Consider the following 134,104-nt stretch of genomic DNA (forward strand, 5'->3'; position numbering starts at 1 on the left):
CATACCTCGATATATCTTCGAGTCAACTGGCTTACCGGATTCATCTTTACCAAGTTTAGTTGATGGGCTCATTGGTGTTCCAATTTCCTTAGCATTTTCCATCCCAAACTTCTTCAGTAATTCCTTAATATATTTTGATTGATTGATGAATGTCCCACTTTTTGCTTGCTTAATTTGCAATCCGAGAAAGAATGTAAGTTCTCCCATCATGCTCATCTCAAATTCTTCCTGCATAGTCTTAGCAAAAACTTGACACATATTTTCATTAGTAGCACCGAATATTATATCATCAACATAAATCTGAATAAAAAAAATATCATCATTTTCATATTTAATGAAAAGAGTTGTGTTGATTTTTTCTCTTGAAAAACCTTTTTCAATCAAGAAACCACTAAGTCTTTCGTACCAAGATCTAGGAGCTTGTTTAAGTCCATATAGTGCTTTTGTGAGTTTGAAAACATGATTTGGGGAAATATGATTTTTAAAACCTTGAGGTTGCTCAACATATATCTCTTCATTTATAAAACTATTTAAGAAAGCACTTTTAACATCCATTTAAAAAAGTTTGAAATCTTTATAACAAGCATATGCAAGTAGCATTCGAATAGCTTCTAATCTTGCGACAGGTGCATATGTCTCATCATAATCGATTCATTCTTCTTGATTAAAACCTTGGGTTACAAGTCGAGCCTTATTTCTAGTAATGACTCCGGACTCATCTTTCTTGTTTCTAAAAACCCATTTTGTTCCAATAATAGTATGATTTTTGGGTCTAGGAACAAGTGTCCAAACATCATTTCTTTCAAATTGATTCAACTCTTCTTGCATAGCTAGAATCCAAGATTCATCAAGAAGTGCGTCATCAATATTTTTGGGTTCAATTTGAGATAGAAAAGCAGTATGATTGCAAATATTTCTAAGAGATGATCGAGTACTTACACCTTGTGAAGGTTCTCCCAAAATTTGTTTCACTGGATGATCTTTCACAAATTTTCACTGTTTGGTTGCATCTTGTATTAAATTTTGATTATCTTTCCTGATGGCTCCATGTTGAACTCCCTCTATTGTTTTCTCTTTGTTGAGATTGAGACTTTCCGTATTATTTATACCTCATGTTTCTTCATCAATAGATTTCTTGGAGAGTGAAGAATTAGATTCATCAAATACTACATGCATAGATTCTTGTACAGTCAAAGTCTTTTTATTAAATACTCTATAAGCTTTACTATTAGTAGAATACCCGAGAAAGATACCTTCATCAGATTTTGCATGAAATTTGCCTAAATTATCCCTGTCATTCAAAATAAAACATTTGCATCCAAATACATAAAAGTAACCAATGTTGGACTTTTTCTCATTCCAAAGCTCATAGGGGGTTTTATCTAACTTAGACCTTAGCATAATTCTATTTATAACATAACATGCAGTACTTACCGCTTCGGCCCAAAAATAACTAGGCAAGTTGTTCTCATTGAGCATTGTTCTTGCCATCTCTTGAAGAGATCTATTTTTCCTCTCTACTACTCCATTTTGTTAAGGAGTTCGAGGAGCAGAAAAATTATGCACAAAACCGTTTTCATCACAAAATGTTTCAATATTTTTATTAACAAACTCTTTTCCCCTATCACTTCGGATACTTGAAATAGTATAGCCATTTTCATTTTGAATTCTCTTGCATAACTTGGTAAAGGCATTATGTGCCTCATCTTTATGAGCAAGAAAGATGACCCAAGTATATCTAGAGAAATTATCAACAATAACAAATGCATAATATTTTCCTCCTAAACTTGCAACTCTATTTGGTCCAAAAGATCCATGTGTATCAATTGCAATGGTCTAGTAGTGGAAATATGTTTCTTAGTTTTAAAAGAAGTTTTTGTTTGTTTACCAAATTGACATGCATCACAAATTTTGTCTTTAAGAAAATTTGTTTTTGGTAAACCTCTCACAAGATCATTTTTTGAAAGTTTGGAAATAAGTTCCATATTGGCATGACCTAATCTTCTATGCCATAGCCAACTAGTTTCATTTTGAGCTGAAAAACAAATAGCATCTTGTGAGGTAATTTCTTCAAAATCGATTGTATAAACATTATTGTTTCTAAAAGCAATAAAATAAATATTACAATCATGATCATTCAAGATAATGCATTTATCCATTTTGAAAATAACTGTAAATCCTTTATCATATAATTAACTCACATAATTGACTTATACTCAAAAGATTATATTTTAAACCTTCAACAAGTAGAACATATTCAATTATGAGAGAAGATTCATTACCAATTTTACCTATTCCCACGATCTTTCCTTTCGAGTTGTTTCCAAATGTCACGTGTCCTTCTTTTTTAGATCTAAGATCAAAGAACTTAGTATTGTCTCCCGTCATGTGTCTTGAACATCCACTATCTAAAAACCATTTGTTTTTGCTTGTGGAAGACTTCATGCATACCTCAATGTCATCTTTAGCCATAAGACAAAGATTTGCTGATTCTTCATTGCTTGCTTCACTATCTGAGCTACTTGAATCATCATCCCATGTAGCTTTCATTGCTTTCTTGCCCTTGTTTCGATCTTTCTTTAGTAGAGGACAATCTGGCTTGATATGACCAGGTTTATTGCATTTATAACAAATTAAAGTGTCATTTTTACCTGAATCTTTCTTGGAAAACTTTTTGAAGGATTTCCTTGGAGGAGTTCTATTTTTCTTCAAGAACCTCTGAATTCTTCTTGTTATCATCGCAACTTCTTCATCTTTATCGTCATTTTCCTCATTTTCATTACTTTCACTTTCATGAGGAACAGCTTTAAGTGCTAAGCTCTTCTTTGGTTTTCCTTCTTCTTCTCCTCTTTTCAATGTGTACTCATGGGTGATAAGTGACCCGATGAGTTAATTGACTTCGAGCTTCTTGAGGTCTCTAACTTCAAGAATCGCTGTAACTTTTGATTCCCAACGTTTTGGTAAAGAGTTGAGAATTTTTCTTACTATCTCCACCTTGGAATAAACTTTGCCAAGAGCTGTCAAGCTGTTTATGATATTAGTAAAACAAGTGTGCATACTAGAAATAGATTCATCATCATTCATTTTAAACATTTCATATTCATGAGTAAGAATATAAATTTTTGATTCCTTGACTTGCGAAGTTCCTTCATAAGTAACTTCCAAGTTATCCCAAATTTCTTTTGCCGTAGCGCAATTCATTACTCTATTAAATTCATTTCCATTAAGAGCATTATATAATAAATTCATAGCAGTTAAATTTAAAGTATAAAGTCTATCGTTTTCACGATCAAACTCTTCCTCTTCCTTTTGACTTTTACTCCATCAACCACTTTTGTTGGAATATAAGGTCCATTTACAATACATTTCCAGATTTCTCTACCTTGAGCTTGAAGAAATATTCTCATTCTAACTTTCCAGAATGAGTAATTATCTCCACAAAAGAGTGGAGGCCGACTGCTAGATTGACTTTTACCAAATGAAGCTGCAATGTTAGCCATAAGATCTTAACTCGAAAGATAGTTAATCTTATAATAGAGCTCTTAGCTCTGATACCAATTGTTGCCCAGATGACTAACACAAGAGGGGGGGTGAATTGAGTTGTATTAAAAAAAATAACAATTATAAATCAAATATATAATATAAAATATAAACAAAATATGAAATAACAATAAATATAAAGAGTAAGGGTAAGAGAGAAGCAAACTCAGTATGTTAACGAGGTTCGGCCCCACTGCCTACGTCCTCGCCTCAAGCTACCCCTTGAGGATTCCCAAATTCACTATTCAACCTCCTTCAGGTGGAGATAGAAACCTATTACATCTTTGAACAACACCGCTACAAAGGATCCGTGTAGAACACCCTCTACACTTGCAATCACCTTACACGTGGTGATTCAACTATTCCCCGTGTAGAATATTTTCTGCACGCACAAGGGTTATACACACCATTTTTCTGATACAAAAGCTGATAGTGGGTAGGTTATCAGAAAACACTCCTCAATGAGTGAAATAAGAACAATACAGCGCAAACTATATCTCTCAAAATGAACAAGGATTAAGGCTCAATGCTTAGAGAAGAGAGAATGAAAGCTTTGAAGGAATGTTGTATGCTCTTGGTGTTGTGAATGTGAAGCTCTCAAATGATCTATTTATAGGCATATGAGATTTCATATTCAAATTTAAAAAGATTCACATGTCAAAGACAACATCATTCACTTTTTCAAAAAATTCAAATAAAAGGTTCTTCTTTTTCAATTGTCAAAGACAACATCATTCACTTTTTTAAAAAAATCAAACCTAATCTTTTATTTTTGGCATATGACAAAATGAGCACAGTTTCCTTTTCAAAAAATTCAAACCTAATATTTTACTTTTTGCATATGACAAAATGAGCACACTTTACTTTTCAAATTTTTCAAACAAAATCATCTACCTTTTGTATAAGTCCAAAAAAGTATCAATCACTTTTGAAAATATTCAAATAAAACATGCACATATGAAATATGACAATCAATCATCTTTAATATTTTCAAAGTTCAACCATTTAATCAAGGCATGCACATGTAAAAGATGACAATCAATTATCTTTCAAAATTTTCAAATTTAATTTTCAAAAATATTCATGCACATGTGAAAAATGTATTTTAATGCTTTATGATAAAATATTAATTTTGAACATTAATCCTAATTTCGAATTTTGAAGAGATTTACAACATTACTCTATAATTTTAATGTGAACTTGTTCCCTTCTTGCTCATGCTTGTTTCCTTGATGTGCTTGACTCCATTGTGTAGTCAACTTGAACTTGAGACTTTTTTATTCTTTGAATTCATTTGTTATTATCAAAATCTATGTGTAAATATATAATTACATAAAACTTGAAATCTTGGGTTCAACAGGATCACTCAATAGATGGGTGTCTAGTAGGGTTGAAGAAGATGGATTGTCATGGGCCGAAGGAATGGAAGGGGAGTGAGCTGAGGATGAGGTAGGAGAGTGGGCTGGAGAGGGATGATGGCTAACAAGTGAGGAGTAAGAGGTGATGGGAGAGGGAAAAGCACTAGGCTTAGGAGAAATGGGCCGAGGAGATAAATGGAATAAAGGGAGTTGCAGGCGGCTGGGCTGAGATGAGGAATTAGAAGTTTTAAGGAAGAAATAGAATCAGAGAAAAGAAATCGATTTTCATCAAAACAGACATCACGTGAAACATAAATTCGACCCTGAGGAATATGTAAACAATTATAGCCCTTATGATTTAAAGTGCATCCAATAAAAACACAAAGTTGGAAATGCATGTCTATTTTGTAACGACTAAAAGGACCGAGATTGGGCTAACAAGCACACCCAAAAATTTGTAAAAATTTATAATCATGTTGTTGATTGAATAAGGCTCGAATGGGAGAAATATTTTTTAAAATTGGAGTAAGCATCCTATTTTTTAGAAAGGTAGCCGTTTGAAACACCTCAGCCCAAAATTTGGATGGGGCCGAGGATTGGGCTAGAAGAGATAGCCTAGTTTCTACAATATGATGGTGACGTCTCTCTCCACTTCCACTTTGAGCGCGAGAATACGGACAAGAAATGCGATGAGAAATGCCAAAATTGAGAAGAAGGGAAGAAAATGGATGGAATTCTCCACCCCAATCTGTTTGTACAACAGTGATATTTTTAGAGAAAGTATTTCGCACAAATTTAATAAAAGGCTAAGAAAATAGTAGGCACTTCAAATTTAGCATGTAAAGGAAAATACCAAATATATTTAGTAAAATCATCAACGATGGTAAAGTAAAATGTAAAACTACTAGAGGATAGCACAGGCGCCGGTCCCCAAACATCTAAAAATAAAAGTTGAAAAGCATGAGTTGATCTAGAAGGAGAGAGTGGGTGAGGGAGAGTATGAGATTTTGCTTGAAGATAAGCATTACAAAGAGGAAAATGTGACATAGAGGTGGTGGGTAGATTATGTTGGCGGATGGTAAAAGATGTGACACGGGGAGATGGGTGGCCTAAGCGGGAATGCCAAATTTGAGAAGTTGTTCTTTCACCAATGAGGGTCTGATGTTGTATGGAACCAGCAGATCCGGAAATGAACTCATCATGTGATGGAAGCACATACAAGCCGTTTCTAACGGGGCCCTGAAGAAGTAATTCCCGGGATCGTAAATCCTTCACAAGAAAACTAGAAGAATTAAATTCAAATAAAATAGAATTATCAAGACAAAATTGTTGAACATATAATAAATTTTTAGAAATAGATGGGACATGAATTAAATGGCGGAGAAGAAATTTGTCAATGGGTGTTGGAAGAAGGCCAATGCCAGTGTGCTGTATGGGAAGAGAAGACTCATCACCAATAGACTTGATCAGGTCCAGCATATGATGTTGAGTCCAAATTTAAATTAGAGAAATCCGACGTGAAATGGTTCGTAGCGGCAGGAAACCATAAATTGGAAGGCAATAGAGAGACAGGAATAGAAGTATAGTGACCTGTAAGGGATGGAGGTGGGGATGGTTGATAATTGTGAGTAAAGCAATGATAGCACTGGTATGCGGAGTGACCAACCCGAGTACAGATTTGACAGGTGGGTTTGTTTGAAGTGTTGGAGGAAAAAAAATTAGGAGGTCCCGAAGATGAGTTACGGGCACCACCTCAACCACGGCCACGACCTTGATTGGAAAAATTTGAAGATGGGCGAAAGTGAGTAGAATTAGCCAAGAAGGATGCACCAGATAGAGTGGTTTGGGGCTAATGAGCGAGATGCAATTCATGGTTTAGAAGATAACTAGAACTTGAGATGAGGATAATGGTTCGAGTCTAGTGGTGATGGAGGATACAACAGATTCATAGTCAGAGCCCAAACTAGCTAAGAGATAAACGATGAACTCATGGGGAGAAAGATGATGACCAATAGAGAGAGGGATGAAGCTAACGCTTTGGCTTTATGAAAGTAAGTGGAAACCGTGTCTGAGCCTTTTTTTAGAGTAGCCAATTGATATTGTGTCTGCATAAGGTGGGCGGTAGATTGAGCAGAATAAAGGTTGGTAAGAGTAGACCAGATTTTGTGAGAAGTGGGGCAATCAACTACTTGGGAGAGAATAGTGTCGGTGAGGGAAGATTAGAGAGCTGAAATGATCATCTGATCCTGTAGAAGCCATGAAGTATGAGCTGGGTTGGGTTTGTCATTAATGGAGGGAGGGAGAAGAGGAAATGAGCCATCCACGTAGCCATATAGTTGATGGCTTTTGAGGAAAGCAAGAAGTTGAGCTTTCCAAAGGGAAAACTTGTCATGAGAAAGTTTCACAGTGAGAAGGTGGGCAGCGGTATTGGTGAGGGAGAGATTTGGAGGTTGGGGAGTCATTGATGAATCGTAAATGGACAAAGGTCCTATATAGCTCATGATACCATAAAGAGAAATAGCAAAGCTCTATGAAGACAATTCATTTGTTGAAATGCCTTAATGGGTGTGAACTATTTCCGTGTGGTATTACAGAGTATATTTTCACCATGTATAGCACTCAGTGCTTGTACAATATTTATAGATAGAGTAAAAACAAATCCAATCATTTTGCAGAATATTTCTAGATGCTTCTATAGTCTTCTTCCGTAGCATTTAGAGGTGACCTCACACGATTTTTGTCTATCTGTTGTGAGGCATTCTGTTGGACATTTTGTTGTGATATGTTGGCAGCAAGTGAAAGCTGGTGTGCACAGGTGCAGAATAGTCAATTGTGCTAACAGAAGGGGAAAAAAATGCTAAAAAGGTCGAAGCGAATGCGTGCGTGTTAATTTATATCATATTATATGTACACATGCTACCTACATTAAGGGTTATACGATTTCTTGCTAGACTAATGCTAGTAAGTTTTGCATGCTCTATGTTAATTTTTTTTTTTAAGTTGTTATTTATTATCCACACATATGTACCCACACTTATTGTTATTTTATTTTAATGTTTTTGATTTATTGATCTTTTTAAATTAATTGAATTCTTCTATACATCATCCATTTAGATTAAAAAAAAAAAAAGTATGTGTCATGTATTGTGTGAAGATGATAAATATAATTTTTCTTTAAAAAAATATTAGAGTTAACGTTTAAAAAAATTTGTGTAAGTAACATATCTTCGTTTTTTATTTTTTAGGAAATGTAAGAGTCACGTCCCTAAAGAATAAAGAGTGATGCTCATGTGCTGCCCAAAAAAAAAAAACATTTTATTTTCTATTTTTTTGTTTTTTACATTTTTTAAATATCTTTAAGTATTTAAAAAAAATAAAAAAAATATATATCAATACACTAAAAGTCATTTTCTTAATCATTAAGTAAAAAAATTTTAAAGATATAAATTGTTGAAATAAAGAAATAAATTCATAAGGCATTCTAGCATAGACCAAACCCCAGTACTCATTCTGGAGAAAAGATCACGTACGTCAATGCCTTCAGAATATGATCTTCTGCATTGCATGCGGAAAGATAACGGAAGGCGGAATTTATATAGTCATAGATACTTTCTATCTCTCTTGAGTTGAGTAATGTGTGGGAAATACTATTTCTACAGAGATGGAGTATTTTTACTTGGTAAACGATTTATTTTGTCTTTTCAAAGCAAACCGTTATAAAGAATTCTTTAAAAATTTATCAAGATACACCTTATTGACAAGTAAATGGAAAATATTAGAAGATTGATGAAAAATTAAATTTATTTTTCAACTAAATTAGTAATCTTGTTTATTATTTTTTAAATAGGATGCATCTAGTTAATTTTTAGAGGGATATAAATCAACCTCGAAAATTGTTTTCGCAGATGAGATAATATGAAATGAGATAAAAGTTGAAAATTGAATAAAATATTATTAGAATATAAATTTTTATTTTAGAATTTGAAAATTTTGAATTGTTTATTTTATGGTGTAGGAATTTGAAAAAATTGTTATGATTAAATGAGATAATATGGAAAAATTTTATATACTATACTATCATCTCACTTACGTTTCACGAAGTAAGAAGTGACATATTTATCACAATTGAATGATAATTTATTACATACTTCTTTATTATCAAATGGTCATAAATTTGTCACATTATGTATAGTAGAATGTAAATAAGATGGTAGTATAGTATATAATCTTACTTGATAAAATGAAATGAGTTAAAGAGGTTTTATAAAGTGAGAGATGTAAGAATAGATATCTTTCATCTCTTTGTTTTGGAAAAAGTGACTTTCTATAGAAAATTCTTAATTTTATTTATGGAATTTATATTGCACAGTAAATTGGAGACTGTCAATGCACAAGTAACCACTGTAGTAGCTGAATTTTAATTATTTTTTGGACACCCGTAAATGGAACGATACTTCTTGATCATGATGTATTACCAAAAAGAGAGTTTCTTTTAACGATTTTAGTTTAAGAGCTGATGCGGTACTAATGTTTAGATACAAGAGTTTTAGATTTTGTTTGGATTCACGAATCATTTTCATTCATCTCTTTCTTTTTTTCTTTTTTCTTTTTTTTTTTTATTTTTCTCTCAACAAGTTAGATATTTATAAATAAATTAATAGATACAAGATACAAGTTCAATGGGATAAGAGTCTTCTATAATCTTCCCAAAGTCAACATACATTATAATACAAAATAATAATATTAATAATAATAATAATAATAATAATAATAAAAGTGGATGAACGGAACCAAAAACTTGACTCACACCCAATTCCCACAATAGGAGACTGCTTAGTGATAATTTTAAAATAATCTGATAAATAAACTATAAAATTGTAGCTGGAAGCTTCAATACAAAAGGATGTACCGCAACGTGTTGTTTTGGACTGACTGGAATGAATTATCATATCCACTTTCCCTTAATCATTGGTTAGGAAAAATAGAACCATAGTGTAGCAACCGAACACGGTGACAAATTTCTAGCAAAGGGTCAGCACTAGCGGTAGCGGCTTGTGCAGGCCACATGCCACAACTGGAGAGAATAGAACAATTGGGTTTTGAAGATCCGGAACCGCTGTCTCGAAATTGCGGCGCGTGCATGTGGCAGTAGAGAACTCTTTAAGGCATAGCGGCGCATGGATCTCATGTAAGAGGCATACACGCCGCACATATGAGTGGATTTCTTCTGCTATCTAGATGATCAGCACGTGGAGAAGTTGCTGGAGGGGCACCTGTCGACCCTAGATCGCCAAAAAGTAGTAGATCGATAATGATAGTGTTAACGAAAAAAAAACTAGAAATAGATAAAAATAAACAAAAAAGGATAAAGCTTTAGCCAATAAGGAGAGGAGGTGGATGGAGCCGAAGTACCAACCCCCTCCACCAACAATAGAGATGATTCTTGAGTGAGGCAATGGACAGTTTTATGGAGAGAGAACGAGGAGTTTCTTGGAGACGATATTAACTTTATTCTCTATTTTTATTTTCATTTATCTTATTTTATTATTATAAAATTTTTAAATTATTAAATAAAATATAATAAATAATTTAATTTTTTTAATTTTAAAATAAAAATAATATTTTATAAAACTTTTAAATCATTTCAACTAATTTCATTCGTTACTGACATCACATAGGAATTGACTGACCACAAAAATTGAACTAAAGTTGAATTCCAAAGAAAATCAGTACACTTTCTACATAGAAAGTAGGAACCTGAGGTCCTGAAGTCCTGAACCGTCCTAGAGAGAGAGAGAGAGAGAGAGAGAGAGAGAGGCATCTTTCATTGGGTCAGGGAAAGGTGGTGGTGGAGTTGTCAGGCGGACAAAAGCTGACTATATCACATGGAATTTTCACACTACGTGCCACATGATATGGCCGTCGATCATATAAGGCGAATTGACGGTGTTTGTACATGATGCAGCTAAAGTCACTCTGGCCATGGATTCCCACCCCCCCCCCCCCCCCCCCCCCCCCACATATCCTTGCCAAAGGTTATACAGATTATCAAGTGACCCAGCACTGCAACCAAATAAACTTTCCTCATGGATGGATAATATAGACTTTTATGTGGTGCAAATTCAATGGTGTTTTGGATCAAAGGCTGTCATTCAAACACTTGTTCTGTATGTCATTTTGCTATTATGGACAATTTTCTGTGTGAAGTTTTTGACCTGGAAATATATATACCCTCTAAAGGCCAAGCTGGAAAGATACCCTCTCTCTCTCTCTCTCTCTCTCTCTCTCTCTCTCTCTCTCTCAAAGATCGTATCTTTAGCTTACTTACACATAAACAAAAAGATCATATTTATATGCTTGGTGTTTCTTTTGGCAACGCTTTCTGGGGTACTGCTGTATGTGCAATATATGTCTGGATGGATTTACAGTAGGGCCATAGAACAAACCCTCATCCGTCAATATTCATATTTCATACGAGAGGTCAAAGAATTCGTCAATCGAGAAAGAAGAAATACACCGATTTCATTTAATCCAAGATACTACAAAGAGTTTAATGCATGGCTGTTTCCGAAAGACAAAAAGTAATTGCACTATATAGCTTGTGCCTGATTACAGTGAAGTATATTACTCCTAACCATCCTCCTACTTTACCAGTACTACACGTACACAGAGCAACGTCGTTCATGGTAGTGATGAGAGGCAGAACCAAACAAATTTATGAAAAAGAATAAATATTTGGGGTGTTAAGTACTGTGAAGTCTGGTCCACACCGCTCGAGCGGAGGTATTAGCCGCTCGAGCGAATTCAAACAGATTCGAATGCTCGATGTTAGCTAAACAGTGAGCTCGAGCAGGAAGTTTTCACTCAAGCGGAGGCATTGGTCGCTCGAGTGAAGTCGGGTAGAGTTGAACACTCGATGTCAGCTCGACAGTGAGCTCGAGCAGATGCAGGAAGGAAGTTCGCTCGACGCGCGCTCGACACGCAGCTCGAGCGAACATGTATTTTTAAGGTTTTTTCGCCGTTTAACTGTATATATGATGTTTATATCATATGGTCGTGTAAAAGAACATAGTGGACGTAGTGTGTTGAGATCCATCATTGTAGTATGATATTTCTCAATAATAAAATCCTCTGCAGCTCCCGTGGACGTAGGTAATTTGCCGAACCACGTAAATCTTGTGTCGTATGTAATTGTTTTTGTTTTTCTCATTCCATATTCTCTTTTTTTCAATTCATTGTCATTGTTTTTCACAACAATTTTTATCAGAGCTAAGTTCGGGTCTGAGAAACAACGATCGCTGGAGATGAATTGGCATCGAGGATCGAGAAGTTTGATGGCACAGATTTTGGATACTGGAGGATGCAGATAGAGGACTACCTCTATGGGAAGAAACTTCATCTTCCACTATTGGGAAAGTAACCGGAAAAGATGGATGATGCTAATTGGAACCTGTTGGATCGATAGGTTCTTGGGGTTATTCGATTAATCCTGTCGAGATCCATTGCACACAACGTCATCAAGAAGAACACGACTGCGGATCTCATGGCGGCTTTGTCAGGTATGTATGAAAAGCCGTCAGCGAATAACAAGGTACATTTGATGAAAAGTTATTCAATTTGAAGATGGCAGATGGTACGTCTGTTGCACAATATCTGAATGATTTTAATACTATCACAAATCAATTATCGTCTGTTGAAATTGAATTTGATGATGAGATACTTGCACTGATACTATTGGCTTCACTGCCAAATAGTTGGGAAGCCATGAGAATGGCTGTCAGTAATTCTACTGGTAAATCTAAATTGAAATATGATAATATTCGTGATTTGATTTTGGCTGAGGAGGTGCGCAGGAAAGATTCAGGCGAGACCTCGGGTTTGAGTTCAGTTCTAAATGTTAATTCTCGAGAGAGATCACATGACAGGAACTCAAACAGAGGAAGATCAAAATCAAAGTACAGGGGCAAGAGCAAGTGGCCTGGTCAGCAGGCAACTTGCTGGAATTGTGGCAAAGCACATAAAGAAGAACTGCAAAAACCCTAAGAAGACCGAGAATGATAGTGCTAATGTGGCAATTGAAGAAGTACATGATGCACTATTGCTTGCAGTTCATAGTCTAGTTGATGACTGGATACTGGATTCAGGGGCTTCCTTCCATACATCTTCCCACCGGGAGCTAATGTAGAACTATGTTGCAGGTGATTTTGGGAAGCTGTATTTGGCTGATGGAGAGGCTTTGAACGTAGTGGAGATGGGAGACATTGATATTGCACTCCCTGGTAAGAACAAATGGACCTTGCAAAAGGTCAGGCACATTCCTGAGTTGAAGAAAAACCTCATTTCTGTTGGGCAGCTCGATGAGTGTGGTCATTCAATGGTGTTCTCAGATAGCACCTGGAAGGTCACAAAAGGGGCATTGGTACTGGCTTGGGGTAAGAAAACTGGTACACTATATATGAGTACTGGTTTGATTGACACTATTGCTACTACCGTTGCATAGAGCACAGCAGATTTGTGGCATTGCAGGCTTGGCCATATGAGTCAGAAGGGTATGAAAGAACTTCTGTCTAGAGGCAAGCTACCAGAACTGAAATCAGTTGATCTCAGTATGTGTGAGAGTTGTGTTATGGGGAAACAAAAGAAGGTCAGCTTCTTGAAAAGTAGCAGGACGCCTAAGACAGGAAGACTGGATCTTGTGCACACAGATGTGTGGGGTCCTTCCCCAGTGGCATCTCTTGGAGGTTCTCGCTACTATGTCACGTTCATTGGTGACCATAGTAGGAAGGTATGGGTTTATTTTTTGAAGCATAAATCTGATGTATTTAATGTGTTCAAAATTTGGAAAGCCATGGTTGAGACAGAGACAGGCTTGAAACTGAATGTTTGAGGTCTGACAATGGTGGTGAGTATGTCGATGGTGGGTTCAAGGAGTATTGTGCAGCTCTGAGTATCAGAATGGAGAAGACCATTCCTGGGACACCACAGCAAAATGGAGTTGCTGAGTGTATGAACAGAACCATTAATGAGCGTGCTAGAAGCATGAGGTTGCACGCTGGACTACCACCCACTTTCTGGGCAGATGCAGTCAGCACTGTCGTTTACTTGATAAACAGAGGGCCATTAGTTCCATTGGATTGTGGATTTCCTGAGGAGGTTTGGAGCGGGAAAGAAGTCAAATTTTCTCACCTTAAAACTTTTGATTGTCTTTCTTATGTGCTTATTGATTCTGATGCTCGTAGTAAACTTGAGGCTAAGTCAAAGAAATGCTATTTCATTGGCTATGGAGACGAGGCATTTGGCTATCGTTTCTGGGATGATCAGGGTCGGAAAATCATAAAAAGCAGGAATATGATTTTCAATGAGAAAATTATGTACAAGGATAAGTCTAGTACAACTTCTGTAGCAGCTCCTCAGGAATCCGAGTTTGTAAGATTGGATGACCTACCAGAGATCACAGTGCAGTGTAGAGATGTGAGTGACGGGGAGAGTGGGTCCAATGCACTCATTCCTATTATTCCGCAGGCAGTTTCAGAACCGTCCACTCCTATAGTTGCAGTTCGCAGGTCAGTTAGGACTATATGTCCTCCACAACGGTTCTCACCTACTTTGAATTACATTTTGTTGACAGATGGTGGAGAACCGCAGAGTTACGAAGAAACCTTGCAAGATGAAAATTCTATCAAGTGGGAGCTAGCCATAAAAGATGAGATGGATTCCCTATTAGGGAATCAGATATGGGAGTTGATAGAACTTCCATCAGGGAAGAAGGCATTACACAACAAGTAGGTGTACCGGGTGAAAACTGAGCATGATGGCAATAAGAGGTACAAGGCCAAACTTGTTGTAAAAGGCTTTCAGCAGAAGCAGAGTATTGATTAATCTGAAATCTTTTCTCCTATGGTGAAGATCATAACCATTAGGATGGTACTGGCTATGGTTGCTACTGAAGATTTATATCTTGAGCAGTTAGATGTAAAAATAGCTTTTCTTCATGGAGACCTTGAAGAAGACATCTACATGCACCAGCCTGAGGGGTTTGTGGTACAGGGAAATGAAGGTTCAGTTTGCAGATTGAAGAAGAGCTTGTATGGCCTGAAGCAAGCTCCTAGACAGTGGTACAAGAAATTTGATAACTTCATGCACAGTACGGGGTACATTAGATGTTAGGTATATCACTGTTACTATGTCAGACACTTTGACAATTCTTACATTATTCTGTTGTTGTATGTGGATGACATGCTTATTGTAAGGGCTAGTATTGATGAGATCAATAATCTGAAAAGGCAGATGTCAGAGCACTTTGTAATGAAGAATTTGGGAGTTGCAAAGCAAATCCTTGGCATGAGAATTGTCAGAGATAGAGTCAGAGGTACATTGAGACTCTCACAGGCTGAGTATGTGAAAAAGGTACTCAGCAGGTTCAATATGGACAAGGCCAAACCAATTGGCACACCCTTGGGCAGTCACTTCAGACTCAGCAAGAATCAGTCTTCTGAGTCAGAGGAGGAACAAGATTACATGAGTAAGGTTCCTTATGCCTGAGCTATTGGTTCACTTATGTATACTATGGTTTGCATAAGATCGGATATTGCCCATGCAGTAGGAGTTGTGAGTAGATACATGAGTAACCTAGGAAAGCAACATTGGGAAGCAGTGAAATGGATTTTGAGGTACCTAAAGGGTTCCTCAGAAACCTGTTTGTGTTTCTCTGGGGAGAGCTTGGAGATGTAGGGCTATATTGATACTGATCTAGCTGGAGATATTGATAGCAGAAAGAGTACCATGGGCTTTGTTTATACAATTGGTGGTACTGTAGTGTCATGGGGTTCTAATCTACAGAAAACAGTTTCTTTGTCCACTACAGAAGCTGAGTATATTGCAGTGTCAGAGGCTGCAAAGGAACTGGTATGGCTACAGGGCTTCTTGGAGGATTTGGGTAAGAAGAATCAGAAAGGTACTCTTTACAGTGATAGTCAGAGTGCCATATTCCTTGCCAAGAATCCAGCATTTCATTCCAGAACCAAGCACATTCAGATCAGGTATCACTTCATACGATCATTGTTAGATGACATACAGTTGTTACTTGAGAAGATTTGTGGAAGCAAGAACCCTGCTGATATGTTGACAAAGGGTGTTACACTTGAGAAACTGAAGTTGTGCGCAACTTCAGTTAGTCTTCTAGCATGAAGACAGGGGCAGTGAGTTGCAGAGGTGGAGGATATCATGTTTGAGGAAGACGGCGATGCAGCGAGTGTACCAGTCTCCAAGTGGGAGAATTGTTGAGTACTATGGAGTCTAGTCCACACCGCTCGAGTGAAGGCATTGGCCGCTCGAACGAATTCAGACATATTCGAACGCTCGATGTTAGCTCGACAGTGAGCTCGAGCAGGAAGTTTTCGCTTGAGCGGAGGCATTGGCCGCTTGAATGAAATCAGGATGAGTTGAACGCTCGATGTCAGTTCGTGAGCTCGAGCAGATGCAGGAAGGAAGTTCGCTCGACGCGCGCTCGACACGCAGCTCTAGCGAACATGCATTTTTAGGATTTTTCCGCCGTTTAACTATATATATGATGTTTATATCATATGGCCGTGTAAGAGAACATAGTGGACGTACTGTGTTGAGATCCATCATTGTAGTATAATATTTCTCAATAATAAAATCCTCTGCAACTTCCGTGGACGTAGACAATTTGTCGAACCATGTAAATCTTGTGTCGTATGTGGCTATTTTTATTTTTCTCGTTCCATATTCTTTTTTTTTCAATTCATTGTCATCATTTTTCACAACATGAGTTGGTGGGGGGAATAATGTTGCATGTTAGAGACTATAAGAGTGGCCGGATGGTAAAAAATTGTGGCGAGATTAATCAAAGATCTCTATATATATCATTCTCAATGGCTTATATATTATACAAAAAATGTAAATTATTTGAAGATTTACTCAAAAAATGAATTTCATTCTATTATGTAAAATGATATCTAAAATACAATCCCCTGTACGTAGACTGAACTGCTCATCTATCTAAGAAATTTTTATTCACTATTTATCTCTTTGTTTATCTCCAGCTTTTTTTTTTCCTGCTATTTTTTATACTATTTCCTGCTATAGTGGCAGTCCTATATAAATGTTTAAGTAGTAATTGTATATTTAAATGATATAAAAAAAAATAGATAAGTTAATATATAATATATTATAAAACTCAATATGTAAAATAGAAAAAATAAATTTTAATAATAGATTTTAACAAATAGGAAGCTGGGTGGTGAACTCTATATCCGTTCAGGACCGTTCTTGTGTTTCTGCTATTCTTGTGGTTCCCGGTTTGTGTAATTCCATATTTACTTTTCTAGCCTTTTTATTTTTAATGAATTTCTATAATCTATTTTTTTTTTTTTTTCTCAAAACAAGTATTGGCTATAAAATTTGAGTCCCGCTACTGTACCGTCCGGGCCAAATAAAATTTTAAATTATATTTAAATATTTTTTAAAATTAAAAAATACATCAATATATTAAAAATTACTTCTTTAATTATTAAGTTAATCTTTTTATTTTAATCAGCAATAAAAAACGGTAGAATATGAACGGCAGAGTAGTGTTTACCATAAAATTTTGGGGGCAGCCGCTCTAGGCCATCAATCATGAAAGGACCCTCATTGGCACCTTTTTAGATAAAAAAGAGTGAGCATAATTAACAGACAAATGATTTGTAAACAGATAAGTGGACCTTATTTTAAAAAAATAAAAAATAAAAAACAAAATAATTTTTTAATAAAAACTTTGTATAACATTTATATATTTAAAATTTCAACTTAACATTATTCAAATATATTTATTTTTTTAAACGAGGTCGAATCTCCGATCGATCCTCTTTTTTATCATCTCTCAATGATCTTATAACAACAGAAGCTCTAGCATATTATTATGATTTTCCAAAATCATATAACACATATTGACAACATTCAGAGACCAGAACACCCAGTTTACAAACAGCTAAGGCCAGGAACATCATTTAATTCGCTTTTCCATTGTTTCAAGGATTGGGATCCAGAGCAAAGAAAGACGACTGGGATCCGTATTCGGATTGCAGTATACTTAAAACCCTGTTCGACTCTCGTGCCTAAGAAGGAATTTTGTATAATTTAATGTACAGCTCAATAGACATGAATCGAAGAGAATCGTAAATACCGGATAATAATGAGTATGTTTTTTTTTTTTTTTTGTGTTTTCCCGGAAACGATTAGCAGCTCAGAACTCTATTGAAACCAGACGTCAACGGCAGTAAATAGAACACAGGATCATCACGGACAATAAGAAACTTTATATTCGTTTTGTTTTGTTACTGTCTCCGTGGTGTCTATATCAAGGCATCTTCACAAGAATCGAAATGTAAAAGGAAGACATTACGTGAGGGAAAAGGAAAACTTGTTTCTTTCTTTCTCCTAAAATCTCGATAATATTTATGAAGAAAATACCAATATCATAATTTCCCAAGCTGATAATGATATATATACATATCCTATGACATTGCATGCCTCATAAAAATAAATAAAAACAACATGATAATCAAACTAAGCTCAGACACTAAAAATAAGGATAAATAATGAACCCATTTCACATTGAGAGAGGGAGAGAGAAGAGAGGGGGGGGGGGGGCAGGGTATAACCACAAGCATCTTGTCAAGATTCGCCATTTCCATGTCCATGTGAATGTCGATGAGCCTCCTCTTCTTGCTTTATCTCTTGAGGGATCTCCACCGGCTGCGCCTCCGGTGTAGGCTCTTCGGAGGCCGTTGCCTCCTGCTGCCGTGGCGGCGGAGGGTCGATTCTGCCGTCGAGGCACGATGAGCATTTCCTCTCGACCCAGCTCTCGAAATCGTACTGTCCATAACCCATGATCGGCCGACCCGAACAAATCCGGCCGATCATGCCGGCTATGACTCCAAGAATAGTGATCACTGCAAGAACGGCGATCACGGGACCCACCGACCCGTGGCCCGAGTGGGCGGTGTAGGCTTCCTGGGTCATCGCCAGGGGTGGTGTCAGTTGGTCTATCGGAGTAGACATGTAGCCAGACTGGCTATGCAACTCCTTTTGCGTTTTTAAGAGGTTTAACTTTTAAGGGACTTGGGCTGGCTTGAGGGTTTCTCGAGGAACCTTCTGTTTTCAAAAATCAGAAGTAACAAAACACAACTAACAAGGGACGTAAATGGGTAAAAAGAAAACTAGAAGTGTGTTTGTTTGGAAATAATGAATTCCAAGAGAGAGAGAGAGAGAGCCATAGAAGAAGTTACTGGAAAGAGAGAGAGAGGAGGAAGTTTGTGCCCGGCGGTCAGAGACTTGAGAAAGATTTCATGGGCTTGAGGGTTCCTTTCTTTTTCCTTTGAACTAAATAATAAATATATATATTTCACACATCAAGGCCTAAGGTTTACTAGATCAGGGAGAAGGATTTAAAGTGAGCGTTATGGACAAAATGTGGAGAGAGAGCAATGAGAAGTGGGAATTATGTGATGAGGAGCAAAGCCCAAGAAAACCCTTTTTCACATGGTGAGAGGGTCTCCTGGTTACCTTTTCTGGTGAAGCAATACATTGCGGGCAAAACCGGTTTGACATGGTTGTTTGGAAGCCTTGCAACAGAGAGAGACAGAGAAGGAGGGAGTACTTGCAAGAGTTATGTAGCATCTTTTGACAAAATTCATGCTTTAGAAACAACAACTCTCTCTAATCGCTTTAATTGATGCTTCTAGCCCTATTTCGCTTCTTTTTTGGTTGCTTCATCTACGTACAGTACAGTGTCACTGTAACAGAGCATTCACGCACCAGAATGATAGTACGTGTTCACTTTATGATGTTGGACACTTTTGTTTTGTTTTGTTTTCACTCCAAAGCCCGGTGTATACATATTGGTAATTTTCACTGACAACTATGAAAGGTTTTTGAAAGAAAAACAATCAGAAAAGATATCAAAAGAAAAGAAATCATGCGACCATGTTTAGAGCTAAATACACATGGCTATCAACATACACATGACAGTAACAGGAACTTAGTTTTTTTTTTTGGAGATTATTTTTAGTTAGTGACTTTTAGTGGGTGTTTGAATTATTATAGCCCGACCACCCATGTCCATATATGTGTGTATAGTATTCCTGATTTTGTTCTTGTTTCGGATATCATTTTCCAATTTTAAATAAAGTTGTTCTCTTTCGGTACGTTGGTTTTCCTTTTTTATTTTAAGGTCAAAAAGTCGAACATTCTTTTTCTAATTAATCTCAAAAAGTTAAAACTTTAAGCTAATTCGAGAGTTCGTATTCTAATCCTCTTTTTTCTCTCTCACCTCAATTATTGTACGTCGCTTAAGTCTATAATTCTCTTAAACTGAAATTTGAACAGATAAGATGATTTTAAATAAAAATTAAAAATTAAATAAAATATTATTTTTTAATATTATTATTATTTTAAAATTTAAAAAGTTAAATTATTTATTATATTTTGTGTGATAATTTAAAAAAATTATAATAATAAAATGAAATGAAACAATTTCTATATCGAAACCAAGCCTTTACTCCAGCCATGAATTGCCTTGCCCAATTTTAAAATTTAAGGGTCAACTTTCATTATTTACGAAACTATAAGTTGCAATGTGTTTGATCCAATTCAACTCCTTTTACTAGTATATTTTTTTTAATTGTATTAAGAGTTACGTGAGATTAAGAAAAATTGTATAATCACTAAATATAATAAATTTTACCACTAAATAATCCGTGGACATAAACTTTTGTATTAGCTATATAAATTTGTGTGTCTATATCTTTATTCATATTTTACATATTTTATTTATTATTTAATTTATATATAAGCATTCAAGTATCGTATCATATTTTTGCTCAAATCACCATCTTAGACCATTCAACCCTATTATTAGGCCAATGCATATCATTTCTCAATATTTGAGTTAAGACTAATATCATATCATCTTCTGACTTTTATTAATATTTAGAGTCATGATATCTCACTGACAGTGCTAATTATAATTTATATTTTGAATTAATATATATATATAGTAATTTATATATATCATCTTTGATAGTTTGATATATATGTATTTTTTATGTATTTTTTATATATTTTATTAATGTGATTGGTTGTATTAATTTTTTAATATATAATTAATTACATCAATAAAATATATAAAAAATATAAAAAAATAATTACACGTAAAATTTTTAATATTGTATTAAGTATTCATTTTAATTAATTGCGAGTAGCGTTGAAGTTTCAAAACATTGGATCGATAACATGATTGAGCCACGTATCCAAGTAGTAGTTGGCCACAAATATCATGCATAAATTTGGATGTTGTTGATGTTTCATGCTAGATTCAGGGAATTGCGGCTGCTCTTCATTAATTGTTTAGCATACAATGAAATAAAGGATCTTAATTTATTCCCAACGAAATTAGCCTCGAATCTCAACACTCTTCTTCGATAAACTATTCGATAGATGGAAATTAAGATATGATCCTTTTGAGGGAGCATAAGGTTCTGTTTGGTCATTAAATTTTTTAGATAAAAATTTTAAATTTTAAAATTAAATATTAAAATATTATATTTTAATATTATTATTGTATTGAAATTTAAAAAAGTTAAGAAAAAATTAAATTATTTATTATATTTTATATGGAGATTTGAGAAAGTTGTAATAATAAGATGAAAATTTTATATTTGAAATAACAATTTCTTGTAACCAAATAGAACCTTAATGTGGTGTAGTTTTCTATTTCGTCTTAAGGTTCAATATAGCGTGTTTCTTCTTGGGCAGTACACTGACCCCTACTCTAAAGCCCGAATCTAATTAATCAGAGTTTTGCTACATACAAGCACAGTCGTGTACTAATCTGTGTACTAATACTGATTTATTCATACTTAAAATTTAAATCAACACTATTTTTAATAAAATCTACTTTTTGATCAATCACATTATATTGATGCATAGATTAATATATAATTATACTTGCAACTATATTTTTTCAATTAATCGGAATGAGAACCCTTCAATCAGGTTGACAGATGGCTTGGCCGGTATGTGCCCTTGGGTATTAGGCTCAGCGTTGGACCTTTAGTCGGAGGGAAAAATCCTCTAACAAGCTTCATCCCTAACTACTTATCACAACAGTGTTTGAAAAGGTTTGTCTCAGGTGAACTTTCAATTTCAATAATAAGAGGGAATCGAATATTGAATGATGGTGTTCAATCATAGGACACTGATGATATATATATATATCTGATGATGACGATGTATGATAGTTCATGATATAGGATAATTTTCCCAGAACCAACTACATGATCTTCATCATTATACACAGAGAGAGAGAGAGAGAGAGAGAGGACAGAAATCAATCCCAATGACCTGTACAAAGTTTAGCCCGGGATCAACCGGCTTTTCTTTAGAAGTTTAGATGCTTTCCTTGAATCTGAGCACTCCTTGTCGGCTTCTTTTTTTATTCTATCTGCACTTGATCCTGCGTTTCAGTAGGGGCTGGAGTACAGATTTTTCACTGCGTGATGATAACACCCGGCTCGATAAAAGAATAATTAAAAAAAAAAAAAAAAAGAGAGAGAGAAAAGGCAGTATGTTATACATCCATAAAAGCATGATTTAGGTACCCATAAACCATAATCGTTTTATTTTTCTAGTATGTTTATTGGACCCATCGAGTCTTAGAAAACCTTGTCTTTAGCAGATGGAGGGTTCGGACTAAGTTGTGTGGTAATGATCACTCTATTACCATATATCTGGAGTGATAATCACAGTATTTGATATATCTCAAAAACGTATCTGTCAAACAAAATTTCCATCAGAAGCTGAAGGGCAGTGTCTGTGGATGTCCAGCTTAATGAAGCCAACAAAAGATGAAATTAATGGAAAATAATGCATTTAAGAAAGTGGGATAGATAGTGCAATCATCGGCACATACGGAGACATTCACGTGAGAATCGATGCTTTCGCTTTTGGAGCGTTCTGCATACGAAAAGTGAGATGCTCACATACATGCAGGCAGGCAGGCATGCTTCTTGCTATATTTACAGGATGAAATCCTCGTACGACTCAAATGGCCATTTTGCACTTGAATTAGTTCATCAACCAAATGGAGAAATCGTGAGCCATTTTAATCTATATTCAGCAGCACTCGGGAGATGTAAGCTAACTAAACAATTTTATTACGCGATAGCCTTTACTTACCTTGACTACACCGTAGAATTAGTTCCATACATGCAGTAAATAACATTACAGGCACCATCTTAATTCACAGACCTGCATTTCCTCCGAATTTCCCCATTTTCCCCTGTGAGTACCCCAACATTACCGAGCTTATACATTGATGCTGCAAAATCATTGGAAAAACGACTCGGGTTTATGCTATAACTTTCAACCAATGCAGCAGTTTGTGGGTTCCCCATTAATGCTCGGTCAGATTCAAGAAGACCTGCGTTGTTCCTGAGGTTTGTAAAATATGAATTGTCAAAACTGGCAGGACTTGAGTCGAGAGGAGCAAAGTTGCTGTTTGCTGTGTCTCCATTGGGGCAAATACTTTGCAGGTACGCAAGGAACGAAGATTCGAGTGTAGGATCAGGCTTGCCAGTGCCTTTGAAGTCAAAGATCCTCCCCTTGATGATGAGGCAATTGGCAAAGCCTAAGGTGTGTCCTCCTGTAATGTATCACAGGACTAGAACTAAATCCCTCAACGTCAAAAAAGGGTTATACCATTTACAAGTCTGGTATTTACAATTCTAGTGTGCAACATACCACTTACAATAGGATCCATTACATTTAGAAAGAAGTCACACTACTAATAATTTTCACGTAAGCTGATGTAGTAAGCTTCCACGCCAGCTTTGACATCAACGGTATGATTGGTGTGTAAAAAAAAAAAGGCTTGCAAATTGATCTATTCATCACAAAAATACAAGAAGTAAGGGCACTAGCTTTTGCTTGGAATATCCCATGCATGGAAACTCGGCAGGTCCAGTTTCTTTTTATGGCTTTCAAAAATAACTCTACCATATCAAAGGGATAATATGATTCACTGAATGAAGTTTACCATAATGGTGACAGCACTGGGTCAAGAATGGGACTTACGTACTTCAAACAACTTCCTAGAGTATAAATTTGTTAGTTATAAGTAGAGAATCTGGGCAAGAACAAAAACCTGAGAGGACTACAACATCCTTCAAGTCAAGACCTTTTGATGCGAACTTGGCAATGTTATTCTGTAGAGAGTCGAAAGGTGACGGTATTTGCTCAAGAACTGCCGACTGACTTGCTGTTGTTGCATCGCGTCGGCCTAATGGAACAGGCCAATCAGTCCCTCCAACCTAATTAAAAAGTTGCAAGAAAAAAGATAGTATATAGAAACCAAAACAAGAAGTTGGAGAGGAGTTTAATTGCAGATTTATCTGAGATTTCGTATAAAAGTGTAACAAATACCAAAACAACTGCATCTCTTGCCGCGAGAGTCAATATATCTGCACAAGAAACAGTTGACGGGCAAAATCTTTCAAGATCTTCCTTTATGCTATCGATGACTTCAAAACCTCTAAGTGAATTGTGATTGGCAGGAGAGTTCTTTTCACCCGTGAAATCTTCCTTGTCATCAAGAAGTACCGAGGCATCACATCCCTACCCCAACCAATCACACACTTGTAATAAGCAACTTAGCTGCTCCATAAAAGTCATAGGTGATGTAAACATAAGAAATAATGTTTAATACGGGGGGGGGGGGGGGGGGGGGGGGGGGGTTGGGGTGGCGGGGGGTGGGGCTCGGGGGTGCGCGCAGGGCAAGATCCTTATTTTCAGTAAAACCCGTATGGGAAGAAAAATGGTCGGCCCAAGGCCAACTGGCCATATCATATGCTTTTGCAGGTGCACTGAACTTTCCAAATATCTAGCTGTTTAAAACCCCTGCAAACTCTCAACATTTCTCATTACTATTAATTACTTTATTATTACTTTTTACCTATTTTTACTACTATTCATTACTCTTTATCTACTTTTTATTACTATTCATTGCTTTATTATTACTTTTCCCCTACTTTTTACTACTATTCACAACTCTCCTCAACCCTCAAATCCATCCCCATCCGAAACATTTCCAAGACCACAGTTGCCTATATTCATGTCATGTCATGCCTGAAACACTGAGCAAAGTACTTAAATGTAAAGGGAAAGAAACTTATGATAATTAAATATCTGCCTAATTTTCTGTTGTTTTCTTATTGGAAACCTTACAAGACATCACAGATGCACGAGAAAACTAGTAACCAATATAATTGTTGTATAAGTTGCTCTTTACAAAATGTTTTTGCAAAGAAACGTGTCTTTATGCATTTGTATATTTTCCAATAGTTTGGAAGATTCAAGGATGTCAGAAAGCAAGAGATAAGAGGTTTTAGAAAAGAATAATTACATTAACAATACAATCGTGAAAGTGCAGCCGAAGGAGAGATGCTGCCATCCTGCTGTCATCTCTTAGAGCTGACCAAACTCTGTACCTAACAATGTTCAACAAGAAGGGGCATGAACTAGCATAGAAATTTTGATTGAGTTGGCCAACGGGGAAATTGTAAATTGGGGGATGCGAGTAAATGAGGGGAGACAAGGACACAATGAAACACAGAGTAAAAGAGAGGCAGAGGAAGTGTTTTTGACCCATAGCTTGTGAGTACGATCTATTTGCTGTGAAATGCTAATTCTGTTAACATATGGTGTGGGAGCTTAGTAGTGATTTATATGCAAGAAAATGGAGAACTGAAGGAACTTGATTGGTTAAACTTAAGTGGGTTTACCACTAGAGTTGTTACTTATTACTAGTGGCCACATTTACCACTAAGATATTGTACTAATTTAGAAGCGGTAAGATTTCAATGAAATTATCAAGTACCTTTTATTGCTTTCTGTGTGCTCTGATAATTAATTGATTGTTCCTAACACTACAAACGAAACAAGGACTCAAGCTATGGGAGATTACCCTCCAATACATATTACCTTGCTTTAAACGATTATAAAAGTCAAGCCATGCGCATTTGAACCGAATTGATTCATTGAAGGCTAGTAATTATTTCCCATGTGATAATCCATGGAGATGTTAATTGACACTACTAGAACTTTAACTGAAGATGTCTATATCTCTAACATGACCTAATCAATCAACTAATTCGCATTTTTGAGAAGGGGATTGAAACATCCTTTGCATAATATGAGAAAGATATAGAATGAGCAGCATCAATATTGATGTTCCTTGGTCTTTCAGCAACAAGAGATTGGTCTAACAATGGTTTGGATTCCTAGTGGATGATGCGTACCATATCTAGTCCATTGTCAAGCAGCTACTGTCTGGGTTGGATTTCATACTGTCAGGGTGTGTTCACAATACCGCTCATTGCAACTGCACTAAATAAGGTTAGGAGATGTGATGTCGAATGTGATAAAAGATTTAAGGGAGTCTTCATAACACCGATTGATTTTAAGTGTATTAGCAGCTCACGATCCAAAAAATATTTGCTGGATGTTTAATCTAAAAGTCCCTACTTAATAAATAAAGAAGTGTGGATATCTGAATCCATATTCAACTGAAACCCTTCAGCCAGCAATTATGTCCATAAGCACACATCTCTTCCCACTTACTCTCTTACTAGTTGGCTTCTATGGCCCTCACTATTTCACTGCAGCGGAACAGTTGTTCACTACCATGAAATGGCCAGTTCCAATAATCATCAAGGAAGAGATCAATATCAGCAATGTGGTTTTTGTGATATTTCTGTTTGATCATGAACTTATTGAACGAATATCTAAAAAACTGGAGTCCCTCGATTGATCTTGAAGCCACGGGCCATTTTCTAATATACTTAAATATATACTAGTCGCAAACCAACGTGATGTGCAATATCAGTGATTCAGTTAGAGTTCTTAATATTCAAGTTAACATACCTTGAACTATTATGAAAGAAATAGGAGAGCACCAATGTTAACACCTTAATCTCCAAAATCTGGTTGAATATCTTGGTCTTTTTATCGTAAGTGCAAATGCTTCCAAAATTATCTGTTGCAGTAGACTTTTATTTGACAAATAAAGAGAGGACAGAGAAGTATTCCACAAGAACTCATACACGTGAGCAAATATATTGTATAAAAATTTCACATGCATGCTAAAATCCACAAATGTGACTAGGATCTCACAAAAAAAGTTGCAATCAATTCAACGCTAGTCAAATTTTAAAAGATAAAAAACAGTAAATTCATTCCAATATTTATCAAATCATGCCAGTGGAAGTACAAGTGTCTTGATGAGTAAGGCTAACAAAAGAAATTTCCACCACCACTTTGCATACCACAAAAGCGATTGAACTTTGTATGTAGTTAATTCAGAAAAATAACAGTAAAGTTCATGACTTCACTACAAAATATATTTTGGGCATTACTTGATGGTAAGAGATAAAAAATTAAAAGCAAAAGAAATTCTTACCTTTCCTGTCAATGGCATCTAATTATATATACATTGGAGGTGATTCGATGGTCTGCATCCAAGTGAGGAATGACTTGGGGGATTGCTAAAGCAGAACGGAATCATGTGGATATATAAGTTAACAAAAGAAAGAGATTATCGGGATTTGGATGTTGAGAAGTGTTGAGGAGAGTTGTGAATAGTAATAAAAAGTATGTAAAAAATAATAATAAAATAATAAATAGTAATATAAAGTAGGTAAAAAATAAGAAATAGTTGTAAAAATAGGTATAAAGTAATAATAAAATAATAAATAGTAATGAAAAGTGTTGAAAATACTTGAAATACTCTTAATACCCAAATGCCTAGTGTGATTTTGTGGCAGTTTTACACAAGCACTGCGCACTCAGACATATTTTCAGAGATATATATCCATGTAAAGTTAAGCCGGTTTCCACCAGAAAATTAGTCAGAGAAATTTATGATAACAAGTACAAGAAACTTATAACGACATGGGAATGGGTTACTCCCCCTTTTGGAGGAGCCATTCTTTCATGCATTTGGTCATGCATAATTGGTGGGCGTGGTTATCATAAAACAAGAAAAGAACGGAAGACTATCCGCTGAGTTTAAAGCCGAAAAAGTTATAAATAAAAAATAAAAAAGGGGCATTGGCCCATGCAGGTCTCGAACCTGCGACCTTCGCGTTATTAGCACGACGCTCTAACCGACTGAGCTAATAGGCCTGTTGTTTCTGTTCTCCGACAATGACATATTTGGTACAATTATACAATAGGTATACTCTACTGAAGTACATGCTCCAATACTTCTTTAATCCAGTTTTTTTAATTATCATGTATTTTTTTAAATAAGCAAGAGAGACATATTTTTCAATAGAATTTTAATTGTGTTAGAGATCACAGTTTTTAGTTCTTAAAGGAAAAGAAGTCAAGGATGGATTAATACCGTTTAATTAGAAAAAAATAATGTGTTCGTTTCATGTTTTAGAGACACGCGACAGTTTGATCATAGATCAGTCGGAGAAAAACATTGTCCAACTCCCAACAGTGATATCCATTGAGCCAAGTTTGTGCTCAATTGTATTATTAATTGGACGGTCAAGTTTGTGCCCTGTTAATTAATTATGTTTTTTTTTTCATAAGTAATATTTGCAGTTATAAAGTGCATATTCTTTTAAAAAAAGTGAGTAGATATAAAATTCACATAAAGTTTTAAATTTTTAATAGCATCCCTTACTATTTTTTAAGAAAATTTGGAATACTTACAATCCATAATTATATTTAGCATTACTTTTAATTTTTAAAATAATTTTAACCATCAGCTTGAAATCGCGTCATTTTTATACTAAAATCAATTTTTTAAATAAAACCCAAAACATGGTACCTGGATTTCATAACCGCACTCAACCCGGTTGCGGCCGGATGGAATGATCCAATTTTCAGCCCGTATTTTTTATTGTATATGCATTCAGATTTGATTAAAAAAAAATCAATCCTAATACTTATTACAATGACTTGATTACCTAATAGCATTTAAATCATAAAATGAGAGAGAGAGAGAGAGAGAGAATGTAATATTGTAATACCCGTCGTCAATTGTATTATTAATGTGAACAAATCTACAAATAACAGATAGAGCTGAATCCCAATGGAAGATACCATGCTCTGACAAAATGGCAAGCTTACAAAAATTTGTGACAAAAAACCTAGAATCATTCATGCGCTAGAACATGGCATACAATGCTATACATTTTTTTTTTTAACTAATTAGTAAAGTTGCCATGATTAGTAATAATAATAATAATAAAATCCACATAATATAGGCTACTCATGAATTCACCTTAGTAACCATAACATAGCAAAAATAAAACAAAAATAAAACAAACCAAAACAAAATCAGAGTAGCACCCAATTAAATCAAGGTGAAGCGGCTGTTGCTGGAGTAGTCAACGGCTTGCCTCGTCCAATAGTGAAACCCTTCGTCCCGTCCGGCATTCTTGGTCCCTTGGAAGCGGCCTGTTTGGCTGATGTTTCGGCCTGAATGACGCTGTTCGATTGTGGAGATGGGGCATGCACCCCACGTCCTCCACTATGGCAGCTTTGGCCACGCCCTCTGGATTTTCCACGTCCTCGACCCCATCCTAATTTCTTTGATCCCACTGCATTTTCCTCAGCCTACCAATTAATTGTTACATTCTTTTTAGTGATCAAACATCACTTTTCTTTTTTACTTTCCTTGCTGTGCAAGAAAAGTTTTGAAAAAGCTAATTTGCATGCAGAAGATTTTTGAATTCTAGCTGTTAGATGCATTTGCTGCATATGGTAAGCATACATGCCAAAAAAATAGTTCCTTTTTTCTGCCCTAGGATTCTGTAAGTCATGATTAGTTATCCAAGCAAAGGACACTTACATTGCTCTCTAAGACAGATTCTATGTTGTTTGGCTGACAGGAATCTCCGGGGGATTCAGGTGTCTCGTCCTCGTCTAAGATGCCATCAAACTCTGTCTTTCTGTTCTTTAGAACAGATTTTGGCTGGAAACCATCGCAATAGAATTATAAGAATACGTTCAAAACAGGAGCTTAGTAAAAAAAAAAAGCCAGAATTAGCTTCAAGGAAATTAAAACTGGGTTTAATTTATCAACACGACATACCGAGCGTCTAAGCAGCAACCTTACTCGGAATCCTTTTCTCCAGTTCCTTTCATCATTCAATTTCTCAACCTGGTGAAGTTGACGAGCTATTAATTCATTAATTATGTTGTTGCCAAGGAAGTTTACAACATATCAAGTATCTTCATGGTTTTTACGTACCGCTTTTTCAGCTATCTCTGTAGACTCATATTCCACAAGTGCATGGAGCTGAAGAGAAAATGAAGTGGGAGATTTAATGTAAGAGAAAATCCTGGGGAAGTTCTGGTTTTGATGACAAAATGGTCTAATTCATTCAATCTCTACATACCTTGTTACTAACTAGAAAATCGCTTTTGGAGCGAGATGAATTGGGTTCCTGGGGATGGCATATTCGAATTGATTTCACACTGCTCCGTGACAGCAACTAGATCAGTAATTAAATAAAGCAACAAACACCTTGTTCTCTCATGTAAAAGGACCAAAAGATCAAGATATTAGATTATTATTAAGTACTTAAAGAGGCCCGACCTTCCAACCACACCAAATATTTTCTCAAGGTTTTGATGAGAGTGATCTTCGGGCAAGTTCTCTGCAACAACAATACGAGCCTGCAAGAGGAAACAGCCATTACAAGAAGAACTTTCTAACCACTGTGATAGTGGAAGTCTCATGTACAGTTCTTAATTACCTGCAACTCCTCTTTTTCTTTCTCAGTGAAAGGATCTTTCCGTCTAACCTTCTTGCCGTCATCACTCACCACCTTTCAAGATTTCAAGAGTATTTTTTATAAATAATAGATTGAAGAAAAAGAGATAAAATGCTAAAGTTGGCCAAAAGACATACAAGCCTTGAAGAGGACCGCAGTGCTTGGGCAAGTACAGGGTTAGGATTATTGCTAACAAGGGACTTGATCTTTTTTGCCGAAGCAATAACAGATATCGGAACTGTTTCAAAGACAAGAAGCAAGAATGACTATCTTTTTTTAAAATTAAATCTCTAATAATAGTATTGACTGCAAAGAGTACTGCTCTTCCGTTATCCTTACCATAACCTTCGGGATCTTTATTTACGTGTTTCACCAAAGATTCATTTGCAATCAGACTCATGTTGCTCAGCTGATATTCTACCTGCCATATGTGGAGAAACCACACTCAGATTCAAAAATCTGAGAAAATGTAGAACAGAAGCTTGCTCTAAATTGACCCATTAATGATCATTGTTCCAACAAGAACCGTGACATGTAAAAAGAGAAGGTGATTATGCCAGAAGATGCTTCAGTTTGGATGATTCAATGACAGGCAAAGTAGTAATCAACATTCTGGTACTGAAATTAAGGAGTAAGAATGAGAAAGGGAAAGAGAAAATATGCAGAGAAACCAAGGAGTTGATGAGACGTGCGTCGATGTAAATTGAGAAACCCAGGTTTTAATGGATGCTGCCAAGATATCAAGGAAATGTGTTGATGAACAAGCATTCATATTTAAAATACGCATCGGATAACTTAGCCAATACTCATAAACGCAAGGAACCAAACAATCTCATATATTGAATCCATAGGACTGCAAGAAAGCCAAGATCATGATCATCGCTACCAATTATCACCTGTTTGATGATCTTCTGCTTAAGATCATCCGTGAGAATGTTCTTGGAGCGATCGGGTGGTGCGACATTCGTGTTGGAAATCAAATATGCAGGCTCTTGATCACCAACAATGAACCACTCAGATCCAGTACCAGTCCCACCAAGAAAGTTAAAGCATGGATAGAAATAACCCGAAACGGGCATCTGAGTGCAGTGTGATCTTGGGACAAATTCAGGTGCGTGGGCATTGAATTTGAAAGCTGCAGTGTCTTTTGTTTCTTTCATGTACTTTTCTTGGGTACTGTCTTGGATTTTCTCCTCAGGTTGTGCTTGTGCCATTTTTGTTCTTTCCGCGGGGTTCTCCTACCTGAGATTTGTCTTTGAATCTCAGTTTTTTATTTATTATTTTTATCCCTCTGTGTTTGTGTGTCTCTCCCACCTGAAGTTTAGTAACTCTCCATATTTGTTCCATGGAGTCCCGTTTCGCGCCCAAAATACGGGCATCTATGTTTCAACGGGGGGACTGGTTTTCTTACACATGACCGTTGCTCGTGGGTTTGACTGGTTTTTTAAGGATGGAATTTTGCCAACAACGTTCTTTGTCTATCTCTCTCTTGCCTCTCCACCATTTCCGAAAAACCATTCTACGGGAAATCCGGTCCTTCAAACGAGTCCTTCATAAACAGGGCAAGTAGAATCTTCAAAGTTTTAGCTTTTAGGAGCTTTGTGGATTATAAGAGGCCGTCTGTGATATATATATTGAAGTGGAAATGGGAGTGCGAAATTTCGAAAGTTGAGATTGGCCCAACTATTGCCAATACAGTGTTTAAGCCCAAAATATATTTGCCGGTCCAAGCTTGCTGAGACTTGGAAGTGTCTGCTTGCTGGAGTCAATATGGCCCAAGAATATGTCTCTCATATTATTTTTGGATTTGTTGGATTCCACTAAGCAAGTTTTACTTTGTCTTAATCGGGTTTAAACGCCTCCTTCATAGCTCGAAGGCCCCTTTTTCTCCCATCTCTATCAATACAAAAAAAGGGTAAGGAAGGTGGAAGGGATATTTAGGTCCTCGGAAGAATAAGCAGCAAGCCCATGTATTGAAAAGCCCAAGTCTGAGATTTCATGAGCTAGGGCTGATCTGCAAGTCCAGAGATTGAACCTATTGACACGTATTGAATAATATAAAGAATAGATAATGTCTCTTATCAGAAAAGCTATCCTACCAATTTATTCAAAAATTCTCCAAGATAAACTCTAAAACTAATTGTTATAACCATCTTCTTATTTCTATAAATAACACCTCAATGTAATGTATTTGTGATTTAATCATATACTTATATAAAGGCCATTTCTTTCTAACATAGTTATCGGAATTTTCTTAAGTATCCTGTCCCGCCATCTCATATATTGCATATTAACAATTGATGATATGAAATACGTCCTTAACAAAAAGAGGAACCGAAAGCTAGTACTCTCTACTTGAATATGACTGTAAAATATTCCCTCAAAATGGATTTGACCCATGATATGACTTTAATCGCATAAAAGGATAATTAATGTAATACTACGCCGATGACCTTAGATGATGGGCATGTGCATCCGCGTCCATGAAGATTCAAATACATAAGCCTTCACCCATCATATCATGTAAGACTAAATTTTGTCATCAAATTCGAGAAAACTAGGTTGAAACAGACAATACCTTAAGATTATATTTGGGTACTGAGATGATCTTAAATAATTTGAATTTGTCCGTGAAGTTGAGATAATTGATATGAGTATCCATATCCATGGATACATAAAGCCTTCACATCAATAATACCACACGAGACTAAAAGTTGTGATAAATTAGATTGATTTCAAATGGTGTTAGAGACGGCAAATTTGGTTTAGGAAATCCAACAATTGGAGATCATCATGTCAATTGTCAAACTCTTTCATTATCTTTATTTTTATTTTTATTTTTATTTTTATTTTCCCTCTGATGGATCTATGACTTATTTAATCTTCTGACTTCTCAGGTAATAAAATTCGGGAGAAAAATAGATGATAAAAAAAAAAAAAAATGTTGGTGGCGTATTCACCAAATTCCATTGGACATTTGTCCCTTTGGTAGAGATATGTACAAATGTCCTTTTTGGTGGTGTTTTCCATTTGAATATTTTCAAATAATGGCATACCAATCAAAAGGGATCATTATCTCTGGCTGGTCTTTCAAGGAATCTTAAATAGGAATGGTTTTTCTTTGTGGGTCCAACGGCACATATATTTTGCTATCAGATGGCCATGTGAGCTGCCAATGTGCTTAGCTTCTAAATAAATATATTCTATTCTCCAACTCTCTAATCTTATCTGCCAATTAAAGAAACAGAATACTTATCAGATTTGAAATCTAATCAGTTTACCAAAACCGAAAAAGAATTAAGAAAAAAATGAAAAAAGGCTGTTTGGAGATATAAGTTGATGAGATGAGAGGTTGGTTCCATCTTTTTCACCAGACAAACAATTTTATACCATATAGAAAAGTGCAGCTATCAATGTGGGCTCCTTTCATTATATCTTGTCTACAAGATTCTCTCTATTATTTTGCTTGTGAGAGTGACTGTTTTGTCGTGGACACGCATAAAAATAATAACTCTCACCATGTTTTCTTAGTGGGATATGACTGTGGTTAGGTGAGTGGATGAATTCTGGGATTTTGAGCAATTTAATTAGACTCTGTTTGGAGACCACATGATTGGGTCAGCTGGTTCACAACCATATCATGTCATAGGTAATCAATTTCTCAAATTGCTAACAATGAACATCTTCCTGAACATGGCATATTTGGGTCCAATTACATAATTTCACTGGCCCTCTCCCTCTCCCTCTCCTCCTCCTCCTTTCATTATTATTTTGACATATGGAATCTGATTCCCAAACAGCCCTTTAAGCGACGTGATGATATCATGGTGAGTTAAATTAGGGAGAATAATGTCAGCTTCTAACCTGTCCACTTTTCATTAAATATTAGAAAGCCTCATTCCAGACGATTGAGGATAACCACAAAACATAAAGGATAAACCCTCCAATATTATCACAAAGATAAGTCCGGATCTTGTCCTGTTTTCTTGTACGACCTAAACATTCATTCCTTTTAACACAATAGTAACGTTCGGAGACAGAATAATTCCCAAAAGATTAGGCTCTGATATTTTTTTAACATGCAGCAAATTTAAGGAACTTTAGTTCAATGGCAAGAGTACAACAGATTGAAGTGGTTTTTACCAAACACTAAAAACTGTCCACAGGACAGGCAAAAGGGAGACGATCTTTGGGACAGTGAACAAATTTGTAAACAAAAATGTGAGGCCTGAAGGCTCCCTGTTTTGGGTATGGTATTTTCTGAAAAACAAATTCCTAAATAATATCTACTTCACACATGATAGGGGAACTTGATAAGAGTTCGTCCACTTTCTGTAAAACATCTACTGAGAAGTGGAGAGGTGTGATAAACTAGCTCAGGTTTTCCGCGAACCAAATGTAGCTCAACATAGGGTTTTCTCCACCTATAAGGGTTCTTTCCAATCTTCACTCAGCTCAAATAGATTCGAAACAGGAACTTCCAGAAGTCACAAGGAAAAAAATAAATAAAAGATTCTACTAAATTGAGGTGAAATGAGTGCTTTTACAACTAAGCTAGCTCCCCTTCCACCTAAATGGATAAATACCCATCAAAGGAAACAACTGAGTTGTCCTATTATTATCCATTAAAAGGCATTTGCAGATAAAAGGAAGAAAAAAAAATGCATGGGAATGGAAGAAAAGTGCATACTGAAGAAATATATTGTTCTAACTTAGTAAGAGACTTTTATCATGTGGGAGAAATGGCCTTGTTTCTTCCATGCAAGCATGGATTTGCGTAGAATTCTTGTACCAATCCCGCAACCAAGAAAAAAAAAAAACTCAAATTTTGAGAAAGAAGGAAAGCTAATCCTGCAAAATTTAACAGCCTCATTCAAGATCCTTCTCATTTATATGTAGTATAATATTTCTTGTATAGTAATTATCTCCTCCATGTATATACTTCCTATCCGCAAAATTCATGGTGGGATGAGCTCTATACATTGACTTTTCCAGGTTTCGGAATGTGACTTTTCCAGCTATAGCCCTCAGATTTTGCATCTTCATCATCTTCCATGATGTCACCCCCGGTGGTTGAAGTCCCTCCAGTGTTTCCAGTTAACTGTAGGGGACCTTGGGGAGATCCAGACTGGGAACTGCTAGCCTTAGAAGATTCACCATACTGATCTTGGGACATCCACAAACCTCCTAAAACAACAACAGATTGATTTGTAGGAGCAGCTGATGCATTATTAGCTGGAAGCCTTCGAGTATGTAGTCTGTATTTCTGCAAGGATGAGAAAGAAATACCTTCAATCAATTTTGATCATCAAAATTCACGTTCCAATCAAAGCGTCAAACTTCCATGGTGCCATCCGGTATAAGAAAAAAGTAGGAAAAAGAAAAAAGAGGTAATGGAAACAGAAATTCTCAAATGGAGATCACTTGATTTATCCCTCATTCTTTCCTGGGAAAAAGGAAAAAGATATGTAACCTACTTGTAAATGACTCTTAACTTCATCATTGGTGAGTCCGTCCACCTGCATCAGTTCTCTAATTTGCTTTGGCGTGGCCGCTGTAAAATTTCCAGAAAGTTCAAATTAGACCCTTTCACATCAAAAGTGAGAATAATGCAATTAATCGATTATAGTGCCAGGCTTTCAGCAGAATCATGGATGTTATGCAATAAAGACTATTTCCCTATTTTCCACCTTTTCCCTCTAAACCAATTTCCTAACGTTACATCTATATCTTATCATGTGGATGAAAAGTACAACACCATGCCTCCCTCTTCATATCCAAATCTCCCTTTTTAAGATAAAAGTAGCTGAAGGGGGAAAAAACCAAACATAATAGGTATCTATTTTTCCATTGTTTCGCACAAAAAAGTAGTTAACTATAGAAATCCAACCAAAATTGATTTTCAATTGAAGTATGTATGTGATTCTAAACTCATTCCATCAAAATACAAAAGAACAAAGAAATTACTAGTTGTCACATTTTCGTCTCAAACTTTTTCATTTTGATTTCAGTTTCTAACCTTGTGAACCTCCAAGTTGCTGCAAAGCATTGACAAACCGCCTGTGCAACTCCGGTGACCAGCACCTCCTCTGCTTCCTAGCAGCCTGCTGCTGCTGGTGCTGTGTCACGCTCCGTATATTTGCAGTAGGAGCAGAGGAGGAAACTGACCTACTACAGCCGTTTCTCGAACCGTTAGAATTGGATTCTTCCCTCGGATTCTTAATCCCCGGAGTGAGAAGCGAAAGCCCATGCACTGGAAATTCCTCCCTTTCTTCCTTGCTCGCAACGGGATAACCTGAATATGCCTTGAATGGCATAAATCCCTCCCCTTCAACCCTGTTTTTACAAGACTGGAATGGGTCCTCACTTCCTAATTCACTTGCTTCCTCGCTCCCCTGCCCACAACCACATAAAACATCAATTCCCACGGAGTATTTCAATCAGATTGTCTCGTAATTGGCAATTAAATTTTGGCGAAGTCCCATGGATTTTCATGGTCTACGAAGACATAAAGTAGTGATCTTTTTTCTTTATACCTTCGTTTCTGATTTGGCGTTATGTTTCGTGCAATCAATAGAGGGATGATCATCAGTGTTCCAGAGCTGAAATGAGCTCATCCAATTCTTCTTATCCCTGTAGTCTTTTTCTTTCTTGGTTTCTTCACTTCGATCACAATCTTTCTTCAGTGGTATGAACTCCTCCAACAGTGGTTGAGCCTCATTTGGAGCAGTGCATTGTATTGACTCCTCCTTCAGAGCTCGAATCGCTACAAAAAAGCACGCGCACGGATAAAAGAGAAAAATGTCAAAATAACGTAACTTTATCGATTAACATGTTCAAAATCTGAAACCCATGTCGGGAATCCAAAAACCCGTTCCCAGCAGAGGATTTTCCTATGTATAAAAACAAATACCCACAGAAAGAAAATAATCAAAACCCAAGAACCCATCTCCGATATTGTGTCATGTTGTTTCAAAATTAATAAATAAGAAGAAGCCTGCATATCCGAAACCTCTTAAATCCAAGCCCATCCCATAAACCAAATTTATTTCCAAAAAAATGGCATAATAAAGGAAAGAAAATCCAAAACCAACCATCGTTCAATAAAGTCATGCAGAGAGGAAGTTCGCGTTTAAACGCGTCGATCTTCCTCAATTCCTCCTCCAATCTTTTCACGAAATCTTCGAGCTTCGATGCCTTCTCCGAGACGTCCCCAATCCTGGAAACCTCCCCGAGGAAATCACTGATTGATTTAGGTACAAAAGTCGGCCTAAAATCCAAGCTCAGCTCGGGCGGAACCGAACCCATTTGCGATCTTTCTTCCTATCCCCTTTGATTCTATCTATAAATTCTACAAAACGGAGTGACAGAAAAAAAATACAGAGAAAAACCCTGCGGATCTGTGTATTTAATATATAGGTGTGAAAATTGATTTTAGAGTGAGAGAGGTTGTGTTCGGAGAGACAGAGAGACAGAGAGAGAGGTGGGTAATGGGAAAGGAGAAACAACTGAAAATCGGAATTTTTACGCGGAGATTCTATTTGGTTAATAAGTCCGGCCACGAGTTTCGACGGTGTTTATGTATATATAATGTCACAAACGTGTCGTCGCGTATTTTATCCACGGTCTACTACTCGGTACCAACTCGGCGTCCAGGCGGGTTCAACTCGGCGACGGATCGGAATCTCCACTTGTCGAAATCTCTAAACTACCCTTTATTGAGGACGTTGTTGATTCTCTTAACGAGAAGGGGTGGGCCTTATTCCTAGGGCAATTTCTTGGTCACAAGGGTGTTTTGGAAACAGTGGTGAGTTACAAACAGTGGGTGATAAATGAGCAGTATATTAAGTAAAATATGATAACTTTTTTTTTTTTTTTGTTCAAATTGCAATTTAGGAAAATTATAACTTAATTAATTTAAGATAAAAGAAGATCCTGCATCAATTAAAAACAAATTCTTATTTAAAAAACAAAATTTATTTATTGACAGCCTAAATACATTATTGACAGAAGAGTCCATTTACAGCAAATGAGAGATTCTCCTCCTAATCAATACAATCTGTTTTTCTTTTTTCATATAATTTTTAATCATCTTTATTTTTTTTTTAAAAATAAAAAAATCCACAATATTATTAAAAAATACTTCTTTAATTAGTAAGCATTTACCTTTTAAATCTATAGCAATAACAATAACATTGGATAGTCACAAAAGGCCATTAAATGTACCTAAGTTATGAAGTTTCATGAAATCCTATGCACCACAAAGTAATTAAGCTATATGTATCTAAAATCATGTTTTATTCAAAATAAAATAAAGCAAGGATTCCGGTCCAACCAATATATTCCCAGTCTCAAAATTGCTTCACGTGCTTTGACCCAAAAAAAACAAAATATCTACAAATTCCTCGCCAAAATATCATTTTTGAAAAGTTGCTTGCCAACCATTTTTCTTTTAAATTTAAATTTATCTGGGGACACCATTGAAGAGAATGACATCACCATTATTATGGAAAGTGTGTGTACATTGAACTCTTAGAGCATTTACATTGGTCTATGCATATGTATATGCAAAGTCATATTTGCATAATATGAGCCTAAATTCATCTACATTGGATTATGCATCTTCAAATTTTTGCATAGCTATGAACAGTACCTTTACATGTTTAAAGATCTACTATTCATTCTCCAAAACATATTTTATTAATTCTTTTTCTCTCCTCCCACTCTCTTTCTACATATTTTACCTTTAAATATTTTACTACATATTTTACTCATTCACTCCCTAAAAAATATTTTACTTAAATATTTTACATATTTGAAGATCAAACCCTATTAAAAAAAAGCAAAAAAAAAAAAAATGATAATATTTTATTATTATTTTGTCTCAAATTTGCATAAGCCAATGTGGAAGTTTTGCTTGTATGGCAAATTGGATCTTCAAAAGATGTGATTTTACATATGCATATGCCTAAACCAATGTGAATGCTGTAAAAAGCAAGCCTTCTAGGAAAGAGGGGAAAAGTGGATGGAACTTGGGAAGTCCAACCCATTAATCCAAAAGCACCAAAGGAACTTTTGAATTACTCAAACCTACAGATTTTAGTGTCAAAAATCTTGAAATAGTCCATTGAAAATGCCTTGGATATTGGTCAATTCCATTTTGCACTAAGGAATTTAATATTAAAAGTAAAAAAAATAAAAAGGGAAACCATAAATATGGGTGTGTATAAATAAATCATGTACCACTGTTTCAATGTCTATCATGATAAGTCAAGAATCATTTTTTTTATGTGAACAAGAAGACCGCCAAAGCGAAATATTGAGGCCAGTCTATATATATATATTTATTTATATATATATATATGTTCATCAGATTCCAACACGTACATATTGTATTTTTTTAACCAGCTTTCCTTATCCTCATATCTTTTATTTATTTATTTATTATTTTAATATGCCCATTCATTTTATTGACAGTTGTTGAGATTCTTCTTCTATATTGTTGTGGGTGCCGTGCTTTTGGAACCGTCACTTTCTGACCTTAGGGGTCATGCCTTGGCGTACTTGGTGGGATTAGAAAAAATTTAGGTGCGGTGTGACAGTGAATGAGATAGTTTTAATTTTTAATTGAAAAATGAATAAAATATTATTTTTTAATATTATTATTATTTTAAAATTTAAAAAAATTATATTATTTATTATATTTTATGTGAGAATTTAAAATAATTAAATAAAATAATTTTACTATTCAAACGTAGCCTACTTTGTTGATTCCAAAAATCCCAATTTATTGGTTCATATTTACTCGACCGTCCATAATGAGACGGCATCTTTTGTTGTAAGAATAGTTTTATTTAAAAGTTTTTATATTATATATTTTCTATATAATATAAGTGACATAATTAAATTTAAAAAATAAATTTTAAAATTTAAATTTTATAAATTAATCTATACATAATATGTGAAATAAAAACTTTCAAGTCAGATCTTCGGATAAAATTTGGGAGAGAAATACATGGTTTGTAGTGTTTGTCACGAGATGAAAGTTCACATGGAAGGTACAAAAACACTAGCAAAATGAAAGATCAGAATCTAATGTGGAAAAAGGTGATAAGGTCGATCTGTGGTGGTTGGATAATTGAAGACTTTGGCTACCTTTAAAGGTAAACTATATATATATATATATATTTTAATAAAATATTAGTATCTTCTTTGGAAGACAATGTGTGACATGTGATTGGACCGTGTTAGACACCAACCTTAATTGCGTGCGGACTAGCCAACTTCAACAGCTGGGGTAAGCTTAGGGATAAGGAATCTTGTGGGGGGCTGCGGACCCCATTTTCGAGATTGCCTGAGATTTCAACTGTGGTTGCATTATAAAAGAGGACAGAAGGAGCAGATGACAAGATGCTCTCTCTCTCTCTCTCTCCTCTTTTAATAAAAAAAAAAAAAAATCTCTCAGAAGAATAAAAAGGCCAAAAAGGACAAGCTTTTACAGCCGTTAGATTCCATCTCTCTTCCATAGAATTAAGAATCTGCCTTTTGGTCTAAAATTATGTAAAATCAAAAAATACAATATAATATTGCAGCAAAAACGTGTGGCGTATGGCTTGGATCCACTCCGGTTTCCCGCATCTCCACTGGTCTTGTCGGATGCTTGTACTTGAAGAATCTGTACGTCGGTTATGCCCCTTGATTTTAACGAGTATTGAAAAGTAGAAGGTGAGTGGGAAGGACTACGTGTCGTTTTTGGCGTGGTAAAGGGTTAATATTCTTGTTTTTGAAGGGTCAAAGAGTATAAGATTCTTGTAATCCTGCTTTCTAATAAAAGTAATGATGGCATAGAATTGGAGGCAGGTCAGGTCAGGTCTGTAGGATCTTTTAAACAATTTTAAAAAGTTTGGTCAAATCTATGAAAAATATTCCTTTTTATTTTCTCTTTCATGTTGGGTTAGTAATTCAAGAAAAAAATGATAAAACAAAAGGGAATCGTGGAATTTACTCTACAGAAAGAGGAAGAAAAACAGGTTGGCTTGACCGTGTGAAAGCCAACCACTACCTTGTGACGGCCCAAGCTAGCTAGCTTCTCATATATATGTCCATACTTCTAAGAATCCAAGAAAAATAATTCAAACAATATACATTAATGGGTTCCAATTGCTGAGATGATTTGAAAATTCTTTAGCCAATATTATAGCTAGTCTTCCGCCTCTAATTACAATAGGATTTTGCTACATACAATTGTCAGATGCAATCGGCGTGCAGTCGGCTGTACGGAATGAATAAAAAAAATTATAATTTTTTTTTATATTCAGGGGGACCTACATGAATTATAAAAATTTATAAAATAATTTTTTTCTTCATGTAGGTCCTGTATTAATTTTTTTTTACAGCCGACTGCACACCGACTGCATCTGCCAACTGCAAAAAGTATTTCTCATTACAATAATATTATACACACCACCTTTAGTTCATAACAACGTGACAAGATATATTGAACTAATCCCAAGTCTACTCCTCTAACTCAGATGTTGCAGGGTTTTGCAGCAAGTTATTAGTGGTAAAAAAAATTAATAATTGCTTCATTTTATCATAAAATTTTGTTATCTTTGATTATATTTATTAGGGATGAAAACCGACAATGTTGGTTTGGTTTTAGGTAGGAACTGATGAGCAACCAACAATCTCATACATAGTTAAAATCGGCTGATTAAGGGGGAGAAAATTGATGTGCTCGGTTTCAACTTGATGCCAATCAGTTTGTCGGAGTGCTGTTGGTGGCTCAATGAGAGATAATACCGAGAGAGTTCATGTTGTAATGTGAGAGAGAGAGATTGGTGGCACTTCACTGAGGAGAGAGAGATGTGCAGTTGAGGAGGGTCGCAAACAACGTTGCGTGAGAGAGTATGAATAAAGAGAAGAAGAGGGGGGGGGGGGGGGGGGGGGGGGGGGGCTAAGGGGGTATTAAACCCTAAATCCAAACGACGTTGTTTGGTGTATTAAACTAAATGACGTTGTTTCATTTTAATTTATTTTTTCTACAAGATAAATGTAAAATGATGTCGTTTCATTTATCGTTTTATTTAAAATTTATAATATATATTATATATGTCAGTGTGACGATTTACTGAATCACGTTGATTTCATCAATTTTTTATAGTCGATCGACCAATTTTTTGGCGATTTAGGTTGGTTCTGGTCTCCAGTGGCCGATTCGTATCAGCGACGATCGATTTCATTAGTTTCTGTACAGCCTTAATATTTATTGATTTAGAATATTGAAAATAATTTTATATGTCAATATTTTTCATTTTGGCCAAATTATATATCATCATTTAAATGCACTATAACTTAAAATATTTCACATTAATATGTGTAATTGAATATGGAGAAATTTACTAAAAATAACAAACAAGTTGTACTTCACGAGTTTAAAAAGTAAGGAGTACTACTCGATCGATCGAGCCGACATAAATCTAGAGAAAATACAGTAGGTCAACAAATGGTAATTTAGTGGGTTCGTCTTTGCCGAGAACATGCAAGATGCAATGGTGATCAGTTCACACGTACATACCGTCAAAATCCCTTCTTCTTGGGCTCCCTATTAATTCCGTCTTCCGCTAATTTTGAACAAATATTAATTCATGATCTCTATCAGTTATTTCTTTTTGTAGGACTTTGGGTAACAGATAAGATCAAGAATATTGTTTATCATAATATATATATATATATATATATATATATATAAAATTTATGAAATGGGTACTTTTACATGATCTATTACTGTGTGCAACTTTTACAGGCATGCATGCATGGATCGAGCTTAGGTCATAAACCACGACAGAAGCAACCCTAGAAAGTTAGCAAACGTGGTTACCCCACGATTAGAGACTTTTTTTTTTTTTTTTTTTGTTTTTTTCAATACTTTGTGAGGTATACTAGTGCTGCTTATTAAATTCTCACAAGATTCAATGAACAAGCCAATTCCCTTTCGTTTTCAAGAAAATTACAAAAACAATAGATTGAATCCAAGGAACAAATTAATTAAGATACCTTATTTTAAATACTTTCGAAAAGGACACACGCTATCCTTATCGATCGCCCCCATGAAAGCATCTTTGACGTGATGACAAAGCTCATGTTCATGCATGGCCTTTGTGTGTGGTGGTGACCTCCTCATGAGGGTATCCTTTGTCCATATCATCATTTCTTTTTTCTTTCTTTTTTTTTTTCTTTTTTTTTTTTTCTTTTTTGAGGAGCTCATGTTTGTCAATTAAGCTGGAATCTTTTTATAATAAATGGAGATAAAATTAAAGAGTTTTAACATATTTTTTTTAAATTTGTTTACTTAGGGCAATTATTTTCTGAGGCTGTTATTGTCATTTTAGGGTTTGGTGTCCCTGTCTACTTTTGGGAGTTGTTGAGTGGCATTATTATTGCTCCCGCTTGTTCCTAGCAAGAATTCCACTTTATTGGTCACTTTTTCTCTCCCAGAACCTGCAGGGCTACATCATCATTCTCCCTATTCTTTTCATCATCTTTACTTTTACCCATCCAAAAGTTTCAACTCTCGGGGGCAGAGAGAGAGAGAGAGAGAGAGATAATTCATGTGTTGATGGTAAAATTCTTGAAAAACATTCTCAATGGTCTGCATTATAAGTATGAGTTTTTTCTTCGAAGCTGTATAATCATCAGCCACTTTTGGTCAGTATCTGAAATGAAATTCCAATATTTTAGTCTAAGTGTGACTACTGTATTCTATAGCAGTATGAATATGGCTTTGGCTCCATTAATATTGGTGCCAGGCATATCCGTTTTACTTCTCAGAATTTCGATTGCATATGTAGGAAATGTGTGCTGTGTTTAATCATGAGTAGGCTGCATGTCCTCCCTTTTCTTGCTTCATGCGCATCAACTACAGTATAATGATAAGTATTTCCTTCCTTCCTAGGGTTAGCTTGGCTTTGGGCCACAAAACTATTCATTTTTCCTTTTACCAATTAGACGTTGCAGAGAGAGAGAGAGAGAGAGAGAGAGATGCAACATAAATTGAGCTGTTGATCTGATCGCCAAAATTCAACAGCTGCATAGGCCAAAACAGTGAAAAAAAAAACACTTTTTGCTTTGAAAAATGTGCTCTATGCATTGAACGCAACATCCCATCATTAAATTATTTAAATTATCCGTATTCATGAGTAGAGGTTGTCATATTATTATTTTCACTTCCATTAACGATTTATTAAACATCATCGGTGTCGCTGTCTTTAAATGATGTTTTCATTTTTCAGTCCCTTCCAGGAAGCTTTTATTATACATTCATGACCTCTTCCAGACATAACTGGATGCATGATATATAGGCGCAACCTATACGACTAAATGAGAATACTGCAGAATTTTTATTTGTTGTGTGGACTCATGATGTTAAATAATACAATGATGAAGAGCATTTTCCTTCTAAATCTCTCATATCAGATTTGACTTTGAAAGTTGAACATACTCCTCCTTTTCTTATAAAATATTATAAAAAAAGGTATATAATCAGTAAAAATAAATAAAGCAATTCCTGCAGATACAAAAAGCTGGGAAGCCCACAAAAGAAAAAAAGGGCTGTTGGTGGGGATGGTGAAAAAAAAAACGTGGGATGCAGCGTGGGGGTCGCGTGGCATGACGTGCTATAAAGTAAATGCGGAGGAATCGGTTCGCCGCATCCCAACGGCGGTGCTCTCAACCATTCGAATATTGGTGGATCCCACCGCCCATAAGATTCTCTCTTTGACATATCTTTCTCTCTCTCTTCCCAATATCTGACCATGTCTCCTCCTCGGCTCCTCCCACCTGTTCTTTGGATTGTTTTCCACCACTTTCCTTTTCCTTTTCATTTTCAATAGTACGTTTCCAACCCGTGCACGAAACAAGAACGAAAGTAAAAAAAGGTTTTGCTGTGCCCTTTTTTCTGTTTTGTGAAAATTTCACTGTTCTAATCTCTAACGCCAATGCAAATTGAAATTGAAATCATTCCTTATTTTACATGAAAATGTACAACTACTTACAACCTTCAACACTCTTCTTGAATTGCAGTGTTGCTGTTGGCTTTTTAGCTCTTAAAATCCACTGTCCTTTGGTTCTGATCACATGCTTGATGTTGATTTTTTTGGGTTATCCATTATTGGGAAAAAAGAGTTAAGACTCCAATATAAGATTCGTGAAATTACAAATGATCTAAGAAGTACTCTAATGATCTAAGAACAGCTAATAACCTTGCGTTATGGCTGCTTTTCAGGGACTGGAGTACTCTTAAAGTTCAAGCATCAATTTCCTATATCTAATGCTCAACATTCCTTATCACAAACCAAAAGACACGGCTCATGAGTCATGCCATGCCATATGAAGCCCTCAGTTCAGCTCCCAGTTCAAATAACAAGAAGGAACTTTCAACGAATTTAATATTTAGAATGCTGCAGAGATCGGTGTCTCATGCTCTTGCTAGTAGAGAGAGGATTGATTGTAAGACATACTGACAAAGTTTTTAGTGGGTCAGTTAATAATTATTACCAAAATGCTACTTTAATATCAGATAAAGAGCTAGCTAGGAATCTAACTGGATGAATCATGCAATCCTGGTAGAGTATATACCGTAGTGAATTTGTAAGGTTTTTGAGTAGTAGTAGTAGTGTGTGCAGGCACGCCGGCAACATATCAGAGAAACATATTCTCTTTGTAAAGGATCAAACGGGACATGAAGGTTTCCTTGACCCTGTTGTCCCTAAAAAGATGACAGGTCATTTTCTAATTGCTTTCCATGAGTGGCAACGTCTTATCTTCCCACTTTCTAATGGTCCCGGTAAAATTCTTAAAACAGAAATGCTACATACAGGGGAGTTGGCGCAGGAATTGCGCACACCTCCCACTGTTTCATTTTTCACTTCTTTTTTCGTGCGCAATTCCTGCACCAAATCACCTGCATCAATTATTTTTCTCATGTATGTTACGAGGAACGTTAGCATTAAGATTACCTAGCCAGTAGTTCCCCCCATCTGCACTCTTTGAAATGAAAGAAAAACAAATTCATAACCAGGTTTGCATAAATATAATAACTTTTGAGCAAAAATGCCTTCTGAGCTCACATTAATTAGAAAGAACTCAATATTCTTCACGTCTTGATGAAATGGGCGTTTAGAAGCTTTGAGAAGGTGAAGCCAATGAAGAAGTCCACTTCAGAAAGTCCCTTTAGCTTATCATCTCATATAATTTTCCGCTTGTCAGATTTGTCATTAAGAAAATGCATCTTTATCATAATCCGACTTCATTATTTGCATCAAATATTGCCAACCGTTTAATCTTGTATTAGGCTTTCACATGTGTACTGTCTAGTGTGAGTAAACAGATTTGCAATTTTTTTTTAATGTTATAAGCCCAATGAACAGATCCAGAGGTAAACTGCAGCCGACAATCATGTAGCCCAGAATAGGATCAATGGGCTGAGAATCATATAGCCCAGAATAGGGTCAAGGCCGATGCTGGCCACCCAACTCTCATGCATTATTCCATTCCGTTTTTTGATCGAAAAATGTATCACTTTCGTGCCATCTCATGCAACGCAGCCCTCTATTCATATCGTGAATCGCGGTTCTCTAGAATAGTTCCCTCCTATGGTAATCAGGCCTCTGCATTCGGCTGTGCCGACAAGCCGTGATGCATTCCAACATTAGAGCATGACGATGACAGAATATGAAAAAGCTCTTTTCACTAGCTGAATTGTATAGATAAGTTACTTGATCTCTATGAATTTGAATATGTACATCTATGCAAAATCCCCAGGATATGATATAATTGTTGGGGAGGCCTCCAAACTTCATGAGTAGTCTTTCCGGTGTTCATTATGCATCATTTGCAGTCCATAAAAAACGGCAGCCCATAAAAGTTATGAATCATCATCACTACAATTAGAGGCCATTTCATCAGTTTCTGACACATCATCACAATTAATGTCCTCCGTTTCTCCCGAAATGTTTTCCGAGGTTGCAACACCTGCTCTCAGAAAATCTTTCATGTCATCTAAAACATAAGGTTCAATTAGTTTCCAAAACCACAAGGAATTGCTTCCCAGAAAACCTATCCAAAATACTCTTCCCTTCCTCTTCACCCTGCACTCCAAGGACTTTGCCTTCAATGCTTTTACAACCTTGTCAACACCCTCAGGATTTCCTTTCAGCTTCAACAAAATATCCCCTGAAGAAGTTCTATAGCCCCCATACATATACCAGTATGCAAGAGCACATGGCGACAGCCACCTATGAATTAACTTTGGGATCATGGGCCTGCCTTTTGGCCAAAACTGGTCCGCATAGAAACCAAAATAAGAATGGGATATTGTACAAAATCCAAGTGGTATGTCATTGGCACCTTCGCTTGGCTTACATGATGGATGTAACCACTCATAATATTGCTCATGTATATGTCTCTTCAAAACAAAATGAGAGCTGGAATTTTCAATGAATTCAAACCGAAGTCTGTGGTTCTTCCTCTCTTCATCTGATTCAATCCGCAACCCACCTAAGAGCAAACCTACCAAAATCTCTCGCTGTTCTTTGCTTAGCTTCAGACTTACTGGTTTCTTAACCCGTTTCCTACTCAGACTCAGAACATAATCAAGCTTCTCCATTAAAGGGGAATCGATATCATATGTCTTCTGGCACATCAGATCATATATCTTCTCTGCCTTCACATACTCTCCTGAAGACAGATATCCACCTAAAATAGTGTTGCAGGATCGAGAGTTAACACCAATTGCCTGGTTACTCCGCATTACATTAAAGATCTCCTCAACCTTGTCAAGATTGCCAACTTTCACCAAAGAATCCAGGTATATACTGTAAACGGTGCGATTGGGTTGACATTTCTCAAGGCACTGGGAGAAGACTAGCTCTAATTTATCATGTAGGCTCAAGTTGAAGTACATATTCATCACATCAATATAAGATGGTGTAAGAGGCTTCAAATTACTCTTTATGAATTCCACCATAAGGGACTCTGCAAGTTCTACTTCCTGAGCCTTACATAAAACCTCTATGATTTCATGATATGCTGCAACACTGGATGAACCCAATTGTTCCTGCATCTCTCTGAATATCTTCAGGGATTTTTTGGGTTCTCCAACCTTGGCATAGACTTCCATTTTATACACAAAAGCCAGAGGTGGGATGCCACAGTCGATACAGAGGAGTTTGAGCCAAGTTCGTTCTGCTTCCCCTACATCTCCCTCCTTTGAGCAAACACGCAACATGGACAAAAGCACTTCTTTGCCCTCTTCAAGTCCTGCATTTTGCATTTCCTTCAGTAATGACATTATTCTTTCTCTATCAACGGTGTCCTGATAGCTATGTAACCAAATAAGGCCACCATAGATATCCTTGTGTATCTCCAGTCCACTTGTCACCAAGTTGTGAAAAATAAACTCAGCTTGTTTGAGATAATTCTTTGAGGAGGCTCCTGGTTTGCTTACAAGAGCTTTGAAGAGGGAATTATGCAAGCTAAGTCGGGGCTGGTAACCTCCAAGCTGAATCATACGATTGTAAATGCTACATGCTTCCTCCAAGCAACCTTCAATTGGTGAACTAAGATAGGCAACAATCAGTATATGGAATGTAGATTCACTAGGCACACGTCCCTGATTTATTATATCGTCAAATATCTCTCGACATTTTGAGAACTTCCGCTCCTTACCCATGTAATCAGCTAGCTTGGTAGCAAGAGCAAAATCAAATCGATACCAATGTTGTTGCATCATCCATTTGTACACCTAGGGAAGAAAAAAGTTATAAGACGGCTCAAGCAATCCAAGCCAAATCCAAGTTGCATGAATAAATAATAAAACAACCAATATTATTATGATACGAGCTATAAGAATGGTGGGGGAGGGGAAGAAACAGGAAGATACCACAAATTTCTGGGACTGGTGCAATTTAGATGGTGGACTGGTTCAGAAATCTTTTTTTTTTTTTAAGTATTAAAAAAACGTTTGCCACAGCTCTAATTGGACTGGTTAATCAGTTGCATGCCTAACCTATCTGAGTGATTTCATTTTTTATTGAGTTTGGATTATAAAAAGGAAAATATAGAGAGTGATAAACAAAGGGGATGGAAAAGGAGGAAAATACAAAAGTGAGGAGAAAACTTGTACATAATAGTAGCATTTCAATTACTTCCTAAACTATTTGTGTTGCCACAACGTGAGACAACAAATAGGTCATATTCTTTCTCTCTGATGCTATGCGGGTAATTTCACTGTCATGAACATGAAAATAATTCCTATGCAACAAAAAGACGGGCGCACAAGAATCAGACATCTTAGCATCCAGCATTCAAGACCCCTGAACATAAATTCATCAAATTAACAATGAGCCACAATCACACCCTGAATATTTTTTAAACAGTTCACTATAAAATAGATATCCACCGATTACCACTATAAAATAGAAATCCACCAATTACCACAATGAAGTATTGACACCAATCAGCAATGAATTGAACCCAAAATGCACGGAATATGGTAGAATCCCTCGTTACGGGGACGGAAAGTTGTGAAATTCACCTTAAACCCGGCCTCGTTCTCGCGAATCCGCATACAATGCACTGCGACATAAGTGGCGTCCTCTTGCCTCATCCACTTCCGCTGTGCATTAAGTACCCGAACAAGCGTCCCGCCCTTATGCGCGGGGAGCTCCTTACACAGCCATGCCAGCTTCGATCGCCTCCATTGTTCCGGCAGCTCCGCTAGCTCCTTCACGTCCAGAGCCGGCACCGCGGCGTGCTTCAAATCCAGATACCCAACATTTTTATCGAAATCAAAAGCCGCCTCACTCTCATTATTGTCACTGAAATCCCAATTCTCCTGTGTTTCGGACAGTGGCGCCTCGCACGCCAACTGTTCGACAGAAGTTCTATTAGAAACCGCGCAGAGAGTACGAAACCTCAGGGGTTTTGGGGACAAATAGAAAGGTGGGGTGAATATAGAGCAAAGTAATCGGTGGTGTGGGCGGTGGTGGGAGAGTGGGAAAGAGAGGGAGCGCAGAAGGGAGAGGGAGGGGCGCATGGGGATTGAACGGATTACGCTTTTGGGGTAAGGTTTTGAGGAGCAGAGGCTAGGTACGAACGTACACGGAGAGGCGAGTGCAAGAGTGGAGGATGGCGGGAGGTCTTGAGCTCTGCTCAGAAGCATCTCTTCCCTCTCTGATCTGCTCTGAGGTTCGACTTCGAGGCTTCGAGCTTCGAAAGGCTTTGTAGGTTTATCTCTCCGAGACGGTTTGGGCGCCCACTTTGGGCACTGACCACTGGGGCCCGTGGGTATCCATTAGGCCCAGCCGCCCAGGTTGATTCAAAATCTTATTAATTTTCGAAGTGAAAAAAAAAAAAATGGTATTGCTAAGATTTAAATTTTAAAAATTATTTTTTAAATTAAATTATATCATATAAATGATGTTTAATGTAAATATTTTTAAATATAATTATTAAAAATATAATGAAGAGTAAAGTTATTCATGACTTTGCAAGTATAACATCATTTAAGCATAATATTGCTGACCCAATAATGATTTAATTTATGTATTAATTATAAAAATAAAAACATATTTTAAATAAATCAAAATTATTCAATTGATCATCATTGAGTTGAAACTCTTCATAGAAAAAGTGGGCAGGGTTTGTAGGATAAAATGGGTCGGTGCCCTGACATGAGGCAATCACTTCCCACTACAGTAAAAGTTGGACCGCAGCGGCTATTTTTTTCGGCATAGGCAGCTCAATCACACAGTTTTTAATGGGTATTTGTTCAATGGAAAATGATAGGCTACCGTTGGCTCTATTTTATTTTTTTTTAATGATTAAAATTTTTTTTTAATATTATTATAATTTTTTTTATATTTTTTTAAAATGTTTAAAAGTATTAAAAAATAATTTAAAAAAAACTAAAAAAAAAAATTGTATTTGCTTAATGGTGGCTCCTAGCAGGAGCCAGCCACCAACGGTGCCTGTAGCACTGTCCTTGTTCAATAAATTTCATCTCCAATCCAGTTACCAAACTCTTTTGGTTTTCCATACATCCTTTCCATTGAAGGTGTTGAATCGAAGCAATGGATATTCCAAACTTTTGAATAAATTATCTTGAATAGTTTTGAAAAGAAGAGTTACCAACTTCTAAATTTTGGTAACTACACTATCCAACCTTGTAATCTAAGTGATTTTCTGAGCAATGCCTCTAAAATCTCATTGTAATGTCTATGTCAAGACTTTGTGCATGAGACTAGAGTTATGATAGGATGGTTGGTCATTCTAGTCCTTACAAAATGAAAATTTCTTAAAATATATGCATATTCTAAACTTTTTCCTAACTAAAGACTTCCTTGATAACTATTGAGACATGGTTTGGATGGCAAAATCCTCCAATCACATCCTATATCATCTCATTTCAGTTCATCCCAATATCTAAACACTACAAATATAAATATTTTTCAATTTTTAACTTTTTCATATAATCATTATCTAATTATTACAACTTTTTCAAATTCTCAAACAAAACACAAAAAATAATTCAACATTTTTAAATCTCAAATAAAAAATAATATACAAAAATTATATTCTAATAATATTTTAACTTTATAATATTTTTATTCAATTTTTTCTCTTTTATTTTTCAAAACCCCTTAAAATATATTAACTTAAATTATTTCACTATTATTCATAAATTATCTCATCTCATTTTATTATCAAAATCAGGCCTAAATGTTTTTTTTTTTTCTTTTTAACTCAAATGAACCTTCCATTTGTATCCAATTTAATTTTCAAAACCTTGTTTGATAAGTTCACAATTTTACCCTTATCAAATATGACAAGGTCATATTTCATTTACCTAGAGTTAGATAGTAAAGTTTTATCAACTGAAAATTCATAACAAAAATATTATTTGCAATATCCCATATTCAATATTAGAAGGCAGGAAATAAAATATTTCATTATTTGACGCGAAGAATTTACTATCTTTTATAATAATTTTAAGAGGATTTACTATTGAATAGTTATTTTGAAGTAGGAGTTTAGAGACCGTTTGAATTAAAAAATATTTTCAATTTATCTCATCTCATTTCATTATTATAATTTTTCTAAATTTTTACATAAAATATAATAAAAATTTTAACTTTTTTAAATTTTAAAATAATAATAATATTAAAAAATAATATTCTAAAAATAATTTATTCAACTTTTAACTTTTAGTTAAAACTATCTCATTTCACTATCTAAATAACCTTATATGTTGTTATGTTAAAAAAAAAATGTCATTATGTTATTTCACCTTTATTTAAATATTAATATATTTTTATTTTATAACTTGATTTAGAAGAATCAAACTTGAATTCATTGGACATATTTATATACAGTTAGGAGACAATAGTCATACATGCCTCTCTAATCGATGCAATTAGGTCAAATCTTAATTTTATATACGGTAATGTTGGTAGCAGGAATTGAAAGTCGTATCAACGGGACTTTGCCAACCTTATCCACTTGTCCAGATGAAGATATATTTATAGAAAATTTTTTTTGTCATCCCCACACTTCATATATTATATTTATTTTATTTTTTTTTTATTTTTTCTATAATAAATATATAGTGTGTGGATGATAAATAGAATAATTCAATTAGTTTAATTAAAATAAAATGAAATAAAAAATAAAAAAAATAAAAAATAATATTTTAATATATAAAGTGTGTGGTGTGGGATGATGTGTAGCATTTCTCTATATTTATTATCCTTTTATCACTTTTTATTATTTAAATGTATTTGAAATTTTTATTTTTTAATTATTTTGTTAACATTTTTAATCATTAAAAAAAATAAAAAAATATTTAATTTTACTAATAGTTACTTCTTCAATCAGAAAAATAAATAAAAATAAAATAATAAAAATAAATCTTTCATTATTCATAATTAATTTTATTTTACTGGAATTTATTTTAATTATTTATTTTTTAAAAATCTGTTTTGACATTATAAAATGGAACACAATAAAAAATCCAGACACGTTCGTCAAAAAAGGGCGCATAAGAACACGTGTCTGCATTTGACGTATGCTGTAGCACGACACGGGCTGACGCTGAAACATCACAGACCAACCCCTGTATTTCATCGAAGAAAAATCTAGTTATAATACGTATTAATATATATATCAATTTAATATAATTTACTAAAAATTAAATTTTATTAAAAATAATATTAATTTAAATTTTAAATATAAAAAATTAATATTAATACATAAATTTTAATACTTGACAAAACTCTTTCAACAATTTCCGTCGTTCTGTTGTAAGACTCTGCACTTACTTCGAGACAATATAAAAATGAACAGATAGGAATTAAAAAGGGAAAATATCTCTGTACCCTCAACGCACGCTGTCCTCTCCTTCCAACTTCTTGGTGGATTTGTTTGAATAAAAGCAAGCGCAGGGACTCCCTCTCAGAGAGAGTGATTCACGAGTTCCGTCACCGTCTTCCTATCTATATATCTCTCTGCTACTCTAAAAATCTGGACCACACCCCCCCCCCCCCCTCCTCTCCAAAAACAAAACCAGCTGTGTGGGTGTGCTGTGGTGGGTAAAGCTTCACGGGTTCTAGCCTATTTTCCAGTCTCTTCCTTCAACCACCTGCTTCTCTTCAATCTAGTGGCCCACGTTGAGCCACGTCGCGCCTTCACCGCTTCTCTTCCAGCTTGATCTTGATTAGGGTTTTGTACTCAGCCATTTGGCGTATTGAGTTTCTTATAACATCCCCACAACAATGATATAATGTGAGAGAAGGATATTGAGCTTGTGCGTTAGTGCCTGGCGTTTTTTTAGAGAGAGAGACAGAGAGAGAGAGAGCTAGAGAGATAAAGAGAGAGATGGATCGGTCGGCGATCACTGTGGGGCCGGGCATGGACATGCCGATCATGCACGATAGTGATCGGTACGAACTGGTGAAAGATATCGGCTCGGGAAATTTCGGGGTGGCTAGGCTGATGAGGGACAAGCAGACCGAGGAGCTGGTCGCCGTGAAGTACATTGAGAGGGGTGAGAAGGTTAGCGTCTAAGATACTTATAGTTTCTTCTTTCGTTCATTCTTTCTTTAATTCGAGCTCAGTTTGAGTTTCTGTTCGCAAATTTAAGGATTTCCGTATATTCTTTCTTTAGTAGTTGAGTGGTTTATTGGGTTTGAGGGTCAATGAGATTAGTTGGTCGGTGTTCGATTCTGGTTACTTCGGTATGTGCGTGTTTATGTTTTGAAGGAATTGAGTGCTTTATTCGGTTTTTATTCTGGATTAAGCATATGTAAATGACATTTTTTTTTTTTATGAATGTAAGATGAATTTAGATTTTGGTTATTCTATTTACATAAGTCTTTATGTTGGAATAACTATTTTTTTATTATATAACAAGAAATAATATAAGATGAATTTGATTTTGATTATTCACATCAAATTTTCATATTAAGTTATCTATGTATTCATTATATAGTAATGAGTAATTAATAATTATAAAAATATTTAATTTTTTTAATTATTAATTTATTTTATTTTATCATATTTTACTATTCTACCTATTATATGTTAATTAGTAATCATATTTTAATTAAATTATCTAGATGTTTGTGGATGTAGATGGAGAGAAGAGAGAGAATGTTATAAAAAATAATAAAATATATATTTGCTCATTCAACAGTAACCATCAAATTTGTCTTTCCGTTTACATATATGGTAGCTCAAACTCAAATAATGGTTAAAATTTGAGTTTGCCTATTCCGTTGTGAACTGCTTTTAATCTCTAATGGTTAAAACGTATATTATTTTTACATATGCATGATCCGATAAGAATGCTCTAAGGGTCTATGGGTTATCAGTACAGTACCTGGCATAAAGTTGGACCCCGGTACTGCTGATCTTATCTTGTGAGATAAATTAACTGACAGAATCATTTCCACAAACCCCGTTTTAATAATTTTATGAGCGATGATACAGGCCTGGGGCTACTTCTGTGCACCCTCTTTTAAAAAATAGTGGGCCACTATTAAAAAGTGACTTATTCCACATGGGTCTTAGATTTGTCCAATTTCTTCAAAGGAAGTTTGCTAGAGTTCTGCTTGGCTCTAAAAAATTTTCATCTCAAACATAAAATTCTCATCTCATCATTACAATTTTTTCAAATTTCCATACAAAATATAATAAATAATTTAACTTTTTCCTAACTTTTTCAAATCCCAATACAATAATAATATTAAAATATAATATTTTAATATTTAATCTTAAAACTCAAAATTCTTATCTGAGAATTCTTAACTTTATAAATCATTTTCTTAATTTCATTTCTAACAAAAAGGAAAAGAAATTATGTCCTTCTGAACCAATTTTGGAAGTTTTAACCACCTAATTTGAGCTTGACTTTCTCTTAGGGTGAAAGACTTGTAAAGCTAATCTTATTTATGGTACATACAGTAGGACATATCATATAATTGGTCATGATCAAGATCTTATTGGAAATATTGTCACGAAACTGAGGTCAGTTTTCATCCTTTTATGAGATTGTGTTGGCTGAAACTATCGGTCAGTCCCTGTGATGTAGGCTACAGACCCTGTCATAATATAATTTGTAAATAAAGGATCTTGATGTGCTTGGAGCCTTGGACCTTTTATGGATTTCTTTCTGGCTTTGTAGTTTACCAAACTTTTATATGGCGTTAACGGACAGATGAGAATTTTTTTTTTTTTTTTTTTAAGTGCAGATAGATGAGAATGTACAGAGGGAAATTATAAACCACAGGTCCTTGAGACATCCCAACATTGTTAGATTCAAAGAGGTCTGTCTAATCTCATTATTTTATCATATTTTCTCCCCTTGGTCTATTCTGAAATTCATTAACATGAAGATGTGGCTATAGGTCATATTAACACCAACTCATCTAGCTATTGTGATGGAATATGCCTCTGGAGGAGAGCTCTTTGAACGGATATGCAATGCTGGGCGGTTCAGTGAGGACGAGGTTTGTTATCCACCATGTTCGTTTCATTTCTGATGGTTCCCCTGTGCTCATCATTTACTGTACTCTTCTCTTTTTGCAGGCGCGCTTCTTCTTCCAGCAACTTATATCAGGAGTTAGCTACTGTCATGCAATGGTACGTGAATTAGCTTTATAATATGTCTTAGAAGATACAAGAATATGTCTAAGATGGGTGTCTTTCTCTGTATCTTTTGTGAAGCAAGTATGCCATCGTGACTTGAAATTGGAGAACACATTATTGGATGGAAGTTCGGCTCCTCGTTTAAAGATTTGTGATTTTGGGTACTCCAAGGTACTATTTTTTTTTTGCCTTTTATATTGTGCAACTATGGTGCCTTTCTGTGATTTAAAAGTTTGATATTTGCAATGAAACTCGAAATACTTCAAAAGTACATCATGGGAGGGTAATTTCATTATTTATATGCTTTTGTTTTTAATTTTATTATTTATACATGTATCAATAAAATTTCGTTTTGTATTTTCCTGTTAGGGTGCTATTAATAAAATATATTTACCTCTTTTTCAACAATATGGTCCAGTGCATAGCTGTTTGTTGTTGTTTATTTGTGGTATCTTTGTATTCGTTTTTCCATCATTGGTTCTCAGTATTTACATATTTAGACTTGCCCTTTTCTTTTCTCAGTCCTCAGTGCTGCATTCACAACCAAAATCAACCGTTGGCACTCCTGCATATATTGCTCCAGAAGTGTTACTGAAGAAAGAATATGATGGCAAGGTAATGTTACTACATGGAGGAATTTGATTCTGTCCAACTATAATTGTATCATCTATGGGGTACCTCTAGTTCCTCATGGATTTTTTTTTTCTTTTTTTTTTGTTTTAAATTAAGGGTGCAACACGAGAACTTCCTAGGAGGTTACCCATCCTAGAACTACTCTCACCCAAGCATTGATCATTTATGAAGCTTTATAAATCTATTATCATAGGTTTTCTGATTTTGCATTGTTACTGTTCTTAGCTTGTGGCTTATAAGTTGGTTTCTTGAACCCTACATCTGAGCATCATTCTAAAATGATATTATAAGGTTAATCTGTTTGTGTCTCAGTCTTCACCATTAATAAGGTCAAATATCGGAGTTATTTCAACCGCTTATACAATCAGCCTCACGAATATAGGATCTGACTTCTAGCCCTGACCTGACAAATCCACTTGCACTTACAGAGGTTACAACCAGGTTCACCTTGGCAAAAAATCTTATTGATTTTTAACTGCCATTCAGATGAAGCTTGGCCTTTGTTTTGCAGTTCTGTCCCAAAAAGATGTTTTTGATTGTTAAGTAACAAAGCAAACTCTTCTAGGGTTCAGTTTTTTCACTATCCAATGCATACACACCTAACAAAGAAGTTAATTCGAATTTTTTCTCCCCATCCTAAGAGCTGTCATCTAGATCCCCCTCCCCCATGTGTGTGCATACACACACAAAATTAAAAAAAGAAAAGAAAAAGAAATAAATCATTTTGCTTTTCTAACATCCCCAGAAGACATGGGGATTGGGGCCGATGGAATGGTCAAAGTGATATGATAATATAATGTGCCACACTCATATTGGACGGACTAGAGAGAAGGTTAAAACGTCGTCTATTGGGGTAGGAGATTAGAGAATAGGGCTGCTCACAAAGAACCTCCTAACTGTATTGATTCTGCCCAGCATATTTTCTCCCAAAATACTTTCTGCTGTGAAGTGACCAAATTTTACTGCAGTGTTGTGGTTGATTTCCTGACAAATTTATTGGTAGATGTCATATGATAGTACATCGATTTTTTTATTCTACACATGCATTCAGCACGATAATTCATATAATTATTTATAATCTGCTGGGATGTCTACAGATTGCAGATGTGTGGTCTTGTGGGGTGACCTTATATGTCATGTTGGTGGGTGCATACCCTTTCGAGGATCCTGAAGAGCCTAAAAACTTCCGCAAGACAATTCATGTAAGCCATTGGACCATATTGGTGAGTTTGTTAGCTCCACTGAAATGATTGACTAAAATGATTCACTGTCTTTGCAGCGAATTTTGAATGTCCAGTACTCAATTCCTGACTACGTTCATATATCTCCAGAGTGCCGCCATTTGATCTCGAGGATATTTGTAGCTGACCCTGCAAAGGTTGGTGCACTTAGTGCCCGTGCATCTATTATTATAGAACTTCCATTTTGTGATATGAATGCCATTTCTTTCTTTCAAACACCATGTCGTGGTTGCTTCTATGTGTTATTTGATTTTGAATTTAATTGCTTTTTTGTTGTATTTATAAAAGCTTTTAAAAAATGTTTTTTCTCTTATTGTCCTATTTTCTTGGTTCTTTATGAAAAGGTAAATAGGTCCGAAGTTGTGAGATTTTATGGAATTGGCATGCATACACATACCTAATCCTGCCTTCCTGAAGAATTTTGACAGTTGCAGCGGTTACCTCCAGTTGCATAGCTCATGGACCGAAATGACCCCCTCAATATACCCACCCACCAAAGAAAAAGTTATTGCTGTTCTTCGGATTGTAAGCATTTATAGGAGTTAATTTGTTGTTTTTAAGTGGTGTAAATGTGTTTTTCACCTCTTATTCGCCTACTTGCTCACTGACTGAGTGAGATAAGTGTCAAACTATCCTACTCCAGCAACTTTAAGGATTCTAGACAGTGCTGTGGGTGGATGCTTTTAATCTCCATTGACACTTCCCATTCTCATTGGCTGCACAAAAATATCCAAGATTCTTTACCCATCCCCTTCCTTTTATCTGATTTCCTCTTCATGTTTCCATTTGTAGACCCAGTTATGATAAAATATATTGAACTTATTATTGTTTTAGAATTGGAAATTAAGGTTACCTGTGCCTAGCAATGGTCAAGATCTTTCTAAATGCTAACCTCCCCTGGATTTTGCTTGGCTTGTGGCTTGTCTGATCTGTAACTGACGACAAAGTATATGTGCATGTTTTTCCAAATCTTGGTGCTTTCTGTTCTGTGCCTTGCTTTCCCGAGTCTGATTAAGGTTTTGGCTGAATATTGACTTTCTAATTTACATTCCCACGAATTCACTTGGCAACAGAGGATAACTATTCCTGAGATTAGGAACCACGAGTGGTTTTTGAAGAACCTTCCAGCAGATCTCATGGATGAAAACTCAAGGAACACTCAGTTTGAAGAGCCTGATCAACCCATGCAGAGCGATGAGGATATCATGCGGATAATTTCTGAGGCTACCATTCCTGCTGCAGGGAGCCAGAGTCTCAACCAGTATCTGACTGGCAGCTTGGAATTTGACGAAGACATGGAGGAGGACTTGGAGACTGATCCTGACCTTGACATTGATAGCAGCGGAGAGATAGTCTATGCAATGTGATTATAACCATTGCCTGCAAGGGACGGTGTGTGCATTTTGCGTGGACACAAATCATCTCCTAGGCGTTTTTTTTTTTTTCTTGAGACTTGGGAGTGTGGAAGATTACAGAAAAAGCTTTCGCCCTGTCTCTGTAATGGAGGATTCTGTGGTGTGGAATTTGTACATGTCAATAAGAATCTGTTCTCACCGCTCCTGTTTTTGCTCCATGTATAATCTTTTCCAGTGATGTGCATCTGTTGACCTGTATTTTTATGTTTGACTACTTTTCAAGTGGAATTATGTCTCGCACTGGTAGCACTGTAACATAACACTTTGTCTCTCTTTTCTTTTGGCGACCAATTTAACAGTATGTCAACTCTTGCCTTCTTTCGTTGGGAGATTGGTTTACTATTTTTCTCGTGCTTGCAAGAACTAACACCGCGTTTGGTTTGGTTCGGTTCAGTGCAGATTAAAGGCCAGAGAATAGAGTTTAATTCTCCTTCCATTGTTTGGTTTGTCTAGGGAGAGGAGAAATCTAACCAGGTAAGGAGATGATGTGTCGAACTCGAGAAGATTAGAGGTCAAAACATACGAAGTTAATCATGACATCAAGGAAAAAGAAATGGTAAGTTCAAAAGAAGTCTTACCTTGAAACCAAGCAATCCATTTAATGACAGAAGACAATCAACAGTTTTCTCTCAACCTTTTCTATTCAATGCTTGTGTTTAAATCCGGCTTTTCTTTTTGTTGTACAGAAAATTCCGATGTTGTCGATAGAAACTGATTATAAAACCAATACCAAAAGGTACACACTCACAAAGGGATGAAACAACATTGAAGCTCACCCCTTCGACAATCAGAACCTGCGGCCAACCCTCTCCCATATATTAAACATCTAAGATGCATAAGTTGGATGGCTCTCCTATTTAGAATCGTAAATTTCAATGATTGGGATATGGATAAAATTTTGGGGAGGGCTTCTTGTAGTTTCTCAACCGACCAAGGAAACCTGATGAAACTGGAGATATAAAACATTTTCTACTTCGTTCTCTCAGTCTGTGAGCTTCACAAGGATAATAATGCTTGGACCATGTGTGGCCCCTCCCTCCTCCCCTCCCCCCCTGGGGCGGGCTCGGGCCCCCCCAAAAGAAGTTTTTTTTTGGGAGCAAAGCATAAAATGACGGGTTTTTCTGTGCTTGGGAGGCCTTATGTAGACTACCCCAAGCTTACTATCCTTTAACCCGCGGCAACCGCCCTTGCCCGTGCCTGGAATCTACGAGTTTGTCCAGGGATTTGACCTGAAGCTAGCCTACAGAAATATTACAGAGGGGGTTCAAGAGCTGGGTCTGAGATAGAAGAGTAAAAAAAATAAAGGACTCATCTGAGGAAAAGGATTTTGGTCTATAATTAAAATGAGAGAGAGAGAGAGAGAGAGAGAGAGAGAGAGAGAGAGAGAGAGAGAGAGAGAGAGAGAGAGAGAGAGAGAGAGAGGACTCCTCCAAGTGAAGGAGAGGGTGAGAGAAAGAGCATCATAAACCTTTCTATGATATTCCATGTCCAAATCCAGACACGAACATAGTTATTATTGAAGTTCATATTTTTTTGAGTTGGTGTCACTACTCATATCTTGCAGTGGGATTGTGTTCCGGCTAAGAAATAAACATTAATCAAGAATCATTCCATCAAAGAGTGAAAGACATAAAGAATCGGTATAATCAATTCTTCAATGCTAGAAGAATGAAAAATCCAATTGCAAAACCCTCACATCATGATCCAGAGAATTGGATGCTATCGGACCAAGCCATAGTTTTGTGGAAGGTATTTTTGTGCTCTATTAACTCGGTAATGAAGTTTGATAGAAATGTTGATGGATATAAAAAGGTCATCACGTGCAATTCTTTTCCATTCTTGTATAATTACTTCATTAGTTCTAATTCATTCTCCCTATTGGATAAAAGCTCCATAGTTACTTGTTTTAGTTGATGAGTCCACACAAGTTTTGAGATCCCCAATATTTTGTCTTAACTGGAAGCTCGTATGAAGGCATCAAGTGTCACCTGTTAAAAAGAAAACAAGGTTGTGCCAGAAATATATCTTGTTAAAAATGATGGAGAAGTACTAAAGACAGACTGAGAAAGCAAATTGTTGTTTTACTTACACCAGTGAAGGGAAAGCCTCGGGGTCTAAGTATGATGAGGTACTTCAGGTTAGTTGTTCCTTGAGAAGAGAGGATAATGGTTGGACCTGGTTTTCACATAAAGCAGTCCTGTTAAGTACTCTTTAAGTTGCCAAATAAGAAAGGCAGGAAACCATGCTTAAGCAAAACCTGCAACATTTACATGTCAAGTCCTCGTATAAAAGTAGATCCACCTCAAATGCCCATTAAAATTTTGAGATAGTTTAGAGAAGAAGAAAGAATTTTTTTTTTGAAGAAATAGTATAGAGTAGGATATTAAGAACTTGATATGAAAATGTTTAACTTTAAAGAAAAACAAAAGATTGAATTGCCATATGCATGAATTTAGGCAGGAAATAATAGTTGATGCTTGTGGAATGGCTGACTGTTCATTTAACAAAATCTCTGATGAAGGGCCTCCTAGGTGTGGACGGGATGCCCTAGGGTATAACATTCCATTTGAGAGGTCCAAGTTCAACTTTATAAATATTGAAGTTAGGGTTAATACTTGATTATCCATAATTTGACTCCCATCTTATCTTTCAATAGTGTTAGATTATTATAATATAAGGCTCGAAATTATGAATCCTAACTAACTTTCAAGAAACAATATGGGAAATGAGAGAATTAGGGTAACTTTGTACCTCAACAAACTCCATACGTAGCTTGAGTGATAAGGCACTTCGTATGTTGCAAAGAACCTTATCGAAGTTGTGAGCTTTATTCTTCCTATATTGAGAGGATAGCATAAGACTAATTGAGACCCGCAATTCGTGACTCAAAAAGTCCTACAAATCCACATCATGTCCCACTTAGCAAGTCTTAGAGATTAGGAACAAAGATTTACAAGAAGAATGAGGGTTGCAACAAAGACTTACAAACGGTCTGTCAAGATGACTTTGCTTCAACAACTTTGTTGACAAGCTCATGCTTTAGCACAACATGAATGGGGTGAAGACAAGAAACTTTGACCTCTATTGATCAATGCAATGAACATTTGAAAAGAAAGAATACTGGATCGAGATGTGGGTGCAACAAGTAATGAAATCCGGTCTTGAAGGACATAAGCTCGGCATCATCACCAAAGGGGTAAACCCTTTTTCTTGCCACCTTGTGTTCTTGATTGTGGATCCCTTTGGTCCCTTTTCGTCAGATGTCACAATAGCTATTAAATATAATCAAGGAGCATAGCAAGCAGAGAATCCTCCAAGTGCGCACGTATATAAAGAAGGCAAACCAAGAATAAAGTAATATCAAGAATTCTTCATGCCTTGAGAACTACTTGTAGAAGAACGTTTTCCTTTTGCCACTAGATTTTTTTCTTTATGACACTAGTGACTACCCTCTTGGAAGGACTTAGTGTTGCTCATCATTAATGAATACCAATTTCTAGCATTTCCTGTTCCAAGTATCAATTTACTGACATGGAACAATCGTTGTATTTGGCAAGCACCATGCAAAACTCTAAGCACGATGCTGATAATAGATTCAGTAGCCTTCCAAAGCCAGTTTTTGGTCACATTGTTTCACTCTTCAAGAAGATGTCGAGAATTATGCAGATCTTGCTTAAGGTTGAGTTTGTGCAACAAAAACTTGAAATATAGCCTGTCACATCGATTCTGCTTCAGCAACTTTGTTTATTGGGTAATATTTAGAACAACATGAATAGAGTGAAGACGAGAAGCCTTGATCTCTGTCAATCATTGCAAGGAACTGTCGAAGAAGAAGAATAGTGGATCAAGCCAGTAAAATTCGGTCTTAGAGGACTTGAGCTTAGCTTCATCACCAAAGAGGGTAAGCGCTTTTCCTTGCCACCTCAACGTTCCTGATTGTGAATCCGTGAGATCCCCATTCGTCATATGCGATGATAGCTATTAACCATAATCAAGGCACACACCAAGCAGAGACTCCTCCTACAAGTGCAAAAAATATAAATAGGTCAAGCCAAGAATAGAGCAAGATCATGAATCTTTCGCACCTTGAGAACTACTTGTAGAAGAAAGTTCCCTTTTAATATTGGATATTCTTCTTAACGACAATACCCTCCTTCAAAGATTTGGTGTTGCTCCATTTATTAATACCAATTTCTAGTTTTCTCGTTCCAGGTATCAATTTACATACAAGGAACCGCCGTTGTATTTGGAAAGCACCATGCAGAACTCTAAGTAGGATGCTGATGAAAAATTTAGCAGCTTTCTAGAGGCTGTTCTTAATCACATGTTTTCATTCATCAAGGTCAAAGACCTTACACGACTTAGTTCTAGTCTTTCTCATCCAGGCTAAGAAATAACCACTAATCAAGAATCATTCTATCAAAGTGCAAACGATAGAAAGAATTGGTACAATCAATTCTCCTAAGTTAGAAGAATGAAAAATCAAATTGCAAAGCTCTCAGATCATGACCTAGAGAAATGAATGCTACAGAACCATGCCACAATTAAACGGTTTAGAGAAGAAGAAAGAAAATTTGTTGAAAAAATAGTATAGTGTTATATTAAAAACTTGACATGAAATGGTTTAACTCTAAAGGAAAACAAAAGATTGAACTGTCATATGCATGAATTTAGGCAGGGAATAATAGTTGATCGTTCATTTAACAAACTCTCCGAAGAAGGGCCTCCTAGGGCATGGACAGGATGCCCTAGGGTATAACATTCCATTTAAGATATTCAAGTCCGACTTAACAAATATTGAAGTTAGGGTTAATACTTGATTATCCAGAATTTGACTCCCATCTTATCTTTCAATAGTATCATAAAGTTATAATGTGAGGCTTGAAATTCTAAATCCTAACTAACTTTCAAGAATCAATATGGGAAATGAGAAAATTAGTATAACTTTGTACCTCAACAAACTCCATATGTAGCTTGAGCGATAAGGCACTTCGGTTGCTGAAATGAACCTTATTGATGTTGTGAGCTTTATTCTTCCTATAATGAGTGGATAGCATAAGTCTAATTGAGACCCACAACTCATGACTCAAAAAATCCTCCATATAGTGATAATAATCCACATCATGTCCCATCCAGGAAAAGTCTTAGAGATTAGGAGCATAGATTTTCAATGATTTAGAAGAAGAATGAGTGGTTGCAACAAAGACGTGAAAAATGGTTTGTTACATTGACTTTGCTTCAACAACTTTGCTGACAAGTTCATGCTTCAGCACAATATTGACCTATGTTGGTTAATACAAGGAATAGTTGAAAATGAAGAATATTGGATCAAGACTTGGTTGGAAAAATAGGCATGAAATCCTGTATTGAAGGACTTGAGCTCGACATCATCACCGAAGGCGTAAACCCTTTTCCTTGCCACCTTGTGTTCCTGTTTATGGATCCCTGAGGTCCCTCTTTGTCGAATATCATGATATCTATTAAACACAATCAAGGAGTACAATAAGTAGAGAGTCCTCCAACAAGTGCGTACGCATATGAAGAGGGAAAACCAAGAACAGAGTAATATTAAGAATACTTTTCCTTTTCCCACTGGATATTTTTCTTGATGACAAGACCCTCTTGGAAGGATTTGGTGTTTCTCAACATTGATGAATATCAATTTTTAGCATTTATCATTACGAGTGTAAATTTACTGATATGGAACCACTATTGTATTTGGCAAGCAACATGAAAAACTTTGAGCACAATATTGATGAAATATTCAGTAGCCTTCTAGAGCCTAATCTTGATCACATTGTTTCACTTCTCGAGATCAAAGACTTTGCCTAACTAAGCTTATATCAAGAAGATGTTGAGAATTATGCAGATCTTACATGAGGTAGAGTTTGTGCAACAAAAACTTGAAAAACAGCCTATCACATTGATTTTGCTTTAACAACTTTGTTTACTGGGTCATACTTTAGAACAACATGAATGGGGTGAAGATGAGAATCCTTGATCTCTAATGGCCATTACAAGGAATCGTCGAAGAAGAAGAATACTAGATTGGGACGTGGTTGTAACATGCAGTAAAATTCGATCTTGGAGAACTTGGGCTCAACGTCATCACCAAAGAGGGTAAGCGCTCTTGCCACCTAATGTTCCTGATTATTAATCCATGAGGTCCCCATTCGTCAGATGCAATGATTGCTATTAACCACAAGCAAGGCGCACACCAAGCAAAGACTCCTCCCACAAGTGCAAAAAATATAAATAGGTCAAGCTAAGAATATAGCAAGATCAAGAATCCTTCGTGCCTTGATAACTCCTTGTAGAAGAACGTTCCTTTTTGATATTGGATATTCTTCTTGACAACAATACCCTACTTGAAGGACATGGTGTTGCTCCATTGATTAATACCAATTTCTAGTTTTTCTCATTCTGGGTATCAATTTATTCACACGGAACCATTGTTGTATTAGAAAAGTACCATTCAGAACTCTAAGCAGGTTGTTGATGACAAATTTAGCAGCTTTCCAAAATTTTTTCTTAATCACATTGTTTCGCTCATCAAGATCAAACACATTTCACGACTCAGTTCTAGTCTTTCTTGGCTAAGAAATAAACAATAATCAAGAATCATTCCGCAATGAAAACTCAAATTGCAAAGCTCTCAGATCATGACCCAGAGAACTGAATGCCATTTGACCATGCCGCAGTTTTGTAGAAGGTTTTTTTGTCTGTATTAACTCAGCAATGAAGTTTGATGGCAATGTTAATGGATATAAAAGGGCCTTCACATGCAATTCTTTTCCATTCTCGGGTAATTACTCCATTAGTTCTAATTCATTCTTCCAATTGGATAAAAGCTCCATAGTTACTTGTTTTAGTTGATGAGTCCACACAAGGTTTTGAGATCCGTAATATTCTTTTTTAAATGGAATCTCATATGATGGCATCGAGTATGTCACCTTTTAAAGAGGAAATTAAGTTGTGTCTAAAATTGATCCTGTTAAAAATGATGGAGACGTACTAAAGATAGTATGAGAAAGCAAATTATTGTTTTACTTACACCAAAGAAGGGAATGATCGGGGGTCTAAGTATGATGATGTACTTTAGGTTAGTTGTTTCTTTGGGAGGGAGGATAATAGTTGGACCTCGTTTCCACTTAAAGCAGTCCTGTTAAGTACTCTAAGTTATCAAATAAAAAAGACAAACAACCATGCTTTAGCAAAATCTGCAACATTTACATGTCAAGTCTTTGTGAAAAGTATATCCATCCCAAATGCCTACTAAAATTTTGAGATAGTTTAGATAAGAAGAAAGAAAATATTTTGAAGAAATAGTATAGAGTGTTATATTAAAAACTTGACATGTAAATGTTTAACTCTAAAGGAAAATAAAAGATTGAACTGTCATATGCATGAATTTAGGAAGGGAATAATGGTTGACTGTTCATTTAACAAACTCTCCAAGGAAGGGCGTCCTAGGGTGTGGATGAGATGCCCTAGGGTATAACATTCCATTTAAGATGTTTAAATCTGACTTAATAAATATTGAAGTTAGGATTGATACTTGATTATCCAGAATTTGACTCCCATCTTATCTTTCAATAGTGTCAAAATATTGTTATAATATGAGGCTCAAAATTCTAAATCCTAACTAACTTTCAAGAATCAATATGGGAAAAGAGAGAATTAGTATAAGTTTGTTCCTCAATGAACTCCACACGTAGCTTGAGCGATAAGGCACTTCGGTTGCTACAACAAACCTTATTGATGTTGTCAGCTTTATTCTTCCTATATTGAGTGGATAGCATAAGACTAATTGAGACCCAGAACTCATGACTCAAGAAATCCTCCATATAGTGATAATAATACACATCATGTCCCATCCAGGAAAAGTCTTAGAGATTAGGGGCAGAGATTTTCAACGATTTAGAAGAAGAATGAGTGGTTGCATCAAAGACTTAAAAAAAGGTTTGTCACAACGACTTTGCTTCAACAACTTTGTTGACAAGCTCATGCTTTAGTACAACATTAATGTCTATCGATCAATACAAGGAACAGTCGAAAAGGAAGAATACTGGATCGAGACGTGGTTGCAACAATAGGCAATGGAATCCATTCTTGAATGACTTGAGCTCAGATCATCACTAAAGGGGTAAACCCTTTTCATTGCCACCTTGTATTCTTGATTATGGATCCCTGAGGTACCTCTTCATCAAATATCACGATAGCTATTAAACAAAATCAAGGAGCACAACAAGTAGAGAGTCCTCCAGCAAATGCGCACGAATATGAAGAGGGAAAATAAAGAATAGAGTAACATCAAGAATACTTCATGCCTTGAGAACTTCTTGTAGAAGAACGTTTCCCTTTCCCCATTGGATATTCTTTTTGTAGACACGACTCTCTTGGAAGGACTTGGTGTTTCTCATTATTGATGATTACCAATTTTTAGTATTTATCATTCCGAGTGTAAATTTACTGATATGGAACCACCATTGTATTTGGCAAGCAATATGCAGAACTCTAAGCACAAGACTGATGAAAGATTTAGCAGCCTTCTAGAGCCTAATCTTGATCACATTGTTTCACTCTTGGAGATCAAGGACTTTGCCTGACTGAGCTTACATCAAGAAGATGTTGAGAATTATGCAAATCTTGCTTGAGGTAGAGTTTGTGTAACAAAAACTTGAAAAGAGCCAGTCACATCGATTCTGCTTCAACAACTTTATTTACTTGGTCATTCTTTAGAACAACATGAATGGGGTGAAGACAAGAAGTCTTGATGTCTTTTGGTCATTGCAAGGAACCATTGAAGAAGAAGAATATTGGATCAAGATGTGGTTGTAACAGGTAGTAAAATTTGATCTTGGAGGACTTGAGCTCAATGTCATCACAAAATAGGGTAACTGCTTTTCCTAACTACTTCATGTTCCTGATTGCGAATCTGTGAGGTCCCCATTCATCAGATGCAATGATAGCTATTAACCATAATCAAGGCGTACACAAAGCAAAGACTCCTCCCACAAGTTCAAAAACTATAAAGAGGTCAAGCCAAGAATATAGCAAGAAGAATCCTTTTAGCCTTGAGGACTCCTTGTAGAAGAACGTTCCCTTTTGCTATTGGATATTCTTCCTGACAACAATACCCTACTTGAAGGACTTGGTGTTACTCCATTGATTAATACCAATTTCTAGTTTTTCTCATTCAGGGTATCAATTTACTCATTGAGAACCACCATTGTATTTGGAAGGCACTATGTAGAACTCTGAGCAGGTTGCTGATGACAAATTTAGCAGTTTTCTAGAACCTATTCTCAATCACATTGTTTCGCTAATCTATTCTCAATCACATTGTTTCGCTAATCGAAATCAAAGACCTTACAAGACTCAATTCTAGTCTTTCTTGTCCCGACTAAGAAATAAACATTAATCAAGAATAATTTCAAAGACCAAAAGACAGAAAGAATTGGTACAATCGATTCTCCTATGCTAGAAGAATGAAAAATCATATTTCAAAACTCTCAGATCATGACCAAGAGAAATGAATGCTATCAGACCATGCCACAATTTTATGGAAGGTTTTTCTGTGCTCTATTAACTTGGCAACAAAGTTTGATGGCAATGTTGATGAATATAAAAGGGCTATCACATGCAATTCTTTTCCATTCTTGGGTAATTACTTCATTAGTTCTAATTCATTCTCCCCATTGGAAAAAGTTCCATTGTTACTTGTTTTAGTGGATGAGTCCACACAAGGTTTTGCGATTCCCAATATTGTCTTAAATGGAAGCTCGTATGAAAGCATTGAGTATGTCACCTTTTAAAGAGGAAACAAGGTTGTGCTTGAAACCGATTTTGTTAAAAATGATGGAGAAGTACTAAAGATAGTCTGAAAGAGTAAATTGTTGTTTTACTTACACCAGTGAATTGAATGACCCGGGTTCGAAGTGTGACGATGTACTTCAGGTTAGTTGTTCCTTGAGAAGGGAGGATAATGCTTGGACCTGGTTTCCATTTAAAGAAGTCTTGTTAAGTACTCAAAGTTGTCAAATAAAAAAGGCAAGCAACCATGGTTTAGCGAAACTCACAATATTTACATGGCAAGTCCTAGGGAAAAATATATCCATCCCAAAGGCCAACTAAAAAATTTTGAGATATTTTAGAGAAGAAGGAAGAAAATTTGCTAAAGAAATAGTATAGAGTGTTATATTAAGAACTTGATATGAAAATGTTTAACTCTAAAGGAAAACAAAAGATTGAGTTATCATATGCATGAATTTAGGCAGGGAATAATAGTTGACCGTTCATTTAAGGAAATCTCCAAGGAAGGGCCTCCTAGGGTGTGGAGGGGTTGCCTTAGGGTATAACATTCTATTTAAGATGTTCAAGTTCGAGGGTTAATACTTGATTATCCAAAATTTGACTCCTATCTTATCTTTCAATAGTTTTGAATTATTATAATATGAGGCATGTAAATCTAAATCTTAACTAACTTTCAAGTATCAATATGGGAAATGACAGAATTACTATTGTACCTCAACGAAATCCATACACAGCTTGAACGATAAGGCACTTCAGTTTTTGCAAAGAACCTTTTTGAAGTTGTGAGCGTTATTCTTTTGATATTGAGTGGATAGCATAAGACTAATTGAGACCTGCAACTCGTGACTCAAAAAATACTCCATACAGTGATAATAATCCACATCATGTCCCATCCAGCAAAAGTCTTAAAGATTATGACCAGAGATTTTCAATGATTTACAAGAAGAATGAGTGGTTGCAACAAAGACTTGAAAAATGGTTTGTCACATCGACTTTGGTTCAACAACTTTGTTGACAAGCTCGTGCTTCAGCATAACATTGACCTCTGTCTATCAATGCAAGAAACAATCGAAAAGGAAGAATATTGGATCAAGATGTGGCAGCAACAGCAGGTAATGAAATCCGATCTTGAAGGACTTGAGCTTGGCATCATCACCAAAGGGGTAAACTAAATTCCTTGCCACCTTGTGTTCTTGATTGCGGATCCCTGAGGTCCCTCTTCGTCAGATATCACGATAGCTATTAAACACAATTAAGGAGCACAACAAGTAGAGAGTCCTCCAACAAGTGCGCACGTATATGAAGAGGGAAAACTAAGAACAAAGTAACATCAAGAATACTTCACGCCTTGAGAACTCATTGTAGAAGAACGTTTCCCTTTAACACTGGATATTTTTCTTGATGACACAACCCTCTTGGAAGGATTTGGTGTTTCTCATTATTGATGAATATCAATTTTTAGCATTTATCATTTTGAGTGTAAATTTACTGATATGGAACCCCCATTGTATTTGGCAAGCAACATGCAAAACTCTGAGCACAATATTGATGAAAGATTCAGCAGCCTTCCAGAGCTTAATCTTAATTACATTGCTCCTTGAGATAAAGGACTTTGCCTGATTGAGCTTACGTCAAGGAGATGTCAAGAATTATGTAGATCTTGCTTGAGGTAGAGTTTGTGCAACAAAAACTTGACAAACAGCCCATCACATCAATTCTGGTTCAACAACTTTGTTTACTGGGTCATACTTTAGAACAGCATGAATAGGGTGAATATGAGAAACCTTGATCTTTGTTAGTCTTTGCAAGGAACTGTTGAAGAAGAAGAATATTGGATCGAGACATGGTTGTAACAGACAGTAAAATTCGATCTTGGAGGACTTGAGCTCAACGTCATAACCAAAGAGGGTAAGCGCTCTTGCCACCCAATGTTCCTAATTGTTGGTCCGTGAGGTCTCCATTCGTCAGATGCAACAATAGCTATTAACCACAATTAAGGTGCACACCAACCATAGACTCCTCCCACAAGTGCAAAAAATATAAATAGGTCAAGCCAAGAATAGAGCATCATCAAGAATCCTTCGCACCATGAGAACTCCTTTTAGAAGAATGTTCCTTTTGCTATTGCATATTATTCTTGACGAAAATACCCTACTTGAAAGATTTGGTGTTGCTCGATTGATTAATACCAATTCCTAGTTTTTCTCATTCCGGGTATCAATTTACTGACATGGAATGGCTGTTGTATTAGGAAAGCACCATGCAAAACTTTGAGCAGGTTGTTGATTACAAATTTAGCAGCTTTCCAAAGCTTGTTCTTAATCACATTATTTCACTCATCGAGATCAAAGACCTTACACGACTCAGTTCTAGTCTTTCTTGTCCTAGCTAAGAAATAAACATTAATCAAGAATCATTCCATCAAAGAGAAAAAGATAGAAAGAATTGGTACAATCAATTCTTCTATGGTAGAAGAATGAAAAATCAGATTGCAAAACTCTCATATCATCAGAGAACATAATGCTATCTGACCATGTTGCAGTTTTGTGGAAGGGTTTTTTGTCTGTATTAACTTAGCAATGAAGTTTGATGGCAATGTTGATGGATATAAAAGGGCCTTCATAGATGATTCTTTTCCATCCTTGGGTAATTACTTCATTAGTTCTAATTCATTCTCCCAATTGGATAAAAGCTCCATAGTTACTTGTTTTAGTTGATGAGTGTACACAAGGTTTTGAGATCCCTAATATTTTGTTTTAAATGAAAGCCAGTATGATGGCATTGAGTATGTCACTTTTTAAAAAGGAGACAAGGTTGTGCCTAAAATTGATCCTGTTAAAAATGATGGAAAAGTACTAAAGATAGTATGAGAAAGTAAATTGTTGTTTTACTTTCACTAGTGAAGGGAATAACCCGGGGTCTAAGTATGATGATGTACTTCAGGTTAGTTGTTTCTTTGGAAGGGAGGATAATGCTTAGACCTTATTCCCACTTAAAGTAGTACTGTTAAATACTCTAAGTTTTCAAATAAAAAAGGCAAGCAATAGATTTTTAGTGAAACCCGCAACATTTATAGGGCAATTCCGTTTGAAAAGTATATCCATACCAAATGCCAACTAAAATTTTGAGATAGTTTAGATGAGAAGAAAGAAAAAATTTCGAAGAAATAGTTTAGAGGGTTATATTAAGAACTTGACATGTTAATATTTAACTCTAAAGGAAAACAAAAGATTGAATTGTCATATGCATGAATTTAGGTAGGGAATAATGATTAACCATTCATTTAACAAACTCTACGAGGAAGGGCGTCCTAGGGTGTGGACGGGATGCCCTAGGGTAACATTCCATTTAAGATGTTCAAATTTGACTTAATAAATATTGAAGTGAGGGTTAATACTTGATTATCCAGAATTTGACTCCCATCTTATCTTTCAATAGTGTCGGATTGATATAATATGATGCTCGAAATTCTAAATCCCAACTAACTTTCAAGAATCAATATAGAAAAAGAGAGAATTAATATAACTTTGTACCTCAATGAACTCCATACATAGCTTTAGTGATAAGGCACTTCGGTTGCTGCAATGAACCTTATCGATGTTGTTAGCTTTATTCTTCCTGTATTGAGTAGATAGCATAAGACTAATTGAGACCCGCAACTCGTGACTCAAGAAATACTCCATATAGTGATAATAATCCACATCATGTCGCATCCAATCTTAGAGATTAGGAGCAGAGATTTTCAATGATTTACAAGAAGGATGAGTGGTTGCAACAAAGACTTGAAAAATGGTGTGTCACATCAACTTTGGTTCAACAACTTTGTTGACAAGCTCATGCTTCAGCAGAACATTGACCTCTGTCAGTCTATGCAAGGAACAATCAAAATGGAAGAATACTAGATTGAGACGTGGCTTCAACAATAGGCAATGAAATCCGGTCTTGATGGACTTGAGCTTGGCACCATCACCAAAGGGGTAAAGCCTTCCCCTTGCCACCTTGTGTTCTTGATTGTGGATCCTTGAGGTCCCTATTCGTTAGATGTCACGATAGCTAGTAAGCACAATAAAGGAGCAAAACAAGAAGAGAGTCATCTAATAGTGCCCACGTATATGAAGAGGGAAAACCAAGAACAAAGTAACATCAAGAATACTTCACACCTTGAGAACTCCTTGTAGAAGAACGTTTCCCTTTTGACACTGGATATTCTTCATGATGACACAGCCCTCTTGGAATGACTTGGTGTTTCTCATCATCGATGATTACTAATTTTTAGTATTTATCATCCCGAGTGTAAATTTATTGATATAGAACCGCCATTGTATTTGGCAAGCAACATGTAGAACTCTGAGCACAATACTGATGAAAGATTCAGTAGCCTTCCAGAGCCTAATCTTGATCACATTGTTTCACTCATTGAGATCAAGGACTTTGCTTGACTTAGCTTACATTGGGAAGATGTCGAGAATTATGCAGATCTTGCTTCAGGTAGAGTTTGTGTAACAAAAACTTGAAAAACAGCTTATCACATCGATTTTGCTTCAACAACTTTGTTTATTGGGTCATACTTTAGAACAAAATGAATGTGATGAAGACGAGAAGCTTTGATCTCTGTTGCTCACTGCAAGGAACCGCTGAAAAAGAAGAATACTAGATTGAGACGTAGTTGTAACAGGTAGTAAAATTCGGTCTTGGAGGACTTGTGCTAACGTCATCACCAAAGAAGGAAAGTTCTTTTCCTTGCTACCTCATGTTCCTGATTGTGAATCCATGAGGTCCCCATTCGTCAGATGCAATGATAGCTATTATCCATAATCAAGGCGCGCACCAAGCAAAGACTCCTCCCACAAGTGCAAAAAATATAAATAGGTCAAGCCAAGAATATAGCAAGATCTAGAATCCTTCGTGCCTTGAGAACTCCTTGTAGAAAACGTTCTTTTTTGCTATTAGATATTCTTCTTGATGACAATACTCTACTTGAACAACTTGGTGTTGCTCCATTGATTAATAAAAATTTCTAGTTTTTCTTATTCCGGGTATCGATTTACTGACATGGAACCAGCATTATATTTGGAAAGCACCATGTAGAACTCAATGCAGGATGTTGATGAAAACTTAGCAACTTACCAGAGCATGTTTTTAATCACATTGTTTCGCTAATCAAAATTGAAGACCTTACACGACTCAATACCCTTCTCGAAATACTTGGGGTTGCTCTATTGATTAATACCGATTTCTAGTTTTTCTCGTTCTAGGTATCAATTTACTGACATGGAACCGCCGTTGTATATCAAAAGCACCATGCAGAACTCCAAGTAGGATGCTGATGGCAATGTTGATGGATATAAAAGGGTCATCACATGCAATTCTTTTCTATTCTTGGGTTACTTCATTAGATAAAATGCGTTCTCCCAATTGGATAAAAGCTCCTTAGTTAATTGTTTTAGTTGATGAGCCCACACAAGGTTTTGAGATCCCTAATATTCTGTTTTAAATGAAAGCTCGTATGATGGCATCGAGTATGTCACCTTTTAAAGAGGAAACAAGGTTGTGCCTAAAAATAATCCTGTTAAAAATGTTGGAGAAGTACTAAGATAGTATGAGAAAGTAAATTGTTGTTTTACTTACATGAGTGAAGGGAATGACCCGAGGTCTAAGTATGATGATATACTTTAGTTTGGTTGTTTCATTGTAAAGGAGGATAATGCTTGGAACTTGTTTCCATTTAAAGCAGTTCTGTTAAGTACTCTTAAGTTGTGAAATAAAAAAGGCAAGCAACCAAGTTTTAGCGAAACCCGCAACATTTACAGGGCAAGTCCTAGTGAAAAGTATATTCATCCCAAATGCCAACTAAGATTTTGAGATAGTTTAGAGAAGAAGAAAGAAAATATTTTGAAAAAATAGTATAGAGTATTATATTACAAATTTGACATGTAAAGGTGTAACTCTAAAGGAAAGCAAAAGATTGATCTGTCATATGCATGAATTTAGGAAGTAAATAATGGTTGACCATTCATTTAGCAAACTCTTCAAAGATGGGTGTCTTTCGGTCATCGAGATCAAAGACCTTAGACGACTCAATTCTAGTCTTTCTATTCCCAGCTAAGGAATAAACATTAATCAAGAATCATAACAACAAAGACCAAAAGATGGAAAGAATTGATACAATCAATTCTCCTATGTTAGAAGAATGAAAATCAATATGCAAAGCTCTCAAATCATGACCTAGAGAATAGAATGCTAGCGGACTATGCCACAGTTTTGCGGAAGGTTTTTTTGTTCTCTATAAACTGGACAACAAAGTTTGAAGGCAATGTTGATGCATATAAAAGGACCATCACATGAAATTCTTTTCCATTCTTGGGTAATTACTTCATTTGTTCAAATTCATTCTCCCAATTGGATAAAAACTTCATAGTTACATATTTTAGTTGATGAGTTTGCACAAGATTTTAAGATCCCTAATATTCTGTTTTAAATGGAAGCTCGTACGGCATCGAGTATGCCACCTTTTAAAGAGCAAACAAGATTGTGCCTACAATCAATCCTGTTAAAAAATGATGGAGAAGTACTAAAGATAGTTTGAGAAAGTAAATTGTTGTTTTACTTACACCAGTGAAGGGAATGACCCAGGGTCTAAGTATGATGATGTAATTCAGGTTAGTTGTTTCTTTGGAAGGGAGGATAATGCTCGGACGTGTTTTCCACTTAAAGCAATTTTGTTAAGAACTCTAAGTTGTCAAATAAAAAAAGGTAAGCAACCATGCTTTAGTGAAACATGCAACATTTACATGACAAATCCTGATAAAAAGTATATTCATCCCAAATGCCAATGAAAATTTTGAGATAGTTTAGAGAACAAGAAAGAAAATATTTTGAAGAAATATTATAGAGTGTTATATTGAAAACTTGACATCTAAAGGTTTAACTCTAAAGGAAAACAAAAGATTGAATTGTCATATGCATGAATTTAGGCAGGGAATAATGGTTGACCATTCATTTAACAAACTCTTCAAGGAAGGGCGTCCTAGGGAGTGGACGGGATGCCCTAGGGTATAACATTCCATTTAAGACGTTCAAGTTTGACTTAATAAATATAACAGTTAGGGTTAATACTTGATTATCCAGAATTTGACTCCCATCTTATCTTTCAATAGTATCATAAAGTTATAATATGAGGCTCGAAATTCTAAATCCTAACTAACTTTCAAGAATCAATATGGGAAATGAGAAAATTAATATAACTTTGTACCCCAACAAACTCCATATGTAGCTTGAGCGATAAGGCACCTTGGTTGCTGAAATGAACCTTATCGATGTTGTGAGCTTTATTCTTCCTATATTGAGTGGATAGCATAAGCCTAATTGAGACCTGTAACTCATGACTCAAAAAATCCTCCATATAGTGATAATTATCCACATCATGTCCTATCTAGGAAAATTCTCAGAGATTAGGAGCAAAGATTTTCAATGATTTATAAGAAGGATGAGTGGTTGCAACAAAGACTTGAAAAAAGGTTTGTCACAATGACTTTGGTTCAACAACTTTGTTGACAAGCTCATGCTTCAGCACAACATTGACGTTTGTCGATCAATGCAAGGAAAAGTCAAAAAGGAAGAATACTGGATCAAGACGTGGCAAGAAGAACAGGCAATGAAATCCAGTCTTGAAGGACTTGAGCTCGGCATCATCACCAAAGGGGTAAACTCTTTTCCCTGCCACCTTATGTTCTTGTTTGTGGATCCTCGAGGTCCCCCTTCGTCAGATATCACGATAGCTATTAAACACGATCAAGGAGCACAACAAGTAGAGAGTCCTCCAACAAGTGCCCACATATATGAAGAGGGAAAGCCAAGAACAAAGTAACATCAAGAATACTTCACGCCTTGAGAACTCCTTGGAGAAGAATGTTTCCCTTTTGACACTGGATATTCTTATTAATGACACGACCCTTTTGGAAGGATTTGGTGTTTCTCATCATTAATGAATACAAATTTTTAGCATTTATCATTCCGAGTGTAAATTTACTGATATAGAACCGCCATTGTATTTGTCAAGCAACGTTCAAAACACTGAGCACAATACTGATGAAAGATTCAGCAGCCTTCCAAAGCCTAATCTTGATCACATTGTTTCACTCCTTGATATCAAGGACTTTGCTTGATTGAACTAACATCAAGAAGATGTTGAGAATTATGCAAATCTTGCTTGAGGTAGAGTTTGTGCAACAAAAACTTGAAAAACAGCCTGTCACATTGATTCTGCTTCAACCACTTTGTTTACTAGGTCATACTTTAGAACAATATGAATAGGGTGAATACGAGAAGCCCTTGATCTTTGTCCATCTTTGTAAGGAACTGTCGAAGAAGAAGAGCGTTGGATTGAGACGTGATTGTAACAGGCCGTAAAATTTGATCTTGGAGAAATTAAGCTCAATGTCATCACCAAAGAGGGTAAGCGTTCTTACCACCTAATGTTTTTGATTGTCAATCCATGAGGTCCCCATCTGTCAGATGCAAAGACAGCTGTTAATGAAAATTAAGGCACACAGCAACCAAAGACACCTCCCACAAGTGTAAAAAATATAAATAGGTCAAGCCAAGAATAGAGCAAGATCAAGAATCCTTCGTGCCTTGAGAACTCCTTGTAGAAGAATGTTCATTTTTCTATTTCATATTCTTATTGATGAAAATACCCTACTTGAAGGACTTGGTGTTACTCGATTGATTAATACCAATTTCTAGTTTTTCTCATTCTGGGTATCAATTTACAAACATGGAACTGCTGCTGTATTAGGAAAGCATCATGTAGAACTTTGAGCAGGTTGTTGCTGACTAATTTAGCAGCTTTCCAAAGCTTGTTCTTAATCACATTGTTTCACTCATCAAAATCAAAGACGTTACACAACTCAGTTCTAGTCTTTCTCATCCTGGCTAAGAAATAAACATTAATAAAGAATCATTCCATCAAAGAGCAAAAGACAGAAAGAATTGGTACAATAAATTCTCCTATGTTAGAATAATGAAAAATTAAATTGCAAAGCTCTCATATCATGACCCAGAGAACATAATACTATCTGACCATATTGTAGTTTTGTGGAAGGTTTGTTGTCTCTATTAACTCAGCAATGAAGTTTGATGGCATTGTTGAAGGATATAAAAGGGTCTTCACAGACAATTCTTTTCCATTCTTGGGTAATTACTTCATTAGTTCTAATTCATTCTCCCAATTGGATAAAAGCTCCATAGTTACTTGTTTTAGTTGATAAGTCTACACAAGGTTTTGAGATCCCTAATATTTTGTTTTAAATGAAAGCTTGTATGATGGCATTGAGTATGTCACTTTTTAAAAATGAAACAAGGTTGTGCCTAAAATTGATCCTGTTAAAAATGATGGAGAAGTACTAAAGATAGTATGAGAAAGCAAATTGTTGATTTACTTTCACCAATGAAGGGACTAACCCAGGGTCTAAGTATGATGATGTACTTCAGGTTAGTTGTTTCTCTGTAAGGGAGGATAATGCTTGGACCTTGTTCCCACTTAAAGTAGTCCTGTTAAGACATCTAAGTTTTCAAATAAAAAAGGAAAACAACAGATTTTTAGAGAAACCCGCAACATTTATAGGGCAATTCCGTTTGAAAAGTATATCCATACCAAATGCCAACTAAAATTTTGAAATAGTTTAGAGAAGAAGAAAGAAAATATTTTGAAGAAATAGTATAGAGTGTTATATTAAGAACTTGACATGCAAATGTTTAACTTTAAAGGAGAATAAAAGATTCCACTGTCATATGCATGAATTTAGGCAGGGAATAATGGTCGACCATTCATTTAACAAACTCCTTGAGGAAGGACATCCTAGGGTGTAGACTGGATGCCCTAGGGTATAACATTTCATTTAAGATGTTCAATTCTGACTTAATAAATTTTGAAGTTAGAGTTAATACTTGATTATCCAGATTTTGACTCCCATCTTATCTTTCAATAGTGTCGGATTGTTATAATATGAGGCTTAAAATTCTAAATCCGAACTAACTTTCAAGAATCAATATAGGAAAAAAAATTAGTATAACTTTGTACCTCAATGAACTCCATACATAGCTTGAGTGATAAGGCACTTCGGTTACTACAACGAACCTTATTGATGTTTTCAGTTTTATTCTTCCTGTATTGAGTGGATAGCGTAAGACTAATTGAGACCTGCAACTCATGACTCAAGAAACCCACCATGAGTGGTTGCAACAAAGACTTGAAAAAAGGTGTGTCGCATTGAATTTGGTTCAACAACTTTGTTGACAAGCTCATGCTTCAACACAACATTGACCTCTATCGATCAATGCAAGGAACAGTCAAAATGGAAGAATACTGGATCAAGACCTGGCAACAACAATAGGCAATGAAATCCAGTCTTGAAGGACTTGAGCTCGGCATCATCACCAAAGGGGTAAACTCTTTTCCCTGCCACTTTGTGTTCTTGATTGTGGATCCCTGAGGTCTCTCTTCGTCAAATATCACGATAGCTATTAAACACAATCAAGGAGCACAATAAGTAGACAGTCCTCCAACAAGTGTGCACGTATATGAAGAGAGGGAAAGTCAAGAACAAAGAATATCGAGAATACTTCACGCCTTGAGAACTCATTGTAGAATAACGTTTCCCTTTTGACACTAGATATTCTTCTTAATGACACGACCCTCTTGGAAGGATTTGGTGTTTCTCATCATTGATGAATACCAATTTTTAGCATTTATCATTTATCATTCCAAGTGTAAATTTACTGATATGGAACCGCCATTGTATTTGGCCAACAACATGTAAAACTCTGAGCACAATACTGATGAAAGATTCAACAGCCTTCCAGAACCTAATCTTCATCACATTATTTCATTCCTTGATATCAAGGACTTTGCTTGACTGAGCTTATGTCAAGAAGATGTCGAGAATTATGCAGATCTTGCTTGAGGTAGAGTTTGTGTAACAAAAACTCGAAAAACAGCTCATCACATCGATCCTGCTTCAACAACTTTGTTTATTGGGTCATACATTAGAACAACATGAATGGGGTGAAGACGAGAAGCCTTGATCTCTATTGCTCATTGCAAGGAACCGTCGAAAACGAAGAATACTGGATTGAGACGTGGTTCTAAAAGGCAGTAAAATTTAATTTTGCAGGTCTTGAGCTCAACGTTGTCACCAAAGAGGGTAAGTGCCTTTCCTTGCCACCTCAAGTTCTTGATTGTGAATCCATGAGGTCCCCATTTGTCAGATGCAATGATAGTTATTAACCACAATCAAGGCGCACACCAAGCAGAGACTCCTCCCACAAGTACAAAAAATATAAATCGGCCAAGTCAAGAATATAGCAAGATCAAGAATCATTTGCGCACTGAGAACACCTTGTAGAAAACAATCCTTTTTGCTATTGGATATTCTTCTTGTTGACAATACCCTACTAGAAGGACTTGGTGTTGCTCGATTGATTAATACCAATTTCTAGTTTTTCTTATTTCGGGTATCAATTTACTAACATGGAACTGCTGTTGTATTAGGAAAGCACCATGCAGAATTTTGAGCAGGTTGTTGATGACAAATTTAGTAGCTTTCCAAAGCTTGTTCTTAATCACATTGTTTCACTCATCGTGATCAAAAACCTTACACGACTTAGTTCTAGTCTTTCTCGTCCTGGCTGAGAAATAAACATTAATCAAGAATCATTCCATCAAAGAGCAAAAGACAGAAAGAATTGGTACAATCAATTCTCCTTTGCTAGAAAAATGAAAAATCACATTACAAAGCTCTCATATCATGACCCAGAGAACATAATGCTATCTAACCATGTTGCAGTTTTGTGGAAGGTTTTATTGTCTGTATTAACTCAGCAATGAAGTTTGATGACAATGTTGATGGATATAAAAGGGCCTTCATAGACAATTCTTTTCCATTCTTGGGTAATTACTTCATTAGGTCTAATTCATTCTCCCAATTAGATAAAAGCTCTATAGTTACTTGTTTTAGTTGATATGTCTACACAAGGTTTTGAGATCCCTAATATTCTATTTTAAATGAAAGCTCGTATGATGGCATCGAGTATGTCACTTTTTTAAAAAGGAGACAAGGTTGTGCCTAAAATCAATCCTGTTAAAAATGATGGAGAAGTACTAAAGACAGTATGAGAAAGCAAATTGTTGTTTTACTTTCACCAGTGAAGGGATTGACCCAGGGTCTAAGTATGATCATGTACTTCAGGTTAGTTGTTTCTTTGGAAGGGAGGATAATGCTTGGACCTTGTTCCCACTTAAAGCAGTCCTATTATGTACTCTAAGTTTTCAAATAAAAAAGGCAAGCAACCAAGTTTTAGTGAAACCCATGACATTTACATGGCAATTCTGTGTGAAAAGTGTATCCATACCAAATGCCAACTAAAATTTTGACATAGTTTAGAGATGAAGAAAGAAAATATTTTGAAGAAATAGTATTAAGTGTTATAATAAGAACTTGACATGTAAATGTTTAAATCTAAAGGAAAACTAAAGATTGAGTTGTTATATTCATGAATTTAGGTAGGGAATAATGGTTGACCATTTATTTAACAAACTCTCCAAGAAAAGGCGTCCTAGGGTGTGGATGAGATTCCCTAAGGTATAACATTCCATTTAAGATGTTCAAGTCTGACTTAATAAATATTGAAGTTAGAGTTAATACTTGATTATCCAGAATTTGACTCCTATCTTATCTTTCAATAGTGTCGGATTGTTATAATATGAGGCTCAAAATTCTAAATCCCAACCAACATTCAAGAATCAATATGGGAAAGTAGAGAATTAGTATAACTTTGTACATAAATGAACTCCATAAGTAGCTTTAGCGATAAGGCACTTCGGTTGCTGCAACGAACCTTATCAATTTTGTTAGCTTTATTCTTCCTCTATTGAGTTGATAACATAAGACTAATTAAGACCCACAACTCGTGACTCAAGAAATCCTCCATACAATGATTATAATCCACATCATGTCCCATGCAGGAAAAGTCTTAGAGATTAGGAGCAAAGATTTTCAATGATTTACATGAAGGATGAGTGGTTGCAACAAAGACTTGAAAAAAGGTTTGTCACATCGACTTTGGTTCAACAACTTTGTTGGCAAGCTCATGCTTTAGCACAACATTGACCTCTGTTGGCCTATGCAATGAACAGTAAAAAAGGGAGAATATTGGATTGAGACGTGGCTGCAACAACAAGCAATGAAATCCATTCTTGAAGGAATTGAGCTCGGCACTATCACCAAAGGGTAAACCCTTTACCTGGATCCCTAAGGTACCTCTTCATCAGATATCATGATAGCTATTAAACACAATCAAGGGCACAAGAAGTAGAGAGTCCTCTAACAAGTGCCCACGTATATGAAGAGGGAAAATAAAGAACAGAGTAACATGAAGAATACTTCACCCCTTGAGAACTCCTTGTAGAAGAACGTTTCCCTTTTCTCTCTATATATTCTTCTTGATGACATGATGACACGACCCTTTTGAAAGGACTTGGTGTTTCTCATCATTGATGATTACTAATTTTTAAGATTTATTATTCCGAGTGTAAATTTACTGATATGGAACCACCATTGTATTTGGCAAGCAACATGTATAACTATGAGCACAGCCTAATCTTGATCACATTGTTTTACTTCTTGAGATCAAGGACTTTGCTTGACTGAGCATACATTGGGAAGGTGTCGAGAATTATGCAGATCTTGCTTGAGGTAGAGTTTGTATAACAAAAACTTGAAAAATAGCTCGTCACATCTATTCTGCTTCAACAACTTTGTTTTTTGGATCATACTTTAGAACAACATGAATGGGGTGCAGACGAGAAGCCTTGATCTCTGTTGCTCATTGCAAGTAATCGTCGAAAAAGAAGAATACTAGATCGAGACGTGGTTGTAACAGGCAGTACAATTCGGTCTTGGAGGACTTGTGCTCAACGTCATCACCAAAGAAGGAAAGTGCTTTTCCTTGCTACCTCATGTCTCTGATTGTGAATTCGTGAGGTCCCAATTTGTCAGATGCAATGATAGCTATTAACCATAATCAAGGTGCACACCAAGCAAAGACTCCTCCCACAAGTGCAAAAAATATAAATAGGTCAAGCCAAGAATATAGCAAGATCAAGAATCCTTCGCGCCTTGAGAACTCCTTGTAGAACGTTCCTTTTTGCTATTGGATATTCTTCTTGATGACAATACCCTACTTGAATGACTTGGTGTTGCTCTATTGATTAATAACAATTTCTAGTTTTTCTCATTTCGAGTATCAATTTACTTACATGGAACATGTGTTGTATTTGGAAAGCATCGTGAAAAACTCCATGTAGGATGCTGATGACAAATTTAGTAGCTTACCAGAGCATATTCTTAATCACATTGTTTCGCTAATCGAAATCAAAGACCTTACACGACTCAATTCTAGTCTTTCTTGTCCCGTCTAAGAAATAAACATTAATCAAGAATCATTCCATCAAAGAGCAAAAGATAGACAAAATTTGTACAATCAATTCTCCTATGCTAGAAGAATGAAAAATCATATTGCAAAACTCTCAGATCATGACCCAGAGAGCTAACTGCTACCAGACCATGCAACAGTTTTGTGCAAGGTTTTTTTATGCTCTGTTAACTGTGCAACGAAGTTTGATGGCAATGTTGATGGATGTAAAAGGGCCATCACATGCAATTCTTTTCCATTCTTGGGTAATTAATTCATTAGTTCTAATTCATTCTCCACATTGGAAAAAGCTCCAATGTTACTTGTTGTAGTTGATGAGTTCACACAAGATTCTGAGATCCCCAATATTGTCCAAAATGGAAGCTCATATGATGGAATTGCATATGTCACCTTTTGAAGAGAAAATAATGTTGTGCTTGAAATCGATCCTATTAAAAATGATGGAGAAGTACTAAAGATAGTATGAGAAAGCAAAGTGTTGTTATACTTACACCAGTGAAGGGAATGACCCAGGGTTGAAGTGTGATGATGTACTTCAGATTAGTTGTTCCTTGAGAAGGGAGAATAATGCTTGGACTTGGTTTCCCCTAAATAAGTCTTGTTAAGTCGTTTGAGTTGTGAGGTAAAAAAAGGCAAGCAACCATTCTTTAGCAAAACTCGCAACATTTACAAGGCAAGTCCTGGGGAAAAGTATATCCATCCCAAATGCCAACTAAAATTTTGAGATAGTTAGGAGAAGAATAAAGAGAATTTGTTGAAAAAATAGTATAGAGTGTTATATTAAGAACTTGACATGAAAAGGTTGAACTCTAAAGGAAAACAAAAGATTGAGTTTTCGTAAGCATGAATTTAGGCAGGGAATAATAGTTGACCGTTCATTTAAAAAAATCTTTGAGGAAGGGCCTCCTAGGGTGTGGAGGGGTTGCCCTAGGGTATAACATTCCATTTAAGATGTTCAAGTCTGACTTAATCAATATTGAAGTTAGGTTTAATACTTGATTATCCAGAATTTTTCTCCCATCTTATCTTTCAATAGTGTCAAAATATTCAATACTCAAATTTCTAATTCCTAACTAACTTTCAAGTATCAATATGGGAAATGAAATAATTAGTACTTTGTACCTCAATGAATTCCATACGTAACTTGAGTGATAAGGCACTTCGGTTTCTACAAAGAACCTTATCGACGTTGTGAGCTTTATTCTTTTGGTATTGAGTGGATAGCATAAGACTAATTGAGGCGTGCAACTCGTGACTCAAAAAATCCCCCATACAGTGATAATAAACCACATTATGTTCCATTCAAGAAAAGTCTCAAAGATTAGGAGTAGAGATTTTAAATGATTTACAAGAAAAATGAGTGGTTGCAACAAAGACTTGAAAAATTGTTTGTCACATCGACTTTGCTTCAACAACTTTGTTCACAAGCTCATGCTTTAGCAAAACATTGACCTCCATAGGTCTATGCAAGGAACAATCCAAAAGGAAGAATATTGGATCGAGACATGGCTGAAACAATAGGCAATGAAATCCGGGCTTGAAGGACTTGAGCTTGGCATCATCACCAAAGGGGTAAACCCTTTTCCTTGTCACCTTGTGTTCTTGATTGTGGATCCCTGAGGTCCCTCTTCGTCAGATATGATGATAGCTATTAAACATAATCAAGGAGCACAACAAGCAGAGTGTCCTCCAACAACTGCGCACATATATGAAGAGGGAAAACCAAGAACAGAGTATCATCAAGAATACTTCAAGCCTTAAGAACTCCTTGTAGAAGAATGTTTCCCTTTTGACATTGGATATTCTTCTTGATGACATGACCTTCTTGGAAGGATCTGGTGTTTCTCATCATTGATGAATACCAATTTTTAGCATTTATCATTCCGAGTGTAAATTTACTGATATGGAAACCCCATTGTATTTGGCAAACAACATGCAAAACTTTGAGCACAATATTGATGAAAGATTTAGCAGCCTTCCAAAGCCTAATTTTGATCACATTGTTTCACTCCTCGAGATCAAAGACTTTGCTTGACAAATCTTACATGAAGAAGATGTCGAGAATTATGCAGATCTTCCTTGAGGTAGAGTTTATGCAACAAAAACTTGAAAAACAGCCCATCACATCGATTCTACTTCTACAACTTTATTTATTGGGTCATACTTTAGAACAACATGAATGGGGTGAAGACAGGAAACCTTGATCTCTATTATTCATTGAAAGGATCCATCGAAGAAGAAGAATTCTGAATCAAGATGTGGTTGTAACAGGCAGTAAAATTCGGTCTTGGAGGACATGTGCTCAACGCCATCACCAAAGAAGGAAAGCACTTTTCCTTGCTACCTCTTATTTCTGATTGTGAATCAGTGAGGTTCCCATTCTTTAGATGCAACCATAGCTATTAACCACAATCAAGGTGCACACCAAGCAGACACTCCTCCCACAAGTGCAAAAAATATAAATAGGTCAAATAAAAAATAGAGCAAAATCAAGAATCCTTCATGCCTTGAGAACTCCTTGTAGAAGAACATTCTTTTTGATATTGGATATTCTTCTTGACGATAATACCGTACTTGAAGAAAATGGTGTTGCTCTATTGATTAATACCAGTTTCTAGATTTTCTCATTCTCAGCAACAATTTACTTACATGAGACCATTGTTGTATTAGAAAAGTACCATGCAGAACTCTAAGCAGGTTGCTGATGACAAATTTAGCAGCTTTCCAAAGCTTGTTCTTAATCATATTGTTTTGCTCATTGAGATCAAAGACCTTTCACGACTCAGTTCTAGTCTTTCTCGTCTCAGCTAAGAAATAAACAATAATCAAGAATCATTCCGAAATGAAAAATCAAATTGCAAAGCTCTCAAATCATGACCCAGAGAACTGAATGCCATTTGACCATGCCGCAGTTTTGTGGAAGGTTTTTTTTGTCTGTATTAACTCAGCAATGAAATTTGATGGCAATGTTGATGGATATAAAAGGGCCTTCACATGCAATTCTTTTCCACTCTTGGGTAATTACTCCATTAGTTCTAATTCATTCTCCCAGTTGGATAAAAGCTCTATAGTTACTTGTTTTAGTTGATGAGTCTGCACAAGGTTTTGAGATCCCTAATATTCTATTTTAAATGGAAGCTTGTATGATGACATCGAGTATGTCACCTTTCAGAGGAAACAAAGTTGTGCCTAAAATCGATCCTGTTAAAAATGATGGTGAATTACTAAAGATAGTAAGAGAAAGAAATTGTTATTTTACTTACACTAGTAAAGGGAATGACCTGGAGTCTAACTATGATAATGTACTTTATGTTAGTTGTTTCTTTAGAATGGAGGATAATGCTTGGACCTTGTTCCCATTTAAAGCAACCTTGTTAAGTACTCTAAGTTTTCAAATAAAAAAGGCAAGCAACCAAGCTTTAGCGAAACCCACAACATTTACAGGGCAAGTCCTTGTGAAAAGTATATCCATACCAAATGCCAACTAAAATTCTGAAATATTTTAGAGAAGAAGAAAGAAAATATTTTGAAGAAATAGTATAGAGTGTTATATTATGAACTTGACATGTAAACGTTTAATTCTAAAGGAAAACAAAAGACTGAACTGTCATATGCATGAATTTAGGCAAGGAATAATGGTTGACCATTCATTTAACAAACTCTACGAGGAAGGGTGTCCTAGGGTGTCGACGGGATGCGCTAGGGTATAACATTCCATTTAAGATGTTCAAGTCCGACTTAATAAATATTGAAGTTAGGGTTAATACTTGATTATCCAGAATTTGACTCCCATCTTATCTTTCAATAGTGTCGGATTGTTATAATATAAGGCTTGAAATTCTAAATCCTAACTAACTTTCAAGAATCAATATGGGAAAGGAGAGAATTAGTATAACTTCATAACTCAATGAACTCCACACGTAGCTTGAGCAGTAAGGCACTTCGGTTACTGCAACGAACCTTATTGATGTTGTTAGCTTTATTCTTCCTGTATTGAGTGGATAACATAAGACTAATTGAGACCCGTAACTCATGACTCAAGAAATCCTCCATACAGTGATAATAATCCACATCATGTCCCATCCAGGAAAAGTCTTAGAGATCAGGAGCAAATATTTTCAATGATTTACAAGAAGGACAAGTGGTTGCAACAAGGACTTGAAAAAGTGTGTGTCACATCGACTTTGGTTCAACAACTTTGTTGACAAGCTCATGCTTCAGCACAACATTGACCTCTGTCGATCAATGTAAGGAACAGTTGAAAAGGAAGAATACTGGATCAAGACGTGGCAGCAACAACAGGCTATGAAATATGGTCTTGGAGGACTTGAGTTCGGCATCATCACCAAAGGGCTAAACTCTTCTCCCTGCCACCTTGTGTTCTTGATTGTGGATCCCTGAGGTCTCTCTTCATCAGATATCATGATTGCTATTAAACACAATCAAGGAGCATAACAAGTAGAGAGTACTCTAACAAGTGTGCACGTATATGAAGAGGGAAAGCCAAGAACAAAGTAACATTAATAATACTTCACACCTTGAGAACTTCTTGTAGAAGAATGCTTCCCTTTAGACACTGGATGTTCTTCTTAATGACACGACCCTCTTGGAAGGATTTGGTGTTTCTTATCATTAATGAATACCAATTTTTAGCATTTATCATTCTGAGTGCAAATTTACTAATAGGGACCACCCTTGCAACATGCAAAACTCTTAGCACAATATTGATGAAAGATTCAACAGCCTTTATTTCGCTCCTTGATATCAAGGACTTTGCTTGACTGAACTTACATCAAGAAGATTTCAAGAATTATGCATATCTTGCTTGAGGTAGAGTTTGTGTAACAAAAACTTGAAAAACAGCTCGTCACATCGATTCTGCTTTAACAACTTTGTTTACTGGGTCATACTTTAGAACAACATGAATGGGGTGAAGGCGAAAATCCTTGATCTTTGTTGCTCATTGCAAGGAACCGTCGAAAAAGAAGAATACTAGATTGAGACATGGTTGTAACAGGCAATAAAATCTGATCTTGGAGGTCTTGAGCTCAACATCAACACCAAAGAGGGTAGGTGCCTTTGCTTGCTACCTCATGTTCCTGACTGTGAATCCATGAGGTCCCCATTCATCAAATGCAATAATAGTTATTAGCCACAATCAAGGTGCACCAAGCAGAGACTCCTCCCACAAGTGCAAAAAATATAAATAGGTCAAGCCAAGAATATAGCAAGATGAAGAATCATTTGCGCCTTGAGAACTCCTTGTAGAAAACAATCCTTTTTGCTATTGGATGTTGTTCTTGATGACAATACCCTACTTGAAGGAGTTGGTGTTGCTCCATTGATTAATAACAGTTTCTAGTTTTTCTCATTCCAGGTATCAATTTACTGACATAGAACCGGCGTTGTATTTGGAAAGCACCATGTAGAACTCCGTGTAAGAAGCTGATGACAACTTTAGCAGCTTTCTAGAGCATGTTTTTAATCACATTGTTTCACTAATCAAAATCAAAGACCTTAGACGACTCAATTCTAGTCTTTGTTGTCCCGATTAAGAAATAAACATTAATCAAGAATCATTCCATCAAAGAGAAAAAGACAAAGAATTGGTACAATCAATTCTCCTTTGTTTGAAGAATAAAAGATCATATTGCGAAGCTCTCATATCATGACCCGGAGACTTGAATGCTATCAAACCATGCCACAGTTTTGTGCAAGGTTTTTTGTGCTCTATTAACTTTGCAACGATGTTTGATGGCAATGTTGATGGATGTAAATGGGCCATCACATGCAATTCTTTTCCATTCTTGGGTAATTAATTCATTAGTTCTAATTCATTCTCCCCATTCGAAAAAGCTCCAATGCTACTTGTTTTAGTCGATGAGTCCACACAAGGTTTTGAGATACCTAATATTCGGTTTTAAATAGGAGATCATATAAAGGCATCAAGTATGCCACCTTTTAAAGAGGAAACAAGGTTGTGCCTAAAATTGATCCTGAGAAACATTATAGAGAAGTACTAAAGATATTCTAAGAAAGCAAGTTTTTGTTTTTCTTATACCAGTGAAAGGAATGACTCAGGGTCTAAGTATGACGATGTACTTCAAGTTAGTTGTTCCTTGAGAAGGAAGGTTAATGCTTGGACATGGTTTCCACTTAAAGTAGTCATGTTAAGTACTCTAAGTTGTCAAATAAAAAAGGCAAGCAACCATGCTTTAGTGAAACTCACAACATTTACATGGGAAGTCCTGGTGAAAAGTATATCCATTCCAAATGTCAACTATAATTTTGAGATAGTTTAGAGAAGAAGAAAGAAAATTTGTTGAAGAAATAGTATAGAGTGTTATATTAGGAACATGACATGAAAATGTTTAACTCTAAAGGAAAAACAAGATATTGAGTTGTTGTATGCATGAATTTAGGCAGGGAATAATTGTTGACCGTTCATTTAAGAAAATCTATGAGGAAGGGTCTTCTAGGGTGTGGAGGGGTTGCCCTAGGGTATAACATTCCATTTAAGACATTCAATTTTGACTTAATAATTATTGAAGTTAGGCTTAATACTTGATTATCCATAATTTATCTCTCATCTTATCTTTCAATAGTGTCGGATTGTTATAATATGAGGCTCGAAATTCTAATTCCTAACTAACTTTCAAGTATCAATATGGGAAATGAGAGAATTAGAGCCTGTTTGGGATTAAGTTTGAAAGTTTAAAAAGTGATTTTAATTGTTTAAAAGCTATTTTAAAGAAAAAATTATATGTTTGATAAATTTATAAAAAGTGCTTTAATCACCTAAAAAAACTAAAAATCTACTTTTTTAAAAACCACCAAATTGAAGCTTTTAATGAAAAGTTCGTGCAGATAACTGTATATTTTAAAAAAATTAATATAACTAACTTTAAAAGTACTTTAGAGACATGGTTACCAAACAGTAAATGACTTTTTAATAGTAGAGTTTGTTATTTAAGTTATAAGCTATAAGTCCTAAAGTTATAAGCTATATTTCCCACCGCAATCTCAAACATGTACTTAGTGTAATTTTGTACCTCAATGAACTCCATACTTTGCTTGAGCGATAAGGCACTTTTGTTTATGTAAAGAATCTTATTGACGTTATGAGCTTTATTCTTTTGGTACTGAGTGGATAGCATAAGACTAATTAAGACCCGCAACTTGTGACTCAAAAAATCCACCATACAGTGATAATAAACCACATTATGTCCCATCCAGGAAAAGTCACAAAGATTAGGAGCAAATATTTTCAATGATTTATGAGAAAAATGAGTGGTTGCAACAAAGACTTGAAAACTGTCTGTCACATCGACTTTGCTTCAACAACTTTGTTGACAAGCTCATGCTTTAGCAAAACATTGACCTCTATCGGTGTATGCAAGGAACAGTCCAAAAGGAAGAATACTAGATTGAGACATGGCTAAAACAACAGGCAATGAAATCCTATCTTGATGGACTTGAGCTCAGCATCATCACCAAAGGGGTAAACCCTTTTCCTTGCCACCTTGTGTTCTTGATTGTGGATCCCTGAGGCCTCTTTTCGTCAGATATCACGATAGCTATGAAACACAATCAAGGAACACAACAAGAAGAGTGTCCTCTAAAAACTGTACACGTATATGAAGAGGGAAAACCAAAAACAAAGTATCATCAAGAATACTTCACGCCTTAAGAACTCCTTGTAGAAGAATGTTTCCCTTTTGGCACTGGATATTCTTCTTGATGACACAACCCTCTTGGAAGGACTTGGTGTTTCTCATCATTGATGAGTATCAATTTTAAGAAATTATCATTCTGAGTGTCAATTTACTGACATGGAACTGCCATTGTATTTGGTAAGCAACATGTAGAGCTCTGATCACAATACTAATGAAAGATTCAGTAGCCTTCTAGAGCCTAATCTTGCATGACTGAACTTACATCAAGAAGATGTCGAGAATTATGCAGATCTTGTATAAGGTAGAGTTTTTGTAACAAAAACTTAAAAAATAGCCTGTCACATCGATTCAACAACTTTGTTTATTGGGTCATACTTTAGAATTTAGAACAATATGAATGCGGTGAAGACGAGAAGCTTTGATCTCTGTCGGCAAGGAACCACGAAGAAGAAGAATACTGAATCAAGATGTGGTTGCAATAGGTAGAAAAATTCAGAGCACAATGCAGAACTCTGAGTAAAATGCTGATGGCAAATTTAGCACCTTTCCGAAGCTTGTTCTTAATCACATTTTTTCACACATCGAGATCAAAGACCTTACATGACTCAGTTCAAGTCATTCTCGTCCCGGCTCAAGAATAAACATAAATCAAGAATCATAACAACAAAGAGCAAAAGACAGAAAGAATTGGTACAATCAATTCTCCTATGCTAGAAGGATGAAAAATCAAATTGCAAAACTCTCAGATCATTACCTAGAGAATAGAATGCTAGCAGACCATGCCACAGTTTTGTGGAAGGTTTTTTTGTGCTCTACAAACTCGGTAACAAAGTTTGATGGCAATGTTGATGGATATAAAAGGGCCGTCACATGCAATTCTTTCCCATTCTTGGGTAATTACTTCATTAGTTCAAATTCATTCTCCCAATTGGATAAAAGTTCCTTGGTTAATTGTTTTAGTTGATGAGTCCACACAAGGTTTTAAGATCCCTAATATTCTGTTTTAAATAGAAGCTTGTATGATGGCATATAGTATGTCACCTTTTAAAGAGGAGACAAGGTTGTGCCTAAAATCAATCCTATTAAAAATGATGGAGAAGTCCTAAGATAGTATGAGAAAGCAAATTGTTGTTTTACTTACACCAGTAAAGGGAATGACTCGGGGTCTAAGTATGATGATGTACTTTAGGTTAGTTGTTTCTTTGGAAATGAGAATAATGCTTGGAACTTGTTTCCATTTAAAGCAGTCATTTTAAGTACTCTAAGTTGTGAAATAAAAAAGGCAAGCAACATGGTTTTAGTGAAACCCGCAACATTTACAAGGCAAGTCCTAGTGAAAGGTATATCCATCCCAAATTTGACTAAAATTTTGAGATAGTTTAGAGAACAAGAAAGAAAATATTTTGAAGAAATAGTATATAGTGTTATACTACAAATTTGACATGTAAAGGTTTAACTCTAAAGGAAAGCAAAAGATTAAACTATCATATGCATGAATTTAGGTAGGGAATAATGGTTGATCATTCATTTAACAAACTCTCTGAGGATGGGTGTCTTTCTGACATCGAGATCAAAGAGCTTACACGTCTCAAGTCTAGTCTTTCTCGTCCTGGCTAAGGAATAAACATTAATCAAGAATCTTAACAACAAAGAGCAAATGATTTAAAGAATTGGTACAATAAATTCTCCTATGCTAGAAGAATGAAAATCAATATGCAAAGCTCTCAGATCATGACCCAGAGAACATATTGCTAGTAGATTGTGCCGCAGTTTTGTAGAAAGTTTTTTTGTACTCTATAAACTCAACAACAAAGTTTGAAGGCAATGTTGATGAATATAAAAGGACCATCACATGCAATTCTTTTTCATTCTTGGGCAATTACTCCATTAGTTCTAATTCATTCTTCCAATTGGATAAAAGCTCCATAGTTACATGTTTTAGTTGATGAGTCTACACAAGGTTTTGAGATTCCTAATATTTTGTTTTAAATGGAAGCTCATATAATGGCATTGAGTATGCCACGTTTTAAAGAAGAAACAAGGTTGTGCCTAAAATTGATCCTGTTAAAAATGATGGAGAATTACTAAAGATAGTATGAGAAAGCAAATTGTTGTTTTACTTACACCAATGAAGGGAATGACCCTGGGTCTAAGTATGATGATGTACTTTAGGTTAGTTGTTTCTTTGGAAAGGAGGATAATGCTTGGACGTTCCACTTAAAGCAGTTTTGTTAAGTACTCTAAGTTGTCAAATAAAAAAGGTAAGCAACCATGCTTTAGCGAAACCTGCAACATTTACATGGCAAGTCCTAGTAAAAAGTATATTCGTCCCAAATACAAACAAAAATTTTGAGATAGTTTAGAGAACAAGAAAGAAAATATTTTGAAGAAATCGTATAGAGTGTTATATTAAGAACTTGACATGTAAAGGTTTAACCCTAAAGGAAAACAAAAGATTGAATTGTCATATGCATGAATTTAGGCAGGGAATAATGGTTGACCATTCATTTAACAAACTCTTCGAGGAAGGGTGTCCTAGGGTGTGGACGGGATGCCCTAGGATATAACATTCCATTTAAGATGTTCAAGTCCGACTTAATAAATATTAAAGTTAGGGTTAATACTTGATTATCTAGAATTTGACTCCCATCTTATCTTTCAATAATGTCAGATTGTTATAATATGAGGCTCAAAATTCTAAATCCTAACTAACTTTCAAGAATCAATATGGGAAAAGAGAGAATTAGTGTAACTTTGTACCTCAACAAACTCCAAACATAGATTGAGTGATAAGGCACTTCGGTTGCTGCAAAGAACCTTATTGATGTTATGAGTTTTATTCTTCCTGTATTGAGTGGATAGCATAAGACTAATTGAGATCCACAACTTGTGACCAAAAAAATCCTCCATACAATGATAATAATCCACATCATGTCCCATCTAGGAAATGTCTATAAGATTAGGAGCAGAGGTTTTCAATATTTACAAGAAGAATGAGTGGTTGCAACAAAGGCTTGAAAAACGGTCAGTCACATTGACTTTGCTTCAACAACTTTGTTGAAGAGCTCATGCTTCAGCATAATATTTACCTTTGTCGATCAACGCAAGGAATATTCAAAAAGGAAAAATACTGGATTGAGACGTGGCTGCAATAACAGGCAATGAAATCCGCTCTTGAAGGACTTGAGAGCTTGGCATCATCACTGAAGGGGTAAACCCTTTTCCTTGTCACCTTGTGTTCTTGATTGTGGATCCCTGAGGTCCTTCCTCGTTAAATATCACGATAGCTATTAAATAAAATTAAGGAGTACAGCAAGTAGAGCGTTCTCCCACAAGTATGCACATATATAAAGAGGGCAAACCAAGAACAGAGTAACATAAAGAATACTTCATGCCTTGTGAACTCCTTGTAGAAGAACGTTTCCCTTTTGCCATTGGATATTCTTCTTGATGAAACTAGCCTCTTGAAAGGACTTGGCATTGGTCATCATTGATGAATACCAATTTTTAGCATTTATCATTTTGAGTGTCAATTTACTGACACAGAACCAATGTTGTATTTGGCCAGCAACATGTAGAACTCTGAGCACAATACTGATGTAAGATTCAGCAGCCTTCTAGAGCCTAATCTTGATCACATTGTTTCACTCCTTGAGATCAAGGACTTTGCTTGACTGATCTTTGATAATTATGCTTATCTTCCTTTAGGTATAGCTTGTGCAACAAAAGCAACAAAAATAGCCCGACACATCGATTCTGCTTCAACAACTTTGTTTACTGGGTCATACTTTAGAGCAACATGAATGAGATGAAGACGAGAAGCCTTGATCTTTGTTGGTCATTGCAAGGAACCATCGAAGAAGAAGAATACTAAATCGACACGTGGTTTAAACAGGGAATAAAATTCGATCTTGGAGGAATTGAGCTTAACGTCATCACCAAAGAGGGTAAGCGCTTTTCCTTGCTACCTCATGTTCCTGATTGTGAATCCATGAGGTCACCATTCGTCAGATGTAATGATAGCTATTAACCACAATCAAGGCATACACCAAGCAGAGCCTCCTCCCACAAGTGCAAAACATATAAATAAGTCAAACTAATAATAGAGCAAGATCAAGAATCCTTCACACCATGAGAACCCCTTGTAGAAAAACGTTCCCTTTTCATATTAGATATTCTTCTTGACAATGATACCCTTCTCAAAAGACTTGATGTTGCTCCATTGATTAATACCAATTTGTAGTTTTTCTTGTTCCGGGTATCAATTTACTGACATGGAACCGCCGTTGTATTGGGAAAGTATCGTGCAGAACTCCAAGCAGGATGCTGATGACAAACTTAGCAGCTTTCTAGAGCCTTTTCTTAATCACATTTTTTCACTCTTCGAGATCAAAGACCTTACATGACTTAGTTCTAGTCTTTCTCATCCCGGCTAAGAAATGAACATTAATCGAGAATCATTCCAACAAAGAGAAAATGACAGAAAGAATTGGTACAATCAATTCTCCTATGCTAGAAGAATGAAAAATCAAATTGCAAAGCTCTCAAATCATGACCTAGAGAACAAAATGTTAGAGGACCATGCCACAATTTTGTGGAAGGTTTTTTTTGTGCTCCATAAACTCGGCAACAAAGTTTGATGTCAATGTTGATGAATACAAAAAGGTCATCACATGCAATTCTTTTCCATTCATGGGTAATTACTTCATTAGTTCTAATTCATTTTCCCCAATTGATAAAAGCTCCATAGTTACTTGTTTTAGTTGATGAGTCCACGCTAGGTTTTGAGATCCTTAATATTCTATTTTAAATGGAACCTCATATAAAGGCATCGAGTATGTCACCTTTTAAAGAGGAAACAAGGTTGTGCCTTAAATTGATCCTATTAAAAATGTTGGAGAAGTACTAAAGATAGTATGAGAAAGCAAATTGTTGTTTTACTTACAGCAGTGAAGGGAATGACCTGGGGTCTATGTATGACAATGTACTTCAAGTTAGTTGTTCCTTAAGAAGGGAGGATAATGCTTGGACCTGGTTTCCACTTAAAGCAATCTTGCTACGTACTCTAAGTTGTCAAATAAAACAGGCAAGCAACCAGCTTTAGCGAAACTCGCAACGTTTACATGGTAAGTCCTAGTGAAAAATATATCCATCACAAATGCCAACTAAATTTTTGAGATAGTATACAGATGAAGAGAGAAAATTAGTTGAAGAAATAGTATAGAGTGTTATATTAAGAACTTGACATGTAAAGGTTTATCTCTAAAGGAAAACAAAAGATTGAACTGTCATATATATGAATTTAGGCAGAGAATAATGGTTGACCATTCATTTAACAAACTCTCTGAGGATAGGTGTTCTAGGGTGTGGACGAGATGCCCTAGGGTATAACATTCCATATAAGATGTTCAAGTCTGACTTAATACATATTGAAGTTAGGGTTAATACTTGATTATTCAGAATTTAACTCTCATCATATCTTTCAATAGTTTATGATTGTTATAGTATGAGGCTCGGAATTCTAAATCCTAACTAACTTTCAAGAATTAATATGGGAAAGGAGAGAATTAGTGTAACTTTGTACTTCAACAAACTCCATATATAGCTTGAGCGATAAGGCACTTCGGTTGCTGCAAAGAACCTTATCGATATTGTGAGTTTTATTCTTCCTGTATTGAGTGGATAGCATAAGACTAATTGAGACCTGCAACTCATGACTAAAAAAATCCTCCATACAATGATAATAATCCACGTCATGTCCCATCCAGGAAAAGTCTCAGAGATTTTCAATGATTTACAAGACAAATGAGTGGTTGCAACAAAGACCTAAAAAATGGTCTGTCACATCGACTTTGCTTTAACAACTTTGTTGACAAGCTCATGCTTCATCACAACATTGATCTCTATCAATCAATGCAAGGAACAATAGAAAAGGAAGTAGATTGGATCGAGACATGGCTAAAACAACAAGCATTGAAATCCGATCTTGAAGGCCTTGAGCTTGACATCATCACCAAAGGGGATAAACCATTTTCCTTGCCACCTTGTGTTCTTGATTGTGGATCCCAGAGGTCCCTCTTCATTAGATATCATGATAGCTATTAAACACAATCAAGGAGCACAATAAGCAGAGAATCCTCCAACAAGTGCACATGTATATCATGAGGGCAAACCAAGAACAGTGCAACATAAATAATGCTTCATATTTTGAGAACTCCTTGTAGAAGAACGTTTCCCTTTTGCCACTGGATATTCTTCTTGATGAAACTACCCTCTTGAAAGGACTTGGTGTTGCTCATCATTGATGAATACCAATTTTAGCATTTATCATTCCGAGTGTCAATTTACTGACATGGAACCACCGTTGTATTTGGCAAGCAACATGTAGAACTATGAGCGCAATACTGATGTAAGATGCAGTAGCCTTCTAGAGACTAATCTTGATCACATTGTTTCACTTCTTGAGATCAAGGACTTTGCTTGACTAATCTTACATCAAGAAGATGTCGAGAATTATGCAGATCTTACTAGAGGTAGAGTTTGTGCAACAAAAAATTGAAAACAGCATGTCACATCGATTTTGCTTCAACAACTTTGTCTACTGAGTCATACTTAAAACAACATGAATGGGGTGAAGACGAGAAGCCTTGATCTTTGTCGGTCATTGCAAGGAACCGTCAAAGAAGAAGATACTGAATCGAGATGTAGTTGTAATAGGGAGTAAAATTCGGTCTTGGAGGACTTGAGTTCAACTTCATCACCAAAGAGGGTAAGCACTTTTCCTTGCTACCTCATGTTCCTAATTGTGAATCCGTGAGGTCCCCATTCGTCAGATGTAACAATAGTTATTAACTACAATCAAGGCGCACACCAAGCAGAGACTCCTCCCACAAGTGAAAAAAATATAAATAAGTCAAACCAAAAATAGAGCAAAATCAAGAATCCTTCATGTCTTGAGAACTCCTTGTAGAAGAACGTTACCATTTGATATTGGATATTGTTCTTTACGACAATACCATCCTCGAAAGACTTGATATTGCTCCATTGATTAATATCGATTTCTAGTTTTTCTCGTTTCGGATATCAATTTACTGACATGGAACCACAATTGTAGTTGGAAAGCACCATGCAGAACTTTGAGTAGGAAGCTGATGACAAATTTAGCAGCTTTCCAAAGCTTGTTCTTAATAACAATTTTTCACTCATCGAGATAAAAAACCTTACACGACTCAGTTCTAGTCTTTCTCGTCTTGGCTAAGTAATAAACATTAATCAAGAATCATTCCATCAAAGAGCAAAAGACAAAGAATTGGTACAATCTATTCTCCTATACTAGAAGAATGAAAAATCAAATTGCAAAGCTCCTAGATCATGACTCAGAGAACTGAATGCTATCAGACCATGCCGTAGTTTTGTGGAAGGTTTTTTATGGCTCTATTAACTCGACAACAAAGTTTGATGGCATTGTTGATGGATCTAAAAGGATCATCACATGCAATTCTTTTCCATTCTTGGGTAACTATTTCATTAGTTCTAATTCATTTCCTCATTTGATAAAAGCTCCATAGTTACTTGTTTTAGTCGATGAGTCCACACAAGGTTTTGAGATTCCTAATATTTTGCTTTAAATGGAAGTTCATATGAATGCATTGAGTATGTCACTTTTAAAGAGGAAACAAGGTTGTGCCTGAAATCAATCCTGAGAAAAATTATAGAGAAGTACTAAAGATATTCTAAGAAAGCAAATTTTTGTTTTACTTATACTAGTGAAGGGAATGACTCGGGGTCTAATTATGATGCTGTACTTCAGGTTAGTTGTTCCTTGAGAAGGGAGGATACTGCTTGGACATGGTTTCCACTTAAAGCAGTTTTGTTAAGTACTCTAAGTTGTCAAATAAAAAAGGCAAGCAACCATGCTTTAGTGAAACTCACAACATTTACATGGGAAGTCCTAGTGAAAAGTATATCCATCCCAAATGCCAACTATAATTTTGAGATAGTTTAGAGAAGAAAAAAGAATATTTGTTGAAGAAATAGTATAGAGTGTTATATTAAGAACTTGACATGAAAAAGTTAAACTCAAAAGGAAAACAAAAGATTGAACTGTCATATGCACGAATTTAGGCAGGGAATGATAGTTGACTCTCATCTTATTTTCTTGTAGTGAGATTTTGACTCTCATATTATCTTTCAATAGTATCGGATTGTTATAATATGAGGCTTGCAATTCTAAATCCTAACTATTTATCAAGAATCAATATGGAAAAGGAGAGAATTAGTGTAACTTTGTACCTCAACGAACTCCATACGTAACTTGAGCAATAAGGCACTTCGATTTCAGCAGAGAACCTTATCAAAGTTGTGAGCTTTATTCTTCCTATATTGAGTGGATAGCATAAGACTAATTGAGACCTACAACTCGTGACTCAAAACATCCTCTGTACAGTGATAATAATCCACATCATATCCCATCCAAAAAAAGTCTCAGTGATTAGGAGCATAGATTTTCAATGATTTACAAGACAAATGAGTGGTTGCAACAAAGACTTGAAAAACGGTTTGTCACATTGACTTTGCTTCAACAACTTTGTTGACAAGCTCATGCTTCAGCACAACATTGACATATGTCGGTCAATGCCAGGAACAATCGAAAAGGAAGAATACTGGATCGAGAAATGGCTACAACAACAGGCAATGAAATCTAGTCTTGAAAGACTTGAGCTCGGCATCATCACCAAAGGGGTAAACCCTTTTCCTTGCCACCTTGTGTTCTTGATTGTGGATCCCTAGGGTTCCTTTTCGTCAGATATCATGATAACTGTTAAACACAATCAAGGAGCATAACAAGCAAAGAGTCCTCCCACAAGTGTGTGCGCATATAAAGAGGGCAAACCAAGAATAGAGTAACGTAAAGAATACTTCTCGCCTTGAGAACTCCTTGTAGAAGAACGTTTCCCTTTTGCCACTGGATATTCTTCTTGATGAAACTACCTTCTTGGAAGGACTTGATGTTGTTCATCATTGATGAATACCAATTTTTAGCATTTATCATTCCGAGTATCAATTTACTGACATGGAACCACTGTTGTATTTGACAAGCAACATGCAGAACTCTGAGCACGATACTGATGAAAGATTTAAAAGCCTTTTAGAGCTTGTTCTTGATCACATTGTTTCATTCCTCAAGATCAAGGACTTTGCCTGTTGAACTTACTTCAAGCAGATGTTGAGAATTATGCAGATCTTGCTTGAGGTTGAGTTTGTGCAATAAAAACTTGAAAAGTAGTATGTCACATCAATTTTGCTTCAACAACTTTGTTTACTATGTCATACTTTAGAACAACATGAATGGGGTGAATAAAAGAAGCCTTGATGTCTGTCGGGCATTGTAAGGAACCGTCGAAGAAGAATTCTAGATCGAAACGTGGTTGTAATAGGCAGTAAAATTTGGTCTTGGAGGACTTGAGCTCAACGTTATCACCAAAGAGGGTAATCACTTTTCCTTGCCACCTCATTTTCCTGATTGTGAATCTGTGAGGTCCCCATTTGTCAGATGCAACAATAGCTATTAACCACAATCAAGGCACACACAAAGCAGGGACTCCTCCCACGAGTGCAAGAAATTTAAATAGGTCAAGCCAAGAGAAAAGCAAGATAAAAAATCCTTCATGCCTTATAAATTCCTTGTAGAAAAGTGCTCCCTTTTGCTATTAGATATTCTTCTTGACGACAATACTCTCCTTAAAGGACTTGGTGTTGCTCCATTGATTAATACTAATTTCTAGTTTTTCTCATTTTGGGTATCAATTTACTGACATGGAACTGCCGTTGTACTTGGAAAGCACCACGCATAACTTTAAGCAAGATGCCGATGACAAATTTTGTAGCTTTCCAGAGCCTGTTCTTAATCACATTGTTTTGCTCATTGAGATCAAAGACCTTACACGGCTCAATTCTAGTCTTTCTCGTCCTGGCTAAGAAATAAACATTGATCAAGAATCATTCCATCAAAGAGCAAAAGACAAAGAATTGGTACAATCAATTCTCCTATGCTAAAGGAATAAAACATCAAATTGCAAAGCTCTCAGATCATGACCCAGAGAATTGAATGTTATCGGACCATGCCATAGTTTTGTGGAATGTCTTTTTGTGCCCTATTAACTCGGCAACGAAGTTTGATAGCAATGTTGATGGATATAAAAAGGTCATCATATGCAATTCTTTTCCATTCTTGGAAATTACTTTATTAGTTCTAATTCATTCTCCCAATTGGATAAAAGCTCCATAGTTACTTGTTTTAGTTGATGAGTCCACACAAGGTTTTGAGATCCCCAATATTTTGTCTTAAACGGTAGCAAGTATGAAGGCATCGAGTATGTCACCTGTTCAAAAAAAAAAAGGTTGAGCCTGAAATCGATCTTGTTAAAAATGATGGAGAAATACTAAAGATAGTCTAAGAAAGCAAATTGTTGTTTTACTTACACCAGTGAAGGGAATGACCCAGGGTTTATGTATGACAATGTACTTCAGGTTAGTTGTTCCTTGAGAAGGGAGGGTAATGCTTGGACCTAGTTTCCACTTAAAGCAGTCTTGTTAAGTACTCTAAGGTATCAAAGAAAAATGGCAAGCAACCATGCTTTAGCGAAACCTGCAACATTTACATGGCAAGTCCTGGGGAAAACTATATCCATCCCAAATGCAAACTAGAATTTTGAGATAGTTTAGAGAAGAAGAAAGAAAATTTGTTGAAGAAATAGTATAGAGTGTTATATTAAAAACTTGACATGAAAAGGTTTAACTCTAAAGGAAAGCAAAAGATTGAACTGCCATATGCATGAATTTAGGTTGGGAATAATAGTTGACCGTTCATTTGAGATAGTTTAGAGAAGAAGAAAGAAAATTTATTGAAGAAATAGTATAGAGTGTTATATTAAAAACTTGACATGAAAATGTTTAACTCTAAAGGAAAGCAAAAGATTGAACTGTCATATGCATGAATTTAGGCAGGGAATAATAGTTGACCGTTCATTTAAGAAAATCTATGAGGAAGGGCCTCCTAGGGTTTGGAAGGGATGCCCTAGGGTATAACATTTCATTTAAGATGTTCAAGTCTGACTTAATAAATATTGAAGTTCTGGTTAATACTTGATTATCTAGATCTGCCTTTCTGGAACACTATATATTGATGATTCTACAATTATAGCATAAGGTTCACCTATTTGTATCTGAGTTTTCCCCATTAATAAAGTCAAAGTTTTGAGCTATTGCACCACTTTTTTTAATTAGATATTTTCTTAACATCCACCAAATTTATTTTTGGTGATTCTAATATTTTATATTCTTAACTTATTTCGAAATCTGATCCAACTTCTACCCTAAAATCTAAGATGACTCCATCTTGTTTGATGCATTTTTTTTTTTATATTTTGTAATTGAAAATTTATGGTGATTAAAAATCGCCAAAAATGTTTTTACAAATGTGAAACTATTGCATAGAAGCAAATATGTATTTCCCGCAAAAGATATCACCAGAAAAGTCATCACGGCGACATTTAACCATGTTTTGACAAACTATTTATGGTGAATTTATGACACATTTTCGACAACACGAAATTACCAAAAATAAGTTTATTTCCAGCTATGATTGCAAATCGCCGGTAAACAGTAGTTGCCTCCCCTTCTTTGGCATCCAACATGCGTCGAATGGGAAATCGATGGAAAAGCTTATTTGCAGCGATTTTTGACATTGTTTGCGATGAATTCAAATGTTGGAAAAGGCCTATTTTCTTGTAGTGAGATTTTGACTATCATCTTATCTTTCAATAGTGTCAGATTGTTATAATAACGCAATTCTAAATCCTAACTAACTTTCAAGAATCAATATGGGAAATGAGAGAATTAGTGTAACTTTGTATCTCAACGAACTCCATACATAGCTTGAGCGATAAGGCACTTTGGTTTCAGCAAAGAACCTTATCCAAGTTGTGAGCTTTATTTTTCCTGTATTGAGTGGATAGCATAAAACTAATTGAGATCCACAACTTGTGACTAAAAAAATCCTCCATACAGTGATAATAATCCATATCATATCGTATCCAGGAAAAGTCTCAATGATTAGGAGTAGATATTTTCAATTATTTACAAGAAGAATGAGTGGTTGCAACAAAGACTTGAAAAACAGGATATTGCTCGATATTGAGTTTGTGCAACAAAGACTTGAAAAATGGTTTGTCACATCGAATTTGATTTAACAACTTTGTTGACAGGCTCATGCTTAGCACAACATGAATGGGATGAAGACAAGAAGCCTTGACCTCTGTCGGTCAATGCAAGGAACAGTAAAAAAAGAAGAATATTGGATCAAAAAAATCCACGTGACTCAAAAAATCCTCCATATAGTGATAATTATCCATATCATGTCCCGTCCAGCAAAAGTCTCAGAGATTATAAGGAGATATTTTCAATGATTTACAAGGAGTGGTGCAAGCCAGATAATCCGAAGTTGGTTGAGTTTTTCTATATGCTGAATATTAATATCACAGATGTTATGGAGGATGCAAACTTGTAAATATTCAATAGATGATACAATGATGTTTAGAATTTGTATCCCACTTATGTGTGAAAGATCCAATACCTTGTGGGACTTGAAAGATGAAAATCATTCTCCCATGTGGTCATTTTCAACTTGAACAAGCGAAAAATGTAGTGTATTGTAAATCAGCAACATGGCGATTTGATAACTTAGAGGGAAATATAAGGATGCTATGTTAAGATATCAAATAAATAATAAAATATGCCACTTCTCATCAGCTTAAACTTTTACGACAAGTGGTGGTTTCACATTATATTAGAGCCAAGTTTCAACCGCTTAAGTTTTTGGGCCCATCACATGGACTTTGCTTCAATAGTTTCTTGACAAGCACATGCTTCACCATATTATGAATGGGGTGAAGCCAAGAAACCTTTAGCTCTGTTGGTCATTACAAGGAACCATAAAAAATAAGAATACCTGATCGACACATCGTTACAATAGGCAGTGAAATCCTATCTTGAAGGACTTGAGCTCGATGTCATTACCAAAAGGGGTAAACTGTTTTTCCTTGCTAGCTAGTGTTCTTGATTGTGGCTCCCGGAGGTCCCACTTTGTCATATGCCACGATAGCTGTTAACCACAATCAAGGAGCACAACAAACAGAGAGACCTCCCACAAGTGCGTACATTTATAAAGAGGCAGGCCAAGAATAGAGCAAGATCAAGAATCCTTCTTGCCTATAGAACTCCTTGTAGAAGAAAGTTTCCGTTTTGCCCTTGGATATTCTTCTCAATGACAGTACTCGTTTGGAAGGACTTGGTGTTGCTCAACATTGATGAATACCAATTTCTAGTCTTTCTCGTTCCAAGTATCAATTTACTGACATGTAATCACCATTGTATTTGGCAAGCACGATGCATAACTATTAGTAGAATGTTGATGACATATTGTGCAACCTTTAAGAGCTTGTTCTTGATCACATTGTTTCACTCAAGATCAAAGACTTTGCACAACTTAGCTTAGCATCAATAAGATTACGAGAATTATGCAATTCTGCTTGGGGTTGAGTTTGGGCAACAAAGACTTGAAAAATGGTCTATCATGTCAACTACGCTTCAACCCCTTTGTTGACAAGCTCATGCTTCAACGCAGCATGAATAAGGCGAAGACGAGATGCCTTAACCTTTACCAGTCATTGCAAGGAACAATCCAAAAAGAAGAATACCAGATCAAGACGTGGATACAATAGGCAATGAAATCCAAATCGAGACGTGGCTGCAACTGCAATAGGCAGTTGATTACAGATTCAACTGCCTTCCATTCATGATCACATTCTTTCGCTCCTTGAGATCAAGAACCTTGAAAGACTCAACTTAGCATCAAGAAGATGTCAAGAATTATGCAGATCCTGCTTGAGGTTGAGTTTGTGCAACAAAAATTTGAAAAATGGCCCGTCACATCGACTATGCTTCAACTACTTTCTTGACAGGTCATGCTTCACTGCAATATGATTGGGTTGAAGACGAGAAGCCTTGGCCTCTTTCGATCGTTGCAAGGAGCCATCCAAAAAGAAGAATATCGGATTGAGACATGGTTGCAATGACCGATAGAGGTCAAGGCTTCTTGTCTTCAACTCACAAGCTATGTTGAAGCATAGTTGATGTGAATAGTCATTTTTCAAGTTTTTGTTGCACAAACTCAACCTTGAGCATGATCTTCATAATTCTCAACATCTTCTTGATGCTAAGTTGTGCCGTGCAAGGTTCATCTCGAGGAGCGAAAGAATGTGATCAAGAACAAGCTCTGGAAGGCTTCTGAATTTGTAACCAGCATCCTGTTCAGAGTTCTGCATGATGCTTACCAAATACAATGGCGACTCCATGTCAATAAATATATACTCGAAACGAGAAAGACTAGAAATTGGTATTCGATTGTGATGAGAAACAAGAAGTCCTTCCAAGCAAGTACTGTCATCAAGAAGAAATATCCAATGGCAAAAAGGAAACGTTCTTCTACATGGAATTCTCAAGGCACAGAGATTCTTGATCTTGCTCTATTTTTTACTTTCCCTCTTTATATACGTACGCACTTATAGGAGGACTATCTTTCTTGACCAAAGAGGGAATAATTGATTCGATTTCTTCTGTTTTTTTGTTTAAGTTAGTCTTCCTTTCTTGGTTAAGTACAATTCCCTAGTCTCTTCAATAGGAAAGTTTCTTGGCCAAAGAGGGAATAATTGATTCGATTTCTTCTGTCTTTTTGTTTAAATTAGTCTTCCTTTCTTGGGTAAGTACAATTCCCTAGTCTCTTCAATAAGAAAGCAAGTAAAAATGAACCTTGAATAAAAATTTATGAACTGACGTGATAAACTTCCTTTTACCATAAATTACCTATCAAAAAAAAAAAAAAAATCCTTTTACTATAAATTAGATCTCATACATCTTAGCAAGATATTTCAATTTATATGCTTAATTTTGTAAGACTTGTTGTGAACCAAGCTTTTCTCGATAAATTTACCTTTAGCGCAGCAAAGTGTCATCATTTTTTTACAATAATTTTATTTGTAGAAACAATAGACATAGCACAAGTACATGTAAAATATACACGGAATACGCCTAGAGTAAGGAGTCGTCATTTTTTTAGTAGCCCAATATAGTAAATAAATTATAATCATCATGCTTAAGCAAAATATGGGTTCAGGTGAGTGCCAAATAAGGATAAAATCAAAATAGAATATCCTCAGAATTATACATAAAATACTTCAAATGACAACATTATGATTAATGAAAATCTGATATGTTAATATTGTTTGCATTACAACGTATATTTTAAGATGCTATACCAGACCAAAAACAAGATTTGCTTATAATAGTCCGCAACAAAGCTTCCTGCAAACATCCGTTCACATGCAGGAACACACTCATAGACCCTGTTAGTTTAGCAAACACGTCTAGCAATCAGCAAACCCAGCCTAAGCATCAAGTTAACCAATCCTCTGACAGAAGCTGCTTCCTGCTTTTATCTTCTCGATGAATGGCTTCTATAATCTGATCACTTGATCTTCATTGAGGAAGATAAATGACACCTGCGTCAGATCAAAAGTGAGATCTATAATTATTTCATCATCAGAACCCGAAACTTGGAGAGAGAGAGAGAGCAGCAGCAGCAGCAGCAGAAGCAACAAACTTTCATAAAGAGTGAAAAAAAAATTGGCCCGGGTAGGGAGGGGAAATGGATTTTACGGTACACTGCCATACCAATGAGCTACCCAAAATGCTAGTGTAAAGAAGCCTTACTCCTACAGGATACAAAGTCCGGCCATGTGCTTGTGCAAACAGAACATTCCTATGACAAATATAAAACCAATCGACTTTTTAGCCAGTTGGTATATATTCCCCTCTCAGATGTGGGCATTGTGTTTTACCACATGGCGTGCTTTGGGAGCAGAATCCACCGCATAAAGTGAGATCGTGAGGTATGTCTAAACACCGTAAATGTACCACTCACATTTTTGTCTGTTCAAGTAACAATTACCTGACCCAAATATTCTGACTGCTAGAATTATAACTTATTTAGCTTGGAATGGGTTCCATTTCCAGAGTTCTCCTGCAATGTCATTGTTGATTCCTTTTGGGGTCTTCTATACCACAAAAGTGCAAACCACAGAGTCCTCCATAACCCCCCATTTGCAAAGTGTGGAATAAAAATTCGCCCCCAATAGGGGTAATAAGGTCCCAGCAATTTGAGAAATGTGAAGAAAGTCGCAATGGCAATCAGATGCCAGGGAACTTCTGCATCCTGAAAATCAAACAAAACGTTAACTATAACAAGAAAAAAAACCAAAAAGAACTTCCAATTGTTTTGTCCCTAAAAAAAAAGTTCTCTAGTCTGAAATTGCAAAAAATGAGGCTCATCCTACCCAAATCAGCTACTGACAAACTGTGCAACTTTTGCACCATAGTGTATATGGCTTTCAATGACATTAAAAGATATGAGAAGTTTATATTGGTGGTAACAAAAGGAAAAAAAAAAAAAAAAAAAAGAAAAAGAAATCAGAAAGAGATAACTTGTTGAAGTCATTGTCATCAATCAGATTTTAATGGTATTTTCTTTTTTTTCGTTTTTTTTTTTTTTAAATGTAAAGTCACACATGCACCTAGTGGTTTGAAAACCAATAATCTCGCGCCACACCCTATTCTTCAGAGAGAAGAAGTGCCATTTGAGCTAGAGCTCATTGGACTGTCTCCAAAAATCTATGCAAGATCTGTTGGATGGAACCAAAACAAATACTCCTCAGGAAACATTCTCCTCCAACACATGTAGCCAATTAATCACAACGGCATAAGCAACAGATGGTGCTATTTTTCACCATGTGTATAAGCATAAGAAGGTATTTCAATTGAACATTCCCACGTTCTACCAACTAATGTAAGATAATCTAATGAGCCTATTGATGCGAGATAAACAATTTTACCTTGAGAAGCGGAGATATATCTAGGGCTGTCTCTCGGAATACCCCAGCAACAGCAATCCCAATGAGAACTGGAACAGGTAAAAGAAAAAGCTTTCTTTCATGTGCACAGTATGACATCTCACTAAGAGAGGAAATTGCCAGTAAGGGAATACATAAGTATTTGACAACTGCCAAGACGAGGTCAAGGATGAGTTGAATGAAATTATCCAGTGCTCTGTTCCAAGGGAAGCTCTTGACTGGTTGAGGACAACCGTCCCACAATTTTCTTGCCTTGTCAATAAGATGTTTCAAGTTTAATTGCCCAGGATCGTCTGACTGGCCTGCGGACATATTTATTGCACACGATATCGTGTGCCTAGTATTCTGAAATGCCCGAAATTGTTTAACACTCAACTTGCAGTTTTTCTCTTTAACATTCCGCAATGATCCTTGCTACAAAAATAAAAATAAAATAAAATAAAATAATACAAGAACGAATGTAAACCCATGAAAATAAAACTTACAAATCTCATGAAGTGTCAATGCAAGATGCGGACTCTACAAATTTATTTCCTCAGCCAACATGCACATACTTATCCACGCCATCACAAATGCAGCTGATTTATTGAAAGTTGAACCCAAGACTAGCAAATTCAGCTTCAATGAAACCCAGACTCGTTCGAATTACATATCACTTGCGCAAGTTTTTAAACTCATTTCTTTACGGAGACCCGAGTTGTACCCACTTCTAACGTAACCTCCCTTGCCCCGACCGCGCCCACCACCACCCCCACCCCCCGCGGGCGCTCGCTCGCTCGTAGAAATAAACAATCAAATACCCACTTTACTTTGCTATTTAACGCGGTTCTTAAACCCACCTTTTCAGGTAACCAAACGCCTCCATTGGAAAAAGATATGAAGAAATAAACCTTTAAAACTAAAACAACCAGGTAAATTTTAATGCAAAAATCGACGCATGAATTGGAATAAAGTTCATTCCATCAGATAATTATAGAAAAAAGTGTTACCTTGAACCCTTGAAGCCGAGTAGAGTGACTTTTGATGGGCATTTTAGCGGAAGCATGGAGATGATTGGAAGCAGACAACAAGTGAGAGGTATATGGGGTTGTCATTTCTGAATTGTGATAAGTATGAATCCTTCTCTTTTTTGGGGAACTTTAGAGGAATTTGGGTGATGGGCTCGCACTAAAGCGCCATGTTCGAGTGTTGGGAGCGAGGATAAGCTCTTGAAGCCCTTTTCGGATCTCCAAGTGTTCGAGGGAAAGCGTTTGGACTTTGGAGTCGGAGGGTTTACGGAGTGGAGCCTTGATTCGGTACGGGCATCATTGACTAAATACACGTGCACCTGCATCATTGGCTAAGTTTATTTATTTTTTATTTTTAACCGAGCAAGAAGTCGAGAACTTTTTTATCATCATATTTTCACATTGGCGGTTCAAAATTAACCCATAGTTTTCAAATAAATATATAAATAAAAGATGTAACCAAGAAGTACTACTTGTAAGTTGATATGGACGACAGCTTCCGCCATTTTACAAGTTAAATTCTATCATATCAACAATGTGGAGTGTATAGAAGTTCTCTTTTTCTGCCTTAGAATTGATCGACTCCAAAGTGCCCCCATTGTCCACTTGTGTCAGTCAATCCACTCATTTTCTGCTTACTCAATATATCATCAATCAAATTATGTATATGTAAGAATGCTCGAGTTGCAAAGTCAATGATTCAGATGGTAATTATCATGTGCTGATTATCATCCATCAGTCTCTTAGGGTAAAAGACTTGGTATCCAAACAACAACATCGTGTGGCTGATCATGCACGCTCATGCATTCATTAGGGTATGTTCACCCTCAAGTAGAAACGCGTTGCAGACAGCGGAACTGTGATTATTCTAAAAGCTACCGTGCATTAAATCGGGGCATCCTACGTTCAAAGGAGTGCTCTAATCCCAGAAAATGAAATATTGTTATGCCATCGAATAAAAACACATTATTTCTAATGTAGGATAACGATAGTCTTTGATCTTTCATCATTATTCCGATATGCAGTACAAAACTCCTTGAAACCGCGAGGAACTGCCGAGAGATGCTCCACAACAGAATTTCCTGCCACAAAATCAATGAAATGCCACTTGTTAGCCTCTCCAACAAAAGGGTTGCATTACAAACTCCATGTTTAAGCGCAAAAGCTTCCACACATCATGGTTTTAAGAATAAATCCACTCTTTCCATTGAGCCTACACAATAGTTTATGCATGAACTGAGACTCACATGCTCGGACTCTTTCTGAATATGGAAATAACGAGTTCTCAAGGAAACAGGGGCTGGTAAAGAAGCCCGGTATTTTCTGCATATCCCAACATGATGTTGAGATTCTGTAAAGCTTGACCTGATGCTCCCTTTACAAGATTATCAATCTGCATATATGTTCCAAAGGCTTAGCCAATGATCATCCCTAGGATATCAATGACTGTACATACGGAGTAAACATAGAGATGGATGAAGACAAACATACAACTGAAGTAATTATTGCCCTTCCTGGTATTCGATCAGGAAAGACATTTATTAAATTATAATTGGACCCTCGAACATGATGAGTGTGAGGGACAACTCCTTTCTCCAACAAAATAACAAATTCTTCATCCTGCAGTAAAAAATTAAATGAATTTCAGAATCCCATAGATTACCAAAGCAAGCAGACAAGAAATAGGTCGTACATACATCAAACCATGTGTGTGAAATGCTTGGTTGGAACCCAGTCCAAAAAAAATGCCCAAGGAAATGCAGGATATTTATAGTTGATCCATCAAAATTCAAGTAGCCAGCTAGTTTAACAATAGTCCAAATGGTATACCTGATAAGATATCTTCAATTGTTGGTATAAATCCTCAATTGTTACACCAGCAGCCATTTCCACATATATAGTTGATTGCATTCCGCGGTTCTAGAACACAAGAGGATTAATACAATTCCTTTCTGAGCAAAAAGAGTTACAAAGGACAGAGAAACACAATTAAATCAGGTGTAACCATTACCATTGGCATTAGGTGTGGAGTGAAACTGATTGTTATTTTTGAATGCGCAGCATCGGAGAGTCCCTGTTCAATTTCTGGAACTGAAAGCCATATAAAGGTTATTGCTTCGTTTTATCTAATAAAAGAGAATGCAATCACTCTAGACCTTGAAAAATCATAAGAACTTTGAAAAATTAATTGATTCTAATTTTGTCAAATAGAAAGAAACAGTACATGAAGATAACCAATTCAAAAACATAAAGCATCAAACAGAAGCTTGTAATCAACAAACAAGTTCCACCAATTATGTCCCATTACGTGACCTAAAGCTTATTTCATTGGCTAACAAACATTTGCTTCAAAATGGAATAAGCACTAGACTTTTCTCTGATTGGGAATTTTCCATATCTGTAACAGAACTGGATGCTGACAGAAACAATAACGATGCAGTTTATCAGGATATTCTTCTTGCATAGCTGAGCAGTAAACTAAAAGATCGAAGAGGGCATTTTCTCAGTCATCGATTGGTCATTGAACATCATGCCCCAAAACTTCAACTTGTCATTAAATATCCTGGTCAAACACAGGCCACTTTCTTCTAGAAAATCATGAATGTCTTCTAGATCAACCAGATAACATCTCTTTCATGTGTAACAAAGTACACTCAGATTGTTATTTGTAGACCAGTAATACCATTATTTTCAATCAATAATTGATCTTTCCATTCAACTTCTTGAAAAAGGTGCAAAGCCTTCCAATTCTCTTTTTTAGGGCAAGTAGATGCCTCCAATTCAAATGTTTTTTTTTTTATAAGTAATGCTAGATACAGTCATGAGTTCTGCAAGTACCGCGTACTCCTTTTTCAAAAGGAGTGCACAGCACTTGCGCACTCTATGACTACAAATATCATTTCTCTTTTTTTATTTGTACTTTAAGAATAAAGGCTGAACATCTAAACAAGTGGTCCTAGTACACATGCATACGCATGATGATCCATGAATAATAATAGTACTCCATATGCATATTCCAGATTGACGTGCAAAATATTACCATGGCGATGCCTGGTCATCCCATAAGAATAAATGCCTTCTGAAATTTCAGTGTACAAGTTTGCCTCCTTAGCACCACGCCCTACAGGGTAAACTAGTTAGCATAAGTCATGAAACCATGCATCAAGAACATTTAGCTAAGGATTGTCAATTATCTGAAGGTGAACAAATAACCTGCTCCAGTCACACCAGATTTTGAGTCGATAATAATATTTCTGTATTGAATGAGGTTAGCCTGCAAGCCAACAAGTATGCAGAAAACCATCAAAACTGTAAAGCATAGAAGTTAGCAATGGGAGCCCTAAGCAGCATCCGGTTAGTGTGACCATGCAACTCACAAACCATGCACCTCCAAATTTAAAAATAGAAAATCAAACAGTGTGCAGTTAAAGTACTTCAAGCACCTATATTATCAAAGTTTGGTTCTACTAGTTAGGTGTCACTCTTGTATAATACATATGCACTTGGGTTGCACCTTTGGGCTTATTAATAAAGATCTTACAAAAAAGATATTTCTCAAAGTTTGGTTAAATATGTTCAACTCAGAAAACTGATTTCATATTAGAATTATAGAATGATTACAGCAGCTAAGGTTCCAACATTAATTAGTCAAATAAATTGATAACTTAATTATCATCAAATACCTTTTCTAAAGTTTAAACAGTATCAAGGTTATTAATTCAAACTCTATTTTGAATATTAAGTGTCTAGTTCATCCTTTGTTTCCTTGAGAAGCTTCTAAGCGTATATGTTTCCTCTCCCCTTGTTATCATTGAAAGATCTCAGCATATATATATATACATCTATTGAACTTATTGACGTATATTTTCAAGTTTTAATTCCTATTCAACCAATATCAAGCACAACTTTCACAAGTTGCTTTTGAAGATGTAGTAGTCAACCAATCAAGACATGCAAAATTAATTTACCCAACCATCACGAGAGAAATCAATGACAACACAGAATGGTGAACACAAACCTTTATCAATGGAACAAGAGGAAGCTGAATGGATGTTGGATAACAACCAGGATTAGCAACTAGACGTGCACTTTTAATTTCCTCTCTCAAAATCTCTGTCAAACCATATACAGCTTCTTTCTGCATCCAGGTGATGAAATACTCATTTACATGAAAAATAAAAAAGTATATAATGCCAAGGATGGGTATGTTCAATGTTTTAGTACCCCAGCCCCTCCCCCCAAGTGTCAGAATAACAGAGTAACCCACCTGCAAATCTGGTGCTCTGTGTGCCTGACCGTACCATTCTTCATATTCAGATATATCTTGCAGCCGGAAGTCCTGTGAAAGCAAATCATCAAACTTTGACATAGGCACAATGGCCAGTTTTGGGTTTAATATGGGATGCATCTAAACTAAACTGTAACAATGCCAGACTTAAATAGTGGTAATGCAAAGCTTACTGCAGAAAGATCAACAATCTTCAAACCCTTAGGAAGGCCTTTGATGATTTCCTGTGATTAACAGATAATCCTACAAATAATTAGTAAAAGGAGAGAAAGACTAAGAAATTAATTTCCACTTTAGAAACATTCATTAGGCCTCGGAACTTCTGGCCCATGGAACAACTAATGTAAGGGACTAAGAAAAACCTGAGTGGTCCCATGCGGCAAACAACAAAACACAGCATCAACATCAGAAAAGTCAGCATCCTTGACGGCAACCATATCCGGCAAATCCTGAAAACATAAAGTCAACCAGTGTATTTTCATAACAAAGTATTGAAAACCAAGACATAAAAGAAGCACCAACATCAAATTATTTTGAACCTCCCCTATTCAACTAACACCCTTAGAAGTAAAAGTGCAACCAAATGAAACATACCAGAGACACATTTTATTCAGTTATGGAAAGAGTCATACTTGTGACACCAGATGAGGGAACACTGATCCAATCGATTGACCAGCCTTTCTATCAGCAGTCATCAGACTAATGCCAAAGTGTGGATGGTTTGCAAGCAACCGAACAATCTGCCAGAAATGATCACCCACATTTTTACATTTTAAAGTGAAAATAAGTTGGAAATGGCTTAGCAGTATTAAACTGTCTAAACTGTCACCAACAGGTAGACATCCAAGCAACAAGGTAAACGTATCAAAAAAAAAAAAAAAAAATTCTCCAACTTTTGTAACATCTTTCTTAAGGAATTCATAAGGCCCTCTTGGTAAATATTTATGTATGCAGAACAGATTATGTTATAAAATTTTAAATTGACAGAAATTTATGTCTTCTTTCAACGCCTTTTCCTTATTATTTCTGGACAAAATGGATGCCTACTTCATTTATAATAATGACAATACCTCAGGAAAAATAATATTTTTTGATAGTTAAACAAGAAGTTTTGTTCATAAGAAAAGAAGGTATAGCCCAAGTACAGAGGATGTATACATGAGAGGTACCTAACTAGAGTTTACAACCAAGAATAGAAAAGCATGGACATTTAGCCCATTAAAGTCAATGATCCCCGCCCATAATAACTCAGGAAAAATAATAGAAATCCATATATCTGATGCAATGGCATTAATCTTAGAGTTAATATTCAATTATCAGCATATCTAAGCCAAAAAAATCAAAAGCAAGTTGGCCCAATGAATAATTGATCATGGTTTTAGGTTCAAATAGCTTCTATCCACCAACTCACACCAAAACGGACACAACATAGGCCCGGAGAGGAACAAAAGAACCAGCATAAATATGTTTAGAAGGGGTTGTACATGAAGCATCATACCTCAGAACCAGTGTAACCACTAGCTCCAAGAACACCAATCCGAACTGCCTTGTCTGGTTTCTGGGTTTTGGTATTAACAGCACATTTGACAAATATCTTCCCTTCCTTTCGCTTATTAACCTTTGTAACAATTGCTTCGTCCTGCATTTCGATCACATAACTCATAAAACACGGAAGTCCCAACTTTCAAACTCGATCTCTCCATGTTATGTTTTTTTCAAGTAAAAAGGCTAAAACCCAGAAAGTAAAAACTGAAATTTACAATTTCCCAGCTTGGTAGCTAAGAAAATGGACAAAAGAAAAGCGAAGAAATTCTCAATTTCTTTTCTTTGTTCTCGTCTCTGAAAATTAAAATTAGCTCATATAAGTGCATCAGGCCCACTTCATTGTACTTCAATATTCAAAATACAAAACTATAACTTTCTTCAACTACAATTTTTTTCGCCGAGCAATCCGCGTGGGGGGGGGGGGGGGGTGTTGGATGGTGCGGTTAACAAACAGAAACATTTAAAGGTACAGACCTTCCCAAAGCATCCAGTGCCAACAGAAATCGAACTGAATTTTGCGGTCCACATTTCCTGTCAGAAGCAGCAAGAGTTTCAAAACCATAGAATAGGTTCTCACACTCTTCGCCAAGACATACATATATATATACATATACATATTTATACACACAGCACGTATAAGTGGGGATAAAGAGATCTCACCTTTATGGGGTGCTTAAGAACTTGATGCAAAAATCAATTTGCAGAATAGCGTTTGTTTTGGGAGACGGAATAAAATGTGCTTTTGGACTAGCGAAAGCCCAAGAGAATCTGGAAGTAGGAAATGGATCAACGAGCAGGTGAAACCATGAAAGTGAGTTGGAGGACTCACCCTATCAAGAAGGCACAATCGTCTCGATTTAGAGGGAGGGGAAACGGGGAAGGAGAGGGTAACACTTCGAGAGAATGGAACGAAAAGAGAGAGTGGAGTCTGGAAAGGGAGTCGGAGATGTTTGTGCTCTGACGCTTTATTATTGAGAAAACCTTCAAACCGGATGCGGCGTGAAGTTTGATTTTACACTCCAATAGAAAACTGCCACGTACGGTTTATGCAGAACACGTAGAATCGATTTGAGGAACACGTACGGTTTATGCAGAACACGGTAAAAAACTGGCACGTACGGTTTTTAAGTGCAGAAGATAGCTGAAAAGAATTATGAATAAAGTTACACTACACAACTACCTACTATTTACTCAACCTCTACATTCCAGTCTACGTAATTTTTTTTTAATTAAAACACGAGTTTTGATCAGAACATTTCAATTTCTCCCCCCCTCCCCCGATTCGTCTTCACTTTCTTCAGAACTCTTCCCCGCATTCTCTCCTCCACGCCCCCAGCTCGTGTCCTTTGCCGGCCTGACCCTCTCCCCGCCCCGGCATCATTAGGGAACTGGGTGGGTTCATCACTCCGTCACGGTGGAACAAAAGTTCCCCTTTGGGTGCACCATTTCTGTACGGGTTCTCCAGCCTCACGGTTTCGGCACGATTTCAGTCCCCGTCCCCGCATCACTACTAAATTTATGCCATTCTCGAATGAGAATATATCCAAACTCAGCAACCATTAAAAGACAAAATATAGATCTAACAAACACAAAACTAAGGAAGGAAAGAGACATTTTGGAAGGTAGAGATTAAAAAGAAAAAAAGGAAGGAAAGAGACATTTTAGAAGGTAGAGATTAAAAAGAAAAAGAAAAATAAAGTGCCTTCAGGGATGGCGAGAAGAGGCTGAAGGAAGTGAGTCAGATGAGTGGGTCTTGGAATCCGTCGAGGATGATTTCTTCTAGGATTCAGAATTGGAGGGGGTGAGAGAAATGGGTCTTCGTTCAAGGGAGAGAGACGTGAAGGGCGATGGGTGAGAGAGAAGAGTCTCACAATAATGGTAGAGGGTAGCTGCATTTAGGGGAGATGAAGAAGAGGGAGAAGAGTATAAGGTGAGGGCATCAGATTGAGGGGTGATGGAGAAGAGAGAGTGCGTAGGGAGCAGAGTAAAGGGCAACCTGGTTTATTTTGATAATAAACCGTGACGTGGAAGGAGTGCGGCGTGCGTTAGGCAAATCGGAGGCTGAGTAGTTTTTTTCTTGTGAATAATTATGAATAAAGATAGAGTGAGTCTGTGAGTCTTATTTAAATGAGTTTGATGTGTTTAAAAGTATAAAGTATATTAAGTTATTGACTTTTGAATAGGAAATTAAAAAATATATGAATTTTATCAATAATTAATTTTATTAATAATGATAGTCAAATATTAATTTTATTTATATGTTGTATTTATAAACATAATTATTATAATAAATTATTCCCAACATCTTAAGAAATTAATTTTTCACAAGTTTTCTTAGATAAATTTATTTGAATAAAAATTTTAATAAAATATATAATACCAACTTATTATTGTAAATTATAATCAATATTTTTTATTATAAATATGATACCAAAACTTTTTTAATTAAATATATGTAAATTATAATAAATATTTTTTTCGTATACCAATAATTATTTAATTAAAAATAATTAAAGTTATTTGATGGAAAGAATGGTTGATGGGAAAGGAAGAGAGAAGAATAGTTAATGAAAAAAATTATTTGAACTGAAAGATAAATCATGCTACAGTATATGTAGCCAAGGAGTGTCGCATGAGTATGTTTAAAGTGTGTGAGGGTTCAAAATACTTCTACCGTACGAACCCACCTCATACTTTTGAGATATGTTTGTTACCCAAGAGTACTGACGTTGGATTCCTCGTAAAATTTTTTATAATTTACTTAAAAATAACGTTTTCTAAAAGGTTCTCATAAATTTTATTTATTTTTTAAAAATTTTATACATCTCATTTTTTATATTTTCTTTATTCTATTAAAATAATATATTTTTATTTTTACTTTATTACTTTTTTCTCACTTTTATTTATAAATTTAACTACTCAATATTTTAGTATTATTATTTAAACTATTACTCTAGTAAATATTTTAAACAAAAATTTAAATTATCTTTTTGTGATTATGATAATATTTTTAAAATTATCTTTTTATTTCTTAATTATTTAAATTATTTTTAAAATTATTATTTAAAACAATAACAAATATGAGTATCATAAAAAATGTAGATGATTGAAAAACTAATTTATTTTATGTATTAGAATAAAATATTGATAAAAAATAGTTTAGGAAATAAATAATGATTCCCCAAATATGAAGAATCTCTATTTATTTTTTAAATATTTTTCCTAAAATAAGGATCTAGATATAAGTGATATTTTGATCAAAATCGTATAATAAATTTTAAATTATAGAAAATCTGATGTTATGGAATACTTGATGTGAATGCTCTAATGTTACATTCATCTGCAAATATTACATATTCCTTTTTTTAAAAAAAAAAAAGAAATTAGAGTATACGAGTAAAAATAATTTATTTCATTTTTTTAGCTCCCGCAAATCATCCTCTCGCAAGAAGCCATCTCCCCTTCTCCTTCTCTCTCTCTCTCTCTCTCCCCCCCCCCCCCCCACCAAGCCTGAACCCTTTCGAATTTCATATTTAATTCAAATTTCTTGAATCATTACAACAACTAATTTGGCCGTTGTCTAATTTTTTGGCATTGTTTGCGATTAGAGGAAGCCGCAGGTAAAAAGTTCACGCGATAGGTAGTTCAAGCAAAATTCAAGTAGAGTATTTACTTAACAGGTCGCTCTATTGATTATTGGATAGAGAATTTAATCTTGCGGCGTTGATATTCTGCTCGAGTGAATAATATATAAAAGTAAAAATTATAATTTCCATCATATGACACTATTATATATTTAATGAATAATATAGAAATTCTTAAGATTTTGAACGGTAAAATTTTGACCTCAAATTATATTTTATGATTCTTCGTTATAATAAAATCATTTACAATTCTATAGATGTAAGTACGTTTTCAAATTATATTAATTTTGTATATTGTGAGTTATTTACTTTGTGTTTGTTTTTGTTTGTTTTCTCACAACGCGATGCCAATTGATAAAGTGTTAAAATTATATAATTAAGTTATTAAAGTGATTAAATTATTTAATTAAAAAGTAGTTAAGTATTTAATTGTACAGTTAATTAATTAATTGATAAATTTTAATAATCTATACTTAAAAAAATTTATATTATAACTGGTAAGTCATGTCAGATTTAATATTTCAAGTTTATTATTTTCGATGCTAACACAAATATTTTACTATTCTTGAAAACACTCAATTATATACAAATAAATTGATGATAGAACACGATGCTGGAACGCACGGATGGAGAGGCAGCCAATCACAAACCTGCAGTGCGAGCACGCGAGAAGGATATTTTTTTTCTTTTTTTATCCTTACTTGGTCCAGACGGGTGGAGCTCTCTCATTGGGTTTTATTTGATTTATCTTGTTTTTAGCTTTTTAGTTTAGACGTGACAGGCTTTACTTTTGGGGAGTTTTTGAGTTTTTATTTTTTATTATTTTTTTTTGCTTCTATGGTCTTGGAAAGGGCAGACCTGAAAGGGCATTCTACCTATACTTTTCCTTTTTTTTCTTGTTTTAAATTTTTTAGGAGGTAGTCGGCGTGAGCTCTTTCTATCTCTGCATTTTCACTTTGTATTTTTTTTTTTCGCATTTTACTTTGCTAGTTCTTAGAGCATTTACATTAGTCTATACATATGCATATGTAAAATCATATTTATATAATATGAGCTTAAATTCATCTACATTAAATTATGCATCTTCAAATATTTGCATAGTTATAAACAGTACCTTTACATGTTTAAAGATCTACTATTCATTCTCCAAAACATATTTTATTCATTCTTTTTCTCTCCTCCTACTCTCTTTCTACATATTTTACCTTTAAATATTTTACTACATATTTTACTCATTCACTCCCTAAAAAATATTTTACTTAAATATTTTACATATTTGAATATCAAACCCTATTAAAAAAAAGTAAAAAAAAATAAAATAAAATGATAATATTTTATTATTATTTTGTCTCAAATTTGCATAAGTCAATGTGAAAATTTTGCTTATATGACAAATTGAATCTCTAAAAGATATGATTTTACATATGCATATGCCTAAACCAATGTAAATGCTCTAAGTGGTTCCAGACTTTGCTTTTCGGCATTTTGATTTATTTTTTCTGCAATTTTATCTTCTACGTCGGCTGCTTCTTCTTTATTTCTTCTGAGTTGTTCTTCATTTTTTAGTTTTCTGCAGTTCTACTTTTGTGGAGGCGTTCGGCTGGGCGGCTTGTTTTGTTTTTCTTTTTTTGTTTTACTTGTTTTTTTTTTTGGTTAGTCACTTTTTTTTTTTCCGTTCATTTCCTTTGCTTAGACTCTTCTTGGAGTTGCAGTTTACTTCTCCTGGGTGAGAACGTTCAGACCATACAGTTTGATTGTCTTTTTATTCCGTTAGATTTTTATTTCAGTTTTAGCTTTAGTTCTTGGGCCGTGGAGTTCTTCTTCATCAATTTTTGGCTTTCGACTCATTTTTATTTTAGATTTTTTTTGCCCTCAGATTTTATTATGGCTTTCCTTAAATTAATTTTTGTTGCTAAAACTATCATTTGTAGTTAATTTCTGAAGTTTGAATTGTGAAATAAGATTTGATTTATTTTGAGTTCTATTTTAACGTAATATTTTATCGATAAATATTAATCTTACTATATTACTAGTTAGATTTGAATTGAAAATAGATGGCGGCACTTGTTATTGATTTGTTATTGACATAAGACATAACAAAAATTTGAAAATTATCTAGACTTCTTTCAGTTGATTGTTAATGTGTGTTTGACTAGTAAAATAGAGAATCTCTTAGAAAAATATTACAAAACTTGAACATAACTTTTTATCTTTCGTTTATCAATACCTTGATTGGATTGTTAATCAAGAAAATTATTTAGGATCCAAAACAAAGAGAATCTCATACCCAACCTAAGTGTTTGTTAATTTACATTTTTTTGTTAGAACCTCTAATTTTAGTTTTGATTAATTTTTTACAAAAATTGAATTCACTCTTTTCTTTCTTCTCTCATCTTTAATATTTTTTACAAATGTTTTGATAATCTCTTGTTCTTGTGAAATATGATTATGGATTTATCTTTGATACAACTTGACACTTTTATACTTAGAAGCACATTGAGCCACCAATCAACAATTTTTTGTCCATGCTAAAGAGAGACCCAGGTCATGTGCTCTGTAACATTGTTTTTCGATATAAATGATGCAAAATCACCTGCAAGAGAGCAAGTTACTGCTGGCTTCTTGGCACTAGACCCGCGTCTATGGACAAATTAGTATTAAAGATCAAGAATTCCAAATAATCGCCAGAAGAACAAATTCCCTCAAAAAAGTGATGGCTTCAGCGAAGAGAGAGAGACAGAGAGAGGGAGATCCACTACTCAAGGGTGAGAAAGAGAGCTTCGGGCAAAGCTTGACAATGGCTCGATGGGATAGAGCGACTATTTCAATAGTTAAAGTCAAACTCAAATTTTGGCCACGCCGTATTACAACTTGCGCATGAATCTACGGAAATTTGAAAAATTGTAACGCTAGAGATAATTTTAGAATAAATGCTCTAATCTCTGTTAATTTATACTACTCACTTTATCACTTAACATAGTATCGTATTATTTAAAAAATATTTTAAATTAAAACGCCGACATAATTTTATTACAAATTTGTCTATTTTTTTTTTTTTTTGGTCCTATTAATAAGAACGTTCCTTTGAGATGAATGGTGGTTGGCTATCTGGGTCTATAGATTTTTCAAAACCAATGTTAATTACTAGAGGGCAAATAACCGAATCCGATATTTGCCCTTCACTTGGGCGGATAGTGAATCCGGTTAACAGATGATAACTAATATTGTCTATCCATTTTTTTTTTACTAAAACAAACAAAAATGTAACGGATCTATGCACTACAATGGGTAAATTTATTTCTTGATCAGAATTACTACAATACTTGTTCCTTTTACATCAAGTGTACGATCCCACAACTCAAGTGGAGAAATTAATAAAGGAAATGAGAGAGTATGTAAGGAACCATCTTATTTCATTATAATTATTCAAATGACATTACAATAAAGGAAATATATATATGAAAAATTTCAGTTTATTCGAATTGTTTAGTGGTTTATTAATGTGTTTATTATTTTATATATTTATATTTTCAGAATAGTTTCTGAAGATATTCAACTAGATTCTTGTCTACTTGGAAGGCTTTGGTAAGAACATCAGGATTGATGGGAGGTTCAGATCCAAAGACCGCATCAGCTATAGTGATAACTCCTGGATTCTGGCTGCTGAGACCTGCAAAGGCAATGGCATTGGATTTTCCAATATTCAACTGGAAGTGAACGAGACCAATTGGGAATACAAAGACATCTCCGGCATTTAGAACTTTGGTGAAGAGGAGGTTTTTTCCATCAGCTTGGTTAGAGGTGACAAAGCCAACGTAAAGAGTACCCTTCAAGACAAATAGAACCTCAGTGGCACGAGGATGTGTGTGTGGAGGATTCTGGCCGTATGGGGCAAAGTCAATGCGAGCCAAGGATATACCTAGAGTGTTAAGGCCTGGAAATTGTTCCACAGTAACGGCAGTGACATTCGACCCCTGTTTACCTGAGGTGTCTCTAGCAATATTTAGGCGCCCCTGGAAGAAGAAGTCTTCAGCTTTGACATCCTTTGGATCCTTGCAGAACTTTCCATTCACAAATACTGCATGCAGAAAAGAAAAGTTCATTATTATCACAAAGAAACAATAGAATGTCCTTCATAATTGATAATATGTTATGCAATTAATATCATGACCTCCAAGCATAATTACAGATGATGAGAAAATCAATAAAAATACTTTAAATTAAATGAATTTTTCCAAAAGAAGGTTTGTAGTAAAAAAAAAATGTGTTCATACCAGCGGAATCGTACTTATCGACTGCAATACAAAAGTCTTGAAGAGGACTAGGGTCAAAGGCAAAGGCGAGAGAGCAAGCCAAGGCCAATAGGGCCACAATTGCAACCTGGTACATGAGAACACTACCTTTCATCATGTTGGAGGCTGTCTCTAACTTTTAGTTAAAAAGCTTGTGTAGTAGTATTGGTCGGGTGAGGTTTGAGAGGGATACGTTGCAATATTATGGATACACGTGATCTATTTATAGAGGGAACCAATCTATGTTTTTGCCTGCACGGTAAGAATATTAGACTTGGAAAGTCTTGAATAGTTATAATTAATAAGGCTTTTATTTGAGGGGCGAATTGCTGATCCTTTCTCTAACCACTACACACATGATGTTGAAAAGCGCAACCAAAATTCGACCACTTCCAAATTGATCATGGACCACTTCTGCATGCAGTTCTAATGGACCACTTCTGTCTGATGATTTTGAGCATGTATATTGATCTAGGAAGGAAGGAAAATGCAGATGATCCACAGCGGGAGAAATTTAAATGTACTACATGCTGATCAGCTCATGATGATCAGATGCTCTGAGAACAATTATTATTTTTTAATTATTTTTTGTTGGTAGATACTAATTAATTATTACTCTTTCGTGCTTGTTAGATTTATTATATTATTTATTAATGGTTTCGTGGAACCAACAACAAAGGACGTGGATTCATAATGAGCCTAGTTAGGAAGTTGTGATGATCAAAAGTACTCCAACATGGACCCGTTCATGATCTCAATTTCCCTTCTAGAATTGACAGTAACTTCTCGATCAAAATAAGTTGCCAGGATTGGCAAGTGGGAAATGGTACTTGCCATTTTTTTCTCACCTGCAGTACTTGACCATTTAGCCTCTCAAAGAGCGAGCTCATGACTGGCGGCTTTTATCTTAATTAACGATAGACTGGGGGGCAGACTTAATAATTCAGCGAAAATTTGGTGTTCGTTTATATTGTAAGGCTGTCTGCGTTACCATTTATTGGTTTGGATTCAAAGACGAGATGAGATAGTTTTAGATAAAAGATAAAAATTGAATAAATATTGTTATTATTATTTTGAGATTTAAAAAAATTGTATTAAGATTTGAAAAAGTTAAATTGTTTAATATATTTTATGAGAAAATTTGAAAAATTAGTAATGATTAGAAGAGATGAGATGAACGCTTTTCGAATCTAAACGTGGAAAGAAAGAAAAAAGAAAAAAACAGAAAGAAAATCAGAGGTAGAAGGTGAGGCTAGCTAGCTGCTCTTTTTCTTTTTGCTTTTACTTTTCAACGTTCAAATTAATCAATATATATCATGAACCTAGCTAGCTCGGTTTATTATTATTTTTTTCATTTAGAGACCAAAGTCTTTGTTTCTGCTGACGTTGTCCGTCCGATAATTATCCAAAAATTAAGAGGTGGAGAAAGAAATTAGAATTAAGATGACATATGTTAGGTTGTGTTGTCGACCTTTTACCTGCTCGATCAGGGAAACTTCGACATTAATCTAGATCATCATAAACACATCTGTTGCATTAGAAAGCTAGCGGTACATTACATTATTACATTTGAGCCAGCTTTTTACATAAGCCCAATTTTGATCTATCTAAACATGATTAATTGAGTCTTTTAAAACATTTAATTGCAGGCTTGAAGTGTAACTATGTCATTCTAACGTTGATATCCTTTAAATTATTGTAAAATATAACTCGAACAACAATAAAAATAATAATAATTACAAACAATGAAAATGGTAAAACCATATACTGATTTCATTGTACCATAATTACATGGGAATATTTTCCAAATAAAAAGAATAAATATACAATACAAAATTACTCATCCAAAACAAAATTATACAGGTCATCGGATCAATTAAAAAAATAGTTAGCCAAGAGCTGACCACAGATCCCTTAGGACGCACTAGTTGGCTTATCGATCTAGAGCAGAAAAAAATACTACTTGGGATGCCCTTCCTGGAGTTCGATATTTCTCATCTGCTGAGTTTATTGGGGAAGATTGTGGCATGAGTGCCGTCAATCGGATTCATTCATTGGTAGTTCTGTTCTGCAGAAAGAAATTCAGATATGATGATCAGATGCTTTCACTGCAAGGGTTCCTGCTCATACCACTGGGCTAATAATGATGAGATATATATGTAAACGGAATGTATGTATTCTGCTTACCTTATACTTCAAATCTTGCATTTCTCTTTCGAGTGCCGTAAATCTAATCTTGAGCTGCTCCAGGGCCTCTTCAGCACCGGAGGGACTTACATTGGATACTGGTTTTGTTATAATTCCAACTGCCTGAAAAGTTTAGTCCAATTAGAAAAGAATTTCCAGCAAAGCATGTTGGCAAGTATTGGCAAATCACTTTACACATACCTTTAGAAAATTTGTACGTAAACCCAATAACCTCTGTGCTAACTGAACCTTCTCTTCCTCGGTTTCCTGTTGCAAATTCAGCTGTCTCTTTAGCCTTCAACTCTATTTACTGGTAAGCATATATACCCACATCTCTAGCTACTGGTGCGCGTGTTTGTGTTGGTCGCTGTGTTATGTTTACAAACCTTCAGTTTGATATTCAACCGATGTTCCTCATCAAAAACAACATAGGGATTTTTCCCAATCGAAGCACGGAAGCGAGCAAGCTCTTCCTTGACACGTGAAAGAGTAACCTCGGTTCGCCGCAGCTTACTGCTGAGTTCTTCATTCTGAGTTTTGAGCATGTCGTTTTCATCCTGTAACATTATTGGACTCCGATGACAAAACTAATTTGGAGATAGAGAGGGATGTCCAAAACCATGTGGTTCCAAAATGGTCAATAAAACTGAAATCAAAGTAATTGACTGGGATTACAAGATGATGAATGCGCTACTAAATTGACTGGGATTACAAGATTGGAAGGGTGAGATCATTAGCATATTTTGAAACTCGATAAAAAAAAATTTATCCAGAAGTGATCTTATGATTGCTCTCTTTATTTCCCTGTTTTTTAACTGATACTATTGCAACATCACGGACTTAGTAACATCAAATCTACGATTGGGATTGTATAAAGAAGGCGGTGATATGATATATAATATTTGATGTGATATATTTTCTGGGATATATGCAGAATATATTAATGAAAGACAAAACTGATGAGAAATGATTCACAAATTTACCCCATAATTGGTCATATCCAATTTAACTCCCAGTAGGACTCTAATTACATCACGGGTCATGCTCTGATCAGCAGCAGCTAATCTAGCAATCAATGTGAATATCTGCAGTGTTCAGTACAGAAAGTGACTATCCTGGGGACAATAATGGTTACAAAAGAATTGGCCGCAAAAAATTATTTTCTTGTGATGAATCACTGAATTACTTAAAATGATACCACAATCGAAATGTATGGTATCGGAATCGCCTTATGGCACTATTTGCGACAAAATTTAGCAGCGACCCGAATTTCGCAAGAAATTATATTTTTTAGCATCAATTTGAGCGTTGATAGAAATATTTTAGACGCAAAAAACCATTTTTCGGTGCAAATAGCTTTTTACTTCCCTCAAGCTCCATCACCTTTTACTTACGATTTAGGTTCTCTGTCTACAAATATTAAATAATGATGGAAGAATGGGCTAGGTGAGAAAAGGCTCGTTCTTACTTATCATAAAATATTTATATATATATATATAAATTATATTGAGGTGAGAAGGCAGAATATTTTAAACGCGTATGTGGACGCATACACATGATTTAGACCAAGAAACTCACATTGTTAATATCGTATTCACTTGTTAATTAATTGTATCACAAAAAGCAGGGTTATATTTATATGTGTGCTGTGTGGAATATTAATATATATATATATATATATATATACAAGCTGACAAATGGGACAACATACAAAACGACGGTACCGGCTTAATTATAAAAGTATTAATCAAAACCACTTACGTACGTACGTGGTTGACGATTTTAATTACACAAAACCCTGATCCTTGTATATATATATATGCTCAAAATCATCAGACAGCACAAGATAATACATTTGATTTTGAATTGGCCAAAACAACACATTAGAACTGCATGCAGAAGTGGTCCATGATCAATTTGGAAGTGGTCGAATTTTGGTTGCGCTTTTCAACATCGTGTGTGTACGTAGTGGTTAGAGAAAAGATCAACATCATGAATTCGGCCCTCAAATAAAAGCCTTATTAATTATAACTACTCAAGACTTTCCAAGGCTAATCTTACCGTGCAAGCAAAAACATAGACGGGTTCAGTGGCTTTTCCCTCTATAAATAGATCACATGTTTCCATATTGCAACTTATCTCTCAACCGACCAATACTACAACACAAATTTTTTTACTAAAGTTAGAGAGCCTCCAACATGATGAAAGGTAGTGTTCTCATCTTCCAGGTCGCAACTGTTGCCCTTTTGGCCTTGGCTTGCTCTCTTGCCTTTGCCTTTGACCCTAGTCCTCTTCAAGACTTCTGTGTTGCAGTCGACAAGTACGATTCTGCAGGTATGAACACATTCTTATTTCTATGTAGCTTCTTTTGGGAATATTCATTTAATTTAAACCATCTTTACTGATTTCTTCATCAGCTGTAATTATGCTCGGAGGTCATGATATTAACTGCATAACATATTAACAATTATAATGGACATTCTATAGTTCCTTTTTATACTAACAAACTTTTCTTTTCTCCATACAGTATTTGTGAATGGAAAGTTCTGCAAGGATCCAAAGGATGTCAAAGCTGAAGACTTCTTCTTCCAGGGGCGCCTAAATGTTGCTAGAGACACTTCAGGTAAACAGGGGTCGAATGTCACTGCCGTTACTGTGGAACAATTTCCAGGCCTTAACACTCTAGGTATATCCTTGGCTCGCATTGACTTTGCTCCATACGGCCAGAATCCTCCACATACACATCCTCGTGCCACCGAGGTTCTATTTGTCTTGGAGGGTACTCTTTATGTTGGCTTTGTCACCTCCAACCAAGCTGATGGAAAAAACCTCCTCTTCACCAAAGTTCTAAATGCCGGAGATGTCTTTGTATTCCCAGTTGGTCTCGTTCATTTCCAATTAAATATTGGAAAGTCCAATGCCATTGCCTTTGCCGGTCTCAGCAGCCAGAATCCAGGAGTTATCACCATAGCCAATGCAATCTTCGGATCTGAGCCTCCCATCAATCCTGATGTTCTTGCCAAGGCCTTCCAAGTAGACAAGAATCTGGTTGAATATCTTCAGAAACTGTTCTGAAAATAGAAAAATATAAAATAATAAACATAGTTATGAACCATTAAACAATTCGAATAGACTGAAATTTTTCATATATATTTCCTTTGATGTAATGTCATTTGAATAATTATAATGAAATAAGACAGTTCTTTACGTACTCTTCCATTTCTTTAATTATTTACTCTACTTGAGTTGTGGCATCGTACGCGCGCTTGATGTAAAAGAAATGAGTGTTGTAGTAATTTTGATCAAGTAATAAATTTACCCGCTATAGTGCATAGATCTGTTACGTTTTTATTTGTTTTAGTGAAAAAAATGATAGAGGATATTACTAATTATCTGTTGATCAAATTCGCTATCCGCCCAAGTGTAGGGCAAATATCGAATTAGCTGGTTATTTGCCCTCTAATAATCAATCTCTTCAAATATATACTATATATATAGATCATATACAAATGAGAAATAATAGTTGCAGTCGTAAGTGTATAAACGCCGTGCAATCACTTGAAAAAAAGTAATTAAATATGGAGACCCACATCAAAAGACATTAATTTTTTAAAAGTGAATCTCACTCTTTTTCATAACGACTACACGATACTTACACATTTCACAACTGTACGTAGTATTATTCATTAATACTTCACACACACATATAAATATACCCCTTTTTGTGATATAAAATTAATTAACAAGTGAATACGATAACAATGTGAGTTTCTTGGTCTAAATCTTGTGCATGCGTCCACATACGTGTTTAAAATATTCTGCCTTTCTCACCTCATCATAAATATATATATATATATATATATATATTATGATAAGTAAGAATGAGCCTAGCTTTACTCACCTAGCCCAATATTCTTCCATATTATTTAATATATGTAGATAGAGAACCTAAATCTTAAGCAAAAGTTGATGGAGCTTGAGGGAAGTAAAGGAGCTATATGCAGTACTATAAGAAAAAAGGCTTTTTGCGTATAAAATATGTCTATCAATGCTCAAATTGATGCTAAAAATATCATTTACTGCAAATTTCAGGTCACTACTAAATTTTGTTACAAATGGTGCCATGCGGCGATTCCAAAGCTATACATTTCTATTGCGGCATCATTTTAAGTAACGACATCAAAAGAAAAATAGTTTTTTGTGATGAAGGTATAACATATTTATAGAGAAGGCAATGCAAGAGCAGATTTCTTGGCTCATTTGGCTTCAGATCAGAAGAATGGTACATGGAATTCATACAACGATGTGCTGCATTTGCTAAAAGGGATTTTGAAAGTTGATAAAGTTGGTCTTCAAGCTATTCGTTTATAGGCATTAATAAGGTGTTTTTTTGGACAGAATAAGTGCATCAGTTTGGCTTTGTTTAGTTTTCTTGGTTTTATGCAGGTTGGCTTTAGTTTGGATGTCTTATGTTATGTTTTATTTTTTGTTTTTGTTCGGCTTGGTTTTTAACACTTGGTTTTGGGCTAGTTTATAGCAGTATATTCTGTATGCTCCCAAGTGTCATATTGTTATCACGGTATTCCTCCACCATAAGTGAGGGCTTTTTGTAATGAACATGGGACGGGGCTGCTATGTAGGTGGATACTAGCTCTTCTTAAAAAAAAAAAAAAACCATAATGTCCCCAAGGTAGTCACTTTCTGTACTAGACAATGCAGACATTCGCATTGAATGCTAGATTAGCTGCTGCTGAGAGCATGACCCATGATGTAATTAGAGACCTACTGGGAGTTAAATTGGATATGGCCAATTATGTTGTAAATTTGTGAATCATTTCTCATCAATTTTGTCTTTCATATCCCAGGATGTTGCCCAGATGACTAACACAAGAGGGGGGGTGAATTGAGTTGTATTAAAAAAAATAACAATTATAAATCAAATATATAATATAAAAATAAACAAAATATGAAATAACAATAAATATAAAGAGTAAGGGTAAGAGAGAAGCAAACTCAGTATGTTAACGAGGTTCGGCCCCACTACCTACGTCCTCGCCTCAAGCTACCCCTTGAGGATTCCCAAATTCACTATTCAACCTCATTCAGGTGGAGATAGAAACCTATTACACCTTTGAACAACACCGCTACAAAGGATCCGTGTAGAACACCCTCTACACTTGCAATCACCTTACAAGTGGTGATTCAACTATTCCCCGTATAGAATACTTTCTACACGTACAAGGGTTATACACACCATTTTTCTGATACAAAAGCTGATAGTGGGTAGGTTATCAGAAAACACTCATCAATGAGTGAAATAAGAACAATACAGCACAAACTATATCTCTCAAAATGAATAAGGATTAAGGATTAAGGCTCAATGCTTAGAGAAGAGAGAATGAAAGCTTTGAATGAATGTTATATGCTCTGGATGTTGTAAATGTGAAGCTCTCAAATGATCTATTTATAGGCATATGAGACTTCATATTCAAATTTAAAAAGATTCACATGTCAAAGACAACATCATTCACTTTTTTAAAAAATTCAAATAAAAGGTTCTTCTTTTTCAATTGTCAAAGACAACATCATTCAGTTTTTCAAAAAAATCAAACCTAATATTTTACTTTTGGCATATGACAAAATGAGCACACTTTCCTTTTCAAAAAATTCAAACCTAATCTTTTACTTTTTGCATATGACAAAATGAGCATACTTTACTTTTCAAATTTTTCAAACAAAATCATCTACCTTTTGTATAAGTTTAAAAAAGCATCAATCACTTTTGAAAATATTCAAATAAAACATACACATGTGAAAGATGACAATCAATCATCTTTAATATTTTCAAAATTCAACCCTTTAATCAAGGCATGCACATGCAAAAGATGACAATCAATCATCTTTCAAAATTTTCAAATTTAATTTTCAAAAATATTCATGCACATGTGGAAAATTTATTTTAATGCTTTATGATAAAATATTAATTTTGAGCATTAATCCTAATTTCGAATTTTGAAGAGATTTACAACATTACTCTATAATTTTAATATGAACTTGTTCCCTTCTTGCTCATACGTGTTTCCTTGATGTGCTTGACTTCATTGTGTAGACAACTTGAGCTTGAGACTTCTTTATTCTTTGAATTCATTTGTTATCATCAAAATCCATGTGTAAATATATAATTACACAAAACTTGAAATCTTGGGTTCAACAATCTCCCCCTTTTTGATGATGACAAATATTTGATAGAACCTGAAACCTGTATTAATACTTAAGCTCCCCCTGAGAATGTGCGTTAGTTTTTCAAGCAAAAGTATAAATATAATTCCAAGCATATATAACAAGTTTAGCAATTTAAACAGTGTTAATGTTCTAGTCTAACACTTCTCCCCCTTTTAGCATCATTAAAAAGGATCCGCAACAAGTAAATGGAACTGAAGAAAACGGTGCGTTAGTAGACACTGTAGATAAATAAATAAATTTTATCCGTCCGTGACCCGACAAATGCGGCTAGAGATTTGAAAAAATCGTCTGATGTTGTTGACAAACGAGATTGAAGGCTCCGAGTTTCTAAACAATGTTATTTTCACCGATCGGAAAAAAAAATACATTGCTCTTTGACTTGGATGATAACTTGTCTTATTCTTTATGCTATCTCTATAAAATCAATTCTGAAGTTCATCCAATCCGCATCAAGTTTTCATCTCATCTCTATAACTCATCTGCATTCCTTCAACATTCTCATTTTAAGCCTTCTATTCTTTTCTCAATGGCTAATTCTTCTAACATTTCTCTAAATCCATCCATGAGGCATTCTGCATCTCAACCTCCTGTCCTGTCTGCAGCTGCCATTGGTGCCATGTTGCAGCAAGAAAATAATAATCTGAGTAATAAGTCAGATTCTGATGCTATTTATGACTTGGTGAGTCTTGGGACTCGCTACTCTTCCTCTATTGTTGCTTTTTCTCAGCGGCTACAAGCCAAAAATCATGAAGTTGAAAAGCTCAAAGAACAAATTGTTGTACTTCAACGAATTGTTCAAGAGTCTCACACAAGGGAAGGAATCATTCGCCAGAAGAATAAACAGTTGAAATCTTTATTAGATTCTTCATTCCGCTTGCCGGTTCCCATGGATAAGAATGACATGATATTGTATGAAGAGAATGAGCGTCTCAAACATGAGGCTAAGAATCTCAAGTTTATGTAAAAGTATTTAAAAAATCTATCTATATTTTTATTGACTCTAGTCTATCTTTTAAGAGATATTCATAGCATGCATCATACCTATTTCTCTTCTGATCATACATAATCTATCTTCTGGTAAAGGCTTTGTGAAAATATCTGCTAACTGATCGTGTGTGTTTGTGAATTCTAGTACTATATCGCCTTTCTGCACATGATCTCGAAGAAAATGATATCTTATTTCAATATGCTTAGTTCTAGAATGTTGTATTGGGTTCTTTGAAAGATTTATAGCACTTGTATTATCACATTTGATTGGAATGTGATTATACTTGAGTTTAAAATCTTCAAGTTGTTGCTTCATGTAGAGAACTTGAGCACAACAACTACCCGCAGCAACATATTCTGCCTCAGCAGTAGATAGTGCAACAGAATTTTATTTTTTACTGAACCAGAAAACTAATGCATGACCTAAGAAATGGCATGCTCCACTAGTGCTTTTTCGATCTATTTTACAGCCAGCATAATCTGCATCTGTGTAGCTGATTAGATCGAAAGATGTGTGCTTAGGGTACCATAACCCTAGGTTAATTGTACCACTAAGATATCTAAGAATGCGCTTAACTGCAATTAAATGTGATTCTTTTGGAGATGATTGAAAGCGTGCACATAAGCACATACTAAACATAATATCTGGTCTAC

The 134,104-nt window shown here is 35.6% G+C and overlaps 9 protein-coding genes, 1 long non-coding RNA gene and 1 other non-coding gene across 12 annotated transcripts; 2 read left to right on the forward strand and 9 right to left on the reverse strand.

Annotated features, from left to right (window-relative positions):
• Window positions 1-23,095: 23,095 nt before the first annotated feature.
• On the reverse strand, window positions 23,096-25,814 carry LOC122310622 (peroxidase 10-like). The gene is made up of 4 exons (XM_043124695.1): window positions 25,363-25,814; window positions 24,384-24,575; window positions 24,106-24,271; window positions 23,096-23,604 (listed from the first exon to the last, which is right to left on the reverse strand). Exons 1-4 carry the CDS (start codon window positions 25,606-25,608, stop codon window positions 23,198-23,200), a joined length of 1,011 nt encoding a protein of 336 aa, XP_042980629.1. The 5' UTR covers window positions 25,609-25,814; the 3' UTR covers window positions 23,096-23,197.
• Window positions 25,815-28,068: 2,254 nt separating this feature from the next.
• On the reverse strand, window positions 28,069-28,142 carry TRNAI-AAU. The gene has a single exon. It is a non-coding gene; the product is annotated as a tRNA-Ile (tRNA).
• Window positions 28,143-28,988: 846 nt separating this feature from the next.
• On the reverse strand, window positions 28,989-32,328 carry LOC122310623 (la-related protein 6C). The gene is made up of 10 exons (XM_043124696.1): window positions 31,651-32,328; window positions 31,094-31,175; window positions 30,892-30,992; window positions 30,737-30,808; window positions 30,577-30,656; window positions 30,377-30,455; window positions 30,229-30,276; window positions 30,070-30,138; window positions 29,827-29,949; window positions 28,989-29,591 (listed from the first exon to the last, which is right to left on the reverse strand). Exons 1-10 carry the CDS (start codon window positions 31,966-31,968, stop codon window positions 29,334-29,336), a joined length of 1,230 nt encoding a protein of 409 aa, XP_042980630.1. The 5' UTR covers window positions 31,969-32,328; the 3' UTR covers window positions 28,989-29,333.
• A 3,278-nt stretch (window positions 32,329-35,606) lies between these two features.
• Window positions 35,607-38,326, reverse strand: LOC122310624 (transcription factor HHO6-like). The gene is made up of 5 exons (XM_043124697.1): window positions 37,849-38,326; window positions 37,291-37,520; window positions 36,774-37,149; window positions 36,232-36,308; window positions 35,607-36,020 (listed from the first exon to the last, which is right to left on the reverse strand). Exons 1-5 carry the CDS (start codon window positions 38,060-38,062, stop codon window positions 35,730-35,732), a joined length of 1,188 nt encoding a protein of 395 aa, XP_042980631.1. The 5' UTR covers window positions 38,063-38,326; the 3' UTR covers window positions 35,607-35,729.
• A 9,158-nt stretch (window positions 38,327-47,484) lies between these two features.
• On the reverse strand, window positions 47,485-51,091 carry LOC122311021 (pentatricopeptide repeat-containing protein At2g15820, chloroplastic). Its single transcript, XM_043125364.1, has 2 exons — window positions 50,349-51,091; window positions 47,485-49,556 (listed from the first exon to the last, which is right to left on the reverse strand). The coding sequence occupies exons 1-2, from the start codon at window positions 50,973-50,975 to the stop codon at window positions 47,679-47,681; spliced, it is 2,505 nt and encodes an 834-aa protein (XP_042981298.1). The 5' UTR covers window positions 50,976-51,091; the 3' UTR covers window positions 47,485-47,678.
• A 3,079-nt stretch (window positions 51,092-54,170) lies between these two features.
• On the forward strand, window positions 54,171-60,565 carry LOC122311185 (serine/threonine-protein kinase SRK2E). 2 transcript variants are annotated; one of them, XM_043125624.1, is made up of 9 exons: window positions 54,171-54,865; window positions 56,563-56,637; window positions 56,719-56,820; window positions 56,900-56,953; window positions 57,038-57,130; window positions 57,482-57,574; window positions 58,690-58,794; window positions 58,872-58,970; window positions 59,178-59,900. In XM_043125624.1, exons 1-9 carry the CDS (start codon window positions 54,689-54,691, stop codon window positions 59,232-59,234), a joined length of 855 nt encoding a protein of 284 aa, XP_042981558.1. In that variant the 5' UTR covers window positions 54,171-54,688; the 3' UTR covers window positions 59,235-59,900. The 2 variants fall into 2 exon arrangements, with proteins under 2 accessions (XP_042981558.1, XP_042981557.1); XM_043125623.1 differs by lacking the exon at window positions 59,178-59,900 and adding an exon at window positions 59,907-60,565 and having other exon boundaries at window positions 54,173-54,865.
• A 46,914-nt stretch (window positions 60,566-107,479) lies between these two features.
• On the reverse strand, window positions 107,480-110,541 carry LOC122310608. The gene is made up of 4 exons (XM_043124655.1): window positions 110,247-110,541; window positions 109,240-109,671; window positions 108,300-108,563; window positions 107,480-107,850 (listed from the first exon to the last, which is right to left on the reverse strand). Exons 1-3 carry the CDS (start codon window positions 110,349-110,351, stop codon window positions 108,327-108,329), a joined length of 774 nt encoding a protein of 257 aa, XP_042980589.1. The 5' UTR covers window positions 110,352-110,541; the 3' UTR covers window positions 107,480-107,850; window positions 108,300-108,326.
• Window positions 110,542-111,046: 505 nt separating this feature from the next.
• LOC122310607 (probable N-acetyl-gamma-glutamyl-phosphate reductase, chloroplastic) lies at window positions 111,047-117,052 on the reverse strand. Its single transcript, XM_043124654.1, has 15 exons — window positions 116,758-117,052; window positions 116,572-116,628; window positions 116,051-116,191; window positions 115,185-115,292; window positions 114,915-115,001; window positions 114,726-114,776; window positions 114,532-114,603; window positions 114,283-114,402; window positions 113,478-113,538; window positions 113,305-113,385; window positions 112,276-112,355; window positions 112,095-112,184; window positions 111,756-111,884; window positions 111,512-111,657; window positions 111,047-111,346 (listed from the first exon to the last, which is right to left on the reverse strand). Exons 2-14 carry the CDS (start codon window positions 116,623-116,625, stop codon window positions 111,550-111,552), a joined length of 1,182 nt encoding a protein of 393 aa, XP_042980588.1. The 5' UTR covers window positions 116,626-116,628; window positions 116,758-117,052; the 3' UTR covers window positions 111,047-111,346; window positions 111,512-111,549.
• A 5,964-nt stretch (window positions 117,053-123,016) lies between these two features.
• On the reverse strand, window positions 123,017-124,214 carry LOC122309108 (germin-like protein subfamily 1 member 13). Its single transcript, XM_043122476.1, has 2 exons — window positions 124,016-124,214; window positions 123,017-123,819 (listed from the first exon to the last, which is right to left on the reverse strand). The coding sequence occupies exons 1-2, from the start codon at window positions 124,149-124,151 to the stop codon at window positions 123,272-123,274; spliced, it is 684 nt and encodes a 227-aa protein (XP_042978410.1). The 5' UTR covers window positions 124,152-124,214; the 3' UTR covers window positions 123,017-123,271.
• Window positions 124,215-125,797: 1,583 nt separating this feature from the next.
• On the reverse strand, window positions 125,798-127,012 carry LOC122309111. Its single transcript, XR_006242344.1, has 3 exons — window positions 126,422-127,012; window positions 126,221-126,343; window positions 125,798-126,101 (listed from the first exon to the last, which is right to left on the reverse strand). It is a non-coding gene; the product is annotated as an uncharacterized LOC122309111 (long non-coding RNA).
• Window positions 127,013-128,367: 1,355 nt separating this feature from the next.
• LOC122309110 (germin-like protein subfamily 1 member 13) lies at window positions 128,368-129,554 on the forward strand. The gene is made up of 2 exons (XM_043122477.1): window positions 128,368-128,554; window positions 128,748-129,554. The coding sequence occupies exons 1-2, from the start codon at window positions 128,419-128,421 to the stop codon at window positions 129,293-129,295; spliced, it is 684 nt and encodes a 227-aa protein (XP_042978411.1). The 5' UTR covers window positions 128,368-128,418; the 3' UTR covers window positions 129,296-129,554.
• The last annotated feature ends 4,550 nt before the right edge of the window (window positions 129,555-134,104 follow it).

The sequence above is a fragment of the Carya illinoinensis genome, chromosome 5, assembly GCF_018687715.1.
Source record: "Carya illinoinensis cultivar Pawnee chromosome 5, C.illinoinensisPawnee_v1, whole genome shotgun sequence".
NCBI classification, from domain to species: domain Eukaryota; kingdom Viridiplantae; phylum Streptophyta; class Magnoliopsida; order Fagales; family Juglandaceae; genus Carya; species Carya illinoinensis.

What these genes read in the sequence shown, in the direction of transcription:
- LOC122309110 (XM_043122477.1), top strand. Translation starts at nt 128,419, where the DNA reads ATGATGAAAGGTAGTGTTCTCATCTTCCAGGTCGCAACTGTTGCCCTT. An exon ending in CGACAAGTACGATTCTGCAG is followed by an intron (nt 128,555 to 128,747) that starts GTATGAACACAT and finishes TTCTCCATACAG; the next exon opens with TATTTGTGAATGGAAAGTTC.
- LOC122311021 (XM_043125364.1), bottom strand. Translation starts at nt 50,975, where the DNA reads ATGCTTCTGAGCAGAGCTCAAGACCTCCCGCCATCCTCCACTCTTGCA. An exon ending in AGAACGAGGCCGGGTTTAAG is followed by an intron (nt 49,557 to 50,348) that starts GTGAATTTCACA and finishes TTTCTTCCCTAG; the next exon opens with GTGTACAAATGGATGATGCA.
- LOC122309108 (XM_043122476.1), bottom strand. Translation starts at nt 124,151, where the DNA reads ATGATGAAAGGTAGTGTTCTCATGTACCAGGTTGCAATTGTGGCCCTA. An exon ending in CGATAAGTACGATTCCGCTG is followed by an intron (nt 123,820 to 124,015) that starts GTATGAACACAT and finishes TTCTGCATGCAG; the next exon opens with TATTTGTGAATGGAAAGTTC.
- LOC122310623 (XM_043124696.1), bottom strand. Translation starts at nt 31,968, where the DNA reads ATGGCACAAGCACAACCTGAGGAGAAAATCCAAGACAGTACCCAAGAA. An exon ending in TGCGGTCCTCTTCAAGGCTT is followed by an intron (nt 30,809 to 30,891) that starts GTATGTCTTTTG and finishes AAATCTTGAAAG; the next exon opens with GTGGTGAGTGATGACGGCAA. An exon ending in ATTTTCTAGTTAGTAACAAG is followed by an intron (nt 30,277 to 30,376) that starts GTATGTAGAGAT and finishes TTTTCTCTTCAG; the next exon opens with CTCCATGCACTTGTGGAATA.
- LOC122310608 (XM_043124655.1), bottom strand. Translation starts at nt 110,351, where the DNA reads ATGACAACCCCATATACCTCTCACTTGTTGTCTGCTTCCAATCATCTC. An exon ending in CTCGGCTTCAAGGGTTCAAG is followed by an intron (nt 109,672 to 110,246) that starts GTAACACTTTTT and finishes TTATTTTTGTAG; the next exon opens with CAAGGATCATTGCGGAATGT. An exon ending in ATATATCTCCGCTTCTCAAG is followed by an intron (nt 108,564 to 109,239) that starts GTAAAATTGTTT and finishes TTTGATTTTCAG; the next exon opens with GATGCAGAAGTTCCCTGGCA.
- LOC122310622 (XM_043124695.1), bottom strand. Translation starts at nt 25,608, where the DNA reads ATGGGTCAAAAACACTTCCTCTGCCTCTCTTTTACTCTGTGTTTCATT. An exon ending in TTCACGATTGTATTGTTAAT is followed by an intron (nt 24,576 to 25,362) that starts GTAATTATTCTT and finishes TGGTTGGGGTAG; the next exon opens with GGATGTGATGCCTCGGTACT. An exon ending in GGATGTTGTAGTCCTCTCAG is followed by an intron (nt 23,605 to 24,105) that starts GTTTTTGTTCTT and finishes GATACATTACAG; the next exon opens with GAGGACACACCTTAGGCTTT.
- LOC122310624 (XM_043124697.1), bottom strand. Translation starts at nt 38,062, where the DNA reads ATGGGTTCGGTTCCGCCCGAGCTGAGCTTGGATTTTAGGCCGACTTTT. An exon ending in CATGACTTTATTGAACGATG is followed by an intron (nt 37,521 to 37,848) that starts GTTGGTTTTGGA and finishes GCTTTTTTGTAG; the next exon opens with CGATTCGAGCTCTGAAGGAG. An exon ending in ACGCCAAATCAGAAACGAAG is followed by an intron (nt 37,150 to 37,290) that starts GTATAAAGAAAA and finishes GGTTGTGGGCAG; the next exon opens with GGGAGCGAGGAAGCAAGTGA.
- LOC122310607 (XM_043124654.1), bottom strand. Translation starts at nt 116,625, where the DNA reads ATGTGGACCGCAAAATTCAGTTCGATTTCTGTTGGCACTGGATGCTTT. An exon ending in TCCCTCATCTGGTGTCACAA is followed by an intron (nt 115,002 to 115,184) that starts GTATGACTCTTT and finishes TTATGTTTTCAG; the next exon opens with GATTTGCCGGATATGGTTGC. An exon ending in TGCCGCATGGGACCACTCAG is followed by an intron (nt 114,777 to 114,914) that starts GTTTTTCTTAGT and finishes TGTTAATCACAG; the next exon opens with GAAATCATCAAAGGCCTTCC.
- LOC122311185 (XM_043125623.1), top strand. Translation starts at nt 54,689, where the DNA reads ATGGATCGGTCGGCGATCACTGTGGGGCCGGGCATGGACATGCCGATC. An exon ending in ACATTGTTAGATTCAAAGAG is followed by an intron (nt 56,638 to 56,718) that starts GTCTGTCTAATC and finishes ATGTGGCTATAG; the next exon opens with GTCATATTAACACCAACTCA. An exon ending in GTGATTTTGGGTACTCCAAG is followed by an intron (nt 57,131 to 57,481) that starts GTACTATTTTTT and finishes TTCTTTTCTCAG; the next exon opens with TCCTCAGTGCTGCATTCACA.